At 56.9% G+C, this 108,414-nt stretch overlaps 4 protein-coding genes across 10 annotated transcripts in view; 3 read left to right on the top strand and 1 right to left on the bottom strand.

Moving 5' to 3' along the window:
- Window positions 1-11,064, top strand: part of PGAP2 (post-GPI attachment to proteins 2) — an 11,913-nt gene extending 849 nt beyond the window's left edge. The window contains exons 2-5 of one of the 2 annotated variants that reach the window (XM_034074408.1): window positions 1,205-1,457; window positions 3,707-3,801; window positions 10,585-10,693; window positions 10,796-11,064. In XM_034074408.1, the coding sequence (XP_033930299.1) occupies window positions 1,205-1,457; window positions 3,707-3,801; window positions 10,585-10,693; window positions 10,796-10,926 (588 nt within the window). In that variant the 3' untranslated portion in view covers window positions 10,927-11,064. Of the gene's footprint in view, window positions 1-1,204; window positions 1,458-3,706; window positions 3,814-10,584; window positions 10,694-10,795 lie in introns of both variants that reach the window. The other variant, XM_034074407.1, reaches the window with a different exon arrangement.
- Window positions 11,065-15,139: 4,075 nt separating this feature from the next.
- Window positions 15,140-21,997, bottom strand: RHOG (ras homolog family member G). The gene is made up of 2 exons (XM_034074410.1): window positions 21,942-21,997; window positions 15,140-15,855 (listed from the first exon to the last, which is right to left on the bottom strand). Exon 2 carries the CDS (start codon window positions 15,825-15,827, stop codon window positions 15,252-15,254), a length of 576 nt encoding a protein of 191 aa, XP_033930301.1. The 5' UTR covers window positions 15,828-15,855; window positions 21,942-21,997; the 3' UTR covers window positions 15,140-15,251.
- A 2,676-nt stretch (window positions 21,998-24,673) lies between these two features.
- STIM1 (stromal interaction molecule 1) lies at window positions 24,674-83,131 on the top strand. Of its 6 annotated transcripts, none has more exons than XM_034074356.1 (13): window positions 24,674-24,904; window positions 45,275-45,408; window positions 49,743-49,857; window positions 53,476-53,587; window positions 54,556-54,671; window positions 61,060-61,237; window positions 65,855-66,032; window positions 69,248-69,415; window positions 70,553-70,653; window positions 71,213-71,448; window positions 72,779-72,859; window positions 75,641-76,022; window positions 82,464-83,131. In XM_034074356.1, exons 1-13 carry the CDS (start codon window positions 24,796-24,798, stop codon window positions 82,999-83,001), a joined length of 2,448 nt encoding a protein of 815 aa, XP_033930247.1. In that variant the 5' UTR covers window positions 24,674-24,795; the 3' UTR covers window positions 83,002-83,131. The 6 variants fall into 6 exon arrangements, with proteins under 6 accessions (XP_033930247.1, XP_033930250.1, XP_033930249.1 ...); XM_034074359.1 differs by having other exon boundaries at window positions 75,641-75,707; window positions 82,464-83,127; XM_034074358.1 differs by lacking the exon at window positions 72,779-72,859 and having other exon boundaries at window positions 45,278-45,408; window positions 82,464-83,129.
- Window positions 83,132-86,373: 3,242 nt separating this feature from the next.
- On the top strand, window positions 86,374-107,538 carry RRM1 (ribonucleotide reductase catalytic subunit M1). The gene is made up of 19 exons (XM_034060006.1): window positions 86,374-86,453; window positions 87,235-87,323; window positions 89,415-89,592; window positions 90,345-90,445; window positions 91,615-91,674; window positions 92,893-92,932; window positions 94,849-95,011; window positions 95,579-95,720; window positions 96,515-96,598; window positions 97,192-97,353; window positions 97,912-97,991; window positions 99,085-99,286; window positions 100,481-100,630; window positions 101,761-101,982; window positions 102,378-102,454; window positions 103,719-103,854; window positions 104,898-104,993; window positions 105,901-106,089; window positions 106,408-107,538. The coding sequence occupies exons 1-19, from the start codon at window positions 86,435-86,437 to the stop codon at window positions 106,594-106,596; spliced, it is 2,379 nt and encodes a 792-aa protein (XP_033915897.1). The 5' UTR covers window positions 86,374-86,434; the 3' UTR covers window positions 106,597-107,538.
- The last annotated feature ends 876 nt before the right edge of the window (window positions 107,539-108,414 follow it).

Here is a 108,414-nt window from a genome sequence, read left to right as displayed (position 1 = left end):
TGAGATCCTGAGCAGGGATGGTGAGACAGGCTGCAGGGATGGTGAGACAGCTGCAGGGATGGTGAGACAGGCTGCAGGGATGGTGAGACAGGCTGCAGGGATGGTGAGACAGGCTGCAGGGATGGTGAGACAGGCTGCAGGGGTGGTGAGACAGGCTGCAGGGGTGGTGAGACAGGCTGCAGGGATGGTGAGACAGGCTGCAGGGGTGGTGAGACAGGCTGCAGGGGTGGTGAGACAGGCTGCAGGGATGGTGAGACAGGCTGCAGGGGTGGTGAGACAGGCTGCTGTGGGGTGATGGAGCAGGGAAACACCAGGGCTGTCTGACTGGAGCTTTGGAGCCATGAGGAGTGCACACATCCAGTGTGTGGTTCTGTGCCCCCCTCACAACTCAGCTGCATGGGGCAGGGCAAGGAGGAGGCTCAGGGGTGCTCTGCAGCTCCTGGTCCATGGTGGTGAATGAGGGATCCCAGCTCTGCATGGGAAGAGTTGGTGGCCAGGGAGCAGGAGGGGGGTACAGAGGTGTGGCTGTTGGAGGAGGCAGGGATTCGATGCTCACCCTCTGCCAGTATGAGGAAGTGCAGGACAGGGCAGGGAGGTGGCAGGTTCTGCTTGAGGAACCAGCTTGTGCTGGATGGGTGCAGAGCAGCTCCTGTGGGGAACACCTTTCTGCAGGACATGGGGTGCATGGTTCTGCCTGGGCTCCTCCCTGGCCCCTCTCGGCTGCTGCTGTCGTTTCTGTCCCCAAGCCTTTGGGTCAGAGAACATGTGGAGACCACGACTGAGCAAAGGGAAGGCATAAAGATCAAATACAAAGCCAAGAAACACAAGCAGGGCCCTGAGCAGAGCACCCCAGCACCCAGCAGGGGTGGGGGATAAACCAGGGCTGCCCACATTGCATTCCCTGGCTTTGAAATGGGAATAAACCTGGGGGGAAAAGCTGCCCCAGGGCAGGATTAGATGGAGCTGAGGAACAATTCCTGCCCCACAGGGTGCTCAGGCATTGGAACAGGCTGCCCAGGGCAGGGCTGCAGGCACCGGCCCTGCAAGGGTTCACAGCCCTCAGTGCCATGGGGCAGGGGTGGCCATGGGGCAGTGGTTGCACTGGATGCTCCTGAAGCTCTTTCCCACCCTGGTTGATCCCATGGCCCCATGGCAGCAGGACACAAGCCCGTGTCCCTCCCCACGAGCTCTGTGTCTCCGGCAGGTCCCCAACTACCTGCCCTCCATCAGCGCAGCCATCGGGGGTGAGACCCCACAGCGCTACGTCTGGCGCCTCTGCATCGGCCTGCACTCAGCCCCACGCTTCCTGGTGGCCATCGCCTACTGGAACCACTACCAGAGCTGCCACTGCTCCCACCCGCGCTACCTGCGCCTCTGCCACTGCAACCTGCTGCTCAACCTGCTCGAGAACTTCGCCCTCCTCATCCTCACCTACGTGTCCTCCTCCGAGAACTATGGTAGGTGTCACCTCCAGCCTCTGTGCGGGGCTGCGGAGGCTTTGCAGAGCTCTGCTTCACCTAATGGGAGCAGGGGAGGTTCAGCTTGGAGATAGGGAAGGAGTTCTTTACTGTGAGGGTGCTGAGGCACTGGAATGGGTTGCCCAGGGAGGTTGTGAATGCTCCATCCCTGGCAGTGTTCAAGGCCAGGCTGGACAGAGCCTTGGGTGCCATGGTTTAGTGTGAGGTGTCCCTGCCCATGGCAGGGGTTGGAACCAGATGACCTTAAAGTCCTTTCCAACCCAAACCATTCTATGATTCTATAATTCACACAAGTACTTCAGAAGTGTTCACTTTGGAGGAAAAACAGCTAAAAAGCAAAGAAATGGTATTAAAATTAGTATTTTTAGAGCAGAGTTGCATCATAATGTGCAGATAGCTGCGCTCTTCCCGAAGTTCACACCAATTTTTGTGTCAAGCCTAAGCTCAGACTGGAAGTGCTTGGTTCCCACTTGTGTACCAAGGCTGTGCTCAACGTGTCCTGCCACAGGTGAGGTCAGTACTGGCCCTGCTCCACTGCTCTGAGCTGGCTTCCAGCCCATGCTCTGGGCTTTAAATACCCTCCCACTAAACTGGGTAAAACCTCCTGTGTTGACCTGAAAACAAAAGAGCATTTTCCAGGTGAATTCTGTGTGTGAAATATGGTCACCACAGGCTGGGAAATGCTCTTCTCCCACCTGGTCTCATCTGAAGTGAGTTTTAAGTGCTGGTATCCAGCTGCTGTGTAATCCTGAGGTCTGGAGGCACCAGGGATTGACTGGGGAGGGCTCAAAGCCCTGAGCCAGCAAGGTGGTGCTGGTGCAGCAGAAACGGTGCTGGTCTGGGGACTTGTGGACCAGGGAGTGCTGTGTTGGATGTCCCTGTGCACAGCCCAATGATGTTAATGGGAACTGGGTCTGGCTGTGGGACCACACTGCAGGGTGTAGTCATGAAACCAGAGCCCCAAGAAGAGGGTTTGGAGCTGATGAGGGGACATTGACAGAAGAGGGTTTGTTGCCTCACAGCAGTGGAGGTGGGAACGCACCTGATGCTGTACTGAGAGTATCACAGAGTGGTTTGGGTTGGAAGGAACCTTAAAGCTCCTCCAGTTCCAACCCCTGCCATGGGCAGGGACCCCTTCCACTGGAGCAGCTGCTCCAAGCCCCTTCCAATCCATTCCCCTTGTCCTGTCCCTCCAGGCCCTTGTCCCAAGCCCCTCTCCAGCTTTCCTGGAGCCCCTTTAGGCCCTGGAGCTGCTCTAAGGTCTCCCTGGAGCCTTCTCCAGGCTGAACAAAAGCCACATGGAGAGCTGAGCTTAACCCTCTTTTCCCAGATCCTTATTGAAGCACTAATCTCATGTCTGGAGGATAAGTTTCAGGCCTTGGTTTATGTGCCAGGATGAGACTGGGCTCAGGTTAATCATCTCTGCAGGGCATGGCTCACATCTTCACCTCTAACAGTTGCCTTTCCTGTTGCTCCTCCTGGGGTTTCCCTGCCTCTGGAATCAGGGTTAGGGTTAGGGAATCAGGTGGTTGGGAATTCCGCCTGAGGTTCAGATCCTGGAGAACAGGCAGGAAATCCTTAAATAGAAGCACACACATGAAAACAACACCCTGAAGGGGCATGGATTGGTGGGGGCTTTTGGGAGCTCCTGCTGTATCTCCAGCCTGAGCCTGTGTCTGGGCTGTGCAGTGAGGGATAAGGCAGCCCCAGAGCTGGTGGGGAGGCTGGTGACAGCTCCTGATTGACATGTGGATAATGCAGGAGGCCAGAAGATGGCCCTCACTGGGTCTTGGACTTGCTCTGCAAACCCCCCTCTCTGCCTCAGTTTCCCCATCCCTGGAGCAGTAGCACTGATGCTGAGCTGCTCTTGAAGCTGCCTGAGGTATACAAGAGTATGAAGCAGTGCAGACCAGGTGCCCGAGCATGAAAACACCCTCCTGGCACCTTTGGGATGAGTCTGACAACAACCCACATCCTGCTCCAGCCCCGGCATTCCAGGGGTGTGATTCACAAGCTACTTTGTCCCAAATCCCCCTTTTCCCTCTTATGCTGTGCCTGTCTTCTGCACAGACCCACGTCCTGGGCCCCAGCATCTCCTGGGTGCTGGAGCTGCCAGCAGGACTATGTGCTGCAGAAGGCAGAGGATCCCTCACCCTCCCAACCCCTGCCCCATGCTCCTCTTGTGCTGCTGGCACAGATTGAACAGGAAAGCTCTTGTCTTGGTGCAGCAATCCATGAAAACGCCTTCATCGTGTTCATCACCTCAGCTCTGGGCCACATGCTGCTCACCTGCATCCTCTGGAGGATGACGAAGAAGCACACAGTAAGTCCCGAGGTACAGACACTTTCCTTCTTCTCTGGGTGCTGGTGCTGGGAGGGCTTTTGGCTGGTGGTGGAGGGTCTGACTGCTGCTTGGGTGTGAAACAGTCATGGGATCATGGAATGGGTTGGGTTGGAAAGGACCCCAAGATTATCCAGCCCCAGCCCCTGCCCCAGGCAGGGACCCCTTCCACTGGAGCAGCTGCTCCAAGCCCCTGTGTCCAACCTGGCCTTGAGCACTGCCAGGGATGGGGCAGCCACAGCTTCTCTGGGCACCCTGTGCCAGCGCCTCAGCACCCTCCCAGGGAACAGCTTCTGCCTCAGAGCTCAGCTCAGTCTCCCCTCTCTTGGGCAGGTTCAAACCATTCCCCTTGGCCTGGCCCTCCAGGCCCTTGTCCCAAGCCCCTCTCCAGGTTCCTGCAGCCCCTTTAGGCACTGGAAGACAGAACAAGTGTGACTGGATGCTAAAGGTGTTGCCAGCACCATGTGCAACTGGGAAACATGGTCACCAAAACTCAGATTTCACCAAGACAAAGTGGGAGGAATCTTTTGATTTCCTATTTTCTGGTTTTCACTTGAAAACCTCTTCATCAGTGTCCCCATGGGCTGCATTTCCTGACCCTCCTTCCCTGAGGATGCCTGTTTCCGGGCTGAAATCAGCTTCTCTGCGCTGAGGAACTGGAACCTGCAGCTCCTGCAAACTGGGAGCAGTGGGAAGCACTGGTTGCGTTACCCCTTCCTGCAGGAATCTCTGCACTGCACAGGTTACTGCAGACCCTGCTCCCTGCAATGGGGTTGGTGGGCTCAGCGACCTAATGGTCAGGAGCTTCTTAGCAGCACCAGTGAGTGCTGGGCCCTGCACACCAGCACCGCTGCAGGGCAGGATGTGCAGATAGGAACGGGTGTGAAGCTGCAGCCACATGTGTCTGCCTCAGCTTTGCTGTTGTCTCTGGGCCTCCCTCCCTTATTCTCCCCATCACGGATATGTCTCATGCAGCTCATCCCAGCCTGACCCTCCCATCCCATAGGGAACGGTCCCTCATGCTCCCTGCACTGCATTGCCCAGGAAGCTGATTGCTTTGCAAAGCACAGACCCCCAGGGGAAGCTTCCAGAGCTGTGTGCCCACATCCCGGTGAGCTGGTGAGGGCTGGGAGCTGCTAAGGAGCAGGGACACAGGATGGGGCTGCTGTGCCTGGGATCTGCTCAGGCAGTGACACAGAGTGAGTGTCTCAGTGTGGTGTTTACTGTCCCCTTCCGGCCATTCACGGAGCCCATCCCCTCGCTGCCTTGTGCCAGGCCTGGAACAGCAGCTTCCAGCACTTCCTTGCCTGGGAGCTTCCCTAGGAAAGGGGTTTTTGGAGATCCTGGGGTTCCCCTCTTGCTGGGAAGTGATCTCTTGTCTCTGGTGATAATGGGAGCTCCACCTTGGCAGCTTTCCTGCAGCTTCCTTTATGTATCCCATCTCTTGGCTTGTGCTCTGGTGTGGTTTCTGTATGTCCATTTGTCTCTGCCACAGCTCCCAGGCCTGCACCTCCAACAGTGGCTCCCTGAGCAGGCATTGCACCGGTGCTGGCTGTAGCCCTGCACCAGTGCTGGCTGTAGCACTGCACCAGTGCTGGCTGTAGCCCTGCAGCAAGCCTGTGAGCTTTGGTGGCAGCAGCAGCACTAATCCTGCTTTGGGTCACCCAGAATCATGCTGGTGCTGAGCTGGGCATGGTGGCCGTTCCTTAGGTTGAGCTTGAAGCCTGTGGGCCCTGATGGTGATGGGTCTGTGTTGGTGTGTGGAGCAGGGGACTAACAGCCCTGACCCACCACAGCACTGGAGCTGGAGGGCTGGGGCAGAGGGTGAGCAGCCTCCCTCCATGTGTCTGCCTTTTCTCTGCTGCTGATTCACAGAACCATGGACTGGTTTGTGCTGGAAGGGACCTTAAAGCTCCCCCAGCTCCAACCCCTGCCAGGGCAGGGACCCCTTCCACTGGAGCAGCTTCTCCAAGCCCCTGTGTCCAACCTGGCCTTGAGCACTGCCAGGGATGGGGCAGCCACAGCTTCTCTGGGCACCCTGTGCCAGCGCCTCAGCACCCTCCCAGGGAACAGCTTCTGCCTCAGAGCTCAGCTCAGTCTCCCCTCTCTTGGGCAGGTTCAAGCCATTCCCCTTGGCCTGTGCCTACATCCCTTGTAGGGATGGATTCAGGTGGGTTCCTCCCAGGTTCATGCCAGGTTATGCCAGGAGCAGAGTCCTGCTGGTGGTGGTGAGACCTGGGGAGCTCTGCCACCATCTGCAGCACTTCTGCCTGCAGGATGCTCTCTGCCACATCACCCACTGTGCCTGACTCATTCCTGCTCCCCAGGGGCAGGGGGAAGCAGGCAGGAGGTGCTGGCAGGGCTGCCCAGAGCCTGTCCCATGTCTCCCTGCAGAGGTGAGAGCCGCTTGGGGCCAGCCCTGCCCCAGCTCCCCACAGGGCTGTGGCAGCAGATGGAGCTGTCACCCCGAGCACCACAGCAGGGTGATGGGGGAGCTCCTCCAAGCACAGCTGCGGGTGCCCTGGCTGTGGCCGGGCCCTCAGATTGGGTGTGTGGGGATGAAGCAGACCGAGGGCTTCACACACCAGTGGGTCCCCAGCCACAGGTGGCATCCTCTGATAAGTGGGTGCTGGTCCTTATCACTGCCCTGCAGATGTGTCTCATCCCTCCAGTGCTGTCCCGTGATGTGTGAGCTGAGCTCCTGCTGTGAATCACTCACACGGGACCAGGCTCTGAGGGAGAGGAGGAGGAGTCTGCCCAGAGAAGCTGTGGCTGCCCCATCCCTGGCAGTGCTCAAGGCCAGGTTGGACACAGGGGCTTGGAGCAGCTGCTCCAGTGGAAGGGGTCCCTGCCCTGGCAGGGGTTGGGGCTGGAGGAGCCTCAAGGTCCCTTCATCCCAAACCATTCCAAGGTTCTAAGGTCTCCAGGGTCTTATCCCACTGTTGGGGTTTCTCAGGCTGCTCACTCACTCCCAGGGCTCTGAGGGGCAGCACTGAGCTCAGGCTGGCACAGGAGGGGTGCTGAGGCCGTCACAAGCCCAGTGCCACCATCAGCACCACCACATCCTCCTCACCCTGAGCCGGGCGGCTCAGCAGGAGCAGGGAGGAGTGGGGCAGGTGGTGCTGAGCTGTGGGGCTGGGGCTCCTGGTGCTGGTTGAGCACAGGTTCTGCCAGGTCAGGGCCGGATTGTGGCTCTGTTTGTGTTGGTTCTGGGATGTTTCTGTTCAGCTTCGCTGCCCCAGCCCTGGCAGCAGGGGATGGGTGAGGAGCAGGATGTGCTCCTGTGGTGTCCAGGCCTTCCCTCTCCAGCAGAGGATACCGGGAGCCGGAGCCGCTCAGGGTCCCCAGAGGGGTTCAGGTTCTCCAGGACCAACCCTGGGCCCATCTCCAGGACAAACCCCATGCGAGGAGCAGGGAGACTGCCCCATCCTTCCTGCTGCTGCAGCCGAGCGGGGATGGGGCTCTGGTCCCAGCCCCTCAGGGCAGTTCCCAGCAGTGCTGCTGGAGGGTGAGGGGCAGGAATGGGTCTTGCCAAAGCCTCAGTGCTGGGGCTGGTGGTGCAAGTGCCTCTGTGCGAGGGCAGAGGGTGCTGAGGAACTGGGCCGGGATGGGGAAGTGCAGGCGGGTTCCATCTGCAGGCTGGGAACTGGTGAGAGAGGGAAGATGAGGATGTGCAGGAGGGGGTGGGAGGAAGGCTGCGAGGAGGAGGGGAAGGAAGGGGCAGAGCAGAGGGGAGGGCTCGGGGAGAAGGGGAAGTGGAGGCAGATGCAGCTGTGGCTGGAGGCAGCAGATGGGGCTGGTGCCTGCCAGGGCTGCTGTGGGGCTGTGCTCTCTGTGCCATGTGAGCCTCAGAGCCCTCCTGGGGCCAGCGAGGGTGCATTGGAGCAGAGCAGGTTCACTTGTGCTCTGCAGCCCTGGTTCCCTGCCCAGCCCTGGTGTCCCTGCGGGTGCACAGCCTGTGAGCAGGCACCGGTGCAGCCAGATCCTGCTGTGCTGGTGCTGAGCAGGCACCGGTGCAGCCAGATCCTGCTGTGCTGGTGCTGAGCAGGCACCGGTGCAGCTGGATCCTGTTGTGCTGGTGCTGAGCAGGCACCGGTGCAGCCGGGTCCTGTTGGGCTGGTGCTGAGCAGGCACCGGTACAGCCGGGTCCTGTTGTGCTGGTGCTGAGCAGGCACCGGTGCAGCCGGGTCCTGTTGGGCTGGTGCTGAGCAGGCACCGGTACAGCCTGGTCCTGTTGGGCTGGTGCTCTGTGAGCCTGTGCAGGGCAGTGCTCTATAGCTCTATAACCCGGTGCGGGGCAGTGCTCTATAGCTCTGTAACCTGGTGCGGGGCAGTGCTCTATAGCTCTATAACCCGGTGCAGTGCAGTGCTCTATAGCTCTATAACCCGGTGCAGGGCAGTGCTCTATAGCTCTATAACCCGGTGCAGGGCAGTGCTCTATAGCTCTATAACCCGGTGCGGGGCAGTGCTCTATAGCTCTATAACCCGGTGCGGGGCAGTGCTCTATAGCTCTATAACCTGGTGTGGGGCAGTGCTCTATAGCTCTATAACCCGGTGCGGGGCAGTGCTCTATAGCTCTATAACCCGGTGCGGGGCAGTGCTCTATAGCTCTATAACCTGGTGTGGGGCAGTGCTCTATAGCTCTATACCCCGGTACAGGGCTGTGCTCCTCCTGCTGTCTTTGCTGCTGCTGGAGCCGCTCTCCGGGTGCCGCTGTTTCCGCCACCACACTCGGGCTGCTTGTGACCCGTTTCCTGTCTGAAACTCACAGCACCCCAGCCCCGTGTCTGCTGCACCCGTCAGAGCACTGAGGCAGTGAGTGTCAGAGCTTCCAGTGCTGTGGGAGCAGCGCTCGGGGCAGGGACCCCTTCCACTGGAGCAGCTGCTCCAAGCCCCTGTGTCCAACCTGGCCTTGAGCACTGCCAGGGATGGGGCAGCCACAGCTTCTCTGGGCACCCTGTGCCAGCGCCTCAGCACCCTCACAGGGAACAGCTTCTGCCTCAGAGCTCAGCTCAGTCTCCCCTCTCTTGGGCAGGTTCAAGCCATTCCCCTTGGCCTGGCCCTACAGGCCCTTGTCCCAAGCCCCTCTCCAGCTTTCCTGCAGCCCCTTTAGGCACTGGAGCTGCTCTCAGCTCTCCCCTTCTCTTGTTCAGGCTGCCCCAGCCCAGCTCTCTCAGCCTGGCTCCAGAGCAGAGCTGCTCCAGCCCTCGCAGCAGCTCCATGGCCTCCTCTGGCCTCGCTCCATCAGCTCCAGGTCCCTCCTGTGCTGCTGCCCCAGAGCTCGGTCAGGGCTGCAGGGGTTAGGAAGGGATGTCCCAGTAGCTGCTGTCAGGGTTCATCAGCCCGAGCAGGAAGGGCCCTGCCCAGCCCATGTCCCAGCTGGTGCAGGTGACTGGGGCTGCCCTTCCCCTCTGGGTTTTCCTCTTGCGTGACCCTATTGCTGTCTCAGGCTGCTTTGAGCTTTGTGGGGCAATGGAAAGTGTGATGGGAGAGGTGAATTACCTCCTCCTCAGCAGACAGATGGGGCTGTCTCATGTGGAAACATCAGCGAGGGGGAAATCCCCCTCCCACCCAGGAGCAGAGCTGGTGTCTGGGCTGTCCCTGGGATCCCGGCCCCTCTATGGCCCTGACCCCTTGTTTCCAGCCCCCCCACCCCAGTGCTTGTGTCCCTGCACTGGGATGGTGACACTGGGGTCTCCCCTGCATCCTCCTCCATGTCCTGATGTGTTTGGGGCTCCCTGCTCACCCCGGGCTTTGGGTTTCATTCCCCATGATGGGTGATGGAAGTGGGGGGGACTGCACCCACAAACCCCAGCTTTGGGGGTGCTGGACAGTGTATGGATGGGGCGATGGGTTTGGGGACCCAGCAGCCAGCCCAGTGCTGCTGTGTGATGGGGGCTGTGGGGCAGCCCTGCCCTGCACCCCTGTCTGTGCTGTGGGAGGTGGTGCAGGGCAGGATGGGGCCCCGGTGCCAGGGCGGCTCGTGCAGTGTCAGTGCAGCCCCCGCCCCAGCTGCAGCTCTTGATGTGGTTTCCTGCTCCCTGGTGCTGGTGCATTCCCACAGCCCCGGAGCCACCTGCAGCACCCAGGGCACCCGGACCCAGGGCAGCATCCACAGGGAGCTGGGACCATGAGAACCTCATGGAGCTCAACCAGGCCAAGGGCAAGGTCCTGCCCTGGTCAGGGCAATCCCAGCACAAACCCAGGCTGGGGGAGATGGGATGGAGCCTGAGGAGCAGGACTTGGGGTGCTGGGTGAGGAGCAGCTCCCCATGACCCGGCTGCAGTGAGCACTGGAGCCCAGAACCCCCCCGTGTGCTGGGGGCACCCCCAGAGTGTGAGCAGCAGCTCAGGGAGGGGATCCTGCCCCTCTGCTGTGCTCTGGGGAGCCCTGAGAGCAGCTCCAGTGCCTAAAGGGGCTGCAGGAGACCTGGAGAGGGGCTTGGGACAAGGGCCTGGAGGGACAGGCCAAGGGGAATGGCTTGGAAGGGGCTTGGAGCAGCTGCTCCAGTGGAAGGGGACCCTGCCCTGGCAGGGGTTGGAGCTGGAGGAGCTTTGAGGTCCCTTCAACCCAAACCAGGCTGGGGTTCCATGATTCTGTGCTGTGGAGCTCCTGGTACCTTCCCATGCCCTGGTGGGGCCAGGACAGAGCTTTTCTGGAGGCTCCTCAGTATCCGCTGAGGCTCTTGTGGCCTCAGTGTGTGTTTGCATGCTGGGCAGGCTGGGAGCAGGCAGGCACCTGACCCTTCTCTGTGTCCCCTTCCAGGAGCGCAAGTCCTACAAGTGGAAGCAGCTCCTCTTCTTCTTCACCTTCATCACCTTTGCATTCGCTGTGTGTGTCTACTTCCATCACAACTGGTACTGCGGCCCCGGAGGTGAGGCCAGGAGCTGGGCGCTGCCGGGGCTGCAGGCAGGGGAGCAGCAGCACCCAGGAGCCCACAGCCTGCCCTCCCTCACGTGCTCCCTTTCCTCCCCAGTGTACACCGTCTTCGCCTTCCTGGAGTACCTGGTAGTGCTCTCCAACATGGCCTTCCACATGACTGCCTTCTGGGACTTCGGCAACAAGGAGCTGGTGGTGAGCTCGCTGCTGGAGGACAAGCACTTCTAGCAGGCAGGGGGCAGAGCCCCTTCCCTCTCCTGCTGGCCCCAGGTGTTTGCTGGGGAGCTGCCACAAGGACTGTCCCTGCATCCTGGGCCCCACAAGTGACTGCACATGGTCCCTGGCTGCTCCTGCAGCTCTTGGAGCAGAGCTGGGGGCTCCTGCTGGGGACCCCCGAGGTGATGCTCCTGTCCTGGCTCCCTGCTGGTCACTGGGATGGGCAGGACGGAGGTGGGAACCTGCTCCCTGCTTTGGAGAGGGCCCTGAGCAGAGCAGGATTCTGCTCCCAGGGCCATGGGGGCTCAGCCTGGCCCTGCCTTGGCTCTGTGCTCTCATGGTTCCTCCTCCAGCCTTGGCTCTGTGCTCTCATGGTTCCTCCTCCAGCCTTGGCTCTGTGCTCTCATGGTTCCTCCTCCTGCCTTGGCCAAGGTCCTCAAAAGGAGCTGGTGACTTCTCGGACCTGGAAGCTTAAGGCAGGCTCAGGAGAAGGACTTGGTGCCCTGCATTGCCAGCTGCCCCATTGGGCAGGCCACAACCTTGACCTGTTGGGAAGCTCCTGTGCAGGGCTGGGCCCAGCTTCTTCCCAAGGCTGGATGAGCACAGGAGTCGTGGCTGGGCACTGCTCTCCATCCCCATGCTGGTGCTGCTGGGAGGAGGGTGCAGGCCCATGCACAGACTGCACAGGAGCAGAGCAGGGCACCAGTGTGGGGCACAGGAGACCCCAAGAGCCTCCACCCTGCCCTGCCTATGCTCCAGTGAGCAGGGTGCTGGGCTCCAGTGCAAGCCCAGCAGCATGGGCTGGTGCTGGAGGGGCTCTGGGAGCTCCCCACTGCTTCTCCTGTGCTGTAGGGCTGGAGATGGGATGTGCTGGGGTTTGCTGCTGCTGCCCGGGAGGAAGGTGCTGGTGAGCTCTGGGTGCTGTGGGGCTGGCACAGGGATGGGGTCACTGGGTGGGTGCTGCCGGTGCCCCCCTGCTGCTCCTGCAGCTGCACTGCTGGAAGCTGGAGCGGCAGCACCGGAGCTGCTGCTCCAGCTCACAGGGGCTGTGGTGCGGGGGGAATCGGCCCCATCCTGCACCAGGAGGCACCGGGAGCCAGTGCTGTGCCTGCCCCCAGCAGGAGCTGTGTGGGACCTGGGGAGCTCACCCCCATGCTCCATCCTGAAGGTCCCTGGAGCTCCTTCATGAGTCACTGCAGCAGTGCCTTGGGATGGACCAGGGCTCATCCTGGAGCTTGGTGCCCATGGCTGCAGTGCCCTGTGGTGCTGTGCCCTGTGGTGCTGTGCTTGGTGCCCATGGCTGCTGTGGGGCTGCTCTGGTGTGTGTCCTGCTGTGTGTGTCCCACAGTGTGGGTCAGGTCCATGCACCTTTGGTGTGTGCCTGCAGGTGCTGCCCACGCTGGGGCTGACACTGGAATAAAGCACTGAGGAGTTTGAGAGCTCTGCTGGACCCCGTGTGGTGCCACAGCCCAACCAGGACCCGGGCTGGGGGCAGGATGTGGACCTTGAGGGATGGGGCTGGGTGCAGGATGCAGACCCGGGTGCTGGGGTGCAGGATGCAGGTCCTGGGTGCTGGGGTGCAGGATGAAGGATGCTGATCTCGGGTGCTGGGGTGCAGGATGAAGGATACAGACCCTGGTGCTGGGGTGCAGGATGAAGGATGCAGATCCCAGGTGCAGGATGAAGGATGCAGACCCAGGCCATGCTGGGGCCCTGAGCTCCATGCACCTGGGAGGGAGCAGCCATGAGCTCATCCCGGAGCTGCGGAGCCAGGCAGGGCTGATCCCTGGGCTGATCCCGGTGCTGGGGAGCCGGGGCAGGGCTGATCCCGCTGCCGGGCCCTGCAGCACCCCCAGCACCGGTACCCCCGGGGGCTCCTGAGCCCTGCTGCTGCCCAGGGACGGGCACGTCCATGCTGGGGCTCTCCGGGCTCACCCCAGCTGTGGGGCTCACAGCTCTTCCTATGGGAGCTGGTGCCGTCAGGGCTGGCAACCCCACCGGGGCTGGTGACACCACCGGGGCTGGTGACACCACCGGGGCTGGTGACCCCACTGGGACTGCTGACCCCACTGGGACTGCTGACCCCACCGGGGCTGCCGACCCCTCCGGGGATGGTGACCCCACCGGGGCTGCTGACCCCACCGGGGATGGTGACCCCACCGGTGCTGGTGACCCCACTGGGGGTGGTGACCCCACCGGGACTGGTGACCCCACCAGGACTGGTGACCCCACCGGTGCTGGTGACCCCACTGGGGGTGGTGACCCCACCGGGGCTGGTGACCCCACCGACAGCCAGGGCCGCGCAGGGGGGACCCTCATAGCCCAGCTCAGATGGATGAGGGTCAGATCCTGGTGCTGCACTGGGACCGGGATCCCATGGAATGAGCCCCATTCAGTGCAGCTGGAACCAGCACCCACCAGGGATGAGCCGGAGCCACACCAGGGATGAGCTGGAGCCACACCAGGGATGAGCTGGAGCCACACCAGGTCATGGGTGCCAGGGGTCCGGGGGGGGCCATGCTCTGCACTGGGCCCCATGAGGCTGCAGAAAGACATGGCTGTGGGATCCGGACGGGGACGGGACATGGGGGTGGGATATAGGGATGGGACGTGGGGGTGGGACAGGGATGGGACGTGGCTGGAGCCTCTTGCCCCCTGGCCCCAGCACCCACGCAGCCCCACAGGGAACAAAGACCCCTCTTGTGCCGGCACCAGGCTCGGCCCCTGCTGCAGGAAGGCCCCAGGGCCGGACAAGGAGCCCGTGTGAGGCCATGGGGACCGTGCCAGGACCCGGCTGCAGCCGGACACTGCCAGTGCCATGGGGCTGGAGGGGACATGAGCCTGGCTGAGCCATGGAGCTGCTGCCATAGAGCTGCTGCCACAGCACCGGAGCCCATCACACACCAGTGCCATGGGCACCAGGACACTGAGCTCCAACCGCTGCCTGCAGCTCCGGAGTGGGGCAGGACAGTGAAGGGAAGGCTCAGGGGGGACCTGATGGCTCCTCCAAGTGCTTGCAGGAGGATGGAGCCAGGAGGGGCTGGGCTCTGCTCCCAAGGAACAAGGGATGGGACAAGAGGAACCGGCCTCAAGCTGCACCAGGGCAGGTTTAGATGGAGCTGAGGAACAATTCCTGCCCCACAGGGTGCTCAGGCATTGGAACAGGCTGCCCAGGGCAGGGCTGCAGGCACCGGCCCTGCAAGGGGTCACACCAGTGCCATGGGGCAGGGGTGGGAATGGTTGCACTGGATGCTCCTGAAGCTGTTTCCCAGCTGGTTCCATAGCTCTGTGACTGCAGGAGGCAGCAGCTCCAGAGCCTGTTACCCCCACGGCAATGGAGGAGGTGCAGGGAAGGCGCATGGGGCAGCACAGGACACGGGAGCCTGGGCAGGGCTTTATTCAAGCAGCAGCTCGGGGAGCACTGGTTAGAGGCAGTCCTGGAGCCCCCATGGCCATGCGGGAACATCCTCCCCCGGCAGCACCGGGATTCCATAGGGATGCAGCACTGGGATGGGCTCACCCCAAACACCCACCTGGGAGACCACAGCGCAGCCACAATGGCCAAACCCGGGGCTGGCACCTCCGGAGCAGGGAATGGGGCAGCGGTGCCCATGGGGTGCTCGGGATGGGCTGCAGGTCCCCATGGGGTGTTCAGGATGGGGTGCAGGTCCCCATGGGGTGCTCAGGACGGGCTGCAGGTCCCCATGGGGTGCAGGTTCCCATGGGGTGCAGGTCCCCATGGGGTGTTCAGGATGGGGTGCAGGTCCCCATGGGCTGCAGGGCCCCATGGGGTGCTCGGGATGGGCTGCAGGTCCCCATGGGGTGCTCAGGATGGGGTGCAGGTCCCCATGGGGTGTTCAGGATGGGGTGCAGGTCCCCATGGGGTGCTCGGGATGGGCTGCAGGTCCCCATGGGGTGTTCAGGATGGGGTGCAGGTCCCCATGGGGTGCTCGGGATGGGGTGCAGGTCCCCATGGGGTGCTCAGGATGGGCTGCAGGTCCCCATGGGGTGCTCGGGATGGGGTGCAGGTCCCCATGGGGTGCTCAGGATGGGCTGCAGGTCCCCATTGGGTGCTCAGGGCAGGAGTTGGGGTTCAGCCACCCTGAGCATCCCCTTCTCCATGCCGGGACCAGAGGGATGCCACCCAAAAGCAGACGCTGAGAGCCGGGTTGGGGGTGCTGGGGGTGTTTGGGGTCCCCAATGCCCCCGGGCAGGAGCCAGTTAGTGCAAACAAGGTCTGTATTATTGAAGCTGGTGGGCTCAGGCTGGTGGCCCCAGTGCCCCTGCCTGGGGGGGTCAGCACAGCTCGGGGGGCACCGGGGCAGGCAGGGGCTCAGTCACAAGAGGACACAGGGTTTCTTGGGCTTGGCCGGGGCAGGGTTGAGCACGGCCCTGACGGCCTCGGTGAACACATCCTTGATGCCCTCCTGGTTGAGCGCCGAGCACTCGAGGTACTTGACGGCGCGGATCTGCTTGCAGAGGCTGATGCCCTGCTGGGTGGTGATGGGCGCCTGGTTCTGCTCCTTGAGCCGCTTCATGGTCTCGGGGTGGTTCCTCAGATCCTTCTTGGTGCCCACGAGGAGGATGGGCACGCTGGGGCAGTGGTGGCACACCTCCGGGTACCACTTGTGCTTCACGTTCTCGTAGGAGGGCGGGCTGGCGATGGAGAAGCAGATGATGAAGACGTTGGTCTGGGGGTAGGAAAGCGTCCGCAGGCGGTCGTACTCCTCCTGGCCGGCCGTGTCCCACAGGTTCAAGTTAATAGTCCTGCCGTCCACCGTGTTCTGCGCGCTGTAGTTGTCGAACACGGTGGGGATGTACTCCTTGGGGAAGGCGTTGGTGGTGTAGCAGATGAGCAGGCAGGTCTTGCCCACTGCCCCATCGCCCACAACCACGCACTTGATGCTCTGCATCCCGGAGGCTCCGTCTGCCCTCAGCAGCCTGCGGGGAGAGGAAGGGATCAGGGCAGGGAACACACCAGGGCTGAGGCACCTGAGCCCCAATGCCTGGACACCCACCCACCCATCCATCCCTCCATCCCTCCATCCATCCATCCATCCATCCATCCACCCATCCACCCATCCATCCATCCATCCACCCATCCATCCATCCATCTATCCATCCATCCATCCATCCATCCATCCAGGGTGCAGAGGGACAGGTCCCTCCATCCCACAGCCCCCCCATGTGCAGAGCCTGGATACCCCTCAATGAGGAACTGCATCCCCAGCCCAGGCCAAACTTGTTTGTCACCATGGCTGCTGGCCAGGATGCTGTAGAGCCCTGTACCATGTGCATCATCGTGTGACATAGAACCCAGGAATGGGTTGGGATGCAGGGACCTTAAAGCTCCTCCAGCTCCAACCCCTGCCAGGGCAGGGACCCCTTCCACTGGAGCAGCTGCTCCAAGCCCCTGTGTCCAACCTGGCCTTGAGCACTGCCAGGGATGGGGCAGCCACAGCTTCTCTGGGCACCCTGTGCCAGCGCCTCAGCACCCTCCCAGGGAACAGCTTCTGCCTCAGAGCTCAGCTCAGTCTCCCCTCTCTTGGGCAGGTTCAAGCCATTCCCCTTGGCCTGGCCCTCCAGGCCCTTGTCCCAAGCCCCTCTCCAGCTTTCCTGCAGCCCCTTTAGGCACTGGAGCTGCTCTCAGGGCTCCCCAGAGCACAGCAGAGGGGCAGGATCCCCTCCCTGAGCTGCTGCTCACACTCTGGGGGTGCCCCCAGCACATGGGGGGTTCTGGGCTCCAGCACATGGAAGGCACAGGATGGAGGGCACAGGGCAGCAGCCGCAGCAGGTCTGGCCCCGGGTGCTGTGTCCGGGCTGGAGCTGAGGGACATCCGCTCCCGCAGCTGTGTTCATCCCGGAGCGTTTCCCTGTTCCCTTCCTCAGGTTCCCTCTGCAGCTGCCATCGGGGCCGCATCCTGCTCCCTTCCTGCCGGGGGCTGGAGCTGAGCCGAGGTGCGTGTCCCTGCACGGGGCCGGGCTCCGATGGTGCCCCCCCCGGTCCGGCAGCCCCGTCCCTACCGGGATCGGGCCCTGCTCACCCGGAGCCTGCCCGGGGGGGGCAGCGGCTGCTGCGGGACGGGAGCGGCGGTGCCGGGGACGCTGCCGGAGCCGGGGTCACCCGAGCCCCGGACGGGGGGGGGGGGGGGGAAGGAGCCGGCCCCGATGGGGAAGCGGCTTCTTCCTCTTCCCTTCCTCTTCCCGTCCTGACACCGCTTCCTGCGGCGGGGCCGGGACCGCGCCCGGGACAGGCGGCGGCTCCCGAGGCTGCGGGAGCCGAGGTCTCCATCACAGCAGCGCTCCCATCGCAGGAGTCCGGGGTCCCCATGGCATCAGCGCTCCCATCACAGCAGCGTTCCCATCACAGGGGGTCTGGGGTCCCCATCACAGCAGCGCAGGCAGTGAGAGAAGGAGCAAAGGGAACAGGACAGCGGGAGAAGGAACTGGATCAGGGGCAGCAGAAACAGGAGCAGGAGCAGAGCGATGGGGAAAGGACCAGGATCATGGTAGTGGGGGCAGGATCAAAGGCAGAAGAAGCAGAGTGTCATAATGAGGGGGGGTCACTGGGAGAAGGAACTGGATCAGAGTGATGGGAGCAGGATCAGGGGAGCAGGATCAGGACTGGGGGAGCAGGAGAGTGGGAGCAGAAGCAGAGCAAGTGGGATCAGGGCTGAGGTGGGAGCCAGGGGGTCCCACTGCAGCCCCAGACTCAGGTCAGGGGGTCCCGGGGACACCCCATGGCTGGGGTGATGTATCCAGAGCCTGTCCCTGTCTGTACATGCCTGGGGAAAGGACATGGGTGGGAAGAGCTCCCAGAGCCTCAGGCCAATGTTGGCAGCATAAGAGAGGGGCAGGAGCTGGTTCCAGGGGGATGTGGGGATGGGGATGAAGCAGTGACCCCCCCACAGCTCCCCATCCTTTGGGTGACCCCTGAGCACCCACCATGGCCCCACCACAGTCCCACCATGGAACACACTGAGCTCAAACCCCATCTGTGGGTACCCCGGGATGAGCTGGGACCAGTGAACACCCTCATCCCGGGAAAGGCCTGCACTGAGTATGTGGGTGAGGAAGAGTATGGGGCACATGGAAATGCTTGCGCCCATGAGAGCATGGATGCTGTGGGCAGGAGGTGAGGAGGAAGCAGTGGGCAGGGGACGTCCATGACCACAAGGATGCTCAGGGGCTGGAGCAGCTCCTGTATGGAGCCAGGCTGAGAACATTGGGGCTGTTGAGCCTGGAGAAGAGAAGCTGCGTGGAGACCTCAGAGCAGCTTCCAGTGTCTGAAGGGGCTCCAAGGATGCTGGAGAGGGGCTCTTCATCAGGGACTGCAGTGATAGGACAAGGGGTGATGGGTTCAGACTGAAACAGGAAGTTCTTTACTATGAGGGTGCCCAGAGAAGCTGTGGCTGCCCCATCCCTGGCAGTGCTCAAGGCCAGGTTGGACACAGGGGCTTGGAGCAGCTGCTCCAGTGGAAGGGGTCCCTGCCTGTGGCAGCTTTAAGGTCCCTCCCAGCCCGAACCACAGGAAGGGAGGTGGGAGCTGAGCCCATTGGGGACCAGGACCCCTCAGCCAGGACGGTGGCACCACCCCCGGTGCCCACATCCCAGCACTGGGGCACCGCTGGGCACTGCAGCCCAGGGACACCGGATGGGCAGTGCTGGCCGGGGGCACTGTGGGCACCGGGGGAGCACATCCCATCCATCCCATCCCATCCCATCCCATCCATCCCATCCCATCCCATCCCATCCCATCCACCCCATCCCATCCCATCCATCCCATCCCATCCATCCCATCCCATCCCATCCCATCCCATCCCATCCATCCCATCCCATCCCATCCCATCCCATTCATCCCATCCCATCCCATCCCGCACAAGGCCAGCTCTGTTCTCCATGGCTGGCAGCTCCTTTAACCCCTTCTGTGCCCCGGGTGCATGGGGGCACATCCGGTGTGGGGCACAGCCCCGGGGGGGTCAGAGGGGCCGGGACCTCCCCCCCCCCCAGCCCCACACCCTGACCCCTTGTGAGGGGACTGGAGGAGGCAGATCCAGAGCATGGGACCCCACTGGGAGCACTGGTGCTGGGGTGGGGTTTGGGTGCAGGGGGGGGGTGGGTGACGCACCCTGACCCCCCCCCCCCCCCCCCCCCCCCGTCACCGGCCGTGGGACTGGAAAACGGCAGCACAAAAGGGGAACCAGACGCACCCGAGCCGCAGCCGGGGCAAACCAACGGGGGTTTCCGGGGGGGGGGGGGGGGGGGGGGACGGAGCAGCCGCTCCCTGAGCTCCTGCCCGGCCCCAGGGACCCCAGACCCGACCCCAGCAAAGCAAACCGGGACCGTGGGCTGGGAGCCTGTGCCCAGCTCCGTGCATCCCACTCTGTGTGCCGTGCTCTGTACACAAGGGTCCCCACATCACACAGCACAGCCCACACTGCATCCTGGCACCCCACACCCTGCACCCTGTGTGGTGCTGCACGTTGCTGCCTGTGCTCAGGCCAGGCAGTGGGTCCATCTCTATGGGATGGACCTCCAAAGGATGGCCAGTGTGACCCTCATGGACACACAGACCTGACCAGGACAGGCAGTGTCCCTCATAGACAGACACACGGTGTGCCCATGGACAGACACATGGTGTGCCCCATAGACAGACACACGGTGTGCTCATGGTGCTGATGGGGACCCTGCTCTGCGGGTCCTGCTCCAAGCTGCACTCGTAACACTGGTACCCCTGGCTCAGCCCCACAACCCCCATCTCAGCCCCGGTGCCCCCGGCTCAGCCCCAGGCCTGGCAGCTGTAACCTTCCCACTGAGTCATGGAACCACAGACTGGTGTGGGTTGGAAAGGACCTTCAGATCATCCCGTTCCAACCCCTGCCATGGGCAGGGACACCTCACACTAAACCATGGCACCCAAGGCTCCGTCCAACCCGGCCTTGAACATACCAGGGATGGAGCATTCACGGCCTCCAGGGGCTGCTTTTCCTCATGTCCCAGCTCAGCCCCATCCGGAGCAATTTCCTCATCTGCTTTCCCTCCTCCAGGGCAGGGACTCCACTGCAGGCCCTGCTCTGCCCCCCGGCAAGGCCATGGTGCACAGCACAGCACAGCACCAGGGCTGGAACTGGCTCCAGAGCAGCCCCCTGAGCCAGAGCCCCCAGCCCAGGGAATGGGGTGGATGGAGGGGTGGGTGGATGTGTGGATGGAGAGATGGACAGAGGGACAATGGATGGATGGAATATGGATGGATGATGGATGAACGGCAGAGGGATGGTTGGGTGGGTGGGTGGATGGAAGACGGATGAATGGATGGGTGGAAGATGGATGGATGGACGGATAGACGGATGGATGGAAGATAGATGGATGGACAGATGGAGGGATGGGGCCAGGCCTCACTCCACAGCAAGTGAGCCCATCACTGCTCACACCACCAGCAGAGGCACAGACAGAACTCAGGGTAGAGCACACCAGCACGGGTCCAGTTTGCCACCTCTCAACGCTATGGCCAAGCCAAAGCCCCACTCAGGGCACACACCAGACCTACCCCCATGGCCAGCACCTCGAGATGTGCTGGGCTCAGCACCCCACTGGATGCTCCCATCTCCTGCCCCTGTGATCCCAGCACCAGCCCCTCCTGGGTGACATCCCCATGTGCCACCCCTGGTGCTGCAGCTCCACTGAGCAGAGAGGAGCGAGCCCAGTGGGACCCGGCCCATGCACCCACCATGGGTCACCCCCCCCAGGCGCTGGGGACCCAAGGGTGCCCCTGCTCAGCAGCGGGACACACTGAGAGGTGACCCCACAACCAGCACCCACCACAGCCACATGGGACAGAGACACCCCCAGTGCACTGCAGTGTGATGGACACGGTGCTGTGAGCACTGCAGGGGTGAGCATGGCAGTGTGGTGACCGCTGAACACGTGCCACAGCACATATGTGACAGCATGTGACAGCGTGTGTGACGTGCATGGTGCAGTGCGTGCAGTGTCGCAATGAGCACTGTGTGACGTGCCCCATGTGTTGTAACTGGTGTGTTGTAAGCTGTGTGCAGCGTGAGGCCATGAGTGGGGGGTGAGGTACATGCAGTGTGTGCAGTGCGCAGGGTTGTACCTCTCAGTGGGTGCAGCCTGAAGTGCTGGGTGCCGGGTGGGTAATGGGTGCAGTGGGCAGTGCAGGGGGGGCAATGGGTGCAGTTCAGGGGGGTAGAGTGCATGGGGAGCAGTGCAGGTGCTGCAGGGAGCAGTGTAATGGGTGCAGTGTGGGAGGAGCAGTGCAGGGGGTGTAGGGAGTGCAGTGTAGGGGGTGCAGTGCAGCAGGTGCCGGCAGTGCAGGGGGAGCAGTGCAGGTGCTGCACGGAGCAGTGCAGGGGGTGCAGTGCAGGGGGTGCAGTGCAGAGGGTGCAGTGCTGGGTCACAGCACAGTGCGAGCAGTGGGTGCAGTGCAGGGGGTGCAGTGCTGGGGCTCAGTGCAGTGCAGGGGGTGCAGTGCAGGGGGTGCAGTGCTGGGGTTCGGTGCAGTGCAGGAGGTGCAGTGCAGCGGGTGCGGTGCAGTGCAGTGGGTGCAGTGCATGGGGTGCAGTGCAGGGGGCACAGCGCAGTGGGAGCAGTGGGTGCAGTGCAGGGGGTGCAGTGCTGAGGCACAGTGCAGTGCATGCAGTGTGTGCAGTGCAGCGCCCCCTGGCGTGCAGCGCCGCCCGTGCAGCGGCGGGGCCAGCGCGCAGTGCCCGCTCTTCCGCTCCTGCAGTGCGCGGGACGGGAGGGGGCAGCCCGTGCAGTGCGGGCAGTGAACGCTGCACGGGGGGGGGCAGCTCCCGAGGCCCCGTGTGCGGGCTCAGCGCAGGGGCTGCGGCTGCAGAGCGGAGGGTGCAGCAGCCCCGGGGACAGGCTCAGCCCGGACCGGTTCTGACCCCGCTACCGGAGCCGCCCGGGCTCTGGTCCCGATGCCCCCTCCCTGGCCCCGACGGGCGGCTCCTCCCCCCCCCCCCCCGGTCCCGATCCCGTCCCGGTACCGGTGCCGCACTCACCCCGGGGCATGTCTCGGTGTCGGTCGCGGGGCCGCAGCAGCAGCAGGAGGAGGAGGAGCTGGAGGAAGTCAGCGGCCGCCCCGGGCGGTCCCGCGGAGAAACTTCCCCCCCGGCCCCCGCCCGTCGCCGCTTCCTTCCTCCGCCGGGGCCGGGGCCTCCCCGCGGGCATCGCCGCTCTCCGCACGGCAGCAGAGGGGGGGGGGGGGGGGCTCCCGGTGCCGCCGCTGTCCCCGCCCCGGGACCCCCAAGCAGGGCCCTGCAGCCCCACGGAGAGGAGCCCCCCCCCGGCTGCTCTTATGGGGGGTCCGGGGGGGAACGGGGCCAGGATGGGGATGGGGATGGGGAAGGGGGAACCGCGCTGCAGGGGGGGGGGAAGGGTGGGGGGACCCGGCCGTCGGGTACACCGAACAGCAGGAGGGGAAGTGGCAGCTCCTGCCCTGGGGTCTGTGTGGGGATGGGGAGATGGAGGGAGCAGAACCGGGAGGGGGGAGCGGACCCCAGAGCATGGGCTTGTCCTGCGGGGTCAGGGCCAGGGGGACCCAGGTGCTGTGAGGGTCCCCAACAGGGCCAGGACACCAAGATGGGGGGGGGTCTTGCAAGGTCTGGGTACCCCAGGATGGGGGTTCCCATAAGGGCCGGGTGCCACCAACAGCCCCCAGGGCAGCACCCACAGCCCATGACAGGCACCAGTTCCCTACCCGAGGGCAGGAGGGGCTCATGGGAGAGATGCGGTGGCCCCGGGATGGAGGCGAATGGGTTCATAGGGGACCCTCACCCCGGGTGTGCCGGAGCCACAGGGACCTCCTGCCCTGCTGGATGTCCCCCCTCCAGCACAGAGGAACCCGTGGACAGAGCCCCCCTGCCTGGAAACGGGTCTGGAGCTGCCTGCGGCTCCGGGCACTTCCCCATCCCCTCCGTTGCCAGCCCTGGTTTCCATCCCGGGCACCCTCCATGGCTGGAGGTCCCCATGGATCCCAGTACCCCCATCCCCCGTCCTGGGGCTGACAGCGCCTGCTTGGGGACAACAGTGACACCTCTGGGGGCAGCGGGGCTGGAGCGGGACGGGACGGAGCTTCCGGACCAGCAGCCATGGGGCTGCTCTGGGGCCGCATCCGGTCCCTGCACGGAGCTCCGAGGCCGAGGGAGGACACGTGAATCCCCCGCCCTGCCCTTCCTGTGCCCCGGTGGTGCTGATGCCACCGGGCCAACCGTGGCCAGCGGCGATGCCACCGGGAGCATGGCCCTGGCAGGATGCTGCAGTTCTCGGGGCTGTCAGAGTGTGGCAGCGCAGGCCCGGCCATCAAACCGGGTCTGTCCCGGTGAGCTGGGGTGCTCTGATGGGTCGGGGTGCTCTGATGAACTAGGGTGCTCTGATGACCTAGGGTGCTCTCAGGAGCTGGAATGCTCTGATGACTCGGGGAGCTCTGATGAGCTCGGGTGCTGTGATGTGTTGTATGGTCAGAGTGTTCTGGGATGCTCTACTGAGCTAGGATGCTCAGTTGAGCTTGAGTGCTCTAATAAACCGGTGTGATCCGATGAGCTGTGGTGTTTTGATGTGTTGGTGTGCTCTGATGTGCTGTGATGCTCCGATGTGATGGGGTGCTCTAGTAAAAGGGGGTGCTCTAATGAACCAGGATGCTGTAACGAGTTGGGGTGCTCTGATGTGTTGGGGTGCTCTGATGTGTTGGGGTGCTCTGATGAACCAGATGCTGTAATGAGCTCTGATGAACCAGGATGCTGTAACGAGTTGGGGTGCTCTGATGTATTGGGGTACTCTGATGTGTTGGGGTGCTCTGCTATGTTGGGGTGCTCTGATGAACCAGGATGCTGTAACGAGCTCTGATGAACCAGGATGCTGTAAGGAGCTGGGGTGCACTGATGTATTGGGGTGCTCTGATGAACCAGGATGCTGTAATGAGCTGGGGTACTCTGATGAACCAGATGCTGTAACCAGCTCTGATGTACTAGGATGCTGTAAGGAGCTGTGCTGCTCCCCCCCATCCAGGCCCCCCTCGCACCGCCCGCAGCCTGCACCTTCCCCCTGCGCCCACCAGAGGTCGCTGCTGCTCGCGGGGAGCTCGGCGGAGGCGGATGAGGAGGAGGGGGAAGGAAGCAGGGAGGGCGGGGCCACCTGCCCGCCCCTGATTGGTCGGGCACGGCGGAGGCCCCGCCCCTCCGGGGGTCTCTCCCCGCTGCGATTGGCTCCGCCTCCTGTCACCGAGCGCGCGGCGGCGGCGCCAGGGCCCGGTGCGCAGCGGGGCGGGCGCCTGGACGAGACCACCGCGGCGGGGGGGGGGCCGGGTACGGGGCTGTCCCTGGAGACAGCGCGGGGGGGGGAGCCGGGGGTGTCCTGGGAGGAACCGCCCCTGAGGAGGAAGGAGCGGACCGGGAGCGGTTACCGGGGAGTCCCGGTACATACCACTGCTGCGGGTGAGCGGGGACAGGGCTGTCCCGGGAGAGACCACTGCTGGGGAGGGGGAGCGGGGCTGCCCCGGCAGAGACCACTGCTGGGCAGGGGGAGCGGGGCTGTCCCGGCAGAGACCACTGCTGCGGGGGGGAGGGCTCTGCCGGGACAGACCACTGCGGGGTGGGGGGGGCAGCCCGGATCCGGTGTCTCTCGCCGGGCCGGTGGCGTTGGCCGTGTCCGTGCCGGGGAAGCGGCGCCCGGGCAGGAACACCGGGAGTAACACTCGGTCCTTCAGCCGCTGCCGACAGTGGAGCGCGGAGCCCAGCGGAGCCACCGGAGCCACCGGAGCCCACCGGAGCCAGCGGAGCCGAGCGGCCGGGCCCGCGGCGGGGCCGATGCCGAGGAGGAGCTGACAGCGGCGGGGGAAGCGGCGAGGCCGACGCGGAAATGGATGTGCGGTCGGGAGTGGCCCTGTGGGTGCTGTGCGGCCTCCTCCTGCAGCAGGGCCGCGGGGAGCGGCCCCCCGGCTCCCACCTGGACGAGAGCGCTATTGCAGGTGAGGCCCGGCCCGGTCCCCGGCTCGGTACCGGTCACCCCCCTCCCGTCCCTCCCTCCTCGCACCGGGGATCCGGCATCACCCGGTGCCATGGACGGCTCCTGGGCCGCGCTGCTGCTCCGTGCCATGGGCTGGGCTGAAGGGAGCTCCTCAGCCCCCAGCCGTGGGCAGGGACCCTTCCACTGCACCCCTCGCTCCAAGCCCCGTTGAGTTCCCCGGTGTCCGGTTGCTGAGGCCGCGTTCGCAGACCCGCAGGGCCGGGGGCAGGGTCGGAGCTCCCAAACCAACCCCGGTTTGTGCTCCGGCCCTCCCCGCATGGGGCGCTTTGCGGCGGGGCTCGGCCGTTACCTCGGGTAGGGACGGGCCCGGGCCCGCTCCTGCCTCCAGCCCGCACCGTGCGCTCGGCCTCCGCCACCTCCAGGCTGGAGGAGCAGACCCAGGCCCCAGCTCCCGTTGTTCCCTGCCCTCCTCCCCAGATCCCCACACAACCAGGAAGGAGCAGCCCGAGGCCCACCGGGTTAGGGTACAGCTCCCGGCCGAGCAGGGCCAGCCCCGGCCGAGGCACCGCGTGTCCTTGTGCCGGGGCCCGAGGTCAGCGCCGGAGCCTGCTTCTTCAGACCGGCTGTAACCACTGGTGCTGGGACACATCCTGAGCTCCGGAGGTGCGCGGTGACCGCACAGCACCGGTGCTGGTGTGCTGCGAGCGGGGCGGTGAGGGCATGGAGCTGTGTGTGTGAGGGCATGGAGCTGTGTGTGTGAGGGCATGGAGCTGTGTGTGTGTGAGGGCATGGAGCTGTGTGTGTGAGGGCATGGAGCTGTGTGTGTGTGAGGGCATGGAGCTGTGTGTGTGAGGGCATGGAGCTGTGTGTGAGGGCATGGAGCTGTGTGTGTGTGAGGGCATGGAGCTGTGTGTGAGGGCATGGAGCTGTGTGTGTGTGAGGGCATGGAGCTGTGTGTGTGAGGGCATGGAGCTGTGTGTGAGGGCATGGAGCTGTGTGTGAGGGCATGGAGCTGTGTGTGAGGGCATGGAGCTGTGTGTGTGTGAGGGCATGGAGCTGTGTGTGTGAGGGCATGGAGCTGTGTGTGTGAGGGCATGGAGCTGTGTGTGTGAGGGCATGGAGCTGTGTGTGAGGGCACGGAGCTGTGTGTGTGAGGGCATGGAGCTGTGTGTGTGAGGGCATGGAGCTGTGTGTGTGAGGGCATGGAGCTGTGTGTGTGTGAGGGCATGGAGCTGTGTGTGAGGGCATGGAGAGGCGTGTGTGAGGGCATGGAGCTGTGTGTGTGAGGGCATGGAGCTGTGTGTGAGGGCATGGAGCTGTGTGTGAGGGCATGGAGCTGTGTGTGTGAGGGCATGGAGCTGTGTGTGTGAGGGCATGGAGCTGTGTGTGTGTGAGGGCATGGAGCTGTGTGTGAGGGCATGGAGCTGTGTGTGTGAGGGCATGGAGCTGTGTGTGTGAGGGCATGGAGCTGTGTGTGAGGGCATGGAGCTGTGTGTGTGAGGGCATGGAGCTGCGTGTGAGGGCATGAAGCTGTCTGTGTGAGGGCATGGAGCTGTGTGTGAGGGCATGGAGCTGTGTGTGTGAGGGCATGGAGCTGTGTGTGTGAGGGCATGGAGCTGTGTGTGTGAGGGCATGGAGCTGTGTGTGTGAGGGCATGGAGCTGTGTGTGTGAGGGCATGGAGCTGTGTGTGTGAGGGCATGGAGCTGTGTGTGAGGGCATGGAGCTGTGTGTGTGTGAGGGCATGGAGCTGTGTGTGTGAGGGCATGGAGCTGTGTGTGTGAGGACATGGAGCTGTGTGTGTGAGGGCATGGAGCACTGTGTGTGCCAGGGCTGTCAGCACCACGGTGGCTTCACTCTTCCACATCCTGGATCCACTCCGGATCCAGGCACAGGTTTCCACAAGGGATAATGTGCTGGTGTGGGGTGGTGAGAGCGGGTGGTGAGCATCTCCAGCCCTGCAGGGTGATGGTGTGTGAGCCGGGCTGGGCACTGGAGCTGATGGGAGGCTTTGGTTACAGTGGAAGGTGCAGGATGAAAGTGGCCGCAGCGCCGTTGCTAAGCAGGAGTTTGGCTTCGTGTATGGAGCTGGTTGGTGAGTCCTGGAACGTGGTATCAGGAGAACGATCGGGAACGTGGTGTCTGGTTCCTGGCAGGTTGTTTCATCCCGGCCACACGGTGCTTTGTGTGCTGGCTGGGGGGATTCCTTCCCTGCCCACTGCCCCCTGCATGCTGCTCTGTGGGAAGCTGCTCTGTAGATTCCTCTGTGATCCTAAATCCTGAGGCCGTTCCCATCCCGTGCGCTCCATTAAGGAAACTGGATCTCTGCAGTCCTTGTGAAGGTTTGTGCCTCCGAGGAATTTCCAGCGCAGTTATTTTTGGAGGCCCTGCAGAAGTGTGGCAGCCCTGGTGATTCAGCTGCTCTGAGCAGAGGCAGAGCAGGGAGCAGCCCCAGCCCTGACAGCCCCGCTGCGGTTGGGCTGCTCCTGCAGCTCTTGCTGGTGTATTTAGCTCCTTCTGGCTTGGAAACCCTGCAGGGCAGCACATGGAGCTTGCAGGGGATGGCTGCTCACAGGCTGAACCCCAGGCGTGTGGATGGACGTGGGTAACTCACACTGTAAGAGCCCCGTGCCCTGCCTGGGGCTCGCTGCTCTCTGCTACCACAGCCTGAAGCTGATGCTGCCTCTGCGGTCACTTGGCCATTAGCTCTGGAGCTCCTAGAGCTGTAGCAGTGCAGGAGGATCCTGGGCACATGCCGGTGTTCCCTGGAAGCAGTGGGTGAGGCTGGGGTTGGATGCACACATCCATGGCAGTGTGGGCTCATGAGCTCAGGGTGTGTGATGGGCTCCTGAAACCGCTCATCTGGGACAGGGTTTCAGAAGGGAAGTGTTCGGGTTTGTCACAGGGCATGAGCTAAGGAGAAGAGAGGTGATGGTGCTGGTCACTGTGCCCTGGAATGGTTCAGGATGTGCAGGGAAGTGCTTGCAGGGAGCAGAAGTGAGTGCAGCAGCAGGGGCTCCTTGGGCTCCGTAGCTTTGATTCTGGGCACACTTGGGTTGTGCATCAGCATCATTTGGTGAGGATACTGTGTGCTGGTGAGGGTATTGTGTGCTGGTGAGGATGTTGTGTGCTTCTGGTTCCTAAGATGATTCCTAAATAAGAGTTCGAAAAGGGGTGGTTTTATCATAGGATCCCAGAGTGGTTTGTGTTGGAAGGGAGCTTAAAGATCATCCAGTCCCAAGCCCCTGTGTCCAACCTGGCCTTGAGCACTGCCAGGGATGGGGCAGCCACAGCTTCTCTGGGCACCCTGTGCCAGCGCCTCAGCACCCTCCCAGGGAACAGCTTCTGCCTCAGAGCTCAGCTCAGTCTCCCCTCTCTTGGGCAGGTTCAAGCCATTCCCCTTGGCCTGTCCCTCCAGGCCCTTGTCCCAAGCCCCTCTCCAGCTTTCCTGCAGCCCCTGCAGGCACTGGACCTGCTCTCAGGTCCCCCCTGAGCAGGAAGCTCAGAACTCCAGGGAGAACCAGACCTTCCCCTGGCTTAGGCTTGTTCAGAGCCAGACGTGGCTTTAACCCCTTCCTGCTGCATCAGATGTGAGGTCAGTTCCCATCCAGACACACAGGAGCCGTTGGCCAGGCACATGGAGCCGGTCTGGGGTGCACTGTGCTTCAGAGCCATGCAGAGCAGCAGCCTGAGCCCACCCCGGCCGGGCTGCCCTGCAGCACACATGTGCCGGTGCTGAGGCCCCGCAGGATGTGCTCCCTCTCGCTCGGCCTCATTGTTTTCACTGCTGCTGGTTATTTTTAGCATGGGTTTGTCTGGCAGCAGCTCCAGCCCCAGCCTCTCTGCACCCCCCTCTGAAAGGGGCAAGAGGAGCTCCCTGTGGCCATCAGTGCAGGTGCTGCCTTGGGGTGTTGGGTTATTCCCTTTCCACTTCCTTGCTGTGATGTGTCAGCAGCCTGAGGCTCACTGGTTTGATCAGGGGATCACAGCATGGCTGGGGTTGAAGGGACCTTAAAGCTCCTCCAGCTCCAACCCCTGTCAGGGCAGGGACCCTTTCCACTGGAGCAGCTGCTCCAAGTGTCCAACCTGGCCTTGAGCACTCCAGAGCTGTATTCTCCCTTCCAGCACAAGCCATTGTGTGCTAATTCAATCTCAGTACAAACAGTGATCTCTCTCTGTTCCTCATTAGATCACATTAACCAGTATCGAGCAGGTTGCTGCTATTAATTTTCCCTTGATTGCCTTCTGTGCAGAGCAGTGCAGGAGGACACTGAAGTATTGCTGCTGCCTATTGCAGGGACCTCCCGGTGTGTTTGCACATCCCGGGAATGCTGCCTGCTGGGGCTGGGCTTTGGATGACCGGGATTCATCCTGCTTCCCTTATGGTGATCCTTGCACTGCAGCTGTCTTTGCTGCCTTCAGGCCTGCTCCATCCCTGTGTGAGTGTGCATTCCCCTGAGCCTGGCTGCATTTGGGATTGAGATGGCTTTTAGTGATGCTGCATCCACAGGGATGCGTCTGCCATGCTCTGCCTGTGCTGGAGGCTGGCTGGGGTTTCATTTTGATGCCTCTTCTGGCTTCATTTAGACAGATTTGGGATCTTGATGTGGATTTTCCCTGTCTCCTGCAGCAGTTAAAAGATGGGATTGGGATAGTGTGGTGAGATCGACCCATTCTGTGGCTGATGAGTGCCTGGGGGTGGGCAGGGGCTGGACCCTCACTGCCTCAAAGCAGGGTTTGGCATTTACTTATATACCAAGGCACAGCAGCTCCTCTTTCCCTTCCGTTCTCATCCTCCTCCTTCCGTGCCTTGATCCCTGCATTGCCTGTTTTCTGGAGTCATTGTTGTTGTTCAGGTGATGTTTAACAGGTGAGGTTCTTCCCCCAGCCAGGGGGTTTATAACAGGGTTATCAGTGCATTAAGATGATGTTAACAGAGGAGCTGAGAGCACAAGCTTGCAGTTACTGTGCTTGCCTGTAGCACCTGGAGCTCAAGCTGCACGTGCAGACAGAGCATCAGTGCTTAAAGTGAGGGTGGTGAAGGGGGCACAACCACAGGCTTTACCCAGGGATTCATTGAGAGGGGCAGAATTCCCTCCTGGGTGAGGATGCTGGGAGCTCCTGTGCTCCCCATGCCAAGAGGAAGGGGTTTACTGTGAGTTAATCCTTGCTTACAAAGCCTCCCGCTTGGAAAGGGACTGCTTTGGACCTTGGACTTGCAGCAAGATCTTTTGACATGAGCAGAATGGACTTAGGGGTGTCTGTGGAAAGCTGGATGTGGATCCCATGTGGATGGTGACTCCTTCATCGCCAGTTTAAACATTACCATTGCCAGTTGCTTAATGGAGCATTCCATTAGAGCATTTATTCGGTGGTGCTGAAGATTCCTCACCCACCATGATGCCAGAATTCACATTTGCCCTTTATTCCTTTGCTGGAGCCCCTAGTTTCACCCTTTGCAGTGAGTAAGATGCTTTTCTGGGATGCCTCAAGACAAAGCCTTATCATTTGAAGGCAGAGATCAGCATAAATCAGTGGTGGTGAGATACAAGCTGATTGAGGTACCTGTAATCCCTTATGCTCCCAGTGCTGTGTAATGGAACCGCTGCAGGATTCATCCCCTGTGTGCTGGAAGCCTCCAGATCCTCTGCAGCCTGCACAGGTGCTCAGCTTGAGGGGGAGCATGGCCCAGCTTGTCAGAGCACCCTCCCCATAGGAGCTCTTCATTAGCTCCTGTTCAGTCTCTCTAGGTACCCCTGACACTGAGCAGAAGCTGCACACGTGAGGAGCAGCATCAGGATGGGCAAGGGGGAAGGAGGAGGTTGGAGAATGCTTGGAAGACATGGCCAGGAAATAGTCTGTGTTCCTCTGCAGCAGGGCTGGAAACCTCCATGGATTGCACAGCCTTTAATTCCTTCGGGAATGACACTCATTTTGGAATCCCAGGTTGTGAGGGACCTCAGGGATCATCTGCTCCAAGCTCTCCAGGCACAGCATGACCCAGACTGGATGCTCAGCACCCTGGGCAGCCCCATCTTCAACACTGGGGAGTCACCACTGCCCCAGTGAGATTGTTCTAATGGCTGCTTGTTCTCATTGGGAATGATTCTCCTGCTGTGTCCAGTGGGAATCTCCCAGCAGTAACTTGTGCCCATCACCCCTCAGCTTTCCCATGGGACTCCTTATAGGAGGCTGAGCTGTGGAAGCACAGCCCTCAGCTCTGCACAGGGACCCAGTAACTCAGCTTCATGCTTGGATATTCCTGGGGAAGAACTGGGACTCTCCAGGCTGGATGTGGCTGTTGAGGCTTTTCCATGTCTCCATCCCCAAATCCTGTTTCCTCAGGGCCACTGTGGTCCATGGCAGCCTGAGCAGCTCTGGCTGTGCTCTCCCACCGTGTGGAGTGAGGAGGAGCTCGGGTTCCTCCCTCAATGTGCAGTCCTGGAATGACTTCCCACAGGGAAAACCAGGCAGGTCCATGGCAGATGTTCCTCGTCCTGCCTCAAACTGTGCCTTTTGCATTGGCCAGGTGAGGCCAGGATGTGCAGGGACACTTGGGAGTCCACAGCAGCAATCCTGATGTGTGCTGAAGCCTCCTGACATCCCTTATGGAGCGGCCAGCAGTGTCTGTGGTGCTGATGGTCTCCGAATGGAGCCCCATCCCAAAGGGAATGAGGAAGACAAGCAGTTTGCTTCTCTGCTGCCGGTCTGTGGCTGGCTGGGGGTGTGGGGTATTCTGTCCTTGCTGAGAGTTGTGCCCCCTGTTCCTCGGGTGCCCGCTGTGCTTTAACCAGTGCTGCAGGGCAGCCACCTTCACCTGCAGTGACTTCAGTTCAAGCCCTGCCTGGCTTGTGGTGAGGAAGGGAAGGAAAGGTCATCCCAGGGTAATTCCATGTGGATCTGGTTGTAAGACGGAGGGTGTAGGAGCAGGGCTTGGAAAGCACCCGTTTGCCATGAGGTTATCCATCTGCTGCTAACGATCCTGCTTGTCCTGCATGGAGGCTGATGGAAGCCGTGGCACTTGTCCCGGTGTCGTCGTCCAAGCCCAGGTTCAGTGCCAAGCTCAGTGACCCTTTTCCTCCCTTGAGCTGCACTTTGCTTTTGCCAGCTCTAATTGCACAGGTTATTAGTGTTGAGAAACCTGTTCAGCTCCTCATTTAGCTTCACTTTTAACCCAGGTTACATGGGGAGAGCCAAGCTCTGGAGCAGGCTGGAGCCTGGGAGTCCTGCTCCCTCCTGGCTCCGGCTGGAGGCAGCACTTTGGGAGCTGGAGGGGTTTGTTGCCAGGGGTGCTCTGGCCATGCTGGGATGGGGATGGGGACAGGACTTCAACTGCTGGTGGGGTGAACGTGTGCAGTGTGAGCTGGGAATCCCTCTGCTCCGCAATGGGAAAGGAAGAGCTGATCACCCTTCTTTATGCCATAGCCAAGCACTGTTAATAATGTGGCTTTTGGCCTCTTTGCTCTCCCCAATGACATGGTGCTGCAGCCTTTGGGTTCTTCTGTGTCCTCACCTCCTGCCCTGAGTGCTTCACCTTGCTTCAGGAGCTGGGGAGATGTTTGATGTGCCTGAAGCAGAGACCATCTCCTGCTGATCGATGCTTGTGTGACCTGACCCAGGTGGGTCTCTGCAGGCTTTAACTGTTCCTTTAGCTTCAGGTGAATGAGCCCCATGTGTGACTGCTGAGGGTGCTGAGGCCCAGAGAAGCTGTGGCTGCCCCATCCCTGGCAGTGCTCAAGGCCAGGTTGGACACAGGGGCTTGGAGCAGCTGCTCCAGTGGAAGGGGTCCCTGCCCTGGCAGGGGTTGGGGCTGGAGGAGCTTTAAGGTCCCTTCCAACACAAACCATTCCCTGATCCTGGATTCTGGGATAAGGAAGTGGTTCAGATAACTGTGTGTTTGTGTATGTGGATCCTCTGTGCTCGCTTGGTTTATCTTTATGAAATGGCATCAGGATGTTTGTTTGTTTGGATTATGGACCTATTTTTAAGTAACCCATTTTTCCACTTTGGAGAACGCATTTGCTCCCGTGCCAGGGCCAGCTGGGCTCCTGCCTTCGGGAACCAGCAGCAGGAGCTGTGCCCCCCCTGCCTGCCAGGTACCTGGGTTGTGAGCCTTTACTATGGGAGATGCCCCCAGAGGGGCTTGGGACAAGGGATGTAGGGACAGGCCAAGGGGAATGGCTTCAAGCTCCCTTCAACACAAACCACTCTGATTCCATGACTCCAGAGTGTGGAGCAGGAGCAATCCGATAGGAAATGGTGATGTCTGTTTGCAAACACACACTCGTGCCACATGTTGTGTAAGAAAAGGAGCTATTTTGGGTAGCCGAGGAGTTCTGACATCGTTTTCCTCTGAAGGGCTGAGTTTTAGGCTCGGTTTAACTTATTCCTTCACGTTTTGAGCTCTGGTGCCTGGAGAGCTGCAGCTCTCCGGGGGTAGGAGCACAGTGCCCAGGACTGTAACAGTGCTCCTGGTCTGAAGTACAACCGAGCAGCCCCTGTGCCAGTGCAGGAAGGGAGAAGGGAGTGAGGGTTAAAGCTGCTGAGCAATGCTGTGCTCGGGGCTGTGCGGGTGGCAGCTCATGATGAACCTCTGGCTGAGCTGCAGGGAAAGCTGTTGTGTTTGCCTTGATGGAGTCAGGCAGGTGAAGGGGAAAGCTCCTTTTTGAGGGAGAAGCAGTTCCTGAAATGCTGTTTTTGGAGCCGCTGCTGTTACGGATTCCTCAGGAGTGGTTGTGCTCCCAGCCTTGTGTTCTAAGGCAGATCTCACAGCCTGGGGTGTTGTGTTGTGCTGGTCTGGAGGAGCTGTGCTTGTTCTGCAGGAGCTCTGGGGCTCCAGTGCAGTGAGGATAACCCAGCCAGCTCCTGAACCCTGCTGTGGGATCCTGCTGGGCTCTGCTGGAGCAGCCCCCGTCCTGCTCTGCTGCCCATGCCCAGGCTCTGGGACAGAGATTCTGCCCTCCCAGGCTCCAGGTTTGCCCCCAGGTGACCTGCAGTGGGATGCCACCATGCTGGGACATGAGGTTACTGAGGGAGCAGCTCAGCCTGGCCCTCCTGCAGCTATACCTGCCTTAGGTGCACTCAAGCCCCGTCTGTTGCCCCTCTGGATAAAGGAGTTGCTGCTCCAGGAGGTGAGAACCTGGGGAGGGAGAAGATGAATTGGAAGCTGCTGTATCTGTGGGAGCAGGCGCAGCAGCACCTGCAGGTCCTGCCCTCCAGCGCTGCTCTGGAGCACACTGGTTCCTGCAGACCTGGGCTCCCTGTTTGTGGATCATCCGGTTTTCCTGGTTCTCCCCTGTTTTAACTTGTTGGGCCAGAAGAGGTGGAAAGGGACTCATGGGACCCTGAGGGCACCGCTCCCGTGCGGCAGGAGGGATTCTGGCTCACAGCAGTGGGTACAGGGAGTGGGAGGTGGGATCGCTTGGCTTGAATCCCACATCTGGGGGTTTTCCTCTTGGGAAAGGAGCACAGACGTTATGTGCTTCAGTGCCTTGGTGAGGGTGGGTCTCAGCCCTTGGAGATTGTCATTCAGGAGCTGTATCTTGAGCTGCATGGCTGTTCCTGTACCATCATGGTGGGGATGGGGATCTGTGATTCATGGAATCATAGACTCATGGAATGCTTTGGGTTGGAGGGGACCTCAAAGCTCCTCCAGCTCCAACCCCTGCCACGGGCAGGGACCCCTTCCACTGGAGCAGCTGCTCCAAGCCCCTGTGTCCAACCTGGCCTTGAGCACTGCCAGGGATGGGGCAGCCACAGCTTCTCTGGGCACCCTGTGCCAGCGCCTCAGCACCCTCCCAGGGAACAGCTTCTGCCTCAGAGCTCAGCTCAGGCTCCCCTCTCTGGGGCAGGTTCAAGCCATTCCCCTTGGCCTGGCCCTCCAGGCCCTTGTCCCAAGCCCCTCTCCAGCTTTCCTGCAGCCCCTTTAGGTCTTGGAAGTCTTGACTGGTCTCCCAGTCTAGAAGCGGGTGTTGCAGCTGCCCATGTTGGATGGAGGAGTTGCTCTCCAGAGGTACCTGCTCCTTTCCATGGGCTCGGGAGGCAGCTGAAGCAGTGGGTGCTAGATGGGACTTACATTGTCCAGCACCGCTCCGGAGCTCCAAACATGGAGCTCATCAGGAGACAGCTCCAAGCCCTCATCCTGCACCCTGGCTCCGGCTGCTGCTCCTTGTTTGCTTTAGGATCAGGCTCTGCAGCCGTTGTCCAACTGGTTTTCCATCCTGTGGCTATTTTCAGCTCTGGGCCCGACAAGGTGAAGTGTCTGAGATGCCTCTGTGCTCCCTGTGGCTGTGCTGTGTGGAGGTGTCCTTCCCCTGCGGGCTCCCCCTCACCCCAGCCTCTTCCATAGCCTCTGCCTGCACCGCAGTCAGACCCTTTGTAGGGACATCAGGAAGTCCCTGCACAGACACCCCGAGTGCAGACACCAGATCCCAGCACTGCCACCTCCCTGATGCCCTCCTGAGGGGCTGAGGATGGAGCACGGGCAGGACCAGGAGCTTTGGTTACACCTGACTTAGGCTCTGTGGAGGAGGAGCAGCAGGGAAGGCAGTGAGCAGGGATGGGCTGGGAAGAACCTGCTGGAGTCCAACAAGGATGAGCATCAGGTCTTGTACCTGGGACAGCCCAATCCCAAGCACAGCCCAAGCTGGGGACTGGGAGCAGCTCTGGGAAAGGGTCCTGAGAGACCCCAGCCCCATAGGAATGAGCAGTGGTTGAGGCAAGGAAACCCATCAGGGTGCTGGGAACATCCCCAAGGGCATCAGCACAGGGATGAAGGTGTCATTGTCCCAGTGTGCTCAGGGCACCCCTGGAGCATGGGCTCAGGTTGGGTCCTGCTGCACAGCAAAGCTGGGGCCAGGCTGGAGAGGGGCCAGAGAAGGGCCTCAAAGATGGTCCAAGGGCAGCAGTGAGGAAAGGCTGAGAGAGCTGAGACTGTTCAGTGGAGAAGAGAAGGCTCCGGGAGCCCTGAGCCATGTGCCAGGAGGTAAAGGAGGCTGCAGAGGAGATGGAGGCTCCCTTTGGATGAGGAGTCCATGGGAAAGCCGAGGGGTGATGGGCACAAGTTACTGCTGGGAGATTCCCACTGGACACAGCAGGAGAATCATTCCCAATGAGAACAAGCAGCCATTGGAATAATCTCACTGGGGCAGTGGTGACTCCCCAGTGTTGAAGATGGGGCTGCCCAGGGTGCTGAGCATCCAGTCTGGGTCATGCTGTGCCTGGAGAGCTTGGAGCAGATGATCCCTGAGGTCCCTTCCATTGGGATTCCAGGATTCCATGACTGATCCTGGTGCAGCCTCACTGGAACTGCAGGGATGTGGCTGCACTGCTCCTGGTGCTGGGGTGAAAGTTGCCCAAGATGTGAGAGGAGGAGGACATTTCACCCCAGCCCTTCCTTATTCAGGCTGTAAATGTGTGAGTTGTTAACTCTGGCAGTGGTACTTGTGATTCCTTTGGGATTGAGGGAAACCGGCTGTTCACTGGATCCCAGACTGGTTTGTGTTGAAGGGACCTTAAAGCTCCTCCAGCTCCATCCCCTGCCCTGGGCAGGGACCCCTTCCACTGGAGCAGCTGCTCCAAGCCACTTCCAACCCATTCCCCTTGGCCTGTCCCTCCAGGCCCTTGTCCCAAGCCCCTCTCCAGCTTTCCTGCAGCCCCTTTAGGCACTGGAGCTGCTCTCAGCTCTCCCCTTCCAGGAGCCTTCTCTTGCCCAGGCTGCCCCAGCCCAGCTCTCTCAGCCTGGCTCCAGAGCAGAGCTGCTCCAGCCCTCGCAGCAGCTCCATGGCCTCCTCTGGCCTCGCTCCAACAGCTCCACGTGTCCAAAGTGTAAATGAACGGCAGTTCCTGCTGTTCTAAACCCGTTTTACAGCCACCTTGTCTCCATCCTGTCTCCTCTTGCTGTTTGCACTGGGTGAGGTGCAGGCTTGACCTGAGGTCTCCTTTTTCCATGCTGACCAATTGTTGTGCCTTTCCCAAGCTCCAGTGAAGGAAAGTTGCCCAGTTTGAAGCAGAGGAGGTGGAATCACAGCACCTTTCCCCATAGTGCTGTGCCTGCAGTGCTGTTCTGTGCCTGAGCACACCACAGAGCACCCCTTCCTATTGGGTGAGGAACTAAATAAGACTGAGAGCATCCGGGTTGTGCTGCGGAAGCAGCTGTGTCTGTGCTGGGATCTGGCAGAGCTCTCCTGGCAGCCAGAGTTGGGCCTTTGGTAAATGCAGTTCTTTATGGTGATGGTGATATCAGATCCCAGTGACCCCAGCCCATTCAGAGCTGCAATAACCCCGAGCTGAGCTCTGAGGCTTGGTTCCCTCTCACAGACCCATGTGTTGCTCTAGGCTGGTGCTGCTGCTCTGGGGTCTGGTCCCTGCAGGGACACAAGTGGCAGGATCGGTGCAGGAATTGCCACCCGGGGGGCATGGCTTGACCATACTGAGATGGGAGGGGATGGACAGAGGTCATGGTGAAGAGAGGAGACTCTTAGCAAATACAACCACTTAATAACCAGCAGCTCTGTTCGTCAGGCCACCGGAGGGAAGAGCAGCCTCAGGTGCTGAGAGCAGCACCTCCATCACCTCATCCAGGACCATCTCAGGCTGGAGGCCGTGCAGAGGGGCTGCAGCCAGGCTGGGATGCCCCTTGCCCCTCAGTGTGTCCGTGTATTAAGGCAGAGTTGTGTGTCTGGAGCAGGGGCCTGAATATGGGCACTGTGGTTTGCTTCTGTGGGTGCTGGATGGAGCAGCCTGAGGAGCAGCTCCCCATGACCCGGCTGCAGTGAGCACTGGAGCCCAGAGCCCCCCCATGTGCTGGGGGCACCCCCAGAGCATGAGCAGCAGCTCAGGGAGGGGATCCTGCCCCTCTGCTGTGCTCTGGGGAGACCTGAGAGCAGCTCCAGTGCCTGAAGGGGCTGCAGGAAAGCTGGAGAGGGGCTTGGGACAAGGGCCTGGAGGGACAGGCCAAGGGGAATGGCTTGGAAGGGGCTTGGAGCAGTTGCTCCAGTGACAGGGGTTGGAGCTGGAGGAGCTTTTAGGTCCCTTCAGTGCAAACCAGGCTGGGATTTCCTTCCTGAGCATGGACACTGATGGGGCTGAAGCCTTTAATGGGCTGCTTTACCAGGACGGTTCAGCTGCAGCTCCCTGCAGCACTGAGCACAGCTCCTCCAGCTCCATGAAATCCTCACTCTGTACGTGGGAGAGCCGGGCAGCCGCTCGCTGTGTCGTAAGTACCCGTTGATGTCTCTATCAGGAGGACACCAGATGCGTGTTTCTGTTTGCATTTAACTATTTTAAGCTCTCTTAAGCAATGATGTTTAATTGAGTCCCCCCGTGCTGGGTGATGCAGTGTGTTTATCTGGGCTGTGGGTACCGGAGCCCCGATCTGCTGTCAGGAGGTTTGTGTCATGCTCCCTCCCACGGCTGTTGTGATTTATGGTGAAAAGATAGTATTCCAGGCCTAGTTTTTCTTATTTAGAAGCATGTACCCTAAATAGCCTCCTGTGTGCTGGGGGCTGAGGGAGCCCATAATTACCTTACACAGAAATGAAGTGTTTCTGTTTCTGCATGCGCTTAATGGACACTTGAGTTGATTACTCACGTCAGGTCTGAGCTATTGCAGGCTGCTGTTTGCTTCAGCTTGAAGTGAATGTTCTGATGTCTTTTCCACACACCAAAGCCCTGTGGCAGAGAACTTCAGAGGAACCACAGAATCCCAGACTGAAGGGACCTTAAAGCTGCTCCATTCCCAACCCCTGCCAGGGCAGGGACCCCTTCCACTGGAGCAGCTGCTCCAAGCCCCTGTGTCCAACCTGGCCTTGAGCACTGCAGGGATGGGGCACCTCAGTTTGTTGGTTTAAGAGCACTGCTCTATCAGATGCTGTTGCTGTGTCCAGCCCCAGGTCCAAGGTGTCCTGGCCAGTAGGGCACTGCTGGGGAAGGGAGCATCACTGCAGGGTGATGCTGCTGCCATCCCCTCCCTCGCCTCTATCACCACATCCATCTCTTCCATTTGTGCTTCAGCAGCCGGGGAGCTCAGAGCACTGCAGCACCCACACAGGCAGGGAGGGATGGCACAGGAGGGAAAACACTTTCTGCTGTCCCAACCTAAATACAAGCTCTGGTGGGGATCTTGCCATAGCCAGCGGTGGTGAGTGCTGAGTGATGCAGGGTTCCCCTCAGCTGTGAACCCCTCTGTGGAGGCTTTATGGGATGCTGAGGAACAAGTTGGTTGTATGGAATGTTTTGCCCTCCTTGTGCAGCTCTGCCCACCCAAGCATCCGTGGTGCTGGGGAAGCACATCCAGTGCTTGCTCTGGGACTAGAGCTCTGTCATTCCCTGAACCATGCTCTCCTGTTCCCTTCCCAAGACGTCTGTGACTTATCCTGCTCACTGGAACTCCATGGGGCCAGTTTCTTACCGAGTCCATAGTTATGGAAAAACCCTGTTTGTTCAGTTGAAATAATTGGAATGGGTCAAACTGGGCTGGAGCCTCTGGCCTTGTGTCTGTGGTGGCTTTGAATGGTGCTTTCCATCCTTGGAACATGGAAGTGATGGAGAGGGATGCATCATGTCGAGTCCGTCATGGCACTCACTGGGAGCTCAGGAGCTGCTCATTGATAACCCATTGCACAGGCTGGAGGCTGCCCTATCCCTGCAGTGCTCAAGGCCAGGTTGGACACAGGGGCTTGGAGCAGCTGCTCCAGTGGAAGGGGTCCCTGCCCGGGGCAGGGGTTGGAAGCTTTAAGGTCATTTCCAATGCAAACCAGCCTGGTTCCATGATCTGACATGTACCCCATGGCATGTGTGTGGTACAGGTTTACCATGCCATGGTGCAGTGTATGTGCACACGTGTGTGAGGGGATGCTGTGACATGGAGAAAACATGTTGGGGCTGCTCAAGTCTCCTGGGGAGGGGAAAGGGGGATCCTTTGTTCTGCTGGTCTGAGTTACCTGTGAGCTGTAGGACTTGGGCACCCTTGGGCAGGTTCAAGCCATTCCCCTTGGCCTGGCCCTCCAGGCCCTTGTCCCAAGCCCCTCTCCAGCTTTCCTGCAGCCCCTTTAGGCACTGGAGCTGCTCTCAGCTCTCCCCTTCAGGAGCCTTCTCTCCCCAGCCCAGCTCCCAGCCTGGCTCAGAGCTGAGCTGATTCATCCTCTCTGTGCTTTCTGCTTTGAGCAGTTTCTGTTTCACACAGAAATAACATCCATTAGTTCCCGATGAGCTGTGCATCCCCATGCACCGCAGCCGAGCACACCGTGGGCTGGGGCTGACTCACATCTGCTGCAGGAGTCCGGATTGACGTTGATTCCTTCCCACCCTCACTGAGTTTGTGCCTTCCACGGTACCTATGGGGCTGGGTTTGGCTGTGCTCTGCTCTCCTGGGTTGATCCCAGGTCCCGGAGAGCAGGGGCTGGTGCCGGAGGTCACACACTGCATACAGGAGCCCTCAGTGCCGTGGGTTAGGGGTGGCCTTGGCAGTGCTGGGAGTGGTTGGAACAGGTCTTAAAGATCCTTTCCAAGCAGGTTGATTCAATGATTTGATGCACTTAGCACAATGTGTGTGATGTGAGTAGAGCATCCAGTGCACGGTCCCAGGTCCTGGTGTGGCTTCATCCGCACTGCTGGAGACAAGGATGGGTTGGATCTGGCATGGGAAGGGGTAAATCTCTCTAGAAGGGGATACCTCAGGGGTGGGAAAGGTTTGGTGTTGTCTTGGGTTGTGTGGCCAATGCTGTTGAGTTCCAGATTACCACAGCATCAACAGAGCTCAGTGAATGGATGAAACTTCCCCTGTCTCCAGTGAAGTTGTTCTTGAAGCTCATCAGCTGTTAACGGATGCCCCATCCCTGCAGTGCTCAAGGCCAGGTTGGACACAGGGGCTTGGAGCAGCTGCTCCAGTGGAAGGGGTCCCTGCCCTGGCAGGGGTTGGGGCTGGAGGAGCTTTAAGGTCCCTTCCAACCCAAACCAGGCTGGGATTCTCTGAAGGGACAGTGGCAGGGAGTGAAGACATTCCTAAGGTCAAATGTGGATGACTTTCACTGTTAGGTACAGGTTTAATGGCTCAGGTTTGTTCAACACGATGGAAGGAGTGTGTAAGGTGGAATCAGTTCCATGCCTTAGTTTGTTATCATGGAGTAACCCAATCTCAAGTTGTTTCAGCTCATTGGATCCGTTTCCTGCCTGTGGGATACTTTGGCTGCTGGTGCTCACCTTGTGAAGGAGCTGCTGTGGTATCTTCTGGCTGACCTGGGCAAACCCTCCTTGCTCCTAGGGTGGTACTGGAACAACTCTTCTATCTTATTTAGACAGCCCAGAAGTGTTCCCCAGTGCTGGGCTGGAGGGCAGCAAACAGGAACTGCTCAGGAAGGAAGTGGGTGACGTTGGTGCTCTGAGGGCAGAGCACCCAAGCGAGGATGTTGAGAGCTGCTCTGGGGAGGGACCAGGACTGCACCTCCCCACCCCAGCAGGGCAAACAGGGGCTTGTGGTGCAGAGTGGATTAAAGCAAGGGTTAAGCTGTTCCCTGTGAGGGTGCTGAGGCGCTGGCACAGGGTGCCCAGAGAAGCTGTGGCTGCCTCATCCCTGGCAGTGCTCAAGGCCAGGTTGGACACAGGGGCTTGGAGCAGCTGCTCCAGTGGAAGGGGTCCCTGCCCTGGCAGGGGTTGGAGCTGGATGGGATTTAAGGTCCCTTCATCCCAACCCATTCCATGATTACAAAGGTCTTTGCTGCTGGTTGTGGGAAGAATGAGGATGCTTGGAAGCGCTGGGATGAAGCGTTGCTGGTAGCCAGGCCATGTGCTGGTGCATGGAGAAGGTGAAGGCACTGATTGCAGGCAGTGCTGAGGGTCTGACTGCAGGGCATAAACTGAACACCAAGGAGAGAAGCCATTGGGAGTGTGGAAGTGTTGGAGGTTTGGATGGCAGCAGAGCTGGTGGCTCTCCAGCACATCACTGGTCCCCATTGCTGCCTGTGGCTGCCCCATCACCTGGTTCATGGTGGTGACATGAAGGGATGAGTGTGCCAGGAGCCTCCATGGATCACTGGGCTCTCTCCTGGGTCTGTCATGGGGATCCTGCAGGATCAGGGCATTTCCAGGAGCGATAACTGCCCCCAGCACCCCAGCTCAGCACATCTGCCCCAGTTCTGCACAGCCCTGTCTGAACGCTGCCCTAAGGTGCTTTGGTTTCTGGTAGCACCCTGCAGCAGCAGCACCCATGGGTGTTGTTCCTGTCCTCAGGGCTGTATCAGGGATGCCATGGCCTGACCCTGGCTGCATTTACATGATTTCTAGACTGTTTAATCTGAGGTGGGTGCAGGGGTTTGTTTGTGTCGTGGAAGTGTTTTATCAAAGGGGAAAGTCTATCTTTGAACTGCTGCTGGTACTGATGTGGTGGGTGAGGGTTCTGCTTGGGTTACTGGGGAGGAACCAGTGAGCTGTGCCTCAGAACCTGCTTGCAGGGCTCTGAGAGGATAACTGGAGACTTCAGGGAATTCCCCTTTACCTGCCTGCTGCAGACCCCACTGTATGGTCATACCCAGCATGGAACAGGCTGCCCTGGGGCTGCCCCATCCCTGCAGTGCTCAAGGCCAGGCTGGACACAGGGGCTTGGAGCAGCTGCTCCAGTGGAAGGGGTCCCTGCCCTGGCAGGGGTTGGGGCTGGAGGAGCTTTATTCATCCCAACCCATTCCATGATGTGATGATTCCAGGTCACTCCAGCTTTGCCTGTGTGCCTGTGGCTGGTCTCAGAGGTGGTGGCACCTTCAGCAGCTTGTGGCAGGAGATTGCATAGGTGATTGCAGGTGTGGGGATGGAGCCCCAAGGGGTGAAGGTGGGTCTGTGTGAATGGGGAACAATGGCAGGAGAAGGGATGTACAGATGGCATGTGCTGATAGTGACCCTCATCAGGACACCCCAGGGAAGGGCAAATGTCCTTTTGTTCTGAAGGGAAGGATGGACTGCAGCTATTAAGAGATGATGGAGGCAGATAAAGAACAGGCCTGGAGGCACCAACCAGTGGGATGAAGAAACAAAAGACTCTGGATGACTCAGAAGGTGGTGGGAGGGTGGAGATGATGGTGTCAGCTCCTTGGGTACCTGGAATCCCAGTGTGGTCTGACACCTAAGGAGCAGGCTGGGACAAGTGATGAGCACCAGACAAGTGTCTCCTTCCAGGAGCTGCTGCAGCAACCATCAGTGCTGTGCTAGGGCTCTGTGGAAGAGGAGCATCCTGCACAGCGGTGTCACACTCACTTCAAGGCTTGCACTGCTGCAGGTGTCAGGGGTTGTGTTGGAAGGGCCTGACAGGGGCTGTTCCTGTGTGTGTGATGCAGAGGGCAGGACCTGCTGCCCACTAAGCCCTCATTGATGTTATCACCCCAAGAGGGGACCTGGTGCTGGAACAGGTCTTTTGTGTCCCTTCAGGAGGCAGTGGTTACTGGGTTCATCACTGGTAGGCAAGATGCTGGCCCTGGTTTCTTCATTTGGGGTATGTTACAACTGCATCCTGTGTTCCCCTTGGATAACAGGGTGGCCCATGCTGCCTGGAGCACCCTCAGGACCATTCTGTTATCAGGGCAGGGGCTTCTGCTGATTAAATCACTCAGGCTTTTCCTGGCCTTGATGCAAACACATTCCTCACTATTTACTCACTCCATAGCTGTGAGTTGTGTGCTTGGTTATCAACATGTGCAACCATGTTCTTACTGCTCCTGCTGCTGCCTTGTATCACAGATCCCCACCGGTTGTCCTTGTGGTTGCATGAGACCTGGTGAGATCACCTCAAGCCATGTGTCTTGTGGTCCGAACGCTGGATGGACGCTTGGCTGGATGTGGTTTTACATGGCTACAAGGGTGTTAACATGAGGAAACCACTCGTGTTTTATCATAACATGACGTTTCCTGCTCAGAATTTGAGCCTTGCCAGAGCGTTGCTGTAATAATAAGCACAGGCCTAGAACAAGATGATCACAGAGTATTTTGGGAGGTATCTTTTAGCCTGATCTCATTGTGCCTTGTGAAGCCCAGCCCAAGGGCAGGATAAATACCATGAGCATCCTGTGTTCCTGCTCTGTGCCATTGAGATCAGCATGAGAGATGGCTGCAGCAAGGCCCAGCCCAGTGTGCTGAGCTGAGCTTGCCATGCTTGTGCAGGTAGGAGAGGAAAACCAGGCAGTGCTGGGGCAGTGGTTGCACGGGATGATCTTAAAGGTCTTTTCCAACCTGGTTGGTTTGTGATTCCAAGTGATGGGGGGAGGTCGGGGGAGTGTTCTCAGCTCCCGCATGGCTTTGGGTCAGTGACTTATAGGACTGCTGGGCTCTCCTGGCCATACAGACAGGCATGAGTTGGTGTGGGGTGAACTTCTTGAGCTTTGTGAGTCATGGAACCAGTCAGGGTCTCTGGCCCCGCTCCAGCCCCTCAAGGTCTCTCTTGCAGTGAGGGGCTCAGAGCTGAACACAGGATTCCAGGTGCAGCCTCCCCAGTGCCCAGCACAGGGGCACAATCCCTGCCCTGGCCCTGCTGCCGCACTGGTGCTGATCCAGGCCAGGATGCTGGGGGCTGCCTGGGCATGAGCTGCTCATGCTCAGCTCCATCACTCAGCACCCCCAGGTCCTGTTCCATGAGCAGCCTTCCAGCCACAGTTCCCCAAGCCAGGAGGGTGCAGGGGCTGTTGTACCCAAGTGCAGGACAGGGTTTCCATGGTAAATACTCCCTCAAAGATAAATGTCTCCCAAATGCCTTATCAGTGACATCTGTCACTGGCAAACAGCCCACACCCCACAGTTCTTGATCCTTACCCTGGTGTAGCCTCTGTGAATCACAAGGGGGTTTCTTGTTGTGTGTTACCCAAGGAGCTCAGCTCTGGGGGATGTTTTCAGTTCCAGGCATCTGGGCTGTTGTGTCTGCATCCCTGCTCTGCCATTGCCCTGGGTCACACCTCACCATGTAGCAGTGTCACAGGCAGGATGTGATCACGTTGGTGCTTACATGGACTCAGGCATGTGGCAGGGTTTGAAGTGTGAGAAATGAAATGTAGAAGAATGTGGAAGGAAGCCAGAAAATTGTGTTTCTAACATGAGGGGGGAGACTTCTTGCATTGTATAAACATGGAGCTCTCCTCTCAGTGTCCTCATGGATGCTGTGCCATCAGTGTCCTCATGGATGCTGTGCCAACACTACCAGTGTCCAAGGGAGAGGTGCAGCCCCCCTCACCTCCCGGCCATCGATGGCCATGGTGCGGGCAGGAGCAGCCCCTTGGAGCACCCAGTGCTGGAGGGGTTGAGCTGGAAGCTCAGCCTTGCTGGGGCCATGCCCAGCCCTGTGTGCCCGGGGCTGTGCAGGATGTGGTTGGTCCCATATGCCTGACATGGGGTTCTGCTCCTCAGCAGAGTTCTGCCGCATCGACAAGCCCCTGTGCCACGATGAGGACGAGCAGCTCAGCTTCGAGGCCGTCCGCAACATCCACAAGCAGATGGACGACGATGCCAACGGCAACGTGGACGTGGAGGAGAGCGATGAGGTAGGTGCTCACTGCTGCCTGCCCCGGCCCTGCTCCTGCAGGGCTGTTCTCAGCACTTGAGGGGTGCAGGCTCAGGCTCCTGGCTCTAGGCTCTTCCCTGGCAGAGGCAGCAATGTGCTGCCTTGAGGCTTCTGATCCAAACAGTATTTCAGGGCTGTGGTCTTTAGTGTGTGGCTTTGCCTCAGTTCTGGGGGCTTCTTGACACTTCATTTTTCCTGCACACAAGGGATAGGATCATGGAATGGGTTGGGTTGAAGGGAGCTTAAAGCTCCTCCATTCCCAACCCCTGCCAGGGCAGGGACCCCTTCCACTGGAGCAGCTGCTCCAAGCCCCTGTGTCCAACCTGGCCTTGAGCACTGCCAGGGATGGGGCAGCCACAGCTTCTCTGGGCACCCTGTGCCAGCGCCTCAGCACCCTCCCAGGGAACAGCTTCTGCCTCAGAGCTCAGCTCAGTCTCCCCTCTCTTGGGCAGGTTCAAGCCATTCCCCTTGGCCTGTCCCTCCAGGCCCTTGTCCCAAGCCCCTCTCCAGCTTTCCTGCAGCCCCTTTAGGCACTGGAGCTGCTCTCAGGTCTCCCCTTCTCTTGTCCAGGCTGCCCCAGCCCAGCTCTCTCAGCCTGGCTCCAGAGCAGAGCTGCTCCAGCCCTCGCTCTGTGGCCTCCTCTGGACTCACTCCAACAGCTCCACATCCCTCTTGTGTTTATTCTTGGCCCTGGTGGGGAGTGAGCCAGGAGCTGCTGAGTCCGGGGCTGGTTCTGAGTCAGAGGCTGGTCCTGAGCTGGTTCCCTCTCAGAGGAGGGTGATGGGTGACAGCCACCAGCAGCACACTTGGGAGCTCTGCTGGATGTGCCCTTGGCACCCAGGCCTTGTCCTGATGGGGACAGTGCTGCACAACCCGTATGGCTTGTGGGGACTGACAGCACCTCTGTGGGGTCAGGAGGGTACGAAACCGTGTTCTGCTGCTCCTGGACCAAAAGGCTCCTGTTTTCCCTCATGACTGAAGGCACAGAGCAGCCGGCACTGCTCCATCCATGAGAACCACACAGCATCTCATCCATGGGGAACCCTTCCAATGGGCATGCTGCTCCTGCCTGCCAGATAAGGAAACCACCATCCAGGAGGCAGAATCTCCCACCCAGGCTGATGCAGCAGTTGAGTTATGGGGCAGATGAAGCTGTCACACGGACACTTTGGGTTCTGGGATGGTGCCAGTCTCCAGGGCTGCTCCAGACCCAGCAGCCTGGAGCTCAGCACCCTGCTGAGCTGCTCCCAGGGCTGCCTGCTCCTAGGTTGCATTCCATTCCCTCTGCCTCAATCCCACTTCATGGAGTAATTAAACCAAATGAAAGGCTTTAAATTGCAGTCCCTTAGGTTTGGTGTTTTCTCTGGAGGCAGCTCCCGGCTCCGCTTGGCTTTGAGGCTGCAGCTGCACTCCTGGGACAGCCCCAGGGAGATCCACCCTCTGCAGGCATCCTATCACCCATTACTAGAGTGAGGATAACCATGTGTTAGTGCTGGGCACTGCTGAGCAGTTCATGTCTCTCTCAGCAGCTCTTGCCTCTCTCAGTGCACCCCTTGAGGGCTATTGCACAAGCACTAACAGGATTAACTCCTCCAAGCTGTTGTACCCTCAGGGCCTTTTATGTCCAGATACTGCCACTGTGTGAGCAATAAAATCTCCTCTAAAAGGCTTCAGAGGCCCTGGTGCCATTGTAGTCAGTGCTCAAACCCCTCAGAGATGGATCAGACCATGCCCAGGCCCCGTGCATTGCTTGTCTTGGACCCATCAGCTCTCCTCCAGTCTTGCTGTGTGTGTTACCGTGGAACCCCAGCCTGGTTTGGGTTGAAGGGACCTTAAAGCTCCTCCATTCCCAACCCCTGCCATGGGCAGGGACCCCTTCCACTGGAGCAGCTGCTCCAAGCCCCTGTGTCCAACCTGGCCTTGAGCACTGCCAGGGATGGGGCAGCCACAGCTTCTCTGGGCACCCTGTGCCAGCGCCTCAGCACCCTCCCAGGGAACAGCTTCTGCCTCAGAGCTCAGCTCAGGCTCCCCTTGGGCAGGTTATGTTTGATCTTCATGCACCTGCTTTCAATGGGCAGAGCTCCCACCGTGGCAGTGGGTGCAGAGGGGGGGATTTCACCCTCGATTTCCATAAACCCTTTGGAAAACCACACAGACAGTGGCTTGGGAAGCAGTGTGCTGTGGCATGGTGCTGGTGCCAGCACAGCAGCAGGGGTGGGGAACAGCGGCTGTGCCCTTTCCTGTAGGATCTTGTGCTTGGGATTGACTTTTTATTTGTCAATATGTGGATCTGCAGCAGAACAAAGCAGAGAGACATCTTAACAGAGCTGCAGAACACAATGTGTAAGTGACTGATCTTCCCAGGTGTTGAGCTGGGTTGGGTGAGAGGCCTCTTGCCCAGATGTTGAGCTGGGTTGGTGAGGTCCCTGCTAAACCCAACTTCTCTGGTCTTTGCCTTTCTCTTCATCTCACATCAGTTATTTCAATAAGAGGAGGACAAAGCAGTTCCCTCTCCTGAGGATGAGGCCGAGGTCATTTGGAAGCTTGTGTTCAATCCCCTCTTTGCCAGAAGCAGATCCAGGCTTCAGCAGAGCCTGTGGCTCTCACGGATGTTGGTCCTGGATGCACATGCTGAAGCTCCCATCCATGGCATGTGAGCTGTGCCCTGGAGCACAGGGGGCTCAGTGGCCAGAGTGACTTCTTTACTCCCGTCCCGGTGTTTCCTTGGTCCATTGGGACCTTTGTATTCACCTTTATTAGTGTGGCCTTTTGGGAGCAGGATCTGGCTATGTCTTGCAGACCCGACTGGGCAGAAAGAGACAGAAGCAAAGGATGCTTTCAAATAACTGGGTGAGTTTTCACCCAACAGCCTCGTGCTGCCCTGAACCCATCACTGCCTCTTCCCTTCTGGAAGTGGATGTTCAGTGCAGTTTCAGATGGCAGCAGTGACCTCAATTAAAGCAAAGCCCTGTCCCTGCTGGGGACCTCTCCTAATTACTGCTCTATTTCTGCCTCCACGCTCACTCCAAAGGCAGCTCCAGCAGCTTAGGGGCAGCTCTGGTGGAGGCTCCTCCCGAGGAGTCCTCGGATGCTGTTGGCCTGGTTTGCTAAGGAAACAGGGTTTATGCTGCTGCTTCATCAGGGCCTGGCTCCTGTCAACCTCTGAGGTCCCTGCCTGGGGTCAGGTACGTTAGAGAAAGAGGGCTTGGAGACAGGAGCTTGCATAGGAGCAGAGAATCCTGGAATGGGTTGGGATGAAGGGAGCTTAAAGCTCCTCTAGCTCCAACCCCTGCCAGGGCAGGGACCCCTTCCACTGGAGCAGCTGCTCCAAGCTCATTCTTATCCCTAACAAGCTCTTGTCCCAAGCCCCTCTCCAGCTTTCCTGCAGCCCCTTTAGGCACTGGAGCTGCTCTCAGCTCTCCCCTTCTCTTGTCCAGGCTGCCCCAGCCCAGCTCTCTCAGCCTGGCTCCAGAGCAGAGCTGCTCCAGCCCTCGCAGCAGCTCCATGGCCTCCTCTGGCCTCTCTCCAACATACACTAAGGGCAGATCCGTTTCTAAGGAGTCCTTGATGTGCAGCTCCATCCATGAGCAGCTCCTGGAAGGAGGCGATGGCCCATCCTGCATCCTCCTCCCTGCTGACAGCGATGCTCTCGCCCAGCAGCCCCGTCCCCTGCACTGAGTCCTTGGGTTGTTGTGGAGCTCCTGTGCTGGAGGGGAGCTGCAGGAGATCACTTTTCCCTCCTGTGCTCTGAGCTAAATATACAGAGAGCAGCTGATCCCTGGTCCCGGCGGAGCTGGCAGCCGCTGCCTGTGGCGCTGGGTGACATTGCCACGTCCCCTCCCGGTCACAGGCTGCAGGAGCTGCCTGTGTTATCCTTACCCAGGGGAGAATAGGACCCGAGGGGAGGCTGAGCTGAGCTCTGAGGCAGAAGCTGTTCCCTGGGAGGGTGCTGAGGCGCTGGCACAGGGTGCCCAGAGAAGCTGTGGCTGCCCCATCCCTGGCAGTGCTCAAGGCCAGGTTGGACACAGGGGCTTGGAGCAGCTGCTCCATGGAAGGGGTCCCTGCCCTGGCAGGGGTTGGGAATGGAGGAGCTCTGAGGTCCCTTCAACCCAAACCAGTGTGGAGATAAAGTTGTTTTGATCAGAGGTTATCAGACCAGAGATGCTGCATCTCAGAGGTAGCTGCGCTTTGCCATAGCAGTTAGCCTGTGGATGTAAGAATAAGAAAGGCAGGTGAAAGATTATCTCTGGTTTTAATGCTTCTCTTCTCCCTCAAAGCTGAACCAAAACCTAATCCTGCTGTTTCTTCTCCTAGTTCTTGAGGGAGGACTTGAATTACCACGACCCAACAGTCAAGCACAGCACCTTCCATGGGGAGGACAAGCTCATCAGTGTGGAAGACCTCTGGAAGGCCTGGAAGACATCTGAAGGTAATAAAACCCCAAGAAGCTACTTGAAACAGCCTGTTCTGCCCCTTGTGCCATGAAAGGGATGAGCACCTTGGATTTCATCTAACCTTGGCAGCACTGTGTGTCCCTCCTGGGATGTACATGCTGCTTCCCTGGCTGCCTTGTCCAGTTCTCCTCTAGCTTCCTTTTTGGGTGACATTGCATTGGTCTTGGTACTTGCAGTCTGTTGATCCTGGCCTCTGACAATGGCCATAAAGGTATAAATTACTGTAGTTTCCCTGCCCTAAGGAATGTGCATTAAAATACAGTCAAATACGGTCCCATTCCAGGTTCTCCTTCAAATACCCACTTGCAGGTGGTTCTGGGGTAGCAGCATCCTAAATGCTGAGCAGAGCTGTGTGGGAGTTCTGCAGATCATGTTTTCCTCAGGAGGAATTTGCTGAGCCTGAAAAGCTCCTTAAGCTGGTGAAGAGAAGGGGAATAAAGTCCTAAGCCTGGAAGTGGGCACAAACCCATGGGATGCAGAACTAAGCCCGTGGCAGGGGCTTGGAACTGTATGATGTTAATGTCCTCTCCATCCCAAACCATTCCATGATTCTCTGTTAAGTGCAGGCTGTTAGGAACTGGCATTGACCATCCTGGTGAGCTCACCTGTGGAAGCTGAGTCATTGGTTGGAAACTTCCTGAAACTTTGGGATCTTGGAAGAAGCTTTAACGTGCACTGATTCTTCCCTGGCTGCTGCAGGTGCCCCCTGCGCTGAGCTCCTGCAGTGCTGGATGTGTGCAGGCACCAGGAAGGTGCCCACGGGGGTCAGGAAAAGAATCATGGAATGGTTGGGGTTGAAGGGACCTTAAAGCTCCTTCATTCTCAACCCCTGCCATGGGCAGGGACCCCTTCCACTGGAGCAGCTGCTCCAAGCCCCTGTGTCCAACCTGGCCTTGAGCACTGCCAGGGATGGGGCAGCCACAGCTGCTCTGAGCACCCTGTGCCAGTGCCTCAGCACCCTCACAGGGAACAGCTTCTGCCTGGTGTTTATTCCATTGTACAGCTGCTTATGAATGGCTTTGCCTGGAGTTTGTCTGGATCTCGGCTGGGAAAGGGCAGAAATCGTTAAGGGAGGTGGGAGAACATCCCATGATACTGCCCAGGTCTCTTAATTGCTGAGCTGTTTTCACTCTCCCTGTTGTGACACACACGGGACCTGGCACATCTCTGGGCAGAGCTCCTGTGACAGTAACGATTTTCCTTGTGTTTGGATTTGGTTCCTGCTCTGGTTTTCCCTTCCTGGCCCTCTGCACAGGCACAGATGAATTAAGTTACTGCTTCCCAAGGGATGGTCTCATACAGAACCAGTGTTGGAGTCTGAACTCCAAGAACTGGTAGTATTGAGCTCGGAGAAAAGCATGTGGGGATGAAGAGCAGCTCTGAGGGCACCAGGGTCTGCTGGGGACAGGAGCCCAGGGTGGTCCCTGCTTCAGCTGCTTTCAAGCCAGGCACTTTTCTGCCTCCTGTTGTTGTTCCTGGGCACACACGTAAAGGACAAAGTTCTTTCTGCCCCTGCTTGTCCAGCAATACAAAGTGATGCTCACAGAGAGTGTGGGACTTGACAGATAAAGCCCAAAGCCACTGGAGCAGCAGATGGGATCAGGGCACAGGAGCTGCTCAGCTTTGCAGCAGATGATGCTGATGCCACCAGCTTGTTTCCCAGGGATTTCTTCCCCACATAAGAACCTCTGGAGATGGAAGGCCAAAAAGAGGGAGAAGCTGAAGGCTTCGGAGGATCCTGGTGTGCGTGCAAAGCCAAGAGGTGGCTGTTGGCAAGGGGAGGTGACCCTGAGGGACAAGCCTGTTGTCATTGGCAGTGATGGGGACACCCTGGGCAGGCAGCAAAGGTGCCCACACTCCTGTGCAGGCAGGAATGTCCATGGGGAGCTCCAGGACCAGCACTTCCCACAGGCTCTGCAGAGCCTGAGTCCTGCCCCCATGGGCACCATTCCCAGCGCAGCTGTGGCTGCTCCGTGGGCAGGGACAGCCCCTGCCCAGTGCTCTGGCCTCGTGCCCTGCAGCACTGTTATCCCTCTGGGCTCCCTGCTGGCAGAGCTGCACCCAGGCAGCGACATTCCCTGGCCTGCTCCTGCTCTGGCATCTTCCTTGTGGCCACAGGAACCTGCAGAGGGGCTTGGGACAAGGGCCTGTAGGGCCAGGCCAAGGGGAATGGCTTGAACCTGCCCAAGAGAGGGGAGACTGAGCTGAGCTCTGAGGCAGAAGCTGTTCCCTGGGAGGGTGCTGAGGCGCTGGCACAGGGTGCCCAGAGAAGCTGTGGCTGCCCCATCCCTGGCAGTGCTCAAGGCCAGGTTGGACACAGGGGCTTGGAGCAGCTGCTCCAGTGGAAGGGGTCCCTGCCCAGGCAGGGGTTGGGGCTGGAGGAGCTTTAAGCTCCCTTCATCCCAACCCATTCCATGATGCTGTATCTATTAAAGAGGTTTCCCACAGCTCCTGGCTGAGCCACCATTAACTGTGGGGAGTTTCCTCCAGTGAGGATCTTTGCTGGCCTCGTGTTTGCCAGCAAACATCCGTGACTCATCAGGAGATGACATCTTCTTTTCAAGCCTTGCTGCCATTGCTCAGCTCCTGGCTCCTGCTCTGTCCTCCTTCCATCCAAGGCACTCAGCTCCCTGGAGGATGTTTCTCATACTTGTGGAACAAGTCACTGTTGACATCCAGGCTGTGCTATGGAGCACTGACCTGCAGCTCAGCCTGGAGCCAGCAGGGAATGGGACTTCTCTACTTGGCTGGTGGGAAGGGCACGTGAGAGAGGCTGGGCCAGCAGCGTGCGGGCTGGTGACCACCAGTGCAGTGCTTGGGGCTGCTGTGGCTGCCCCATCCCTGGCAGTGCTCAAGGCCAGGTTGGACACAGGGCTTGGAGCAGCTGCTCCAGTGGAAGGAATTGGAGCTGGATGAGCTTCGAGGTCCCTTCCAACCCAACCCGTTCCATGATGCTGTGACACTGAAGGGGTGCCAGGAGACACCGCCTGTGCTCGCTCCTTTGTCTGATGGCCTCATGGCCTGGTTTGTTCTTCCCTGAGCTGGAAGCACAATGTAAAACCAAGCACCGTGAAGCCTTTGTTGTCAGAGGCTGCTGTGGGGAACACACCCGTCCTTTACCTTCCTTGGTGGTGTCTCCTGAGGGGAAACGTGTTGCAGCCCATCGTGTCTTCCTGAACCTGCAGCAGCCTGTTGTGCATAGAGCAGACTCCCAAAATGATCACAGCAGTCACCATGTAGGGGCTGAGGAGCTGCAGGATTGCCTGGAGCATCGCAAGGGGATTATTTCTTGGCTAATAGGGCACAGGATTTAATACCTCGATCCAGCTCACTGCACACTCAGTAGGAATGTGTTTAAACATCAGGGCTGGGAGCAAGCTGCTCTAGTGGATGTTGTCCCTGCCTGTGGCAGGGGGGTGGAACTGGAGGAGCTTTTGGGTCACTTCCACCTAAAACCATTCCCTGGTACTAAACTGGTGGTACTTTGAAGGTGACAGGATGAGCTGTGCAGGTGATGTTGTGTTCTTGTTGCTGGTGTGATGACTTCAGTTGCTCACTCACAATACTAAGCTTGCTCTCTGCCTCTCCTGCAGTGTACAACTGGACCGTGGACGAGGTGGTTCAGTGGCTCATTACCTACGTGGAGCTGCCACAGTATGAAGAGACCTTCCGAAAGCTGCAGCTGAGTGGACACGCCATGCCCAGGTCAGTGCTCCCACATTGTCCTGTGTTCCTCTGGGATGGTGCCAGGGAATAAACCAGAGCTGGGGCAGCACCATAGAGCCAAGTGTCATTCCTCCTCCACTCCAGTTACCTTTGGGTGCTTCTCTGCTGTGGTCCTCTGCAGGGAGAGACTTATCCTTAGGTGAGTGTGTATCTGCTGTGGGTGAATGGAGAGGCTGCACTTGCTCAGAGAAGCTGTGGCTGCCCCATCCCTGGCAGTGCTCAAGGCCAGGTTGGACACAGGGGCTTGGAGCAGCTGCTCCAGTGGAAGGGGTCCCTGCCTGTGCAGGGGTTGGGACTTCACTTTCTGGGTGTTATCCAAGTAGCATTTACATTCCCAGTTACTGGTTATGTACCTCTGCATCACTGGTGTGGGGTGGTGGGAATCCATGCCCCCTGATGCTCCAGCAAAGGAGACTTCTAAGCCTTGTGTTCCGCAAGAGAATGAGATGGCTTAAACCAAAGAGCTCAGACCACCTCTATGGGTAAAGGTTATTGTCACTGAGAAGGGGCTTGTAAACTGAGAGGAAAGCAGGTTTTGAGGCAGTACATGGTGTACCCCAATAGTTATTCCAAGTGAGAAGTGTGGGTTATGGTCTGTGGAAGATGTCAGGGGCTAGCACCAGAGCTTTGGTTAAAAACAAGGATAGCGGGGACTGGGCAGCAAGAGATCAGGGCCTGAGTTCTCAGTGAGACACACGTGGCCTTGGGTTTTCCTTCTTTTCTGCATGGAAAGCCAAAGACGCTGCTGCTTATCTCTTTCATGAGAGATCCTGTGTCAGAGATGACAGTGTCTGAGTGATTTCTTTAGTTCTGACAGACTAAGCAGGGAGCTTTCAGGTCCTGCTCATTGCGTTTCTGCTCCCATAGCCTCTGTGTTACTAATGTTTGCTCAGTTATTATCCAAATGGACATGCCCAACCCTCCCTTTCTCTCTGGCTGATCCCCAGGCTGGCAGTGAACAACGCCACCATGATGGGCAGTGTGCTGAAAATGACAGACCGAAGCCACAGGCAGAAGCTGCAGCTGAAGGCTCTGGACACGGTGCTCTTTGGGCCTCCTCTCTGTAAGTACCACAATTGAGAGTCCTTTGGCTGCTCCTCAGGAGGATCTGCCCCTGCTCAGGCTTGAGCAGCAAAGATAGGTCTGTGGGAAGCACACTTTGCCCTGCACAGGGTACCTCATCCCTGCTGGAGCCCCTCTGAAACAGGGATGGGTTTGTCTCTGGGTTTGTCAGAGCAGCTCCATAGCCCAGCAGCATCCTGCCCGCTGGGTTCTGTGTCACCTGTGCTGATGCAGACCCACTGTCCTGCTGGCATCTCCTGTATGGGTAGGGTTAAACCTTCCCGTGGTTCCTGTTCTTTGGTGCAGTGCAGCTGCCCAAGGCAGTGCCCTCCCTGCTCCAGAGGGAAGCTGCTCTGGGGACCGGCTCCGTCATCCCTGGGGCTGTCAGTGACTCAGGCTGCAGATCTGCTGCCTCCAGATGAGGGAAATGGCTTTATCCTGGATGGGAAGGCATTTGGGATGGATGAGAATGGGACTCGGCTCCTTTGATGCTGATTACAGGCGTCTCTTGGCATCTGGAAGCTCTCTGATGCTTATCTCGGCTCTGCTGGGGTGCTCCTTTTGCATTCGTTCTGTCTGGCTCATGTCTAGTGTCTATTAAAGGGACTTTTGTCTCTCCCTCTTACTCATGTCTTTGTCATGAGCTTTAGGTGCACTGGGGAGCTGAGCAGGGCCTGTTCCTGCTTGGAATCCTGCAGATGAGATGGATTTTATGGCAGTTGTGTTGCCTGAGCACACATTGACCCCCATGTGCAACAGCAGCAGCACAGGAGGGACCTGGGGCTGCTGGAGTGAGGCCAGAGGAGGCCATGGAGCTGCTGCAGGGCTGGAGCAGCTCTGCTCTGGAGCCAGGCTGAGAGAGCTGGGCTGGGGCAGCCTGGACAAGAGAAGGGGAGACCTGAGAGCAGCTCCAGTGCCTAAAGGGGCTGCAGGAAAGCTGGAGAGGGGCTTGGGACAAGGGTCAGGGCCAGGTTGGACACAGGGCTTGGAGCAGCTGCTCCAGTGGAAGGGGTCCCTGCCCTGGCAGGGGTTGGAGCTGGATGGGCTTTAAGGTCCCTTCAACCCAAAGCAGGCTGTGAGCAAGCCCAGCTCCCTCAGAGATAAGTGATTTCTTCCATTTACTTTGTTGGGTTAAGCCCCTGTTCCTGCACCTTCCTTGTTCTCAATCCGTGTCCAGATCCCTGAGAAAAAGTGAAATGGGTAAATCCTGGGAAAAGTGTCTGCACAGAGTGAACCCAATGGAGCTTACAGGGAAGGTGCAGGTGTGAGTTGGAACTGGGTGATCCTGGAGGTCCCTCCTATCCCAGCTCCGTCTGGGACTCTATGAGCTGGGTGAATGAACAGTCCAGGTTGTAATCGGCCTCTTTTGCCTCCAGGTGTTCAAAACACATTCACTGAGGCCCAGTTTGCCTCTGGCTTTCCCTTGGCCTCTGTGGCTCTTTGGTGTCAGTGGTGATGCCCAGGGCTGATGGAGGCCTCACAGCTGAGAGCTGCCCAGGGGCTCCTGTGCCTGGGGAGGAGTTCTCAGGCAGCCCTGGGTGCTCCCATGGAAAGTAAGCAGTGATGTGGAATGGGTCCTGCTCTGTGTCTGAGGAGCTCCCATGGCACTGGGGCAGGAGCATCTCATGGTTGCACTGATCACAGTGCTCAGTGATGCAGTGACCATCCTGGTTGGGGTTGCTCACATCACAGAGCAGTTCACATTGCCAGAGGCTGAGCAGCTTCCATGTGGGTATGTGACAAGAGGAGACAGGTCTTCAGTGTCGGCTGCAGTAGTTTGGTGCCTTTTAGGAGGTGATATTTGCTGTTTTCTGCTGGCTGTGGTTTGTCTCCAGCTCACTTTGGGGTGTGTGGTGAGAGGTTGTTTATCCAAACCTGACTCCTTAAGGAAGGGGTTGCGAAACAGCCGCTTCCAGCAGCCCTGAGCCATGGGCACGGTCGGGAAGTGCTCAGTGACCTCTGAAGCAGCTCAGAGCAGTGATGGATTTAGTGCTCCTGGATGAGTTCCTGCTGCAGCCCTGCTGGGGTGCTCAGTGCAGGTGGTCTGCTCTGTGAAGCTGCTGGGGGTGGGATGTGGCTCACATGTCCGGGGTTTCTTCAGCCTGGAGAAGGCTTCAGAGAGACCTCAGAGCAGCTCCAGGAAAGCTGGAGAGGGGCTTGGGACAAGGGCCTGTAGGGCCAGGCCAAGGGGAATGGCTTGAACCTGCCCAAGAGAGGGGAGACTGAGCTGAGCTCTGAGGCAGAAGCTGTTCCCTGGGAGGGTGCTGAGGCGCTGGCCCAGGGTGCCCAGAGAAGCTGTGGCTGCCCCATCCCTGGCAGTGCTCAAGGCCAGGTTGGACACAGGGGCTTGGAGCAGCTGCTCCAGTGGAAGGGGTCCCTGCCCTGGCAGGGGTTGGGAATGGAGGAGCTTCCAGGTCCCTTCAGCACAAACCAGGCTGGGGTGCTATGAGTTTCACCAGGCAGTTCAGCCAAATGACTCCTGTGCTCAGGTGCCTTCCTTGGCACAAAAAGCCAACTTGGCTGAATTTAAACCATGACAGTTCCCCACATGTTCCTTCCCAGCAAGGAACACTTGAATTCCTCTGGTTGTCCTGTACTTGACAATGAAAAGCTCTAGGAAGCAAAATTTACCCCCAGGCTGAGTTCTCCTTTGAGTTCCTTATCCCCTTGTCTGGAGTGGAAGCTGCTGATGTTTGTCCAGCACTGCAGACCTAAGCCTGCTGGGCCCTGGGCACTGGAGCTGACTCAGCTGCAGGTGGGGCTGGCAGGGATTGCCCTGGGTACACCTAAACCTGCCTGCTGAGGCCCTGTGCTGTGGGGCTGAGCCGAGCTGGGCACAACGGGAACAGCAGCAGCCAAGGAAGCAATAAAGGAGAACAGAACTGGAATAGGTGTGGGTGGTGGAAACCAAACCCCCAGCAAGGCAGCCTGGCAGCCTCCTGGGGCGTGAATTGGAGCCATTCAAAGCTCCCTGTGTGCAGCAGCTTGCCAGGAGCTGCTCCTTGGGAAGAGGATGTTGTGATATTCCATCCGGGATGGAAACGGGGCCAGAGTTCATCTTGTTTATTCCTTTAGTGTGGAATTTACAAGTGAATGTTCTCCAAAAGCTGCTGGATCTCTTCTGGTGTGGAGGGTGATGGATCCTGTGCTGGAAGGTGAGGGGAGCAGTGCTTGGATGTCAGCTGAGGGATGGGGGAGGCTCCTGTCCCTCCCCTGTGGGGAGAGACCCCACAGTGCAGTCAGGGGCAGGTGTTTTAGCTCCCATCCTAAATCCCTCAGGAAAGGGACCTTAAAGCTCCTCCATTCCCAACCCCTGCCAGGGCAGGGACCCCTTCCACTGCAGCAGCTGCTCCAAGCCCCTGTGTCCAACCTGGCCTTGAGCACTGCCAGGGATGGGGCAGCCACAGCTTCTCTGGGCACCCTGTGCCAGCGCCTCAGCACCCTCCCAGGGAACAGCTTCTGCCTCAGAGCTCAGCTCAGTCTCCCCTCTCTTGGGCAGGTTCAAGCCATTCCCCTTGGCCTGTCACCATCAGCCCCTGCACCCATCACCCTCACCCAGGTCATCTCCCTGTGCCCCACATCTGTGTCCACTGGTGCCTCCCATTACTGGCTCTGCCAGTTCGGCTCTGGGCTGGGTTTCCTGGTGCTGCTGGGCTCAGGGGGCTGCAGGAGGGGAGATGCTGCCGGTCTGTTCCAGCCCCAGTTCCCTTCTGCTCACTGCAGAGCCCCTGTCCTGGGCTCTGCACCTGTGTGCTGGCCACAGGAGCTGTCTCCATTGGGGAAACGCTGCCAAGTCCCAGTGAAGGGTTCCTAGAGAGGGTTGAGACTGGAATGGTCCCTGGTGGAGGGCAGCGGTGCTGCTGGGGTGGTGCTGGAGCCGCTTGCCTCACTGAGGAGCAGCTCAGGGTGGCTTTGAGATGGTGCCAGGGCAGTTCCTCTGTTCCTGGAGCAGCGCAGCAGTGTCTGGAAGGGTTTGTGGGAGAGCTGATGTCAGTGAGGAGGTGGTTCCTTCTCTTACTGTGCATCTGGGATGCTGCAGCGTCAGTGTCAGAGCAGTGCACACAGCCCTCGCATCCCCATGCAGTGAGGGGGTTTCCTTCCTGAGCTGGGATCACATGAGCTGGGATCCCACAGCTCCATCTCTTGTATTTAATACTGTTAATGCATTGATCCAGTGCTGTTGGGCTGGGGGGAGCTTTAAAAGGGAATGATGAGTTGATAGCTTTCATCAGGAGCTGATGTTCAATCACTGCCCAGTGACCATGTGCTGCTCATCACTGCTGTGTAGTTCAATGCAGCATAGAAGCTCCTTGGTGAGGAAGAGGAAACTCCCAGCACAGACACAGCCTGGGATGACTGGATGGAGAGCAGCCCTGAAGAGAGAGACTTGGGGTCACCATGACCTGGCAGTGGGTGCCAGAAACCTCCCATGTGCTGTGCTGCATCCCCAGCAGTCCTTAGAGCTCCTCCATTCCCAACCCCTGCCACGGGCAGGGACCCCTTCCACTGGAGCAGCTGCTCCAAGCCCCTGTGTCCAACCTGGCCTTGAGCACTGCCAGGGATGGGGCAGCCACAGCTTCTCTGGGCACCCTGTGCCAGCGCCTCAGCACCCTCCCAGGGAACAGCTTCTGCCTCAGAGCTCAGCTCAGTCTCCCCTCTCTTGGGCAGGTTCAAGCCATTCCCCTTGGCCTGGCCCTGCAGGCCCTTGTCCAAAGGGGTCTCAAGGCATCTTCATTCTATATACAGACCATCCATCACACTTCATCAGTATATTCCTGTACAGACAGGGTACTTGGCTGCTTTTATCTGTTCCCTGTGCTGGCTCATGTCTGTTCCCCATTTCTGGCTCTCACTCAGGCAGAGCAGTTCCTACCAGGCACAAACAGCAGCAGCTCACTCGAGTCACTCCAGGAATGGTGTTTCTGCCCTGTTAGACTCAAACACCTTCAGGCTCATCTGACTCCCAGTGGAGAGCGACCTACAGAGAAACCAAAGCTGGGCTGTGACCAGAGGGAGTCCATGGGGTGTAGTTTGGTCCCATAACCAGGTCAGACTCCAGCACTTCAACACAGTAAAGATCACTGCAGGCCATGGGTGTCGCTTGCAATGAGCCCCATGTGATGTGTCCCTTAGGATGCAGTCAGAGGAGTCAGCGCATTTCCATCCATCATCTGCTGTTGGGGAAGAAATGACCTCAAAAGCCATCGTTTTTGTGGCACATCTCAGCTGCTCTCGGCTGAAACATAACTTGAAGCTGGAGATGCAGCACTAGGCTTCTCCCTGGTCTCAGGTTTAATGCCCTCCCTGCTGGGACACATCTGCTCCTCTGGCTGAGAGTCTGAGTCCAGCTTAGTGCCATCTTCTGCTCCACTGCATTTACAGCTGGTGTCTTCCCCTGTCCCTGTGGCACAAGGTGAGCTGTTCCTTAGGCACAGGCTGCCCATGCCCTTCTGTGGTGCTTCACCTAAAGCCTTTGAGTAGGAATGGCACATTTTGCCCAATTCTTTACGTTTGTGTGTGTGTATTTGGGTTATTTTTGATAGCTCCAGGCCATTGTCTGTGGTTTGTAACTGTGGGGTTGTGGAATTCCTGCAGCAGTGACCTGACAACTTTAGGATATGAAGAGAAAATGTAGATCTGTCCTGTCATCTGTGCTTGGAGATCATGGAATCCCAGCCTGGTTTGGGTTGAAGGGACCTCAGAGCTCCTCCATTCCCAACCCCTGCCCCGGGCAGGGACCCCTTCCACTGGAGCAGCTGCTCCAAGCCCCTGTGTCCAACCTGGCCTTGAGCACTGCCAGGGATGGGGCAGCCACAATCCCCTGAGCACTGTTCTCACAGTCCCTGCTGTTCTGCCTTTGCAAGGAAACCCCAAGTAAATCCTTTATTGGAGCTGCATGAGGATGTAAAATCCTGTTTCCATCCTCCTGCCCCCAAATACTGAATTCCATCAAATCCAGCATCTTTTCCTCCCAATCAAACACCTCAGCATCCTCCTTCAACACCTTTTCATCTTGGCTTCCCCACACTCTGCATAGCAGCTCTGATAACCTTTAGCTTCTGCATCTTCTGTCTTGACTGAGATTCACAGTGATTTGGTGATGAGTTAAAGCAAATATCCATATCCCTCTATTGGCTTCACTGGGGCACTGTGAGATTTGGGTGGACACTAAATAGTGCTCTTCCTTAGCTGGGAAATCCTGGGTCTGGTTTCTCTTTAGCACTGAACCCACACTTGGTCCCTTCCTCTCTCTCACGTCTGTCCCTGCTGTTTGCTGACTGATGGAAACAGGGTTTCATATCGAGCTAACACAGTCTGAAGTTCCCATGTCCCTCTCTGCTGTGTTGTCATCTTCTCTTGAACTCAGTGGTGCCTCTGGTCTCTTCCAGTGACTCGGCACAACCACTTGAAGGACTTCATGCTGGTGGTGTCCATCGTCATCGGAGTGGGTGGCTGCTGGTTTGCCTACATCCAGAACCGCTACTCCAAGGAGCACATGAAGAAGATGATGAAGGACCTGGAGGGGCTCCACAGAGCTGAGCAGTCTCTCCATGACCTTCAGGAGAGGTACGTTTTGTGTGTCCACCCAGCCCCAGCATCCATCAGCCTGTCACCCTTACCTGCAACGTTCTTACTCCCTTAGATTTCACGGAATAAGAATGGTTTGGGTTGGAAGGGAGGTTAAAGCTCATCCAAGGGAAGGATGAGCCATGGGCAGTGGGAGGTTCCTGCCTCGGACAGGGACCCTTCCACTGGAGCAGCTGCTCCAAGCCCCTGTGTCCAACCTGGCCTTGAACTCAGCACCCTCCCAGGGAACAGCTTCTGCCTCAGAGCTCAGCTCAGTCTCCCCTCTCTTGGGCAGGTTCAAGCCATTCCCCTTGGCCTGGCCCTCCAGGCCCTTGTCCCAAGCCCCTCTCCAGCTTTCCTGCAGCCCCTTTAGGCACTGGAGCTGCTCTCAGGTCTCCCCTTCAGGAGCCTTCTCTTGTCCAGGCTGCCCCAGCCCAGCTCTCAGCCTGGCTCCAGGGCAAGGAATCAAAGGGTTTATGGAGCAAAACATTCATCTGAGCAAAGGGGATGGGAGCTCCTCTGTTGTACTCACTTTGCTTTGAGGGCCTCCTCTAGTTCAAGTAGGCACTTCCTATTCCTTTACCACAGTTGAGTATATGGGAGCAGTGGAATTTCACACAGTGAAAGTAATGTGGTTTCTCTTCCCTGTCTGACTCATAGTGACAGTATAGTGGGATCCCCACTCCCTGAAATTACAGTTTAAATCCATACCTGGAGGGGAAGAAGAGCCTCTTAAAGGTGTCACAGGAATCCAGATGATGCAGACTTTGGCATCCAGGCTGGTCAGGTTGTTTCATGCTGACTTGTGATGGGGAACGCATGCTGAATCCATGGAAACAACAGAGGAATTACACATCCCCTCTTGAATCCTGTCTGCATCCTGATACCTGCATTCAGGAGTGCTGCCTGGGAGGGATGGACAGAACACATCATTTTGGAGGCTTCAGTAGGAAGCCCCATGCGGGACCCTGGGTTCTTGCCTCACTGCCCATTTGTTTCTTGCCCTGAAGACAAGATGAGAGGGCTGGGGAGAAGGGAGGGCTCCAGGGAGGCCTCGGAGCAGCTGCTCAGGACTGCAGCCTGTTCTTGCCTATGTGCCATGAGCAGCCTTCAGCATCTGTCTGCTCCTGGGGTTTGCTGGAAGGGCTTTTCTTTCGAGTGTGACCCCATCAGTTGGTGTCTATGGGGGAGCAGATACTTGAGAGAGCACCAAGGTGATGGTGCCAGACTGGGCACGTTCCCTGCAGGAATGCGGATACGTGACCTGTGTTCCCTTTGGCACAGGGATGGGGTACAGGGCATTTCCCCTCTACCTGCCACGGTGCCAGCTCCATCCCACAGCTGGTTCCACAGAGCTCTGAGCTCTACAGCACAGGTTGGAGATGCCCCAGGGAGAAGGAGATTCATTTCCACAGGCAGCAGGAGGTGGGACTTGCTCCTCATTGTCCATCTGGAGCCTCAGGGCTGCATCCAGGGCAGGAGGTGTGCCTGATGCCACTGAGGAGCAGAGCTCCAGACAGCCTCTGCTGTGAATGCAGGGTGTGAGGAACGACCTTGGGCCCTGCTGCCGAGGGCACAGCCACGTAAACAAGTGGATGTTCCTGGGAATCAACTAATGCTCTAAAGCCAGAGAGGAAGAAACCCAAAACCACCAATACTGGACATAGCTGAGCCTTAAGCCAGAGCAGCTTGTGTTGTTTCTGCAGGGAGGGCTTGTCCTCTGTGGAGGGCACCGAGCTGGAGCTCAGGAGATGGGAGCTGCATCCCTGGGCACTGTGGGGCATCTTGGTGCAGGATTGGGCTAATTCTCCTCTAAAGGTGGAATACACCTTCACTTCATCCTGGAGCCCCAGCAAGGCTGAGCTGTGGTCCTCAGCCACTGCAGGAGCAGCAGAACCTCCAAACAGCATCAGTTGTTCTGAAGTTCAGCTCAGAAACTTCTTTACCAGAGCTTGAAGGGACCTCATGTCCTGCCTCATTGGCACTTGGTGCTGAACAGACCTGCAGAAGGTGTGTGATGCCTTCCAGTTACCTGCCAGCTGCTAGTGCTGGTGCTGATGAACAAGTCCAATGCCTCTGGAAGAGCCAGGAAGGGAAGGATGGATGTAAAAAGTCATCTTTTGTTCATCTTCAGAATACCTTTTGAGAACATCCTTCACCAGTGACACTGCAGTCAGTTCAATGACCCATCAGGATCAAAGAGCTTGTGTCCTAGCGCATCCTACTGAGGATGGAAGATTGTATGAAGATCTGTATTGATGACATTGGGTTCTTGCTTCACTGCCCTTTGATTTCTTGCTCTGGAGCCAGGCTGAGAGCTGGGCTGGGGCAGCCTGGACAAGAGAAGGCTCCTGAAGGGGAGACCTGAGAGCAGCTCCAGTGCCTAAAGGGGCTGCGGGAAAGCTGGAGAGGGGCTTGGGACAAGGGCCTGGAGGGCCAGGCCAAGGGGAATGGCTTGAACCTGCCCAAGAGAGGGGAGACTGAGCTGAGCTCTGAGGCAGAAGCTGTTCCCTGTGAGGGTGCTGAGGCGCTGGCACAGGGTGCCCAGAGAAGCTGTGGCTGCCCCATCCCTGGCAGTGCTCAAGGCCAGGTTGGACACAGGGGCTTGGAGCAGCTGCTCCAGTGGAAGGGGTCCCTGCCCGTGGCAGGGGCTGGGAATGGAGGAGCTTTAAGCTCCCTTCAGCACAAACCAGGCTGGGTTCCATGATGATTTTATGCTTACAAGTGTAGCTCTGTGTTGTGTGGTAAAGCTCAGGGTACATTGTGCCACCGTGGCTCAATCACCTGGGTCTGAAGGTGACTGCACACACAAAGCGTGGTTTTGTCCATCACCAACATAAGCAAACCCGGGCTCTGTCAGGAGAACAGGAGGTTATAATGGAATCCCAATGTTAGAGTGCCTTTGGGAGTTAGCTGAAGGAGAAAATTCCTTCCCTCTTCTGCGTCACAGCCCAGGGAATTTTCTCCTTTAACAAGAGATGTGTTGGTGGTTTGGGATTCGCACAGGCCTAGTATGGAAGAGCTGTAGGGCTGCTGCTGAGGGCAGGGAGCACAGGCTTATCTGAGAACATGGAATGTCCTGGCAAGAGCCTCTTTGAATTGGGAAGAAAACACTTGAGTTTCTCAGCGGAGCTGTCAATTGGAACTGGGCCTTTCCAAGAGGAGAGGGAATGTGATGGCAGAGAGAGCCAGGCTGTCCAGGCTCTTGTCACTGGCCAAGAGGAGTCCTTGCTGGGCACTCAGGGACCTCAGTCTTGCCCCAGAGGCAGTGATGGGTCCCTGCTGCTCGTGCATGCCCAAGAGCACACCCGAGTGATGCCCTTCACCCCCAGGCTCGTTCCCTTGGTGTGTGCTGCAGAGAACAGCAGCTGAGGAGCAGGAGCTGCTCAGGAAGCCCCACAGTGCCCCTCTCCAGATGTGGTCTTGGTCAGGTCCAGCTCACTGAGCGCCACTGTCCCTCTTCTCTGTCATAGGACACATCAATCCCCTGGTTTGCTTTCCAGTTTGGATGTTGATCTCGAGGGGAGAAGATTTTATGACCTCGAAATACTTATTTCTGGTGGAGATGATTCAATTGGGGGCTTTCTTTTCATTTTATGGATAGTTTTAGATGGTCACTGAGAGAGCTGAGCTGGGGCAGCCTGGGGGAGAGAAGGGGAGAGCTGAGAGCAGCTCCAGTGCCTAAAGGGGCTGCAGGAAAGCTGGAGAGGGGCTTGGGACAAGGGCCTGGAGGGACAGGCCAAGGGGAATGGCTTGAACCTGCCCAAGAGAGGGGAGACTGAGCTGAGCTCTGAGGCAGAAGCTGTTCCCTGGGAGGGTGCTGAGGCGCTGGCACAGGGTGCCCAGAGAAGCTGTGGCTGCCCCATCCCTGCAGTGCTCAAGGCCAGGTTGGACACAGGGGCTTGGAGCAGCTGCTCCAGTGGAAGGGGTCCCTGCCCTGGCAGGGGTTGGGAATGGAGGAGCTTTAAGGTCCCTTCAACCCAAACCAGGCTGGGATTATGATTCCATGAAAACCACCAAATCCATCCAATCATCACTGAAACCCTGAAGCATCTGCCTGTGGTTGTGGTGGTGTCTCCTGCAGGGGGCTGAAGCTTTCCAGCCTCAATGGTTGAACCTTCCTGAATGGCTACAAGGACTATGTTCATACTCCTTGTTGCCATATGTATGATTGCTACTGATTTAATTCTGTTAGGAGGAAAAAGAATAACTTCCAGGCAGGATTAAGACATGTCTCTGTTTGGAGGCTCCTGCAAGGAGAACATCCCATCTGCCTGGTTAGACCTGCTGAGGCTGATCTTCCTTCTCCTTTTTTGGTTCTTTAAAGCAAAGCTCTTCAGTTTGTAAAGACACTGAAAACTGAAGTTAATTTGTGGCTTATTAATGGGGATCTTGGAAACACTGGGAATGAGATAATTCCTGCTGAGTGTTTAATAAATGAGGCTGTGACTCTGGAGGTGGTTCAGTTTCTCCCTGGCCATGGGGAGCTTTCTCCTTGACCTTCCCCATGGACACCCCTGTGCCCATACCCATGGTCAGTGAGCACCGGGCTGGGGAGGTGGTGGGTGCCGGTGCTACTGGCACCACCACAGCCACAGGGGCTCTGCTGTCCTGCAGGCTGCAGAAGGCTCAGGAGGAGCATCGCTCCGTGGAGGTGGAGAAGGTGCACCTGGAGAAGAAGCTGCAGGACGAGATCAGCATCGCCAAGCAGGAGGCTCATCGGCTGCGGGAGCTGCGGGAGGGCACCGAGAACGAGCTCAGCCGCCAGAAGTATGCGGAGCAGGAGCTGGAGCAGGTAAGGCAGCACCAGCAGCTCCTCAGCCTGCCCTGTGCCCTCAGGGCTGCTCTGCTCACCCTGCTCTGCCACTGGGCTTTGCACTGCCCTCTGTGGAGGGAGGGGTCTGAGGGCTTCTCCCACTCCCCTGTACTCTGTGACCGCACTGCTGGGCAATGGGAGCAGGGACCGTGCTGGTGGGGCTGTGGGGCTGCAGCCACACAGCATCCCATGTGTGAGCACACACAGAGCCAAACAGCATCCCATCCTGTCCATGGGGGGTTGAACTTGGCCTGTAGCTGCACCCTCTGGTGCCTTCTAACTCCCACTCCCAACCATGAGCTCTTTCTTTTGTATCTCTTTGTGGGTTCAGCAGAGATTTGTGGTGACTTTGGTTGTGCTTAACGTGTTTTGTGGTGGATCAGAGAGGTGTGAGAGGGAGATTTGCTTCCAAGGAGAGTCAGCACTAGATGAGAATCTACAGCAAAGTTAGAGTTGGGATGCAGTTCTCAAATCCACTAGTTTTATGTTTAGATGAGCAGGAAAAACATGTCCCCAGGTTATCCATCCTAATGTAAGTCTAGAATGTGTCTAAGGCTGCTGCTGGGCACAATGAAACACGGTTTGTCCAGAAGGATACACAGAGCATCTGTGAAATAGTTCATTGTAGGTTTCCAGTCCTACAGCTTCAAACCCTGAGGCCTTCAGCAAAGGCTATAGGGGAATAATGAAAATCAAGGCTGATGCTCATGGCATCTGCAGTAACAGAGGGCAGAGAGTGAGCACCTGGGAACTGCCTTTGCCCAAAGCCACAAACCCAGTGGCTGCTTCCTGCTCCCTCAGGGACAGTTCTGGCCTGACTCTACCTTATAGATCTGTTCAACCTGAGCTGGTGTGAGCTGGAGTTACATGAGCCAAGCAAGTGCCTTGGGAATTCTGAGGCCATCAGCACATCCCCAGCCTGACCGTGTCCAGTCCTTCATGGCCACCATGGAGGATGGGGAGGAAAACAAGGCAGGATTTGAGGGGTTCCATGGACAAGGGAGGAAGAAGTGTCCTGGGCCATCAGGTCACCAGGAACCATGGGGCAGTGTGGGCCAGGTATGTGCAGTCAGCAAACAGAAAGTTCCCTTCCTGCTTGGAATATCAAGAGCCCAGAGATCCGCAGGTGCCTGGGACCAGCTTTGCTCTGGTGATCATAGAATCCTGGAATGGGTTGGGATGAAGGGACCTTAAAGCTCCTTCATTCCCAACCCCTGCCATGGGCAGGGACCCCTTCCACTGGAGCAGCTGCTCCAAGCCCCTGTGTCCAACCTGGCCTTGAGCACTGCCAGGGATGGGGCATCCTCCTCATTGCTCTTCCAGCCTCCCCCCATAGTCCCTGAGCCCCATTTCAGGACACACACTGGGATGTCCATGCTCACACAAACACAAATCCAGTCACTTTGTTTTGGGCCTCTAAAGAGGGTGTGAGGCCTCCCTCTTGTAACCCCTGGCCCTGGTACCCAGTGTGCTCCCAGCAGGGTCTCACCCATCCCACCTCCCCTCCCTTCACACCTGGTGAGAACCTAGGGAGCTGGAGGTGACTCAACTGCTCTGTTGTTTCTTAGAGGCCCCTGGGAGGGATGCACTGCCAGGGTGAGTACTGGTTTTACCCACCTGACCCACACTGTGTGCTATAACATGATCACCACCCCAGTGAGCTGTAGACCACACTGACATTAACCAGTCACTCCCACTGACCAGAAACCTCATCCCATTTCAGATATTCTTGGGTCTCAGGGGGTATTAAACCAAGACCTTCTTTTGCAGCTGATGGTTCTTATCACTGGAGTGATGCTGGGGGGTTTGGGAGCTCCTGCTGGAGCTGGGGCTGCAGTGTGTTTCTGGGATGGACTCTCCCATAGGGGTTGTTCATACCAATCCTCTCTCCTCACTAGGTCATCGTCCTCCAGACCACAGCCCCAGCCAGGGTGGCAGCCCCAGAGATCATTCCTTGCCCTATAAAGTGTTCTGATCAAAATGGGACCTTAGGAATGTGGCCTCACAAAGTAACCCCTGCCTGTGCTGGTTCCCTGCAGAACCAGCGGGGTTGTTCTGGCCACTGCTCATCTCAGCCACTGGTTGTTGTTCTGCACCACCTCCCTTTTCCACCAGTCCCCAGAAGCATTCCTGACAATGTCTGAGCACTCCTCTACCCCACATCACTCGTGTCCCATTTCCTGATTCTCCATAGTCCTCAATGCCAGATGTGTGTGGATCGTGGTCACTTCTGCCTGAGGTGTCACAGGGATATAAGCAGCCCTGCCTGGGTCGGGCATTCTGTGCCAGTGGTTTAGGCCATGTTATGCTCAGCAAGACTAAATCACACCTAAGGGATATAAGCAGTTGACCTCTCCTGTGTGGTGCCTCCTTGCTTCTCCTTGATGGATCTTGCAATGTCCTCCAGGATCCATCCCGAAGGGCACTTCACAGGATCTGTGTGTAACCTGGTGCCTTTGGCTCCCTGGAAATCACACCTGCAGGGCTGGTGTCAGGCTGCTGGAGTCTCTCCATGTGTGTGCAGTGGCAGGGAAGTGTCAGTTTGTGCTGGGCCCTAGCACTGAATGCTTTGTGTGAGGTTTGTGTCTCTCAGACGTGTTTGTCACCCACTTCTAGTTTTGTAATTGCTCCTTTCTCCAGCAAGATGAGGTAAGTGTGGAGGAGACTGAGCTGGGATGGAGGAGGTTACAGAAACAGGGAATGGGTTGGGATGAAGGGACCTTAAAGCTCCTCCAGCTCCAACCCCTGCCACAGGCAGGGACCCCTTCCACTGGAGCAGCTGCTCCAAGCCCCTGTGTCCAACCTGGCCTTGAGCACTGCCAGGGATGGGGCAGCCACAGCTTCTCTGGGCACCCTGTGCCAGCGCCTCAGCACCCTCCCAGGGAACAGCTTCTGCCTCAGAGCTCAGCTCAGTCTCCCCTCTCTTGGGCAGGTTCAAGCCATTCCCCTTGGCCTGGCCCTACAGGCCCTTGTCCCAAGCCCCTCTCCAGCTTTCCTGGAACCCTTCAGATCCCAGGATGCTGCCGAGCTCCCTCTCCCTTGCCCCCCACCTCTCAAAGCAGCTTCTGCTTCTGTGCTGAGCGGGATGAAGCCGTGCGGAGCCTTCCTCTCTGCTGTTGTCTGACAGGGCTGGGGTGACGCTGCCTTGGGGGGGTCCCCTCTGCTGCTGCAGTACAGGGGTGCTTTTCCCACAGGTCCGCATGGCCCTCAAGAACGCCGAGAAGGAGCTGGAGTCACACTGCAGCTGGGCTGCGCCCGAGGCCCTGCAGAAGTGGCTGCAGCTGACGCACGAGGTGGAGGTCCAGTACTACAACATCAAGAAGCAGAACGCCGAGAAGCAGCTGCTGGTGGCCAAGGAAGGGGTGAGAGCATCAATGTCCACACCATGGGCGCTCCCCGTGGTGTTGGGGAATGCAGCTGGCACAGGGGCTGCTCTGCACCACCTTCAGTGCCATGTTAATCATAGAATCCCAGGCTGGGTTGGGTTGGAAGGGACCCTAAGGGCATCTGGTTCCAACCCCTGCCATGGCCAGGGATGCCTCACACTGGACCATGTCATCCAGCCTGGCCTTGAACGCTGCCAGGATGGTGCTGAGCGATGGCCTGGCCAGGGCTTGCCCATGAGCTGCGTTACCACAGCCTCAGTGTGCTGCAGCCCAGGGAAGGTGCAGGAAAGGGATCTGTGCCCATGTGACAGCCCTGTGGGTCATTAGTAAGCAGGAGGGTTTGCACCTATTAAGTATAATCCCTGCTTGAGGTCATTGACGTGCCCAGGCAGCCCCATTGAACATGGATGTGTTCTGTAGAGATGAATCATTTCTGCCTTCCCACTCGGTTCAAATGTGCTGTGGCAACCAGAGGCTCTGAGGTGCAGGGCTGCTGTTGTAACGTGTTTGTGCCTGTGGACACACACACAGCAGCCGGAGCTGGCAGGGTGTGAAGACCCTTCCTTGCTGGGTGCTTGTTATGAACACTTGAACTCTCAGTGCTTTTCCCTGTGCTGTCCCAGCTCTCCTGTCCGTGTCCTTGGGCTGTCTGGGTTTCAGGATAAGGCTGATAGGTCTGTGAAGCTAAATCCCACTCTGCTTTGATTTCATACTCCTTTAAAGGGGAGACTTTTCCCCAACCAACCTCAAGCTAAAAACTGCTTCCCCAAACCCGCAGCCACAGAGCATTAACTGTGTTTGGTAGTCTGGTCCTGGGAAAGCCAGAGCAAGCTCCATCAGAGCCGTTCGCTGTAGGAACTGAGCTGCTTCAGTTCCTCTGAGTGTTGGGAACTCAGGAGGACCAGAGGAGCAGGAGCCCCCAGCTGCTTCCTGGCTATCCCTGACCCGCTGCGGGAGCAGGGATAACATCCCTCAGGGAACCACAATTCACACTATTCACACGTGTGCAGACAGCTGCGGGGCCTATTTCTGGCTCCCCATCCAGGACGTTCTTGGCCTGGAGGCCACCCCAGGTCCTCTTCTTCCTGTGACCTTCTTGTGTTGATGTTCCAGGCTGAAAAGATCAAGAAGAAGAGGAACACCCTCTTTGGGACGTTCCACGTTGCTCACAGCTCCTCTCTGGATGATGTTGACCATAAAATCCTGACTGCAAAGTGAGTATCTGCTGAGTCCCGTGTTCCTGCTCCCCTCTCCTCACAGATGTAAGTGTGCTGCAGCCTCAAGTGTGTGGTCTCGTTTTGCTGCACTGGTGTCCTGTTGACTGGGGTTGGACTTCCCATTTCCACCAACAACCTTTAAATCCTGTGCCAAACCAGCAGTCATGGTTAGGAAGAGTAATTCAAAATCCTGTCAGAAGGGTTTGGGATGTGCTGGGATTCATAGAATCATAGAATAGTTAGGATTGGAAAGGACCTCAGGATCATCCAGTTCCAACCCCTGCCATGGGCAGGGACACCTCACACTAAACCATATCACCCAAGGCTCCATCCAACCTGGTCTTGAACACTGACAGGGATGGAGCATTCACAACCTCCCTGGGCAACCCATTCTTAACCCATTCCCCTGGGATGTCTCCCCTGCTGTGCGTAGGATCCTGGAAGGGGAATGGGAGATGTGTCAAGCACAGGGATCAAGGCTGAACCTCAGGATTCCCTGCGTTAGGTGTGGTTTTCCTTCATTGCCCACATCTCCCTGTTTGCTCCCTGCTTCCAGGCAAGCTCTGAGTGAGGTGACGGCAGCACTGCGGGAGCGCCTGCATCGCTGGCAGCAGATTGAGCTGCTCTGTGGCTTCCAGATCGTCAACAACCCAGGGATCCACAGCCTGGCCTCAGCCCTCAACATCGACCCCGGCTGGATGGGCACCCCCCGGCCCAACCCCTCGCACTTCATCATGACTGATGACGTGGATGACCTGGACGAAGAGATCGTGTCTCCCATGTCCATACAATGTACGTGTCCGTGTGTGCCTGGTGTGGGGCTCTGTAGGTGCTGGGTGCTGCAGCATGGGGCAGGCCTGGAACAGCAGTTCATGTGTGCTAGGAGGAACTGAAGGGTCCGAGGTGGATTTTGAATGACCTGGGCCCAGTTGTTAGTGGTTAAGGGTCAGGAATCAGAGTAACAGAAGGGTTTGGGTTGGAAGGGACCTTAAAGCTCCTCCATTCCCAACCCCTGCCTGGGCAGGGACCCCTTCCACTGGAGCAGCTGCTCCAAGCCCCTGTATCCAACCTGGCCTTGAGCACTGCCAGGGATGGGGCAGCCCCAGCTTCTCTGGGCACCCTGTGCCAGCGCCTCAGCACCCTCCCAGGGAACAGCTTCTGCCTCAGAGCTCAGCTCAGTCTCCCCTCTCTTGGGCAGGTTCAAGCCGTTCCCCTTGGCCTGTCCCTCCAGGCCCTTGTCCCAAGCCCCTCTCCAGCTTTCCTGCAGCCCCTTTAGGCAATGGAAGGCTTCTTCCAGTCTTCACCAAAACCAGGTCTGTGTAACTGGGTAGAAGCTGGGGGGAGGAACTAAAGAGTCTCGGGGCTGGCATCTGCTGCAGGCCATGTCTGTACATGCCATTAGGCTCTGGGTAGATGCTCTGAAGGTCTGGAGGTGAATGCTATGGTTGGCTCAGGGTGATGGAGGATGAAGGCAGAGCCCTGAGAATCTGGGATGTCTGCAGGATGTTAAGGCAGGAGGAACAGGGGTATCTGTGTGTTCCAGGGTCCAGCAGACATGAGAGGTTTGGTGTGCATAGGGAATGTTTAAAGCCTCAAACACAGTTATATCCTATTAGTGCCTGTGATTGTGACTTGCCATTAGAAACCAAGGTAGGCAGCTCTATAAAACACTTGCAAGGTGCAGATGAGGGAGGGGAGTCTGAAGGAACATCCTAAGGAGCACCCAAAGCACAGAGGATGGGAGCTGCACGAGGCCTGAGGCTGCCTCCCAGCTTTGGAGCCTCAGCTTCTTCACGCTGTGCTCAATGCACCTCAAGGGAGACCCTTGCAGCAGCAGCTGCAGCTCTGTCACTGCAGGCACTGGCAGCCTGGCTGCTGCCTGCATTCTGCCTCCCTTCCACAGTGCCCATCCACATCCCTGCAGGAAGAGCTGTGGAGCCAGCGTGGGCACCACATTCCCAAGCGAGGGAGATGTGGCCTTTCCCTGGAGGGCTCTTCTCTCTTGCTGTGCACAGCCTGGTTCAGGATGGAATCGGGGGGTTCTGCTGCCCTGTCAGGGTGCTGCTCCCTGCCCGTGCTGGTTCTCCTGGTAAATCCCTATTCTCTCTCCTGCTGGCCCCAGATGCAGCCTGGCTGTTCGGGCGCAGGTTCAGTGACCGCTCGTCTCTGTCCTCGGAGGAACAGTCCCTCTGGAAATACCCTGGTTTGGTTCTCTTCAGTTATATCTTCATCTGGTTTTGTTCTGCCCTTCTGGACTAAAATACATCCACCAGTTTCCAACTTTCTGGCACGGCTGAACTAACGGCTGTACCTCTCTTCATTGAGCCCTCAGCATCCTGACTAACCCTGGTGAAGAGTCTGGTGGGATGAAGAAGAATCACAGTTCGCTGTAGCTCTCACGTGCTCTTGGGTTTGCTGTTAAAAACAATCCAGTAGGAAATCCGGAGCCTTGGTTTGCCTTGGTTTTAGCCCTGAGGTGGAGATGAAGGATACAGGCTGGGCTGGGAGCAGGAGGTAGTGTTCCCTTTCCCATCCCACCTCCTTCTCTGGCTGCTCCGCTGCCAGCCGAGGCTGATCCTGGTCCCTCCCATGGGGCTGCTGTGGATCACGGTGCCTTTCTTCCCTCGGGATCCTTAAATGAATGGAGCAATGCCACCTCGGTGCCAGTTTGTGCCCCTGTGCCCCATGCTGGGCTATGGGGATGACGTGCTCAGCTCTGAGACCCTCAACCTCCTGGTTTTGGCTGGAAGCCTCCCATTCATAGAGCGATGCCAACTGGTGACCATTGTGGATGGAGGATGAGCACATGCAGCAGCAGGGCAGGTCGTGCTCTTCCTCACGATGATGAGCAGGGAGTTTGGCTACTTCAGTGCCTGGAGGGAGGTGATGCTTGAGGGAAGTGAGGAGCTGCTGTGGCTTCGGTCCTGAGCTTATCACAGGGTATGTGGTGAAGAAGGAGAGCACGAAGGGGTGAGGTGTTGGTAGATGAGGAACGAAGAGCAGGGAAAAAACAAACCCTCTACAGGGAAAAGCATGGCCCAAGAGAAGGAGAAACCTGGAGCAGAAACCGCAGCTGTTCTGCAAAGCTGGATCCCTGTCAGCACCCATTGCTGCTGCACAGGCACAGCAGGAGCTGGAACAGCCTCTGCTTTGCATAGAATGTGTTGGAGGGGACCTTAAAGCTCCTCCAGCCCCAACCCCTGCCATGGGCAGGGACCCCTCCCACTGGAGCAGCTGCTCCAAGCCCCTGTGTCCAACCTGGCCTTGAGCACTGCCAGGGATGGGGCAGCCACAGCTTCTCTGGGCACCCTGTGCCAGCGCCTCAGCACCCTCCCAGGGAACAGCTTCTGCCTCAGAGCTCAGCTCAGTCTCCCCTCTCTTGGGCAGGTTCAAGCCATTCCCCTTGGCCTGGCCCTCCAGGCCCTTGTCCCAAGCCCCTCTCCAGCTTTCCTGCAGCCCCTTTAGGCACTGGAGCTGCTCTCAGCTCTCCCCTTCTCTTGTCCAGGCTGCCCCAGCCCAGCTCTCTCAGCCTGGCTCCTGAGCAGAGCTGCTCCAGCCCTCGCAGCATCCCCATGACCTCCTCTGGCCTCGCTCCAGCAGCCCCAGGTCCCTGCCCATCCACAGGAGCAGTTTCCTGCAGCCCCCACCAGCACAAGGGGTTTTTGTTCCCACCTTGACTCCGTGTAACTTGATTTCACTTAACTCACCTCTGCAGCTCTTAAGAGAGATGAAACTTGAGCTATAACGTGGACGGTGTTCAGAGCTCCAGGGAAGGGTTCCTCATGGGCAGTGCAGTAAAGTGAGAAGCAGCAAACCTGAGCGGTGGGACCTTGTGAGGGGAACTGTGATCCACCCCAGGGATGTGCCAGCAGCAAAGCTGCCGGAGTTACTCCTGCTCATCCCTTCTTCCACTTGCAATAGAGCCCAGCTGGGATGGCTCAGTGTGACTGTTGGGGTCAGCTGAGCTGCAGATGTGTGTTCCAGCTGTCAGGTTTATAGCAGTGATTTGCTGGTTCTTTGATTCCCAAAGGATCTCTCTTTCCACTCCATTCTCAGCTTTCCTCTCTTCACCTTTTTAACCCATTGTACATCCATTTGTTATGTATATAAGATATCCTGAACCAACCTGAACACCTTATCTCCTGCCAAGGAAGGAATGTCACAGCTAATGAGTTAAATGCACCCCCCTGGTCGTGTGCAGGGGGGAGATGCAGCCCTTGGATCCTTGGTTTCCCTCCTGCAGTGCTCTGCTGCTGGAGATGAGGAGCACAAATGGCCATGCAGGGAAGGAGCCTCCCTCTGCCTCTGCAGGCAGAGCCTGGCTCCAGCTCAGTGTGTAGGTGCTGGTCAGAGGTGGGGTAGGGAACAGGCTCAGGTCCCTGACCTCTGTTACTGGGCAGGTAGGACTGGGTGGCCTGAAACATCATCATGGGCAGAGAATCACAGAAGGGTTTAGATTGAAGGGACCTCAAAGCTCCTCCAGCCCCAACCCCTGCCAGGGCAGGGACTCCTTCCACTGGAGCAGCTGCTCCAACCCCTGTGTCCAACCTGGCCTTGAGCACTGCCAGGGATGGGGCAGCCACAGCTTCTCTGGGCACTACCAAGGCATGAAGCATCCAAAGGGTTTCAATGTCTGTATTTGGGTGGAATGAGTCATGCCCTGAAAGTCCCAACTTCACGTGTGCTCAGAAGGGAGCCTGGGTGGTAGCTCTGATGTCACTTGGGCAGGATGAATCATGCAGCCACTTTCTGCTTGGAGCCAGATGATCAGATAAGGTGTTCAGCAAGCACCTACATGGGGAATGTCAGAGTTTTCCATGGGCTGGGCATTAATCCAGCATGTGAAGCAGTAGCACCACCTTAATGCTTCTTCTGCATCAAAGCACTGTAACTGGTAGCAGCAGGCGGGGTGGCCGCGGGTGGCAGCTGATGTGATGTGGTCTCTCTGCAGCCCCTTCAGCCTTGTCCCCTTTGTCTCCTGCAGCTCCTGCCTTGCCCAGCACAGTTCGCCAGCGCCTGGTGGACCCCCAGCACGCCCATGGATCGCAGAGGTTGGTAGAGGGTTATGTGCAAGGCCAGAATGAGCCGGGGCAGGCGGCCCCGTACCGGGCGGGCAGAGTCTCCCTGCGCCGAGTGCACAGCCTCTCCTCCGGACAGTCCCTGAGCTCCGAGCTGCCCAGCACCAGCCCATCACCTGCCGCCACCACCTCCTCATCCACCTCCACTGCTCCTGCTCCTGCTTGCCATGTCCACCCTCTCTGTTACCATCACTCCACCTCCTCTCACTTCCTCCAGACGGACTCCGTCCCTGATCTGCCCCCTCCTGATGTCACCTCTGGAGTTCGCTGTCGCACTGAGAGCTCTGGGTATAGTGCTCTTTGTTTTCTAGCTGCCTCTTGCCTGCTGTGCCAGAGCTGGTGCTTGCTCGGGTGCTCTCCCCCCACATTCCTTCTGCCCTTTCCTTTTGGGCCTTCATTTCATGGTTTACCCCACGTTGGTTTCTCCAACCGCTCTCCTGTGCCACTGGACACTCTAAGGAGTGCTCCATGGTCCATCTGCTCCTAGCTGGATGCTCAGTGGGTGCACAGCCCCTGGGGAGTGCCTGTTTGACTGTAGCTAAGCCAAAGAGAGCTCCTGGGCACTTGATACCACTAAAACAGTCAGTCTCTCCCTGTGAGAACGAAGGTAACAACCAACCAAACCCTGACCTTATTTGAAGCCTTGACTCGTTGGGGTCTTCACAAGCGAATTGCAAAGGAAACACGATGGGTGTCTCCCAGGAGACAGGAGCTGGTGCTGAGGGAGGGTTGAGGCTTGTGCTGTGTTCAGGAGGTGGCAGAAAACATTCAGGTTTTGTGTTTTGGGGTGACTGTTGGTAGGGATGAGTCATGGTTGTGTTTGGGCTGAGGAGACAATGAGGAGGGAGTTGAGCTTCCTATTGCTGGATCACTGGTTTAACTTGGGCCTTTTCAGTAGTACCAGCCAAGCAATGGCTCTTTGGAGACCTGTGTACAGTAGGATCCATTCACATCCCTAAACCCTGATCTCTCCTGATTCACCTGCTGGCATTGGAGAGGTGAATGATTGGATGGGGGACTCCTGTCTGGTGTAACTGGGGTGCAGTGAGGTGGCCTCCAGCACCCGTCCCAGGCTCAGATGTTCTGCACCCCAAGCAGAGGATCTGCCTCTGGGCAGCTCTGGGGGCTTTCATCTGAATGAGGTGCAGAGGCAGCAGTGTTGGAGGTGCTCCCCCATGCAGGGCATGGGTGCATCCAGCTCCAGAGCACTGTGTGAGCCTGAGTCCAGGCAGGAGCTTCACTGGAACCCTTGGCTGAGGGGTGAGTGGGGTGTGGGGTTTGTGTGGCTGGAGACCACAGGGTTCAGGGTGTTGTGGGTGCTCAGAGTGGTGTCAGTGCTGAAGCAGATAGAAGGGCTGTGATGGCCTTCAGGGAGTCAGAATCCCAGCCTGGTTTGTGTTGGAAGGGAGCTTAAAGCTCCTCCAGCTCCAACCCCTGCCAGGGCAGGGACCCCTTCCACTGGAGCAGCTGCTCCAAGCCCCTGTGTCCAACCTGGCCTTGAGCACTGCCAGGGATGGGGCAGCCACAGCTCCTCTGGGCACCCTGTGCCAGTGTCCCAGCACCCTCACAGGAGCTGCCAGTGACCAGGGCTCAGCTGCCCCATCTCTGTTCTGTGCTTTCTCTTTGGTGAAACTCAGGAGTGTTCTCCCTATGCTCAGAGTTAGGGAACAGGCTCTGGGATAGGGCTGGAAGTCCCTCAGTGCGGAAGCTGAGAGGGGCAACGTCCCTTTGTGTGTGTTTATCCAGGCAGGACAACATTCCCGGTCAGCACTTCATTCATCCCAGCACATTGCACCATTGCTCCTTTTATCCATAGGGACCTCTGCCTGTGGGTGCAGGTGTCTCCTGGTGTCTCTGTTGTGGATGTCTCATCCCTTGGTAATTTGTGGGTCTGGAAGCTGAGCTGCTGTTTGGACCAGGGCATCCCCCAGCCCCAGGCATTGGGATTCTGGAATACTGAGATGGGAATTCCTGCACTTCCCCACAATGAGCCAGGTCTGGGTTAATTCAGTGATGTTTGGTTTGGGATTAAGAGGAGGAGTGCAATTAGAACTGAGATGAATCACTGCCTACTTGAGCACAGCTGCCCCAGTTTGACTGATAAAGCTGGGAATGCTTCTGGTAACATCACCCATTCCCTGTTTGTCATCGACCTTCCTGCCTCGGTGGGAAGGAGGCCTGGGAACTGCTTCAGGAATAGCTGGATACACATCATTACTCTTTGCAGCTGAGGCTGTGACACTCAATTGCTGACCAGGGTAGAGTCTCAGTCCCCTGAGGGTGGCAGAGGGAAAGGTGGGATGACTTTGGGATCCCCTTTGACAAGGCAAATGATGCCGGGAGGTCATTAGGGGACAATGAACAGGTCATCTCCTTGTTCCCCAGGACACTCAGTAGCCTCAGTGGAAGGTAGGACTGGTTTCTCTCTCCTCCCATAGCAAGGACCATCTGGTGGTGCAGGATTACTGCAGTGAGAACCTTCCCCTGTAGCTGTGCTTCAGCTCCACAGTAACAGACGGCTCCAAATCCATCCCCATCCATTCTCCATTTCAGAAAGCAGCAGTGAAGAACCACGTGCCCAAATGTCTTCTTACTTTGTTGCTTTTGGTTTCTTGTCCCACTGCATCACCAGCAGATCCTGCTCAGATGCTTCCCCAGAAGCAGCACTGCTGAGGCATGCGGCCCCACGAGCCCATGGCTCACTCTTCCTCTCTCATATGAGCAGTCTTGGAGGCCCTTCCATGCATCCCTCAAGCTCCAAGGCCTCCCAAAGAGGCCAGCAGAACAGATGGGGAAACTGAGGCTCCCCGGGAGTCATTGGCAAGGATGAGACCGGACCCCCCATCCCTGGCTCCCATCAGGAGGGCAGCGCTGCCCGGGGCAGCTGCATTGCTTTAGCCTCTCTCATACACAACAGGCACCGGTGCTGGTGGGACCCACGAGAGGAGTCACCTGAGCCCAGCTGATGCCCCAGCTCTGAGCTGGGGGTCGCTCCTGCCTGTGCACGCTGTGGGGCTCAGCGGGTAGGGAGCTGCCCTCCAGGCAAGGCCAGCGCGTGGCCATGAGCCGCTTGCCTCAACTCCTCACTCTTTGCTTCTCTTTTGCAATTGGCTTCAGAGGATCCGGTGCAAATAAGGTCAGAGCTGTTCCCGTTTCCAGGGCTGGTGTGTGGCTGTTGATGCTGGGGACTGGGTGTCCCTGGGAGGGGGAGAGGGGTTGGAGGCTGCTGCGTGCACAGAGGTTTCTGCTGCCAGAGCCTGCTTCATGGGGATAAACCTGGTGGAGATGGGAGTGTAGGACCAAATCCCCGTCCCAGTGGCCCTTGTCCAGCAGGGATGGGAGCTGGCAGCCAAAGCAAAAGGCAAGTGTCAGTAAGCATAGAATTGTGGAATGGTTTGGGATGGAAAGGACCTTAAAGCTCCTCCAGCCCCAACCCCTGCCAGGGCAGGGACCCCTTCCACTGGAGCAGCTGCTCCAAGCCCCTGTGTCCAACCTGGCCTTGAGCACTGCCAGGGATGGGGCAGCCACAGCTTCTCTGGGCACCCTGTGCCAGCGCCTCAGCACCCTCCCAGGGAACAGCTTCTGCCTCAGAGCTCAGCTCAGTCTCCCCTCTCTTGGGCAGGTTCAAGCCATTCCCCTTGGCCTGGCCCTACAGGCCCTTGTCCCAAGCCCCTCTCCAGCTTTCCTGCAGCCCCTTTACCAGTGGCTCCAGCAGAAAGCATCTTTCACAGCTGTACATAGTGGAATCTTGGATTTGTAATGTCAAAGCCCTTTCTAAAGAGCCATGTGGCAAATCTGATTCTGCCATAGGGGAAGCCTTTGCTGTCCTGTGCCTACATCTGTAGTTACAGCTGTATACAGACAGGCTATAGCTGTGCAGCTGGGGTGTTGCTGGTGAAGGGCAGGCGATGCTATGTGCAGCAAGGTCTGTGTGAGGCTGATGGACCAAGCCCAGCTTTCATATCAGTCACCATGGGCTTTCCTGCAGCCCATGTCCTGGGGTGCAGAGGGGCCACCAGGGAAAGCCACTGACTGGGCTGCAGAGTTGTGTATTGATGCTGTGTCTCTCCCTCATCCTCCTGCCCTGTCCCTCTTCCTCCATCACTGCCACTCTTTCCTTGCTCCATGCTTCGCTCTCTGCTCCTTTCCTTCCCCAAGTCAGCCCATTGGTGTTTCCTCACCCTCTGGCCACGGTGGGTTCAGGTTCCTGGAGCAGCACAGGTGGAAGCAGTAGCACAGCAGCAGCATGAGCATCCTGCCTGCACGCAGGTGAACCCCTTGGCTTTGGGCTCATGTGTCAGTGTCCCCAACCGTGCCACACAGAACTGGGATGGAGGAACGTCCGACGTGAGGCTCATGAGCATTCCCATGTTCAGCTGGGGGCCTGAGCTTTGCAGGAGGGTGAGAGTTCGGTAGCTCCTGCACCACAGAAGTGCTTCCTCTGAAGGGACCTTCCCGTGATCCCATTGAGGGAATGGGATCTGTCCTGGGCCACTTGAGCATGTGCCACACGATTCAGGAGCATCAGCCTTGGGAAAATCAGCGGGAGAGAATCCTAGGATAGTTTGGGTTGGAAGAGACCTTCAAACAAAGGTCATCCAGCCCAATGCAGCCAAACCAGCCCCTTTAGGCTGAGCCTCTCCCAGAATGACCCTGGTGATGTTCTTTCCTCCCCTCTTGTCCCAGCGCTGGGCTCAGGAGCATCCCCTTCTCCTTGCTCTCCAGCAAAGCCAGTGTGCACCAGGGGGTCGTGTCCCCATGGATTCACACCTCCCCGGCACAGAATCCCAGCCCGGTTTGGGATGAAGGGACCTTAAAGCTCCTCCAGCTCCTGGAGTGTTCCAGGGGACACCTTGCACTAGAGCAGCTTGCTCCAAGCCCATCTCCACTCCTAGGCTCTCTCAGCGGATCCTGCACTGGATCTTGTCCACCCACGAGGGTTTTCAGGACCCCTTTTCTCCATGTATCCCCATGGAGCAGTTCAACAAGGCCCCGGGTTTATTCAGGTGGTTTAGTTAAAACCCACCCTTGTTCCCATCCGGGGGGTGATGATCGGAGGAGGATCTTTCTGCCCCTCACCACCCCTTGAGCTGTGCAGTTGCATTGGGTGATGCTGTGGTGCTGTCACCTCCTGAGCATCCTCCCTGCCCTGGAGCCTCCTCTGCAGTGAGAGCTCCTCTCATCTGGCCTCTTCTGCTGCCTCCAAACCCTGGTGTTGCTGCTGATGTGGTAGAAGAGGATCCGGGGGCTCCTCTCCCTCTGTGCTGGGTGGGTTTGGTGCTGAGGCAGGACACAGTGAAACCCATCCCAGGGCTTGGCTGCATGGGGGCTCTGTGCTGGGAACAGCCGGGGCCAAGGAAGCAGTGAGCACCTCCCTTCCCTTCGCACACCCTTATGCTTCTCCTCCTTTCTCTTCTCTCCATTCCCCATTCCCATTCCATGCTCTTTGCCTCTGGCCAGCACAGGCTGTGGGTGAAGCAGAGGACAGGTCCCCATTACCCCCTCAGTGCCAGCGCTGGTGGCCTTGTGGCACCCAAGCCTTGAGGCCAGCATCAGGGTAGGTGCAGCCAGAGCTCTTGGTCCAGCTCCATGTTTCAGCAGGGACCACAGGGATGTCGGGTCCAGCAGCCATGTGGGAATCCCCATTTCTCCCTTCTCCTACCTCCCATTCTCTGCTTCCAAAAGGGCCTGGGAACTCCTCAGGCTGGGCAACAATGCTCTTAAGCACCGTTTGCAACCCCAAGTGGCACCAGGCTTGGGGGGCACAAACCTCTGTGCAGCAGAGGGTCTGCAAGGCGACGGCTCAGGCATGGCATGGGGAGCAATGGACCTCTAATTCCTGCCGCCGGGATTAGAGGTTTGTGCCAGGAATAACGGAGGCAGCGGCTCCGGGCAGCAGCACACACATGGGTGTGAGCTGGGAAGTGCAGAGGAACCCCCTGAGGAGCCCCCACTCCTGCAGCTGGAAGAGCATCGGGGTCAGGGTTCTGTGATGCTGGGCCCGGCTCCACCAGCATCCAGAGTGGTTGCAGGGAATGGGGGGAGCTGCCTGCTCAGCACAGCCCAGAAGCATCCAACCAACCCTGGATGAGGTTCCCCAATGGCTGCAGCCACAGCCGCTGCCTTTAGACCCATGAGCTCAGGGCTGGGTGTTTGCTGCTGCCTCATGGATCGGTCTCCATCCCTCTGGTTCTGCCTCCCTGTCAATGTGCTTCCTTCCAGCTTCCCCATGGGATGAGCCAAGGTCAGTGCAGGCAGCAGCAGCCCCTTGCGCTGGGGGGTCACTTTGCCCCATGTCCCGGGGTGGATGAGACCCCCATTCCCAAGTGTGCCCAGCGCCATCTCCTGGCACTGGGACAGCAGCAGAACCATGGATGAGGCACTGGGAGCAATGGGCTGCCCTGATCCTGCTCCCATGGCTCACTGCAAGCCACCAGCACAGGATGGGGCTGCCTTCAGGAGGGTTCCTTGCACTGCCCATGGGATGGGGCTGCCCCGAGGGGTGTCCCTGCACTGCCCATGGGATGGGGCTGCCCCGAGGGGTGTCCCTGCATTACCCATGGGATGGGGCTGCCCCGAGGGGTGTCCTTGCACTGCCATGGGATGGGGCTGCCCCGAGGGGTGTCCCTGCACTGCCCATGGCTGCTGCATCCGCCTGTGCAGGGGTCGGGACCGTGTTCCCGGCTCCGTGGCTCTGACATCCTTTCCCTTCCCCTTCTTGTGCCGCAGAGACTTGACTCGCTGCGACTCCGAGTCGTCCATCCCGCACCTGAGCGAGCACCAGCGCCTGCCCAGCTCTGCGCCCAAGCTGCTGGCTGCCCGGCCCAACCTGCTGACCCGCTCCATCGAGGAGGCTGTGCCCGGCCACCCTGCCAGCGCCGCGGCCACCCCCAACGGCGGCAGCCGGCCGGGGGATGCGTGCGGCCCGGAGCGGCTGCCCGAGAGCCCGCTGGTGCTCCGGAAGATGCTGCTGGTGAACCACGGCCTGGAGAAGCCGAGCGGGGCGGCCGAGGGGAGCCAGCCGGGGCCCGGCCGGCACAGCCACCAGGAGGGGTCCCGCTCGCACAGCCCCAGCTCCACCGAGCCCGACACCCCCTCCCCCAGCTCTGACTGCCGCACCGGCAGCACCAGGAGCAGCCGCATCCCGCAGCCGGCGGCCAAGAAGAGCGCGGGGGACGAGGACAGCAGCGCCACGGGCGACGAGGCCGAACTGGGCCCGAGCAGGAGGAAATTCCCACTGAAGATCTTCAAGAAGCCCAAGAAGTAGGAGCAGGGGAGGGGGTCGGGAGCCTGGAGCGGCCCCGACGGCCCCGGGAGCGCAGCGATCCCGGCCCCCCCCCCCCGGAGCCGCCGCCGCACTTTATTTATTGCCTCATCTGGAGAAGGAGAGCGAGGACGGAGCCGCCCCCCCCCCCCCCCCCCTTGGCTTTGCTGTGCATGGCTTCAGCCCCCGCCCCCCCCCGGGCTCTGTCCGTCCCGTCGGGTTCTTCGGTCCTTCCGCCGCTCCCATCCCTGCCCGGACAGGGGGGCTCGGGGGGAGCGGCCCCATCGGGACCTGCTGTGGACATCGCAACGGTTCCCGTGTCCCGGGTCCTGCCCCTCGGGGGGGTCCCTGTGGGTGCGCTCTCGGTAAGCGGCAGCCCTCGAGCGCCCTCGGGGGGCGGCTCTGACCTCGCTGGTACTTGAGCACCCGGAGCTCTGCCTGCAGCGCGTCCCTCACCGCAGCCCGGGGCGGTCACTGCACCGCAGGGTCCGTGCGCTGTGTGCGGGGGGGTCTTGGGGGAGCCGCGGCCCCATCCTCACCTGCAAGAGCTCCTGAGGAGCCCCTGCACACCGGACACTGTTGGTGGGACCTGGGGATGAGGAGCACCAGGGAAGGGCACCCTTGGGTGCAGAGCCAGGTCCAGCCGCTGCAGCCGCACAAATAGAGGGGGTCTCAGGTGCAGGAGCCGTCCCTTGTCCCCGTGTCCCGGTTTGGCAGGGCTGGAGAGGGGGAACGGGGGTCTCTGGATCCGGACATGGGGTCAGCCTGGGGGCCCTGCTGCTGTTGGGCACCGGCACAGCCCATGGTGGGTCATGGTCCATCCCAAGCTGCTCCCCAGGGCTCAGCAGCTTCCATCCTCCCTCTGCGGGTCACATCCTGCTGGTCTGAGCCCTCTCAGCACATGTCCCCCATTGCAGGTCTGGATGCTGCGCCGAGTACCCAGGTCTGGACAGTAACTGTGGCCAGGTCCAGCTCCATTGCAGGGGTGAGCCTGTTGCTAAGGATGAGCCTTGCTCTGTCCCAGGGCTTAGCCTATCCACAGGGCTGATCCCATCACTGAGGCCGAACCCTGCTCCATCCCCAGGGATGAGTCCTGCTCCATCCCAGGGCCAATCCCAGTGCTGGGGCTGCCAGCGGAGCCTCCTGCACTCTTCATGGTTGGTGCCTGACACGATGTGACCCCTGAGCTCTGCACCAGGCCGGGGGTCCCTGTCCCCTCCTGTCCCTCCATCCCAACCCCTGCGCCACCATCCCACCCATCCCGAGCTGTGCTGCTTCCCAAGGAGGATGCAGGAGGAGGAGGAGGAGGGTGGGATGCTGGGACCTGCTCTGCACAGTGACACGTGTCTGTCCCGGGGGGGGCTCACACATGTCCCGTGTTCCATAGCTGGTAGGTGACAATCCCATTGTTGCTTTGAGACAATTCCTCTCCATGACTAAGTGCCTGATTCCCACAGACGGGAAGGGAGGGACGCCCCGGGGGGGGGGCCCTGCGGGTGCCCCGGGACAAGAGGGGGGGCCCAGGCTGGAGCTGCGGGTGGTGGCGGAGCCCTGGAGCAGGGGGTTGGGGACCGGGCGCACGGCGACTGTTGCTGCATCTGCCAACTCCTGAGGATGGTTTTAGGTTATTTTATTTGGGGTCATTTCATAAGACTTTTAAATCCAATAAAGCATGTAGTCTATTTTACGAGCCCGCGGCTGCTGCTCCTGCTTCCAGCCCTTCCCTCATGGGCTCCATTGGTGCTTGCCCATGGTGGGGACTGTGCCCCAGCAGCCACAGCCTGGTGCCATCCTCAGGGTCTGAATCACACCCGGCTCCTCAGCACCAAAACTGGCCCCGTGCTGCTTGGGTTGGTTGTAAATCACTCCTATGTAAGAGTCATGGAATGGGTTGGGATGAAGGGACCTTAAAGCTCCTCCATTCCCAACCCCTGCCCCTGCCAGGGACCCCTTCCACTGGAGCAGCTGCTCCAAGCCCCTGTGTCCAACCTGGCCTTGAGCACTGCCAGGGATGGGGCAGCCACAGCTTCTCTGGGCACCCTGTGCCAGTGTTTTACCACCCTCATTGTAAGGAATGTCTTCCTCATACTACAGGCGAGACAGGAGCGTGTGGGCAAGAGGTGGGAGCCACGTCAAAGACTGAATGAAACACCAAGAGCTTGAGCACCAGGATCCATGAGACAGAACAGCTCAAACGGATCCCAGCGCCATGGTTTGTCCTTCCATAGGCTTAGTTTCAAATAGAGAAACAGCCCCAGACCGGTTCCCATTTCCTGGTCAGCTCCAAAATGTCCCTGTGTGCATCTGTGAGATGGGAGCGCTTGGAGCTGTCGCTCTCAGTGAGTGCTCAAGCGGAGCAGGACCAGGCTGAGGTGCTGGTGCACTGGGCACGCTCAGAGCAAACCTGGGCACTGAGGAATCCCTAATGCCAGTTCTGCTCTGAGGCCGAACATCCCCATGTGGGAAGTGATGGTGCTCATAGAACCATAGAACCCCAGACTGCGTTGGGTTGAAGGGAGCTTAAGGCTCATCCAGTTCCAACCCCTGGCACGGGCAGGGACCAGGTTGCTCCAAGCCCCGTCCAATGTGGCCTCCAGAGCAGCTCAGCCCAACCTTTGGGGTTGGTTTATGCACATAAACCTTGGGTGCTTTGGGTGCCCGTGAGCCCCGCCTGGACCCCAGCCCCTCGCCTGCCTCTGCAAGGAGCAGGCACTGCCCACGGGGCAGGGAGGGGGTCACCCTCGGGACGTGGCCCCTTATCCACACTGTAGGGCGGTCATGGGCTTCCCTAGGACCCCACGAGCTCTCTTTGGAGGGATGCTGAGGCTCAACAGGGAAGTGCCCGTTGGGACCACAACAACCCCATGGAACGCTCCAGGCTTGGGCAGGAGTGTCTGGACAGTGCCGGTGGGAAGGACCGGGCGGTGCTGAGGGCCGGGGCTGTGCGGGGCTCCTCCCGTTACTGCAGCGCGTTAAAGACAATGTCAGCGCCTTGCTTTGGTAGAACTATAACCGGTAACGGTCGGTTCAGGGGTGATCGCGGACGGGGCCGGTTTGTCCCTCCGCGGCCTCCTTACCCTCACCCCCTCGCCGGCCTCCCCGCCCCGCCCCTTCCCGTCCCACCGCCTCCATCGGGAGCGGGCTGCCCGCCGCCATCTTGGAAGCGGGCAAGCGCTGGGCGCTGGCTGCGGGGCCGCGGTTACCGGCAGCAGCCCCGGGGAGGCCGGCATGGGACGAGGGACGGAGGCTCCGCCGGCGGTGCGGGGCCCAGCTGCCGCCGGGGCGGCGGGGGGAGGCCGCAGCGGGGGGAGGCCGCAGCCGGAGCAGCCGTGCCCGGACACAAGATGTCTGCCGCAGCCTCAGCCCGAGGGCGGGGCGGAGGGGTCAGAGCGGTTGGCGGGAGCGGGAAGCGCCTGAGGAGCCGCCGGCCGCCGCCATGCACGTCGTGAAGCGCGGTGAGGGAACCGGGGCCGGGACCGAGCCCTGCCCGGGCCCTGTGGAGCTGTGGGGGGGCACCGGGACCCGCTGCTTTAGGGGGTGCCTCCCGTTGTACCTGCTCTGAGGGACCGGGCCCCCCTGTGCTCGGGGGGTCCTCCTCATGGCCTCCGGGGCAGGGGATGGGGACCGCTGCTTTAGGGGTGCCTCTTGTACCTGCTCTGAGGCACCGGGACCCGCTGTGCTCGGGGGGGGGTTTGCATGGCCTGAGGTGGGAGGGGATGGAACCCCTCTCATTTAGGGGATCTTTTACCACGCACCTCGAGTGAGCGGATGGGGCTCCCCCCTCTCTGGGAGCGTCCCTCATGGAACGTGTAATGATGGGGTCCCCTCTGCTTTGTGCACAGCCTCCGGGGCACCGGATGTTGGGGTCTGCACCGGGGAGAGCCTCGGGTGAGAGCTCAGCCCCCCCGAGATGCAGCAGTGAGGGATGAGAGGGATGAGTCCTGCCGCTGCCCCCATGGCACTGAGCTCTGGCCTTGGGCCCCAGCCTGGGGGTGGCCCTCAGCTGGGTTCCCTGCAGAGGTGCCCTGGTACTTAGGCAGGGTTGTGGGTGCCGTGGGGTGGGAATGGCTCCTCCTGGCCTCTCCTTGGGCTCCAATAGCGGACCTCAGCTGGGTGTCCTTGCTGCACCCCCCCGGGGAGGGCTGGCTCCGTGCAGCAGGCGCTGGGCAGGAGTGCACTGGGCTGAACTGGAGCTCGGCTAACGGGACCTGTGGTGCTGCATCCTCTTCTCCCCAGATGGACGCCAGGAGCGTGTCATGTTCGACAAGATCACGTCGCGCATCCAGAAGCTCTGCTATGGGCTCAATGCTGACTTCGTTGATCCTGTGAGTGTGTTCTGGATCCTGAGAGTGTGTTCTGGATCCTGTGAGTGTGTTCTGGATCCCGTGAGTGTGTTCTGGATCCTGCGAGTGTGTTCTGGATCCTGTGAGTGTGTTCTGGATCCCGTGAGTGTGTTCTGGATCCTGTGAGTGTGTTCTGGGTCCTGTGAGTGTGTTCTGGATCCCGTGAGTGTGTTCTGGATCCCGGGAGTGTGTTCTGGATCCCGGGAGTGTGTTCTGGATCCCGTGAGTGTGTTCTGGATCCCGTGTGTTCTGGATCCTGTGAGTGTGTTCTGGATCCTGTGAGTGTGTTCTGGATCCCGTGAGTGTGTTCTGGATCCCGTGAGTGTGTTCTGGATCCTGTGAGTGTGTTCTGGATCCTGTGCTCTGCCCCTTGTGATCCCCCCTGGAATCCCCCCAGTTACACTGCCTTGGCCAGAGCCGAGCCCAGCACCTTGTGCAGGGGCTCTTGGCAAATGCATCCGTGATGTGTTTGTTCCCATTGTGTTCTGAGGGTTTTTGTTTAATGATACAGAGGCTGAGGCTGTGGGTGGGGGACATCACTCTACCTATTACTGTAAATTGCTTTTACTTCTAATGTTCTTGGAGTGATTGAGCTTCTTGCCCTGAAAGAAGAGTTGTTTGTTGCTCCAGTTCCCAGGTTTGGGTAGATTGCTCTCAATTTCAATCTGCAAAGCTTGAGCAATGCTATATGGGAAGTAGCTCCTGATGCTCTCAATAAAACAAGGTGCTCTTTCTGTCTGAGAGAACCCTTCTTGTCACTGTAATTTCCTTGCTTTGCTTTCTTGTGCTGTGTAGGGTGCTGAGCCCACTCCTGTAAGCTCCTTCCCAAGCTTGGGAAGGGATGACTCCCTCTGGATCCACTGATCTCTGTGAGGTGTTCATGCAGCTCTGCAGACCCAGTCTGTTGCCAGGTTAAGGCTCTTCCCATCTCAAAGACCTGTTAGAATCATAGAATAGTTAGGATTGGAAAGGACCTCAAGATCATCTAGTTCCAACCCCCCTGCCATGGGCAGGGACACCCCACATTGTTTCTGTGTCTTAAATCGCATCTGTGAAGTATTTGCCATTCATCCTGTAGCAAGAAGTGCTCTGCAGCAGCAAAGAGCAGCAGGAGCTTTAGGGACTCTGTCACTGGAACACAGAGAATGCAGCTTGATCTCAGTGATGCTGGGAGCAGATGAGGACAGAGGCAAGATTCCTGGTTCTCCTGACTCTTAATTACTCCTCTCCCAATAATCTGATATAAGCACTGCATTCTTATTTATCCCACAGTAGCGTGTGACATCTCTCTTCCTGGAACTGAGTTTCTCCTTTTCAACTTGGATCTTCTTGTGCCAGATGCTTCACAACCCAGTGCTAAACCTCCTTAACCTGACGTCCTTACTGTCAAAGAATGAGGTTTGGAAGTGCATGCCCTGCTTTTGGGAGGCTGTTGGCCCTTCCAGTGTGTTTGGCAGTTGCTTTGTTAGATCAGGTTTCTCTTCTGCAGTGCAGAATGTGCCCTTTCTTGTAGGGATCAGTGCTGAATGTGTGAGAGAATAGCAGAAAATACTTTAGAGTAGATGAAAAAGTCTTTTCCCATAAAAGGTCCCAGCTGGGAGGTGAGGCTTGGAGTAAGCTCTGAAGCAAAAGCCACTGTGTCCCTTCCAGGGCTGGAGGTTTTGTTCTCTTGCCATGAAATGAGTTTCAGAGCAGCACTTCCACATCCCTGCAGGCGTTTCTAAAGTCAGGCTGCATTTGGAATTTCAAACTCCCAAGCAAATACTGTTTTAATCTGACTTCTCTGAACCTCGAACTTTGCTCTGCCTTGAGGAAAGTACCTCCAGGAAAAAGCTGGTGATGATTCTGGACTCATAGTTCCTGTTTTCTGCCCTCTTGCTCTCCCTTTTGCCTCAGTATTTAACATTTTAGGAGTCAGTGCTTCACCAAGAGGGCTTAGCATCTTAATTTGCTTTCCTGCTCATACTGCTTATAGTGAAGCAGATTTGACATCTTAAATGGTTGAAACATCATATCATGACTTGTTTTTTCCCCATTAACAAGTAGCTAATCTTCAGGGTTTTCCTTTTACAGGCCCAGATCACCATGAAAGTGATTCAGGGGCTCTACAGTGGTGTCACAACAGTGGAACTGGATACATTGGCTGCTGAAACGGCTGCAACCCTGACCACCAAACACCCTGACTATGCTATCCTGGCAGCAAGGATTGCAGTGTCCAACTTGCACAAGGAAACCAAGAAGGTGTTCAGTGGTATGTCTCTGAGGGACTTGGACAGAACCATGGAATAGGTTGGGATGAAAGGACCTTAAAGCTCCTCCAGCTCCAACCCCTGCCCCAGGCAGGGACCCCTTCCACTGGAGCAGCTGCTCCAAGCCCCTGTGTCCAACCTGGCCTTGAGCACTGCCAGGGATGGGGCAGCCACAGCTTCTCTGGGCACCCTGTGCCAGCGCCTCAGCACCCTCCCAGGGAACAGCTTCTGCCTCAGAGCTCAGCTCAGTCTCCCCTCTCTTGGGCAGGTTAAAGCCATTCCCCGTGTCCGTTTGCTACATGCCCTTGTATAGCAATAGTCAGAAAGAGAGTAGGAGGTTTAGAGGATATAAATATGGAAATCTTTCTTAAGCAGGAGTTAGTCAGTACCCAGGCTAACTAAAAATGCCATGGAAATGAAAAAAACATGAGTTTTAGGGATGTGGCATGAAATGAAATCGCCTAGTTTGTGAAAAGTATCTGTATAAATAGATTGATGAAAAATGCAACTGATAGAAATGAGGTTGCACCCACTTTCTTTCCCATTTATTATGTGTTATAAACTATAAAAAACCCTTCTAAGAGAAATGCATTTTGAAGGTTAACAGTAGTGAGCAGGTAGAAGCAAAGTTGTGTGTTTGTGGAGCTGGAGGGGATTATTTCAGAGTATGGTTGCTCCTGCCCTTGAAACGAGATGACAGATGATGCATGTGCAGGTCTGTGGATGTCCCTCTTTAATCCTCTTTCTGTTGCAGATGTGATGGATGATCTCTACAACTACATAAACCCTCACAATGGGAAGCACTCGCCAATGATCTCCAAAGAAACTCTGGACGTAGTCTTGGCCAACAAAGATGTATGTAACTTATTTCACTTCTGAGTTTTAAACATTCAGTGAAGTGATTCAGGTAATTGATTTCTCATGCTTTTAAGAAAGCCATGTTTGGTTCAAGACAAAATGCCAATGCAGAAACCAGTGCAGGGAGAACTGCTCCATCCTGGAGAGTTTAAAAGAGGATGTAAGAATTTCTTCATGTAAGGATGTTTCTGCAGCAGATTCTATTTTCTGAGATGTAATAGAATCCCAGACAGGTTTGGATTGAAGGGACCTTAAGATCATCCAGTCCCAGCCCCTGCCATGGGCAGGGACACCTTCCACTAGAGCAGGTTGCTCCAAGCCCCATTCAACCTGGCCTTGAACATTGCTGGGGATGGGGCAGCCACAGCTTCTCTGGGCACCCTGTGCCAGCGCCTCAGCACCCTCACAGGGAAGAACTTCCTTATATCCAACCTGAACTTCCCCTGTTTCAGTCTGAACCCATCACCCCTTGTCCTATCACTGCAGTCCCTGATGAAGAGCCCCTCTCCAGCATCCTTGTAGCCCCCTTCAGACACTGGAAGCTGCTCTGAGGTCTCTACGCAGCTCCTCTTCTCCAGTCTCAACAGCCCCAATGTTCTCAGCCTGGCTCCATACAGGAGCTGCTCCAGCCCCTGAGCATCCTCATGGCCCTTCTCTGGACTCGCTCCAACAGTTCCATGTCCTTTTTGTGTTGAGGACACCAGAACTGCACCCAGTGCTGCAGTTGGGGTCTCACCAGAGCAGAGTCCTCATAGTCATGATCAGCACAACTCAAGAGTTTGATGAAAAGCACCTTTTGCTGTAGCAGCCTCTTCTGGGAGCATGGAATGGAGACCTGAGCTGTGATTTCAGGTTGTTCAGATGGGGAAGTCACCCTTGTTTGTATGTGTATAGACAAACAATTCCTTGGACTTTGATTCTATGTTGTGTTTCTTGGTGTCTAGTTAGACTTCAGCAAATGGAGCCAACAATTGTGCATTGTACTTGGAAATAACCCTGTTAAAACTGCAGTTGTTGTTTCAACCTTTATTCCTCTGAGCTGCTATCAGTTTCACTAGAGCTGTGAGGCCAGGAATGGCCAACAATGACAGTGTTGTTACACCCTAAAGCGAGGTACAAAAAACCTGATTGTAAGTGTAACTCTTCTCTGTTTTATTTCCTCTCAGCGCCTGAATTCTGCCATTATCTATGACAGAGACTTCTCCTACAACTACTTTGGGTTTAAGGTAAAAAGCATGTTATTCATGATAACCAAGAGTGCTGTTTTGATGTTCTGGAGCTGAGTCCTTTGGGAAGGATGGAAACATCTAGATTTGGGCAAGCAGGGCACTGGAGTAGGTGGGACATCAGGGGGTTTGATAAAAACCAAGAGTACCTGCACAGAGCAGTTGCTCTCTGGATGAATCATGTACCTGTTGGCTTCAATGTGTGCTCTTGGCTGCTGTAATGTAACTGCTGGGCTCTTAACTGTGCAGCCAGCACTGAAAGTTGGTGAAAGCTTCCCAGCTCATGCCATTCCTCATGGGAATAATGTGATTCTGAAGAAACCAAAAAAGGGATTTTTTTGTGTCCCCTATTGTGTTGTGGAACAGTTTTGTCAGTGCATCATCCCACACTCAGCCTCTGTCATCTCCCACCCTGCTGGGAACTCCCCCAGGCTGCTGTGCCCCCACCATCTGCTCCTCCTGCTCTCTCACACAGGCTGTGCTTTGCTGAGCTGCTTTAGGGGTGACACTGGGGTCTCTGGAGAGCGTGTCTCCATCCCACAGCACTGCCTGCTTCAGATGGTTCTGGAAGATCCCTGCAGGAGCTGGGGGGCTTTGCCAGGACTTGCCACCAATGCGCCTGACGTGGTGCCTTCTGGCTAGGGGAAGTCGTTTGCAATGAAGGAACAGCTAGAGGGTGTAAGAACAGAGGCAAGGGTGGAAAGAGGGGACCTTGAAGGGGGTGTGTTCTATATGTGTATAGACAAACAGTTCCTGACATTCCCTCCTGCAATTACTGCTGTAATCCATTGGGAACAAGCTTCAAAGGCAGCTGCTGTAGTTGTAGTCTTGCCATGTTTGTCGTTTGGGTGTTCAACACCCAGACTGTGATGTGGTTGTCTGGAAAGCATTATCATGGTGGAGCTGCCACACTTGGGGTGGTGGGGAGCAAGCACTCCCTTGTCTTTGAGCTTTCACTCGCTGTGGGTTGAGAGGCAGTGCTGAGCCCTGGGCCTGGGTGCTCCTCTGCTGCTGCAGAATCCAAAGCAGAGAACCGGGAATGTCTTGTTTTAGTCATCAGTCACCTCATCTGCTGTGCCATTTGCAAGGAGTGGAGTGCAGGGTTGGTGCTTCTGTTGAAGCCTGGGATAAGGAGCATGAAGCTGCTCAAGTTTGGGGTTAATTAATAGGATTTTTATCAAACTGCATGTCTCCTAAATGCATTCTCTCTTTTTAAAGACTCTAGAACGTTCTTACTTGCTGAAAATCAACTCAAAAGGTAAGAACTGTCTCTGTCAACTTCAAGTATTATCTAACTTAGAATCAATCATAGAATAGTTAGGGTTGGAAAGGACCTTAAGATCATCCAGTTCCAACTCCCCTGCCATGGGCATGGATACCCCTTACTAAACCCTATCACCCAAGCCTTCATCCAGCCTGGCCTTGAACACTGCCAGGGATGGAGCATTCACAACTTCCCTGGGCAGCCCATTCCAGTGCCTCAGCACCCTTACAGTAAAGAATTTCTTCCTTATATCCAGTCTAAAGTTCCCTTGTTTCAGTTTGAACCCGTTAACCCTTGTCCTATCACTACAGTCCCTAATGAAGAGTCCCACCCCAGCATCTCTATAGGCCCCCTTCGTATACTGGAAGGCTGCTGTGAGGTTTCCACGCAGCCTTTTCTCCAGGCTGAACAGCCCCAACTTTCTCAGCCTGGCTCCATACAGGAGCTGCTCCAGCCCCTGAGCATCCTCGTGGCCTCCTCCTTTTTATGTTGAGGACACCAGAACTGCACACAATGCTCCAGGTGAGGTCTCATGAGAGCAGAGCAGAGGGGCAGGATCAGCTCCTTTGCCCTGCTGGTCACGCTCCTTTGGATGCAGCCCAGGGTACGGTTGCTTTCTGGGCTGTAAGCACACACTGCAGCCGGCTCATGTTCATTTTCTTATCAACCAACACCCCCAAGTCCTTCTCCTTGGGCTGCTCTGAGTCTCTTCTCTGCCATGGCTGGACAGGGTGCTCTTCTTGCTTCATGTCTTCTTGGCTGGACAGGGTGCTGGGCCATGTAGTCTAGGTCATGCTTTGCCTAGAAAGCTTGGACTGGATGATCTTTAAGGTCCCTTCCAATGGGATTCTGTGATTTAAAAAGTCAAGACCACAGCTCAGAGCAGTGTTTGAGGGGATAGAAAGGAAACCTCAGAGGTTTCCATAAAGCATTCCATTGGAAACTCTGCTTTAAAAAGCAGTCAGGCATTTATAGTGGGTGTTCTCTGGGCATGTGCAACTTCTTTTCTTAGGCCAGGACTCTGGTGGGGTTTGGTGGCAGTGCTATGCTTGCATAAAGAGCAGCACTTAGGTGCGGTTGGATGTTCCAAATGATGGCAGTGTGACCTGGACCACTGTGCTTCACTTTCTGTATTAAGGACCCTGGTGCTTTGGAAACTGCCTGTAAGCAAGGATTTAGAAGATGGAGTTCCTGTCCATCTGATAACGTGTTCCATAATGCTAAGCACTTCATAACAAATTTAAAGCTGAATAAGCTATTGTGCTGTCAGCACCAGCTATTGCAGGCCCTAGTGTGAAAGGGACACCAAGAGGGTGAGAGGATAATTGTAATATAGAATCCCATGGGCAGGGACCCCTTCCACTGGAGCAGCTTGGTCCAAGCCCCTGTGTCCAACCTGGCCTTGAACACTGCCAGGTATGGGACATTGATCACTTATAGGGCACCCTGTGCCAGGGCCTCACCACCCTCACAGGGAAGAATTCTCTCCTAATATCTAATCTAAATCTCCCCTCTGTCAGCTTAACATAATAAACCTGGAGAGCAATTGGATGCTGGATTGGGCATTTGATTGGATTCTAACTGTTAATACAGGTGGGTTTTGTTTCCACTCCTGTGAGCATTGGTGCAGGTTGTTGAGAGCAGTTATTCAGTCCCCATCCTTGAGTACTTCAGAACCTGACTGGATCAAGTCCTGAGCAAACTGCTCTGATTCTCTCAACTGACTGTTCTTGGAGCAGGAGCTTGCACTGGAGACCTCCTGAAGTTCCTTCCAACCTGAATTACTCTGGTTCTATGAAAGCCATGGCTCTCAAGTGGCCCATTGCACACTGTAGCTTATTGCTACAACCTCCATGTCTGTACTAATAGTAAGTGTCACACTGACATTGTTTTTTCTCCTTTGTCTTTAGTTGCTGAGCGTCCTCAACACATGCTGATGAGGGTGTCAGTGGGGATCCACAAGAATGACATAGAGGCTGCAATAGAAACCTACAACCTGCTCTCTGAGAAGTGGTTTACCCATGCTTCCCCCACGCTGTTCAATGCAGGCACCAACCGGCCCCAGCTTTCCAGGTACCATGGGCTTCCAGGTTTGCTTCATGCATAACAGGGTGAAGAGAAAGTTCTTCAGATTGGGTCTGGTCAGTGAAATGCTTTCATAAATAGCAGCTGTGCTTCTGTGGTTGGTTAATGAAGGTTTGAGAAGCTGCTGTCAATTTTAACATGATACTTAGTGTTGTCATTGGGGAAAACTGCACAGGTTTCTGTAAGCTTCTAAAGCTAATGGAAATGTTTCCATTTAAAAGTTACCTGCATACCTAGTGTTTTGTAGATGACCAAATGAATCCTGGTAATTGTTTCATAACACATGCTAAGTTGTATCACATGCTAAGAGTAGCAAGGGTAACTGATATGATTTAAAACTGTTTTGTTTGATAACAGATACCAGTATTACAACTATTGCTCAGGATGTTATCTAAACCTGTTCTTTATTCCACTTTGCAGTCTTGTGGTTTTGCTTCATCTATTTGCTTTGTGTAGCATGATAAGGAATCAGTGTTCACCTTGATTTTCTGCAGCCCTCATGAAATCCTTCTTGACTTCTTTCTGGTTTTCTTTCTTTCTGTCTGTTTTTATCAGTTGTTTCCTGCTGTGCATGAAGGATGACAGCATTGAGGGGATCTACGACACTCTGAAGCAGTGTGCACTGATCTCGAAGTCTGCTGGTGGGATTGGCCTCGCTGTGAGCTGTATCCGAGCCACCGGCAGCTATATTGCTGGGGTAGGTGTGCAGATGGTGCTCCCAGCAGAGGTTAACCTTCTGCTTTCATTACATGTCTGCACTTCAGTGCCTGATTAGTGCAGCTTCTACTGACTCAGTTGAACACAGCAGTTAGTCTTCTCTTTTTGGTATGTTCTAAGGCAAAAAGGCTGTTTTTCTGTGGTGTTCTGACTGCCTAACACAAGTCCTTCCAGAAAGAGGATCTCAGTCCACTGTTCAATCAGACAATTCACACTTTCTTATGTACTAGCAATCTCGGAGTGTGCTTAGAAACTCGTGCATTAGCCCTTTACCTTTTTGTATGTCCAAGTGCTTGAGATCATCAGTGAAGCTGTGGCTGCCCCATCCCTGGCAGTGCTCAAGGCCAGGTTGGACACAGGGGCTTGGAGCAGCTGCTCCAGTGGAAGGGGTCCCTGCCCATGGCAGGGAATTGGAACTGGATGAGCTTTAAGTTCCCTTCAGCCCAAACCTTTCTGTGGTTCTGATATCTGTGGATATGTGTTTGGCGTTTCTGTTACAGTGTATGTAACCTCTGCATGGCTTTACATTACCTAATGCAGAGGAAAGAACTTAGGAGCTACATTTGATTAATTCTTAAGACCAGTAGCAAATATATCCAGTTTTGTCTCTGTAAAACAGGTAAAGGAAGGGACTACCAAGTAACTGATTGGGGTGGTGTGTTCCGGCTTTCAGTGTAGGAGCTTTGCAGACTGCTGAGAGACAGCAAGGAAATGTAGGTCCATCTCTTCAGGTAGATGCTTTTCAGTACTGATGGTTTTTCTGTGTCTCTGCAGACAAATGGGAATTCTAATGGGCTTGTTCCAATGCTGAGGGTCTACAACAACACTGCTCGCTACGTGGATCAAGGAGGAAACAAGGTACTGTCATTACATCAGGGTCAAGAAGGGAGCCTTGGGTCAGAGGGGGAAGATCCTCACCCAGTAGCATCAGTGAGCTGATGAAGTGGTTGTAGATGACACATCAAAATAGGGTATTTCACCCCTTCATAATTTAGTGTTCCCTTTTCACTATGCATTTTGTCATGCAGGTCTGTCTCTTGCTGCATGATGGGCACACGTTAGAGCAGCCTCTTGCACTGGGTATTAGTCACTCCTTGAACACCCTCTAGTGAATTAAGGGACAAGACTGTAGGAAGCTTCTTGATGCTTTGTCTCCACATAGTCCAGACGTCAGTGGAGGCATGACACTGTAAATCTGTGATTGCCGAGCTCCTGCTTACACAGAGGAAATACAGTTGTGGCACTAAATCACTTATTGAGAGTCTAGAAGTGGTGACATGGCCCAGTTCCAATAGTGAGAGCAATTCTGGGGCAAAAAAGCATCTTGAAATGACATTATTGACACTATAAAGTTCCAGTTAGTTTAGGCTGTTGGGTGCACTCAGGAGCAGTACAGGAGATTTTATCTTCATGGCAATTTGTCCTGATTTTGATCATGTTTTACCTCTCAGAGACCTGGGGCTTTTGCCATCTACCTGGAGCCCTGGCATTTGGACATCTTTGAGTTTCTGGACTTGAAGAAGAACACTGGGAAGGAAGAGCAACGAGCCAGAGACCTTTTCTTTGCGCTTTGGATTCCTGATCTCTTCATGAAGCGAGTTGAAACCAACCAGGTAAGAAGCTTCATTGGTGCAGAATAGGTCTGTTACTGGAGAAACAGGACTTCATGCAGGGCTGCAGCTCCATCTTCCTAACAGCAGAGGAACTGCCCGAAGGAGCTGCTTCACCTTATTCAAGAGCCAGGCTGTGCAGGCAGAGAGTGGAGTTGGAGAACTCCAGTGGGATGCTTTGCTTTAGTGCTTGTATCTTCCAGCCCATGACTTGTGTGGTTACACTTACACTGAATTTACTCTCGACTTTCATTAAAGCTTCTAATCTTCTCCGGCTTCACATGACTGCTTGTATTTACTTTACAATGGGTTGTATCTGGAGAACCAGACATTTCAGGACTGAAAGTACAGTTTGTTCATCAATATCCATATAATGACTTTTTAAATATACTGACTCAACTGATAAATCCCTTTCCCATGTCTGCTGGTAGAGGTGGTTTCAGTTTTTTGGGATGGGAAGTTGGCATGTTCCTCTTTGCAGCAGGGTCTGCTAATGAAGTTCAGTGCTTTTAATAAACAGGATGCCTAAAGACTTTCTCTGACTGTTCTTCCTTCTTACAGGACTGGTCCTTAATGTGTCCAAATGAGTGTCCTGGCCTAGATGAAGTTTGGGGAGAGGAATTTGAGAAGCTGTATGAGAGGTAAGAAGCATGAATAGACTTTGAAGCAGTGGCCGTTCAAAAAGCTGCCTTTGGTGTGTTGGTATCTGGGAGCCAAAGCATGGGTTTGTGGTGTTGGTCAGTGAGTTCTGTTATGGATTGATAAATGGACAAAGATGGGGAATGTCTGCTCACTATTTGCTCCAAACTGGGACCTGCTCAAGATAGAGCTGTGTGTGAATGATTGTTTTAGCTTCTTAGAAGGAAATCCTGAAGTGCTCCCCATTTACAGCAGTCAATAGCTTTGCTTTGAACTAGTTGTAATGAAAGATTTGTTCACTTTAGACAAGGACAGTCTTGCTACCCTGCTGTAACCACTCCTGGCTAGTTCACAGCTGAATGGGGTCTTGCCTGCTTGAGAGCCTGATGTTGAGTTGATGATTCTCTTTCACTCCTGTTTTGGAGAGCCTGAGAATTATTAAGCAACATGTGCCCTGCAACTAACTGAAAGAAGGATGGAGCCAGGAGGTGATGCTGAGGATGGACTCTTCATTAGGGACTAGTGGTAGGATAAGGGGTAACAGGTTCAAACTTAAACAGGGGAAGTTTAGATTGGATATAAGGAAGCAATTCTTTACTGTGAGGGTGCTGAGGCACTGGAATGGGTTGCCCAGGGAGGTTGTGGATGCTCCATCCCTGGCAGTGTTCAAGGACGATTTGGACAAAGCCTTGGGTGCCATGGTTTAGTGTGAGGTGTCCCTGCCCATGGCAGGGGGTTGGAACTGGATAATCTTAAGGTCCTTTCCAACCCAAACCACTCTATGATTCTGTGATTCTATGACTGGTCTCTGCTCCCAAGGAACAAGGGATGGGACAAGAGGAACCGGCCTCAAGCTGCACCAGGGCAGGTTTAGATGGAGCTGAGGAACAATTCCTGCCCCACAGGGTGCTCAGGCATTGGAACAGGCTGCCCAGGGCAGGGCTGCAGGCACTGGCCCTGCAAGGGTTCACACCCCATGGAGACGAGGCCTCAGTGCCATGGGGCAGGGGTGGCCTTGGGCTAAGAGTTGAAGTTGGTGATCTTGAAGGTCTTTTCCAGCCCGGTTGATTCCATGAGTCCATGGTTCTGTTGCAGCTATGAGAAGCAGGGCCGTGTGCGCAGGGTGGTGAAGGCCCAGCAGCTTTGGTATGCCATCATCGAGTCGCAGACTGAGACTGGCACACCCTACATGCTCTACAAAGACTCCTGCAACAGGAAGAGCAACCAGCAGAACCTGGGCACCATCAAATGCAGCAACCTGTGTACAGAAATCGTGGAGTATACCAGCAAAGAGGAGGTAGGTGGAGAACAGCACCTTGTGTTTAGGAAAGCTGTGACTGCTGCTGTTGTAGCTTTCTAGAGTAAGTCTGACTTGGTTGAGGAAGGGAACAGGTAGCAAATTCTGGGGATGCTTTGACTTGAGTACTTGCAGCTCCTCTGCTGCCTCTGAGTGGGTTTCTCCTCCCTTCCAACTCTCATGGAGGATTTGGTATAAAGCAAGAGATCCCATCAATGAAAACCTCTGAGAGCTTGAGGGGGAAGTGAGCTCTGTGGCTTGCTGGTGGCTACTGTAAGCATCTCCTCGGCTAATGATTTAGTAAAACCAGGCCTCTCTGAGTCCCAGACTTACACTGCAGTAGCAATTCCCCTTGAGCTCCCTGTGCACTACCATAATCTTGGTGCTTCACTGATGTGCTGTGTTTGGATCTCAGCATTGCTAACAAAGGGGAAGGTAGGACATAGAACAGGGAATTTCTAGTGCAATAAAGCTCTTGAGGCTGTGGTAACTGCAAGTATCTGCCTTAGCCACAAGTTGCCTGAGCCCTGACAGTTCTCTAGCTTACACTCCTTGGCATGTTCATAAAGTCCTGAAGAGCATAGAAGAGGTGTGGAGATCTATCGTGCCTGGCTCTGCAGGAGAAATCTTAGATGGCTTCTTTCATAGGATCATGAAAGCATTTAGGTTGGAAAAGACCTTTAAGGTTATCAAGTCCAACTGTTAACCTAACACTGCCAAGGCTACCACTAAACCTAAAAGCCAGATCTGCATGACTTCTAAATACTTCCAGGCATGGTGACTAAACCACTTCCCTTCCAGTTCTCCTGAGGCTGGAGTGAATGGTGGTGTTAAAAAATAACCAAGAAAATACCCTAAACCAGTCTGGACTTCATTGAGATCCTGCTGATTCTGTAAGACAGGAAATGCTCAGGCTTAGTTTGTGTGAGGATGGCTTGCAGGCAATAGGATTGACCAGGCCAGAGGATTTAACTTTTATGGTGGTAACTAACTAAACCTGTCTGAGTTGTTGTTACCCTTTTCACAATTCAGAAGATGGCAGAGAAATGGGGAGTGCATTTCCCAGCCTTGCAAGCTGCTTGCTTCTTTGTTTCCATGTAGTTTGGATAGAGAGCATGCTCTGGAAGGAGGATGGTGTGGGTTTTGCATGGGGTTTTGACCCGGGTTCCTGTTTTCACTGTGCCTTCTCCACAGGTAGCAGTTTGTAACTTGGCCTCCATAGCCCTGAACATGTACGTCACTCCCGAGCACAGCTATGACTTCAAGAAGCTCGCTGAGGTCACCAAAGTGATCGTCCGAAACCTGAACAAAATCATTGATATCAATTACTACCCCGTGCCAGAGGTGAGCCCTGAGCTGCTGCAGGGCTGGAGTGTGCTGGGGGCCTGGGGACAGGGTGCTTTGTTCTGGAGCAACCCCAGTCAGTCTGGAACGGTTTGGGTTTTAAGGGAGCTCCTCTGGCCTTGCTCCAGCAGCTTCACATCCCTCCTGTGCTCTTGCCCCAGAGCTGGCTCAGGACTGCAGGGGGGTCTCCCAGAACAGGGGACAATCCCCTCCCTGACCCTGCTGCTCCAGCTCTGGGGGTGCAGCCAGGACACGGCTGGTTTCTGGGCTGCAGTGCACACAGCTAAGTCGTGTTGAGCTCATGTTGGCTCTTGGGCAGAAGTTAAGGGAGGGATTTTGTGAACCTGTTTTAGCAAATAGTTGGGAGTTCCATTAACAACCTGGTTGCAGACATGACTCATTGTTAGTGCTGCCTTAAGCTTCAACCCAGACAATTCCTTAGTGAAGCAGCTGCAGAAATCCTCTCTCCTTGAGATGATTCTGCAGCTGAAATGTTTTCGTGTGTGATGATTTCCTTGAAGCATGGGACAGCACAAGGAACAGAGAGGGAAGGGGAACAGAGAGGAGGATTCTGGAAGGGTCCCAGGAATGTGTAACTCAGCCTCATTGGTTTTATCCATTTTCTTGGGGACGCATAGACTGATTCCTGGGAAGGAAAGTGGGGAGAGTGTTTGGTGTTGCTGAAGAGGAATGGGAATAGGGTTTGTGGCATTGCAGAACATAAGGGAGTCAAGCAAGAGCTGACCATTGGAGGAGGAAATAACCAAATACTCAAAAGTATGAAGCCAAACCTGCTGAGGGATCAGGTTTTTCTAACATGTGCAGTTTGAATGCATGACTTAAAATGTGTTCACAGGGCTGTGTTTCAGAGTGTGCTTGGTTCCACTTGTGAATCACTGCTCCTTCTGTCAGGTTCAGCAGTTCTGAGTCTGGGTCCTCACTCCTGCCCTAGCAGACAGTGGGGACTGGGCAGGATTGAAGAGCAGAACAAAAATTGCAGCAGAACCAAAGACCCATGAAACTTAAGGCAGTGAATGACAGTTCCTCTGAGAGGTCCTTTCCAACCTCTACCCATCCTGTGCCCCTCTTGCTGTGCTGACGTTAATGTTCTCTTTGCTAATGCCATGCAGGCAGAGCGCTCCAACAGGCGCCACCGTCCCATCGGCATCGGGGTGCAGGGCCTGGCAGATGCCTTCATTCTGATGAGGTTCCCCTTTGAGAGTCCCGAGGCCCAACGCTTGAACCAGCAGATCTTTGAGACCATCTATTACGGTGCTTTGGAAGCCAGCTGTGAGCTTGCCAAGGAGCAAGGACCCTATGAAACATATGAGGGCTCTCCTGTCAGCAAAGGGGTAAGTACCACAATGTGTCCTGTGTCAGAGCCAAAGCCATGGAAAACAAATGTGGCTGTGCCTGGTCTTTTAACACAGGAAGAGATGTATAATTGGAGCTGTTTAGCTGATAATACTGCAGCTACAAATGGTGCTTGAGTTTTCCTCCATCATTTCCTCCATCATTCTGAAGTGCAGTATGAAATGTAGAACTTAAATTGGAGAGAACACTAAAAGAAAAACAAGACTCAGCCTGTGCTGCTGTCCCTTCAGTGCACTTAAAACAGTGTGAGATTCTGATACAGGAGATGAATTGAGGGCAATAGTTAATAGGAATCACAGGTCAACTTACAATGTGTTAAAGCATGGAGAAGAGAGTGCCTTGTCTAATCTGAACTCCCCCCCGTGTTCTTCAGATTCTTCAGTATGACATGTGGAATGTTACCCCCTCAGATCTTTGGGACTGGAAAGCTTTAAAGGAGAAGATTGCCAAGTGAGTAGCCCTGCACATGTTGTGTTGGGTGTAAAATACTTTCCCTATGTTCAGACTGATAGGGTGCAAGTGCAAAAATGGTCCTGGATGTTTCCCCCTGCCCCAGTTTCTTCAGAGCTGTTTCGTGGATGGCTTTCATTTAGTTTTGTCCTTGCAAGAGGGAGAGCTCATCCAGAGACTCTGATTTAGCTGAGCTCTTATTTCACCTTGAGTACATCAGTGGAATGGTTTGTGTTCCTGTTAAATGTTGTGATGAGTGAGACAGTGTCAGCTGGGCTCCTGCTGACTGGGAACTGAGCCTTGAGCATCCTGACAGCAGGAATTGTTAAAGCCTGAAATGCCTGTAATGAATTTCTTCAGTTTGCGTGGGTGTGACTTTTAGCTTTAGTTAATGTCTGTTCTCTGGACAGGCTCAGGCTCTTCATGAGCTGCTGGGTTTGGTTTCCCTGAGTGCTGTGGGCTTGTGGAGGGTCTGACAGACTGAGGGTTTTCCTCTGCACCCTTTCTCATTACTAAACTGGGAAAGCCTCGTGGTGAGTCCAGAGGAGGCCCTGGAGCTGCTGCGAGGGCTGGAGCAGCTCTGCTCTGGAGCCAGAGAGAGCTGGGCTGGGGCAGCCTGGACAAGAGAAGGCTCCTGAAGGGGAGACCTGAGAGCAGCTCCAGTGCCTAAAGGGGCTGCAGGAAAGCTGGAGAGGGGCTTGGGACAAGGGCCTGGAGGGCCAGGCCAAGGGGAATGGCTTGAACCTGCCCAAGAGAGGGGAGACTGAGCTGAGCTCTGAGGCAGAAGCTGTTCCCTGGGAGGGTGCTGAGGCGCTGGCACAGGGTGCCCAGAGAAGCTGTGGCTGCCTCATCCCTGGCAGTGCTCAAGGCCAGGTTGGACACAGGGGCTTGGAGCAGCTGCTCCAGTGGAAGGGGTCCCTGCCCGTGGCAGGGGTTGGAACTGGAGGAGCTTTAAGGTCCCTTCAACCCAAACCATTCCAGTATTCCACAATTACAGATGAAAATAGCAAAGACTTTAGTTCTGCTTCCATGTTGACCCACATTGCAAGTTTAGTGAAGCTTCCCTTTTTTCCTGCAGGTAAGCTGAGGTTCGTAGGTACCCTGAGGAGTTGTTGATTTCTGAGTGTGAGCTGAGTGTTCTGTGTACCTTCATACAAGGCCCTTTTAGCTCTTTGCAGGCAGTTTTTAAACTGTGCTTGTCTTGGATCTCTTCTGTCTTATCTCACTTGGTTGAAGCCGTCTAACTCGTGCCTGTTGTTACAAGGTATGGTGTCAGGAACAGCCTTCTCCTTTCTCCAATGCCAACTGCTTCCACTGCTCAGATCCTGGGCAACAACGAATCCATCGAGCCCTACACCAGTAACATCTACACACGCAGAGTCCTCTCAGGAGAGTTCCAGGTAAGAAAGCAGAAGAGCTTTTCTGTTTTCATGTCTTTTATGACTTTCACAGCTGGGAAAGGCAAGGTGGAGGCCACGCATCTGGTAAGTCAGTTCCTCAGATGTCTGTGTCAAAGGCCAAAAGCACCAAGGGGAATTGTTCTATGTGCTGGTAGTGCACTTGTGTATATGCCATGACAGGCATGAGGGAATGTGCAGAATTGTACTGAAGTGCTGCTGCTTGTGTTTGCGTAAAACCTTTATGAGGCTTCTAGATGGCCTGCAGGAATATTTGCTTAGGGAATGATGAAAAGTGATGTTACTGAAGGCATGTGTGTGCTATGGGAAGAGTAACTGAGATGGTATAGCTCTCCACAACTACCTGACAGGAGGATGGAGCCAGAAAGTGGCTGTTTCTTCTCCCAAGGGATAGAACAAGAAGAAACGGCCTCAAGCTGCACCAGGGCAGGTTTAGATGGAGCTGAGGAACAATTCCTGCCCCACAGGGTGTTCAGGCATTGGAACAGGCTGCCCTATGGAGATGAGGCAGGGCTGGGAATGGTTGGACTGGATGAGCATAAAGAGCTTTTCCAACCTGCTTGATTCTATGATTCTGTTTTATTCTTTCCCCTTCTGACCCCAGTCTTGCTGATTGTTTACACCTTTACTTAGTAATTCAGTCTGTGGTCAGTGGCTTTGTTAAACCCAGATCTCTTCGTTTTCCATCTTTTGGCATTCCTCATTCTTGTTTGTGAGGTCCAGGAGCTTCTCCTGGTACTGCCCTACTAGTTGGTGTCAGCCAGGCCTTGCAGACAGGCTTGTGTTGCCTGCAGTGGCCAGCAGCATCTCACGTTTGTCACGCTGTTGTTTTAACCTTGTCCCTCCTCTGTGTCTGTGTGCACAGCTCAGTGCTGACCGAAGAGAGAGTTTGTCAGTACATGTTTAACCATGTAAAAACCTGTGCACGTTGGGGTGGATTTGCCTCTTGGAAGCTGTCTCTGTGCCATAAGGCAGGCCTAGAGCTTAGCAGAATGTACAGTGCTTTCCTTCTTTGCCCATTCCAGGTTGTGAATCCACACTTGCTGAAGGATCTCACAGAGAGGGGCCTGTGGAATGAGGAGATGAAGAACCAAATCATTGCCCACAACGGCTCTATCCAGGTAAGTGTGAGAGGCCAGGAGAAGGCTCAGGGGTTCCTGTGTGTCTCTGAAGTGTTGGGGCTGTTCTGCCACACTGTGTTTTTGGGGTGTGCTGTATTTGAATGACTCAGGCAGGCTGGGGTGAACAGCTGTGCAAGGTAAGAGGCGATGTGTCTGATCTCAGTGGTAGTTTGCTCTTGCTGGAGCCTGCTCTGTAGCAGAGAAGCCCACTGGAAATGTACCACTAAATACTGCTGGAAACCCAGAGTTGGGCTGCTCCACTGCAGACTGATCCTGCACATGTTTGGGTTCCCATTTGTCATAAAGCTGATAAAGGGAGAATTTCACAGCAGGGAGTAGGCTTGAGACTGGAGCTGAGTTTGAGATCCAGAAGAGTCTGTGTGGGATGAATGGTTTCTGCTGTGGAGTTTGAAATGCTGCTGTGCCTGTTGTGCTTGGAGTCAGGGTGACAAAGTGCATACCACTGGTCATGGAGTTTTGGTCTGGGTTGGTTTTTGTGAGACCTCACAACTATTTAGGGCAGATGGTCTGTTTGCAAAGAGCTTTTCCTCTCCAGTTCCCCAGAAGAAGCTGTTCTGTTGCAGGGAGCAGGGTTTCTTTAAGCTTGGTGCTTTCAGGTACAGGATGCTTGGATTCAGTGCTGGAGTTGAAAAGCCTTATTCTGGTCAGGGTTGCTGAAGTCTCAGAACTTCAATACATCAAGGGGGCTGACAAGAGACCTGGAGAGGGCTTTGGACAAGGGCCTATAGGGACAGGCCAAGGGGAGTGGCTTTAACCTATAACCTATAACCTTTAATTCTATGGTTCTAAGAACCTGCCAGAGGAGAGACTGAGATGAGCTCTGAGGCAGAAGTTCTGTGAATCTATGAACATTTGGGCATTGGGAAACTCTTCCTGTTCCTTTTAGAACATCCCTGAGATTCCGGATGACCTGAAGCAGCTCTACAAGACTGTGTGGGAGATCTCCCAGAAAACCATCCTCAAGATGGCAGCAGACAGAGGAGCTTTCATCGATCAGAGCCAGTCCCTCAACATCCACATTGCAGAGCCCAACTATGGCAAGCTCACCAGCATGCACTTCTATGGCTGGAAGCAGGTACCTGGGCTTGGGGGGGGGAGCCTTGTCCAGGGTTGAGAGCACATGGGGCTGATCAGTTGTGTCAGGAAAGGTGGCTCTGGCTGATTCTCAGAAGGCTGAATGGCTGCTTCCTTCCTAGAATGTGGTGTTACGAGTGGAGTGTCTAGAGCAGTGAAGCTGTGAGTGCTCTTAGCATTGCTCCTGTTAATTCTGGCTGGTGCTGGACATGACCGTGGGGCTGGTGCAGGGCAGGGCTGAGGGAGGCTGCCCTCAGCAGCTCAGTTTGGCTGTTCCTTGCCTCACCTCTAGCTCTGAGACTCAGGTTTTACTCTGCAGGGCCTGAAGACAGGCATGTACTACCTGAGGACAAAACCAGCTGCCAACCCCATCCAGTTCACCCTCAACAAAGAGAAGCTCAGAGAGCGGGAGAAGATTGCCAGGGAAGAGGAAGAGAAGGAGAGGAATAAAGCAGCCATGGTGTGCTCCCTGGAGAACCGGGATGAGTGTCTCATGTGTGGCTCCTAATGGATCCACCCTGCAATGCCAGCAAAGCCATCCCGCCTGGAGCCCATCTTGGATAGAAGCATCTTCTGTAACGTCAGGACGTGGAGGCTTGCTGGAGCTGTGGCAGGAGGGGGGGTCACAGTAGTGTGTTATAGCTTCCCCTCCATTGGGGTGTATGAAGATGGATAAGGGTGCATGAGAAGTTTTTATATTGCTTAAGTAGCTGGGAACCATAAGTGCTCTTTCATGGTGTTACATTGAACCCTGGAGGCAGGGCAAGTGCTAATGCCATCTACCTTAGAGACCTGTCCTGGGGACTTCAGACATTCACTTGCTCAAGACTGTTACTGATGGCTTCAGAGAAGGAAGCAGACCTCACTGTGCTTTCCTTTGCTGGGGGCAGCAGGAAAGCATCCCCAGGCCAAGTGTGCTGTGTGCTCACTGTGCTGTCACAGCCAAGCAGTGACTGGTGCTAAGCTTGAGGAGCTGGAGTGTGTGCATGTCTGCCAGTGAGACTTTCGCCCATCATTTCCTACCCCTGTCCCCACCTCTTCTCTCCAGCCAGCTTCCCAAAGGAGCAGGCTGGTGGTCGGTGCCTCTTCAGTTGCACTTGGGAAATATTCCCTTCCAGTTCTGGCCAGGAAATGGCAGAGCTGCTGCAGCACATTCTGTATGACACCATTTATCAGTCCGATTTCTGGTAATGGGCTTCACTCTGGCCTTGGCCAGAAACCTTCTCAAGTGCACACACCATCCTGTCCTCCCCCCAGAGCTGCATTTCCCCCCCATTGGTTATTTGATCTTTGAAGGCAAATAACATTTTTACTTGTCCATATACTCCCCCCCCCCCCGGCTCTGATAGAGCTCCAGCATCAGTTCTACAGTATTTATTGAATTCATGTAGCACAAACCAGCCCTTTAACCCAGCCAAAGCCAATAAAGTGTGGAATGTGGGAGGAATGAGCAGATGTTATGGGGAAGCTTTGCTGTGTTCAAAACTGAACTGGAGCAGCTGGAGGCTGTGGCCTTGGTTGTGAGCCCTGAGCCTCCTGCACACGGCTCTGCCAGGGCACTGGCTGCAGGTTCCTGCATGTGAGGTGAGGCTGAAGGCTCTGGTGTAAAGGGAGGCATGGCAGCCCCCTGGTTGGTGTTTGCTGAGGCAGCTGGGCTTAACTGGGGTGTCTACTACATTGTGTGCTCTGAAGATTTGGGCCTAAGGTAGACACAAAGGGATGAAGTAGTTTTGGGAATGTGCAGAGGAGGTTGGGGAGTTCACAGGAGACACCGGGAATCTGCTAGAGGAGAAGCTTCAGCCCTCACGTCTTGTTTCTCAGTGCAGCACTTGCCCTATTGCCTCTGCTGCTGGTTTTTCTTATAGGGCACCACTGTGAGTCACAGAATCCCAGCCTGGTTTGGGTGGAAGGGACCTTAAAGCTCCTCCAGCTCCAACCCCTGCCCTGGGCAGGGACCCCTTCCACTGGAGCAGCTGCTCCAAGCCCCTGTGTCCAACCTGGCCTTGAGCACTGCCAGGGATGGGGCAGCCACAGCTTCTCTGGGCACCCTGTGCCAGCGCCTCAGCACCCTCCCAGGGAACAGCTTCTGCTTCAGAGCTCAGCTCAGTCTCCCCTCTCTTGGGCAGGTTCAAGCCATTCCCCTTGGCCTGTTCCTCCATCCCTTGTCCCAAGCCCCTCTCCAGCTTTCCTGCAGCCCCTTTAGGCACTGGAGCTGCTCTCAGCTCTCCCCTTCAGGAGCCTTCTCTTGTCCAGGCTGCCCCAGCCCAGCTCTCTCAGCCTGGCTCTGTAGGAAATGGGTGTCTGTTACCTCTGCTGTGGTTGGGCT

Source organism: Melopsittacus undulatus, chromosome 2 (genome assembly GCF_012275295.1).
Source record: "Melopsittacus undulatus isolate bMelUnd1 chromosome 2, bMelUnd1.mat.Z, whole genome shotgun sequence".
In the NCBI taxonomy this organism is placed as follows: Eukaryota; Metazoa; Chordata; class Aves; order Psittaciformes; family Psittaculidae; genus Melopsittacus; species Melopsittacus undulatus.
The sequence above is the reverse complement of the archived record's forward strand: the minus strand, read 5'-3'. Positions and strand labels throughout refer to the sequence as shown.

What these genes read in the sequence shown, in the direction of transcription:
- RHOG (XM_034074410.1), bottom strand. Translation starts at nt 15,827, where the DNA reads ATGCAGAGCATCAAGTGCGTGGTTGTGGGCGATGGGGCAGTGGGCAAG.
- STIM1 (XM_034074356.1), top strand. Translation starts at nt 24,796, where the DNA reads ATGGATGTGCGGTCGGGAGTGGCCCTGTGGGTGCTGTGCGGCCTCCTC. An exon ending in ACGTGGAGGAGAGCGATGAG is followed by an intron (nt 45,409 to 49,742) that starts GTAGGTGCTCAC and finishes TTCTTCTCCTAG; the next exon opens with TTCTTGAGGGAGGACTTGAA. An exon ending in CGGAGCAGGAGCTGGAGCAG is followed by an intron (nt 66,033 to 69,247) that starts GTAAGGCAGCAC and finishes CTTTTCCCACAG; the next exon opens with GTCCGCATGGCCCTCAAGAA.
- RRM1 (XM_034060006.1), top strand. An exon ending in GCTGAAAATCAACTCAAAAG is followed by an intron (nt 92,933 to 94,848) that starts GTAAGAACTGTC and finishes CTTTGTCTTTAG; the next exon opens with TTGCTGAGCGTCCTCAACAC. An exon ending in ATTACTACCCCGTGCCAGAG is followed by an intron (nt 100,631 to 101,760) that starts GTGAGCCCTGAG and finishes AATGCCATGCAG; the next exon opens with GCAGAGCGCTCCAACAGGCG.